Source organism: Cupressus sempervirens, chromosome 1 (assembly GCF_028749045.1).
Source record: "Cupressus sempervirens isolate cs-2001-9-10 chromosome 1, ASM2874904v1, whole genome shotgun sequence".
NCBI classification, from domain to species: Eukaryota; Viridiplantae; Streptophyta; class Pinopsida; order Cupressales; family Cupressaceae; genus Cupressus; species Cupressus sempervirens.
In genome coordinates, this window is record NC_143118.1 from 171,331,986 (window position 1) to 171,476,164 (window position 144,179).

The 144,179-nt window shown below is 35.2% G+C and overlaps 1 protein-coding gene across 1 annotated transcript; it reads right to left on the reverse strand.

Moving 5' to 3' along the window:
- Positions 1–31,271: 31,271 nt before the first annotated feature.
- On the reverse strand, positions 31,272–103,072 carry LOC149576685 (putative folate-biopterin transporter 6). The gene is made up of 6 exons (XM_089819142.1): positions 102,164–103,072; positions 68,154–68,224; positions 67,611–67,815; positions 59,351–59,626; positions 58,908–59,099; positions 31,272–32,401 (listed from the first exon to the last, which is right to left on the reverse strand). Exons 1-6 carry the CDS (start codon positions 102,671–102,673, stop codon positions 31,916–31,918), a joined length of 1,740 nt encoding a protein of 579 aa, XP_089675268.1. The 5' UTR covers positions 102,674–103,072; the 3' UTR covers positions 31,272–31,915.
- Positions 103,073–144,179: the final 41,107 nt, after the last annotated feature.

A 144,179-nucleotide genomic window follows, 5' to 3' on the forward strand; every position in this document is an offset into this window, starting at 1 on the left:
TCTTACTGAATATAAGACTAGAATATTAAAAAAAGAAATGACGTCGAGATCATAGCCCCAACAAATTTGACACTGTTACTCTTAGTTATTAGTTCTCTCCCTAGATTTCACAGAACTGCTGAAATTTTCTCCACAGTTTTCATGTAAATCAGAACTGTCAACTGAAAAAACATTGCCATACTTTGTTAGTAATGAATATAATATTAAAAGCTTTTCAAAGCCTCCTCTTGCTATGCACGACAATTTCTAAGAATATCTTCAACAAACTTATAATGCAAAAATCCAAGTGTTGGCGACTATAACATCTTTCGTGTCCTCCATATTTATTTTATATTGCTTCCTAAACATGTTGAAATATCTATGGACTTTTTGGGTTCTTTGACTATGCTTTCATTTGGTAAAAGTAGAAGGTAAACATAGATTTTTTTTTCAATATAAATTCTTATATAAACATAGCTAGTGGGATTGGTAAGTGTTTCTTTTTTCTTATATTTAGAATTTGTTAGATGTTGGATTTGTTAATTTGGAATTGGGTTTTATAAAGTGAGAAAAATACAAATTTTATTTTATTTTAATTTCAATTTCAATTGACAATTGAGGTGGAATTAACAAATCTTTATTTTGACCTAAAATAGAAATTCAAAACTCATATTCTAATTTCACTTTGACATGTCTAAACTGAGAATTACATTTTTAAGAATTTGTTCCTACCAATTCCAGTTTAATTCCTGCAAAAGACCCTTGTTCCTTCCACGAACTTAACTTATGCAAGTGATTAGGATAGAATTCTTCCCCTTTATGGGATAAATTGTTGTTTCAAACAAGTCATTTCAGCTTTATTAAAAATCAAGTCTTCTATTATGGAACTCTTTGTAAGTGGAGGCTAATATTTTATTTGGAACAAAGTTATCTTGAAATAATATTTAATTTTTTAAGTTATTTAAATAATTTAAAATATATAAATATATATTTCATTATATTTCTACTTCAGTTGAACTTTGGTCATTTTTATCATTTTGTAACTTAATCCCACATTACTTCTTAAGATGTATGATAAGTTTGAAAGTGTGATATTTCTTTTGACAAAACCTTCAAACTATTGTAAAGTGTCTTTTGTTTCAAGTGAGAAAATATATCACCATAATTGCATGGTGGGGGATGAAGATGAATGAAGGTGCTTATTTATTAGGGACAAACATGATGTTATGAGGATTTTGCTTATTGGGCATGGGATTTTGGGAGGTAAATTTGACAACCATCTACATGTAAAAATTAAAATGAATTGACAAAGTACGGGTAAACTGTGAATAAACATACATTTCACATTCTTAGCACTTTCATCTTGATGATGGATCATTGAGTATGATGTGAAACATTGATGGAAAAAAAAAACACACAATCTTACCCAGAAGCAGGAATTTAATAGATTCCTATTGTGCAAGAATCAATAACTAGTAATATTTTAACGTAACAAGATATAAATATCTGGGAAAAACCAATGTAGTGATCATTGGGTAAGAAATAAGAGAATGAAATAAAGATAACTAAAGTAGTTGGGCTAATACTAGGGCTAATGGTAGCAATGACTATATAAGTGAAGTAGGGCTAAATGGTTGGAAGAGGAAATTGGGTTGGAGGATACACCATTAGAAATATGTTAATAACAATCTAAGAATTTTTGAAGAAATAAAAATAATGTTAAAGGAAAATCTAATATTTCTTTCTAAAATAAATGTGTTAATAAGTTAGGAATATCAACTTGCATGAATGCATCAATTAAATCTTATCTCATAAGGCCAACACATTTTTAAGTTACATGTGCATTATATGATCACAATTATAGATAGTTCACATATATTCACTTCAATATGACTAACATCAATACTTTATTTAAATGAGCAATGATATTGGAGTTTACATGGACATTCCTAAGAATATATATATATATATATATCATACCAAAATAAATCGAAATATCAATATATGGGTAGGTAAGATGGGTGATAAATAAGAAGTACCAATTGAGCATTAGATTTTAGAAGAAATATATTTCAATAAAGTACACAAGAATAAAAAATGGTAATCATTTAAAATTTGTATAGATTATAGAAATAAAAAATTTATTAAATATTCCAACAAATAAGCTAGGTCATTTGAACAATTAGTTAAATTCACCAAAAGTAAAAGAAAATAAGCTTTCTCCTCTATTATTCTAGGCTAATTTAATAAGATGAATAAAAATAATCTGACAATTTACAAGCATTGGACAAATGATGATATCTAGGAATGTTAATTAAAGTAAATATGGTCCAAGGTGAATGAACAAATATAAGGTTCAATAGAATCTACAAGAGATGGTTAAGTTATATCACAAACTCTGTGAGAGATATTGAGCCCCTCCCAAGGTCATTACACTGAACTTAAATAGAATCTATAAGATGTGATTAAGATGTGATTAAGCCATGTCATAAGAAGAAATAAGATTAATCTAAATTTTTAATATCTACTTAACTAAATTACATAAATTTAATATAAATCAAATAAAATTACATCATAATGACTTTAAATAAATACAATTAAATTATATAAAATATTAATCAAATAAATAATAGCAATCTTAATCTCCATACAAAATTTTAATGTCTTTTCAATGTAAATCTTGAGAATATCTGCAAATATTTGAACACAAATTTGTTTTACAACTCAACAATTATGTAACCACTTTTCAAACAGATTGCATAGTACTTACTGTTGGGTTATGAATTCCAACAGTCACATGACTGTTCATTCTCCCTCAACTGTTCATATTCACAGAGCTCTATATAATGGTTGTGTGCAGCCCATGTAATATATCGATTAATTAATACAAGTAATTCTCTGCTGGAGTGTGGATGTAGGCAAGTTTTGCCGAACCATGATAAATCTGTGTTATTGTTTGTTTCATCTTCTTTGATTCAATTTTTTTACTTGTTATTACATTTACACTTACAATGCTTATATCATGTGTTTTATGGGAATTTATATTCGTTTTTTTTTCAAACATAACCTTCTTTGGCTTCTGCAATCGAATAATCTCTGATTTCACAGAAGTAAATGACACCTTGAACAAAAAAATAGAAATAATACTACACTTTAAATTCTAGACATGGTAAACATTAAATTTAAGTATTTGATGACTGAAATGGTGTATTTATATTGAAAGAAAAATAGCTGTAGTGGAAGAGTAACCTGATGCTCATTTGGATTAAGCTAAAATATTTTCACCAAACTTTTTCCATGTAATTTAGATCATTAAGCATTTTTCAAACTTTATGCCCTTTTTGCCCAAAAAGAAAATGAGATTATCATATTTTTGAAATTTAAAAATTCTGAAATTTTAAATTCCATTAAAACATCTCAAGATACCACAACATAAGAGCACATATTGGAAACTCAAAACCATGCCAAGCCTCAAGACGTCTATGAGGCACTCAAGACACACCTTTGCTTAATCTCATACAGAAGTTTTTTAACTCATTTCAATACAATTTTCACTGCAACTTCAGATGAAAAATTAGAAAGAGTTAAGTTGATGGCATTATTTGAGGAGAAGTATGAGAGGAATCCACCAGAATGGACCACATCACATGTACATCTTCATATCCACATGATCTCACATCTTCATACAAGATATATATTCCACGACCTGCCATTATGAACAAAAGCAAACAAACAAGAATGACAAACATTTAGCTATGGATTCAAATGAGTTCTAATGATAATTGAGAAAGTTATTATAGTAATATGAGATCAATGCATTATAACAGACATAACTGTCTTAGTTCTAATTAATGATATACTCATGTATAAGTTATCTTCATACACCCGTACACCATTATTATTGTAGCAATATAAACAATGCACTATAATAGAAATAGCTTAATTCTAATGATATACTAATGTATAAGTTAGATCTTCATACCCATTAACTGTGTTATCTTCATACACCATAACTTGAAGATTATGGAAAAAGCCATTTAAGTATGAACAAAAATGATAATTAAGAGTGTTATCATAACAGTTAAACAATGCATGGAAATGTGGAAAACTTACAATTCTTGTGAGTAGAGTGAAATTTTTTGTGAATGGAATGCCACATCTTTTTAAATGGCCTGATGATTTTTCGCACCCAGTTACCCATTACAAAATAATGAACCAGGAGAATGTAGAACACGTAAATTTTCCTGTACCAGTTTGCCAAATATCATTGTGATTTTGAATTGAAATCTAACTAACTTTTCTTAATGAAGAAAAAATATGTATTCACTTTCACCGTTTTGAGTAGAGTGAAATGCAGTGCTTGGCTTCTGTTAATTATATCTCTCAACATGTCTATTGATTGTACCTTGTTTTAAAGTTCTTGCTTGTTTGGGTACTCAGAAAATTACGTCTTACCACATACCTAGAACTTCAGCAGTAACAAACAAAGTCATTTTCTTTAACCAACGCCAATTATAATGCACGTGTCTATATATCTATGTAAATCTGCCACACAAACCATCTACATTTATGAGCTCGTGCTAGTTAAAATATATTAAATATATGTAAAGGAAAATAATGTTGCTTTTTAAAAATCTTAATTTATAAGAAATTGATTTGTACAAACAGTAAATGTGAAAAAATTGAGTTCAATTTAATAAGTGAAAAAATATAGTAGAATGACGCGTTTTGAAATATGAAATGGTGAGCATTAGGTCAATACATTGTTGAGAATCATAATATTTTATTGTGATTGCCAATGCATGACATAAATTTGGCTATCAAGGAAGGATTTGAAACCCTAAAAAATCTGATGCAACCTATTTGAACTTGGTTATCAACTTTGTTAGACTTATTTAAATTTCCTCTATACTTCATAATAACAATACTTAAAAGGATCTTTGTAGGGTTGTCAACCAGTCATAAGGAGATATACTCTCCTAGGTATGAATTACAAAAAAATAGCAATCCTTGATCACACATGTACTTCTAGAGTTCTTATACAAAATTAGATTCCCTTTTAAAGAACCAATTGAATGTATGAATATGAATTAACTCTTTGACTTCAATTGTTAGAATTATTGCAATGAATTCTTGTAAATATAAGTACATGACAACATATTACACAAGCTTGGGTTTAGTTAGCCTAGGTGGAAAGGGTGAAGATAAAAGTCACTCAAATTTGAACTTTTAAATTTAAATTTTGATAGGATGAGTCCACAATTACAAGGATTGAATTTTAAGCATGAACTACTCCTAAGATCTACAAATGATGCATGAATGAGAATAAGAGTACATACATGATAGTGTTGAACTTGTGGGTAGAGTCAATGTATAAGTGTGTGGATGTGAGTTTGTTGATGAGTGCATAGAAATATATGTCATTAATTAGTGGATGGCATAGGGAAAGAAAACCATTTTGCACAATATTGGGATATTTGTCTAATTTCCTATGCATCAAAGGGTTGTCCTCAAAGGGTAAGTGCACAAAGATGGGGGAATTAAAAGATGTAAAAATATAGGTTGCATTCCCTATAGGGCGCACATGATATCGTTTGGCATGGTGTGCCTCAATTTTGGCACACCAAGCATATATGGCATGCACCAAATTTGGGTACATGCCAATAGGGTGTATGCCCTATTTGGTACTAAAAGAATGCAAAAAAAAAATCTAAATGTGGTAATAAAAATCCAACAGTCCCTGATAGGCCAATTCCAACACCAAGGTCATACATAAAATGTAATATTTAAGTATAAGTTGCATACTCTTCATTTCTTATACTTAAAATACATTTGGTGTATATATTTTAAAGATGTTTGAGAGGGGTTTTAGCTTCATAAGAGTTAAGATAAAGATTTTGGATTTTGAGAATTTTTAGAAAATTTTAGACTTGGCCAAATTTTAGGAATCAACACATTGTCTTCAACAAGAACCTTAGTGAATTGTTGGTTGTAACCTTGAGACTTGACTTGTGTATGATCATTTGAGGATTAGTGGTCATTGTATTCCTTGATGTTGGTCTAAGTATCTTGAAGACTAATTGGTAGACATATCGATAGACTTAGTTATCAAAGGTGTTGTCATTGCTTGCAACACATGTGAAGGAATCATGACTGGTAGAGAGGCACAACTGACAAAGCATGCAAATGTGTGACTCTAACTCATAAGGGTAATCAAAGTTGAGAAGATGCAAAAGCCCAATAGAGTGGATGACAAAGGTGAACCACTCAGACAAAGCATGATAAGTAAAGTCCATGTAAGTAGAAGGAAGTCAAGTGGAAGGAACAACAGACAGAACATTGAGCTAATCCAATCAGGTCAACATGATGATCATGAAGCAAGAAACATGTAACTGCCTAATCATGTAGAGGGTAAGAGTGCACTCAATTTTGCATTAAATAGTCATGATGGGAGAAAGGATTGAGGAACAATCGAAAGAATTCAAATTCAAATTATTTCCAACTAGATCAAGTCACCAAAAACACATGGCACCTTTAACTCTTGTATGAACACACCACAACGTAAAAAGAGTGATGCATTATTGCAATGGGAGCTTGAGCTAGTGAGTAGGGAGGGAATTAAAATTTTGAATTCTCAAATCAAAGCTTCCAAACGAAGAAAGATAAGAGTATAAAAGCCAAAAAAGTGGAAAGGGTAAAGGTTAGATTGCCAAGCAATTAGTCAAAGAGCCAAGAGAGTTGAGCTAAGGTGGGATCTCAAAGAGTGAAGAAGAGTGATCAAAGATATCATCTTCAAAGAATGGTTGTACTAAGAAGAGGAGAGTGTGCCTAGAAACAACACACAAAGTATCATGTGCACAAGCAGAGAGAGACACACACACACAAGTGATCAATGAAATAAGTTGCAGAGTCGAGAGAAGGCAGAGCAGAGATCCAAACTGGTCAAGAGAGCCAAAAAAAGATCTATACCAATCTAAGTTTAGTAGCTAAATAGTTAGATCATTTATTTTTTGTTTACTTACCTTTGCAATAGAAAATTTCGTGGAGGGTGGACCCTAACAGGTTCTTTGTATAAATCCCTTAATAGGGTGATACATTAACATTTTCTCAAAAGTCCTTTAATCAGGCTTCTTTTAACCAAGCAAGATCTTAACAGGTCTCATCTAAGATCCTTAATAGGGTGGTACCTCATAGTGTTGGTGTAATCTTTTAACATGGATAAGCTCTTGATCGAGCACACTTCAAAAGGGTGTAAACTTGTGAGGATTGACTCACACACTATGGTTTTTACCCTAGCTAGATTTCCATGAGATAAATATTGTGTTATATGTTGTTATTTTCATGTGATGTATTTTTGCTTAACACTAATCAATTGAATTATAGCCTGCACTAACCCGTAGATAAGTGAGGAGTGTGACTTGAAGTAAAATATTGAACATGGTGAGTATATTGACTCAACCCCCGCTCCCCCCCCCCCCCCAGTATATTGACCTATGGTTGAGACCAACAATTGGTATGAGAGCCTAGGTTCTCAAGAGAGAAGAGTTTAACAACTCGGGGAAAAGATCAAGATACTTAAAAGGAATGCACCAAAGTTCTCTACAAAGAACTATGGTTCATGGTGTAGAAAGATGCACTTACATCTAAAGACTCTAGGAGATTCTTGTTGGACCCATGTAGAGGTAAAATATATTGAACTAGCTAGCCAACCCAATGTTGACCAGCTAAAGGAGAAGGAGATACACATTGACAAAATGGATGCTCTAGTGAGCACCCTATCATACTCTGAATATAAAGACATGGAGGAACTAGAGACAACTTATGAAATGTGAGAGAAGCTAAAAGTTGTCCATTGCAGAGATAAGAATGTCATGAGGGCTAAAGCTGAGAGCCTAAGAGGAAATTTTGATGACATGAAAATGCAAGAGAGTGAAGAAATTGAAGCCTATGGCAAGTGAGTAGATGATATTATGCTAGCCATCAGAGCATGCGGTGGAGTAATATCAAAAGATGAGTGTGTAAGCAAGATGTTGAGGACCTTGATCCCCAAGGATGTTATAAGGGTGCCAGATATTCAAGAGCTAAGAATCATAGACAAGATGGAGGTATTGCTTGATGCCTTGATAGGAAAGTTCACTGCATTTGAACTCAGCAAATTTGACAAAAGTTAAATAGCAAAGGTTAAAACTGCATTCAAAGCCTTGGTTGCACTAGTTGCAACACTAAGGGAAAGAGGAGAACCAAGCTCTTCCAGACACAAAAAGGAACTAGAGAGCCTATACGATGAAGAAGTCAAACAAGAAGAGATGGAGGCTCTATTCACAAAAAGAATGGTCAGAGGAAAAGTGAAGTACGAGGGTAAGCTTCCATTCAAATTCTTTAACTACAAATAGGTAGGATAGTATGTTGCTAGATGTCTAGAGCCTGTCTGAAAGGAGACCAACAACTAGAGAGAAAACAACTAGAAAGGTTCCAAGAAGAAGTGGTCAAAGGAAAAGAGAAAAGAAGTGATACTACATCGCTGAAGAAGGTGTGATTGATGAAGAGTTTATTAGGGACAAGGAAGAAGATGAGGATGAATTATACTTTTTTTCCATCATAGAAGAAAGGGTGGAGAGAGCCCTAATTACAAGCACCAATATTCACAAGAACTAGATAATAGATAGTGGTTTCTCACATCACATGTCAAGTGATAAGAGAAAGTTCCACAAGGTCGAGGCCTACGATGGAGGAATGGTGAATTTCAACAATAACTTGCCACGCACGGTGATAGGTAAGGGTATTGTAGCCCTAATTGAATCCACCACTTATGAAGATGTGTATCTAAAGGAAGGATTGAAATACAACCTGTTGAGCATGGCTTAACTAATGGACAAAGGCTACAAGTTCAATTTCAATAAAGGGTATTGCAAACTACTTGACAAGATAGGCAAGCTACTTGCAACAGGAGAGAAAAGAAAAGTTAAACTCTTTTACCTCAATATTTCTGGTAAACTTGTATGCTAGCTAGAAATGATAATAGTTGGTTATGGCATAGAAGGCTTTGTCATGTAAATTTTGAAAGCATTTTCAAAGTAGGAAGGAAGAACTATGTAAGGGGTTTTCCCCCTATCACTAAACCTAACAATGTTATGTGTGAGGATTGTAAACTAGGAAAGTTGGCAAATTCAAGTTTCTCTAGCAAGTTACTCACTTCAAAACATGTATTATATATAGTTTATACTAACTTGTGTGGTCCTATATTGAGGACAACTAGTGTATATGGTGACAGATACTTTATGTTCTTTATTGATGATTTTTCTACAATGATGTGGATTATTTATTTGAAAGAAAAGTTAGAAGCCTTTCACATGTTCATAAGTGTACAAGGCAAAGGTGGAAAGAGAGACTGGTAGAGAGTTAAAGTGCTTGAAATCAGATTGGGGAGGTGAGTTCACCTCACAAGAATTTGAAAGCTACTGTGAGGAGCACATAATCAAAAGAAAAATGTCAGCTCCCAAGATACCTTAGTAGAATGGTGTCACAGAAAGGAGAGAAAATCATCATAGACTATGCTAGAACTTTAATGATCCTCCAAAACAATGTTGCACATATCTATTGTAGAGAAGTTGTAAGCACAACAGTGTGCACCTTAAATAGGGTACAAGTAAAGAAGGGGAGAAATAAGACTCGTTATGAATTGTGGTTTGGTCACACACCAACCATTAATTACTTCAAGTTATTCGAAAACAATTTTTTTATCAAGAGAGATGAATACCGAGGGATGTTCGAACCCAAAAGTGATGAAGGTATCTTTTTGGGTTAATCAACTAAGAGAAGAGCTTACTAGTGTCTAGATATTTGAACAAACAAAATTGTAGAATCTGCCAATGTAAAGGTGGAAGAAAATAGAAAGGAACCAAAAGATTATAAACAATTTCAGTACATCCCACTAAGTGATATAGTGGAGAGAGTGTTGGTTTAGGTAGAACATGTACAAGAAATTGTATCGGCTTGAGTAGAAGAAGTCATACATGAATAATATAGAGTAGAAGCACCCAAAGGTGAATCAATGCTAGCCAAGAATGTGAGAAGACACCATTCAGCATACTAGATCATTGGGCATAAAGATGTTGGAGTAATAACCAAGAGAAAGGCGAGAGATACAGTGTGTCTACTCTCACACATAAAGCCCAAGGATACAAAGGAGTCCCTGAAGGATGAAAACTAGAGAAAGGCCATGGAAGAAGAAATTGATCAGAGATTTAAAAATGATACATAGGCCTTAGTAGCCTGACAAGATTAAAAGTATTTCATTGGCACAAAGTGGGTGTTATGAAACAAAATGAATGAAGATGGAGAAGTGGTCAGAAATAAGGCCAGACTTGTTTCCAAGGGGTATGCATGAGAAGAATGTATAAACTATAAAGAAACTTTTGCACTAGTGGCTAGACTGGAAGGAGTCAAGATACTCCTAGCATTTGCAATACACAAGAACTAAAAGGTATATCAGATGGACGTAAAGTCAACATTCTTGAATGAAGTTGTAGAAGAGGAAGTCTACATTGAGCAACCCAAGGGATTTGAAAATAAAGAAGGCAAGAAACAAGTGTGTAGACTGAGAAAATCCATGTGTGGATTGAAACATGCATCAAGAGCATGGTTGAGAGGCTATACTCATACTTGATAAAGATTGGGTTCCCAAGACCCAATGATAACTGCAATCTATATATGAAGCAATAGATATAAACAAGCTTGATTTCATACATCTTCGTAGATGATATCATCTTTGGTGGAGATGATCATATGAGTGTTGATTTTGTTGAAGCCATGAAGGAGTTCAAAATGTCTAGATTGGAGAAATCAAGTTCTTCATTAGACTACTTCAAGTGTCCCAGCTAAAGGGAGGTATCTTCATAGGGTAGACTAAGTATGTTAGAGAAATACTTGAAAATTTGGTATGGAGGGTGCAAGAATTATCAAAGGAAGTTGAAAGCCCAGAGGTGAATGAGACACTTTACTAGTTCATGATCATTAAATTATAGCATGTGGTGCACAATAAATCGAACATGGCACAAGTGGTTGGGTTAGTGGCTAGATTCTCGGCCAACCCAAAGGAATCACACATGGTTGCTATGAAGAGGTTCTTCAGGTATCTAAAGGGTACTGAAGAATATGGTCTATGGTATCCTCACAAGGTTAACTTTAAACTTAGTATCTTTAAAAATGTTTATTGGGCAGAAAACACAGATGGAAAAAAAAGCACAACTGAAGGTGCATTCTTTCTTGGAGGAAGAATGGTTGCATGGACCAACAAGAAACATAACTGCATATCGTAGTCAATGGTTGAAGAAAAATATGTTGTTGTAGCTATGAATTATACTCAAGTTGTTTGGATCAAACAATTGAAAATGGAGGAACTGGTATTTATCACGTGTGATAACACTAGTGCTATCAATATATCCAAAAATTTGGTTATTCACTCAAAGACCAAGCACATATCCATCAAGTACCATTTTATGAGGGAACGAATGCAAGCAAAAGAGGTAAGGTTGGAATATGTACCAACTAAGGAGCAATTGGCTAATATCCTCACAAAGCCTCTTTAGAAAGATAGATTTGAGTATCTTCTCAAGAAATGTTAGAGATCTTACTTGTATCCAACCTGAACTAAGCCCATTTAGGTAGATATCAATGCATGATTAAGGAATGAAGAAAACTCAAAATGGGTTGATGAGAAAAAGGGACTACTCCATCAGGGAAGTAGTCAAGAAAGTAAGAAGAAAGAAAGGATGGTTGCCTTTGGCATTACTCTCAAAGGAGGAGAATTTGAGAGAAGAATAAAATGAGATGCAGACGATCAAAGCATGAAAATGCACTATCTCTAAGCGAGACACTAAAAGAAGAAAAGGAAAGCACACACACAAAGAAAATTGTGCTAAAATGATTAAGTGTTGTCATCAATGCCAAAGGGGGAGATTTTGGCCTAAGTGTCTTGGAGATTGACTAATAGACATGCCGAAAAACCTAGTCATCAAAGGTGTTGTCATCGTTGGCAACACGTGTGAAGGAATCATGATTGTTAGAGAGGCGTGTCTAGAAAAGCATGCAAATGTACAACTCTAACTCATTACGGTAATCAAAGTAGAGAAGATGTGAAAGCCTAATAGAGGGGATGAAAAAGGTGATCTACTTAGACAAAGCATGCCAAGTGAAGTCCATGCAACTAGAAAGAGGTCAAGTGGAAAGAACAAGGGACAAAACAATGAGTTAATCTAGTCAAGTCAGTGTGATAAGCATGAAGCAAGAAACCCATGAATGCTTAGTCATGTAAAGGGTAAGAGTGCACTCAATATCACATTTAACGGTGATGGGAGAAAGGATCAAGGAACAATCGAAAGAATTCAAGTTCTAATTCTTTCCAACTAGAGCAAGTCACCAAGAACACATGACACATGTGACTCTTATATGAACATGCCACAACCTGACAAGAGCGGCACATTACCGCAACAGGACGCTGAGCTAGTAAGAAGGGAATTCAAATTTTGAATTGTCATATCAAAGCTTCCAAGAGAAGAAAGAGACGAGTATAAAAGCCAACAAAGAGAAAAGGGTAAAGGTTATATTGCCAAGTGATTAGGCAAAGAGACAAAAGACTTGAGCTAAGTTGGAATCTCAAAGAGTGAAGAAGAATGATTAGAGATATCATCTTCAAGGGGTGGTTGTGTTGAGAAGAGAAGAGTTTACCTGAGGCAAAGAGCCAAGAGATTCGAGCTAAGTTGGAATCTCAAAGAGTGAAGAAGAATGATTAGAGTTATCATCTTCAAGGAGTGGTTGTATTGAGAAGAGAAGAGTGTGCCTGAATAGTGCAAAGAGTATTGTGTGCACAAACAAAGAGAGAGAGACACACAAGTGATCAGTGAAGTAAGTTGCAGAGCTGAGAGAAGACATAGCAAAGTTCTAGACTAGTCAAGGGATTCAAAAAAGGATCTATACTAAGATAGGTTTAGTAGCTAATTTTTTAGATCATTTATCTATTGTTTACTTACCTTTGCAACAACAAATCTTGTCAATGGTGGACCATAGCAGGTTCTTTATATAGATCTCTTAACATGGTGATACATTGTGTTCAAAAGTCCTTTAACCAAGATGCTTTTAACCAAGCAAGATCTTAACAAGTCTCATCCAAATCCCCTAACAGGGTGGAACCTCACAGTGTCATTATAATCTTTTAATAGGGATGAGCTCTTGATTAGGCACACTTCACAAGGGTGCAAACATGTGAGGATTGACTCACATGCCATAGTTTTTACCCTAGATGGGTTTCCGTGAGATACATGTAGTGTTATGTGTTTCTATTTTCATGTGATGTATTTTTTCTTAACCCTAATCGAATAAGTTATAGCCTGCACTAACCCGTAGATAAGTGAGGAGTGTGATTTGAAGAAAAAAATTGAACATAGTGAGTATATGGATTCACCATAGTGAGTATACTTTAACATACTAAATTCCAACCATATCATCTCCTCTAACCATATCATCCCTAAGTTAACCTCACTCTATCTCTCTCAGACAAATTCTTGAAAACTTTTAAAAGATTAGAGAATCATCGAGAGATGGAGTATCATGATATGTATATAACTCCCAAATGTTAGTCCAAAGAGCATGAGGACACTCAAAGGGAACATGTGCCTCTAAAGCATCATAATCAACATTCTTAAAAACCATTTAGCAGATCAAACTAGTCTCCCTCTACCCATCTATTTTTTTGGATAAAAATTATAGAAATACTAATTGGTTTGTGAAGGTTTTCTCAGTTGCAATTGCTTCTTTTTTTCTCTAAATTTGTAGACTTTTTCACCTATTTGGATGGTTTCAACTATGTTTGTAGTTTAAAATCCAACTTTGTAGGCCTCTTAGATGGTCTAATTTGAACACATTAGCATCTCAAAGACAAGTATATTATGGCTTATCATAATCAAATTGTTGTCATTATGCCCAATCTTTACCAGGAGATATTATATCATTTTCACTACTTGACCCATTCACATTTTGTGTGAGGTTATATATACATGTTTTATTGCTACCATGAGAAGTAAGTTGTGTGAGTTTTAATATCATATTGTGTACAACTCCCAAGCCCATCAACCTATTCAGAATTGGGATTTAGAAAAATATGTGGCCTATAGAATTTCTATAAATAAGGATATCTTAGTTTTTGTACCTATTATTTGCATAACGCCCATGTTACATAGTTGTACACCATAGGCAATCATTTCTTTGCTTTCCAACTTGTAAAGGAAGCAATCCTCACTCAGGCTTAAATAACTTTGTACTCCTACCAAGGCATGATTATTGGAAGTATCTTAATTTTAACTGTTTTTATTCAATCTTAGAGGGTATTCTCAAATCCTCTTGTGCTTGGGAATTCAGGCACCAGTCATGCTTGCTAAACAAACTAAATAAAATCCCCAACTAATTGTTTAAACCTAGCCTCCAACAACTTTTGCTAATATACCCACACTTGCATGGACTCATTATCAAAGGTGTGTCTCTCAAAGAAATATATGATTTGGGAGTTAATTTTTTAACAACATTTCCTTTTCAATGTCACGGTGAGAACTCTTTTTTTTAGTTGGTTATTGATTATGTCAAAACCTTTCCAACTCTCTCTACACCAAACTTGGTCAACTTCCAACGTCATTTATAGACGTCCTCATGAAGTAGCCTTTAAAAAAAAATACTTATTTTATTTATTATTTTTGGTTTTTTTATGATGATTGTGCAAACCTCCTATAGACCCAAGTAGTATTCTAGAGTGCCTTTCAACATAGTAAGAATAATAATAGAACTACTAACTCTATATTTTAAAATTTAAAATTTAAAATCTTAAGTTTCATAAATATCATAAAACTCATAAGACAACCTACTTATAGAAACTCCTAAGTTTCCCTCACCTATGTCTTAATATTTTCACTATTAGATGTTATTTATTTTTCATTTTTTATATTCATGATACAAATATATTTAACAAAATTCAAATAATTATAGATTTAATTGTGTCCATTTGTAAAAAATTAGAAAAGGTTAAGTAAAAAATTTGATTGGTATCATAATTAAGACAATTAAGGATAAAGGAAATCCATTTTATTTGGTAGATAAATTGATAATAAGGGCCATCACACATTGCAATAATTTAAAAACTAGTACAATGAGGATATAAAGTCTCTTTAGGGCTAACCCCACAATAGTTTAGCCCAGTAGCCAAGATGGTATCCTTTTATCAATAACTTACCAACAATATATTTGAGAAGAACCTAAAGCAATCTAAGACCCCATACATTTGAAACAAACTAGTAGAAGGTATCAAAATTGTTGATTACTCACCTTATGTAATGTTGGGATAGTTTGCTTCTTTAGTCCTTGCTTTCTCAAGGATTTTCTTGGGCTTTCTCTTAGCTTATTAGAGTTCCTTTGATTCACTAACCTCTATAGGATCTCTACCCTATCCTCTAACTACTCACTACCTAGTTACACCAATGGTTTTAGTTCCTTCCTTCTCCAAATGCCTCTTCAAGCTAACTGGTTGACTTCCTTCCTTAGTCTTTCTTGACCATTTTTCTCAACCTTGTAGAGTGAAGGGATCTTAAAAATGATGTCAAACTTCTCCTACATTTCTGAACACAAATTCTACAAGTTACATTCAAGTTCTTTACTCCTACTCCAAAACTACCAAAAATAAGGCTACTAGAATTAGCCTTTGAACTTGAGTTTTTAGACTTTAACCCTAATTTTCTATAAATAAGGTGGCAAAAAAACTATTGTTTTGAGTACCTTTTTGGAAAATCTAAAGGATTTTGTGGGTCTTAGGTTTCCAAGCTATCCATACACCTAAAAGAAACTTTTATGCCTATATTTAAGGGTTTCATAGCATGTATGGAAGAGTTGACTAGGGTCTGATCATTCCCTCAACAAAACTTGTCATGAAGCCTTCTTCTTTGGCATATAGTGACATGACTCACCCATCCTCCTTCTACAACACTTGGTTTGAAGTATTTCTCACATTCAAACTTCTAATCCTTCCTTTCTCTATTGTGATCGCCTAACCAAGTATCAAAGCTTGCTTAGAGCATCACATTTAAATTTCTTAATGCACTTTCTAGGGCCCCAAAAAATATGTACATAGGATCCACTCTCATTTATCCTAAACCCATGAAGAAATCACAGTAGAAACTCATGAGGGAGCCATTATTGCACAAAGAGTCAAAACTAAACCAACACACAGGAGATTTCCAAATGAATTTCAAAACCCACTTAAATGAATACCTAAAAACTTGAAACTTGAATAGAAAAGTACTATAAAAACATGAACAACACAGATCCAACACTAGAATGAAAGCTTCAATCCATTATTCCATATAGGCAATCAAAAACCTCAAAAACTGTTAAAACTGAACTGGAAATTGTGGATCTAATTGCACAAAATTGTTGATTATTGTTCCCAACCCTTGGGATGTGTTTATTTCATGGTTTTATAAGCTCTCAAAGAGGTTTGTAAGCAGTTGGGCTAACCATCAACCTCTTTCTTGTATTTTACAACTTTTTGTCAAAAAGTTGTCAAGCAACTTTTCCAAATATTGCACAATTTTGACCACTTTTTGCATCTTTGAGCAATTTGGAACTCCTTGACCTGGGAAATTCCAAACTTATATACTTTGACCCATTAATAATGTCTAGGCATGATTTTAGCCTCCATGACATCCATTAGCAGGATTTTTCCCAATTTTGCACAATTGTAGCACAACTTACATGTTTTTGACATCTTCTCCCTTTCTTGCTTCAAATAACAAGTTAGGAGCTCCAATCCATGCAATAGGATGTAAGAACATCATGGAGGACAAGATGGTTCACAAACCATACTTTCCTCTTGCTTTTATGGCCCTAGACCCATAACCCCTAACACAAGCAATATTAAACACGCACACTAATAACTCCTAAAATGGAAACTTCACCTAGGGACAAACTCCAAACAAAAAGATGACCTTGAAAGGTCCAAACTCACACCTCTGACTTGGCTAGAGTTAGTACATGCAAAAACCAAAACCAACTAGAACCAAAATGAGAGGTTGTTGACTAGGTGCCTCTGCACCATACTCCCCCAAACAAAAAGAAGTTAATTCATCCTTGGATTGAGTAGGTTGATGTCAATTCCAAACCTTCTGAAATATGTCTCCCTAATCCAAGTAGCATCAACATCATAATTGCCAAGCCATTTGACAAGATGTTTGAAGTAGTCCTTCCTCCTATTTTGTTTGTAGACTCTTGAATGCAATATCATATCTTCTTGCAAAGGTGGAGGAGAGCTTAGGCAGAGGTCTACTACATCTTGTACAACCTCTTGGAAACTCTTATCAACATCTTGGGTAGGGCCTTTGTAGGAGATCAAATCTTCTATATTGAAGACTGGTGACAAACCTAGGTCTGCAAGCAATGTAACCTTATAAGCATTGTTCCCATAATTGGAAAGTATTTTGCAAGGACCCAACCTCCTCATCTTGAGCTTGTGTGGTATCCCTTTGGACAATCCTTAATTGTTCAGATGCACCATCACAAGGTCCCCTGTCTAAAACTATATTGCTCTCTTTGAGGCATCTACCTTTTGACTCAATTTATTAGCATTTTTAGTTAGTGTCTTCCTGACACTTTCATGGACTTCCCTCATGGATTGGGAAAAGTACTTAGCATAGCCACTACTTGGGACTCCTTCCTTCAATTCTCTCAACTCAAAAATCCTTCTAGGATGAAAACCATAAACTATTTCAAATGGACTCTTACTTGTGGATCTATTTATTATATCATTGTAAGTATATTCATCTTGCCCAATGAGTTGGTCTCTTGCCTTTCCATACTCTTTTGTGAGACACCTCAATAGATTTCCAAGGCTCCTATTAGTCACCTCTGTTTGGCCACCAGTCCTTGGGTGATAAGATCCAAAAGAGATTTTAGTCCCAAGCCTTCTCCACAATGTCTTCCAAAAATGGCTTATGAATCTACTTGGTAAAGACCATCATTTAAGGATGTTCCCTTGGCTTTTTGGCACATTATGCAACCCTCAACATACTATCTAATATCTCTAGTCATCCTAGGCCAAAAATAGAACCTAGTGACTAACTCTTGAGTCTTATTGACTCCAAAATGACCACTAAGTGCCTCATTATGCTTCTCTTGGATCAAATTCTCCCTCATGGATCCTCTAGGAACACAAAGTTGACTGTCTTTAAACAATAGATCATTATGCAATGTATAATCAGAAAACTCACCATGGAAGTTTTTGAAAAAATCTTCATCATCAACATATATAGGTCTTTGAAGCTTTCAATGCATATTATTTGTAGTTGGATTTATTGGAACATGAGGAGTCTCCTACTTAATTCATCAGCTACCTTATTTTGCACTCCCTTCTTATGTTTGATGGTAAATGTGTAGGCTTATAGGTACTCCACCCACTTCATATGCTTGTTGTTGAATTTGTCTTAAGAATTAACAAAACTGAGAGCTTAGTTGTCTGAATACATGATAAATTCATTTGGAAGCAAGTAGTGCCTCCATTTTCTTAGAGCTTAGACTAGAGAATACAACTCTAGGTCATAAGAAGAGTATTTCCTTTTGGCATCATTGAGTTTCTCACTATGAAAAGCCATTGGCCTTCCTTCTTGGCTTAGAGCAGCCCCAATAGCTACGTTACTGGCATCACACTCCACTTGGAAAAGTTTTTCAAAGCTGGGAAGTACTAGTGTAGGTAGTTTGTTGTCTTCTTTTTTATTCTCTCAAACTCATAATCAGCTTGTGTGGTCCAATGAAACTTTGTCTTCATGCTTCTCTTGATTGTATCCAACATAGGAGCACATATGCCACTGAAATGTCTAATAAAATTCCTATAATATTGTGCCAAACCATAGAAACTTCTCACATCTTATGCAATCTTAAGAGTAGGCCAACTTAGAATGGCATCTACCTTTCTCTTGATCCATTTTGAGGTTACCTTGAGACAAAACAAAGCCAAGATAAACTAGCTTCTGCTTCATGAATGTTAGGATTAACCTTATATAGAAATAACAACTATATGCAAATATAATCAATACTAGAAAATAATAGATCACACAGAAGAGAACACAAGACACCAAGATTTAGCATGGTTCACCCAATCCCTGGGCTACATCCACCAATAGCAAGTCCAATATTATTATTGTCCAGTGATTACAATCCACAATCCCTTACAACTCAATACTGTCGTAGGAAGCTACAATATCACCATTGCATTATGAAATCCCTAACCCTAAGCCTTTTATACAAGCTTTTACTGCTTACAAAATTAGGGCCAGAATAAGTCATCCAATAGGAAAAATAGCAGTCGACGCCTTTTACAGTATATGGCCATTTTCAGCTTCGGGGACACTACTCCTCAAGACCTTCGTGGGGATATTGCCCCTCGACCCTACCCTATGCTATGACAAGGAGCACACCTAGGGCATTGCCCCTTTTTCCCCAACTTAGGGGCGTTGCCCCCAAACCCCCGTAGAAATAATATGTGGAGAAAACTACGCCAAATAAATAGGTCTCTGAGTCTGACTAGGCTCCACATCACAACAATGAAGTAACACTTCTCCAAATTGATCATTAGCTTTTCTTCATGCAACTTCTTAAAAACAATTTGTAAATGTTTAATATGTTCCTCTTTAATTTTGCTAAAAATTGAGATGTCATCTAAATAGACAACAACAAACTTACCAATGTAATCTATCAATACCTTGTTCATTAGCCTCATAAAAGTAGATGGAGCATTGGATAGAAAAAATGACATCACAAGCCATTCATACAAAACTTCTATAGTTTTGAAGGTTATTTTCCATTCATCCACTTCATTTATCCTGATTTGGTGGTAGCCACTTTTCATATCTATATTGGTGAAATACTTTTCCTCCCCTAAGTAGTCCATTAGGTTTTCAATTCTAGTTACTAGGAATCTATACCTAATGGTGATCCTATTTATGGCTCTAGAATTAGTACAAAGTCTCCAAGTTCCTCCTTTCTTGGGTGTTGAAATAGTAGGGACTGCACATGGTCTAATGTTTTTCTTAATTAGACCCTGGTTTAGGAGCTCTTGGATTTTTTTGGAAATTTCCTCATTTTGTTGAAGGGTCATCTTATAAGAAGCTTTGTTAGGTAGGGTAGCTCATGGGATAAAGTCTATTTGGTGACTAACAAGTCTCTTAGGAGGGAGGGTGGCAAGTTGTCCATCACTGACAATGGCTTTGTACTCTTCAACAAATTCTTGTACCTCCCTTGGTATCTCTCTTCTCTTGACAATAGCTTCATCCTTAGGTTTCAAAACCAATGCAAACCCAACTCCATCTCCTTCCTCTAGGGTCTTCAAGAACTCCTTCTCACCAACCAAAGGCACACTTGGACTTGAGGCCTTCAACTCTCCTTCTTCTAGCAAGGATTGGATCTTGAAAGTCACCCCATTCTTCTTGAATGAGTAGGAATTTTTAGTCCTATCATGCATGGCCTCATTATCAAATTGCCATGGCCTTCCAAGTAGAATGGCATGCATCCATAGGAAGAATATCACATAATATTATGTCCTTGTATCTCCCTATGGTGAACTCTACCCATGCTTGTTCCCCAACAAGAATATGTTGTCCTTTATTGAGCCATGTGACCTTGTATGGATTGGCATGAGGGATTCTTTTTAACTTCATATTTAACTTCATATTGTTGACTACCTCCTCACTAATTATGTTGTCACTTGAGCCTGAGTGAATGATGACTCTACACACCTTTCCCATGATCTTAAATATGATCCTAAAGAGTGTTCTTCTTTGACTTGGTTCTTCTTTGATTAGATCCTTGATCAATGTTCTCCTTATCATTAGGTTCTCCCCTTCCTCTGATTCAAGGGGTGCCTTAGAGTGTTTGCTGCAGCAACTAGTTTCCTCTTGCACATAATTGACCATTTTTGTGCTTCTTTGGGAAGTTGAGCCTTTTTCAGGGCACCTATATGCAAGGTGTCCTAGCTGATTGCAATGGTAACACTTCATGGTGGCAAAGTAGGATCCTCTACCTTGGTTGCTACTCCTCCCTCTCCAACTAGTGTTAGAGTCTCTAACCATGTTGAAACCTCCTCTTCCTGAACTTCCTTCTTGTTCTTTAGTAACCTTATTGTCTCCTTGTGACCTATAATCTGATCCTCTTCCACCATAGCTTTGACCTCTTCCATCTTTGCCCCTACTTCTACCTTTGAAGTTTGAGTATGCCTTTCTTTTATTCTTCTCTTCCACCTTCAAAGCAAGTTGGAAGCATTTATGGATTGTTGTAGGAGTACATAAATTGATCTCTTCTTGTATGGTCCATTTCAATCCTCCTAGATACCTAGCCACTTTGATAGGCTTATCTTCTTGTACCCTTGACCTTAGACACAATTTTTGAAACTCTTCAGTGTAAGTTGCCACATCCATGTTGTTTTGCTTCAAACTTTGCCTCTTCTTTTTTAACTGAATTTCATAGTCTTCTAGTAAGGATTTTTCCTTCACCTTTTTTACCATGGCTTTCCAATTTGCAATGGGCTTCTTTCCCATATTTTCCATCTCTTCTTGGAGGTACTTCCACCATGTTAGGGTTGATCCCCTTAGCTTAGATTTGGCTACCTTGACTCTTTGTGCTTCACTCACACCTTCACACTCAAAGTAGTTCTCCATCCCTTCCATCCACTCCATTACCAATTCAGGGTCCATCTTCCCACTAAACAAAGGGACTCTTTCTAGGGCCTTTCCACCTAACGCTTTGATGTCTTTTAGGAATGGATCTTCATTTATGGGAGGGTCTAGTTTAGGAATAAGATCTTCCTCATCCATCTTTTATTTACCCTTATTGCTACTTTCACCTTCTTGGTCTTTCTTCTTGGTTGCCTCGGCAACTTCTTCCAATTTGATCTTCATTGCTTCTAAAGCTTCTTCAAGAACTATGTTCCTCTCCTTCTGCTCACCCATCTCTTTAGCCAATTCTACATTGGTCACCATATTTGATTCTCCAACTGACTCTATAGGCTGAAACATCTACCCACAAACCCCAATCTTCTTGCTCTGATACCACTTTGATATAATGCTAGGGTCGTTTGCTTCTTTAGTCCTTGCTTTCTCAAGGACTTGCTTGGACTTTATCTTAGCCTATTAGGGTTCTTTTGATGCCCTAACCTTTAGAGGATCTCTACCCTATCCTCTAACCACTCACTACCTAGTTACACCAATGGTTTTAGTTCCTTCCTTCTCCAAATGCCTTTTCAAGCTAACTAGTTGATTTCCTTCCTTAGTCTTTCTTGACCATTTTTCTCAACCTTGTAGAGTGAGGGGCTCTTACAAGTGATGTCAGACTTCTCCTACACTTTTAAACACAAATTACACATGTTACATTCAAGATCTTTACTCCTATTCCAAAGCTATCAAAAACAGGGCTACTTGAATTAGCCCTCCAACTTGAGTTTTTGGACTTTAACCCTAATTTTCTCTAAATAAGGTGGCAAAAAAACTATGGTTTTGAGTACCCTTTTGGAAAACCTAAAGGGTTTTGTGGGTCTCATGTTTCCAAGCTATTTGTACACCTATAAGCAATGTTTATGTCTATATTTAAAGGTTTCATAGCATATATGGCAGGGCCAACTAGGGTCTGATCATTCCCTCAACAAAACTTGTCATGAAGCCTTCTCCTTTGGAATATAGTGACATGACTCACCCCTCCTTCTATAACACTTGGTCTGAAGTATTTCTCACATTCAAACCTTTAATCCTTCCTTTCTCTATTGTGATCACATAACCAAGTATCAAAACTTACCTAGGGCATCACATTTAAATTGATTAACACATATTTTAGGGCCCCAAAAACTATGTACACTATGAACACATGCTCCACTCCCATTTCCCCTAAAGCCATGAAGAACACACAGTAGGAACTCATTGGGGAGCCATTATTGCATAGAGAGTCAAAACTGAACCAACACACATGAGATTTCAAAATGAATTTCAAAAACCTGCTTAAATGAATACCTACAAACTTGCAACTTGAATGGAAAAGTGCTATTACAACATGAACAAAAAGGATCCAACACTATAATGAAATCTTCAATCCATTATTCCATACAAGCAATCAAAAACCTCAAAAACTGTACAAATTGAATTGGAAATCTTTTATCTAATTGCACAAAATTGTTGATTATTGTTCCCAAACCTTGGGATGTGTTTATTTCATGGTGTTATAAGCTCTCAAAGAGGTTGCAAGTAGTTGGGCTAACCACCAACCTCTTTCTTGTGTTTTGCAACTTTTTGTCAAAAAGTTGTCAAGCAACTTTTCCAAAAATTGCACAACTTTGACAATTGTTTGCATCTTTGAGCAATTTGGCTCTCCTTGACTTGGGAACTTCCAAACTTGTCTACTTTGACCCATTAATGATGTGTAGGCATGATTTTAGCCTCTAGGACATCCATTAGTAGGATTTTTCCCAATTTTGAATTACTAACAACTTTTACACAAGTGTAGCACAACTGACATCTTTTTGACATCGTCTCCCTTTCTTGCTCCAAATGACAAGTTAGGAGCTCAAATCCATGCAATAGGATGTAAGAACATCATGGAGGAAAAGATGGTTCACAAACCATACTTTCATCATGCTTTTATGGTCCTAGACTCATAACCCCTAACACAAGCATGCCAACAACTCCTAAAATGGAAACTTCGCCTAGGAACAAACTCCAAAAAAAAGATGACCTTGAAAGGTCCAAACTCACACTTTTGACTTGGTAGAGTTAGTACATGCCAAAAAAAAAAACCAAAATGAAAGGTTGTTGACTAGGTGCCCCTGCACCATCACCCACCATCCTTTACATAATATAGTGCTATACTAACTTAATATCTTACATATTAACAAACTACTAGACACTCAACCGAAACATTACAAGTTACAAAGATTCTATTGGGTAGAGGATCACTCCTAAGTGGGATAATCAAGTTCACAATTGTGATGCATTTTCCTTTCATGGTGTTCTTCTTCCTCTATTGAGGCTTCATTTATGACTCCATTTCTGGTAGACTCATCCTCTATGTCATTGTCCAACCCTTTGTTGTAAAGAGAGTTCTTTTTTCATCTTTCTCCTTCATTCAATATAAAGCCAAAAAGCTTCTTAAGGAAGACTATGTTGCATTGATGGACATGTTTCTCTCATATTTTTGCAACTCCACCAAAGAAATAATTAGAAAAATCAAAACAGTATTTTTCCTTAAGACAATTAAAAATATTAAAGCCAAGTTATGCTTTCTATATAAAGGACAATAAAAAATAAATCATATCCAACTTCTATTTTATAGGTAATTACAAATAATTCCAATCTAATTTCTACTTTATGAGTGAGTTTTCTTTATTTATTATTAATCTTTTATTTCTTCTTACACTTATTGTGATATTTTAGAATGCTTATTGACGTAATAAAAATGATCATGAAACTACCAACTCTAAATCTATCTTCAAGGTTTTAAATTCACACAAATATTTCTTATAATTGTCTATAAATAAATGTAGATTTAATTGTATACATTGATTTTTGTTAAGCTAGCATACTTATATCTAGAAAGAAAATTTTATTAAAAAATATCAATATATATATATTAAGGCAATTGAAAGATAATAATCTATCTTATAGATTAAGGAAATTAAAAATTAATCAAATTCAAATCTGATTAATATGAAAGGTTAGTTTGTTCAAAATTATCTTTTTAGGTCTACTTTGTTTATTATTATATTTTTCTTTTTCTTTCAAAAATTGTGTTAGCGGGCTATTATAAAAGACCTTGTAACATAAAAATTATTGTGGAAATAGCAACTTTAAATTAAAAAATTAAAATTTAAGCTTCCTAATATCATAAAATTTATATGAGAAATCCTAGAAAACATCTCTAATAGCTTTATTATAAGATTTTAAGAAGGCCCCTTGATAGGACTAAAACCAAAATTATTTCGAAGTATGTTGTATCATTTCATATTGGTAGCGAATAGTATAATGTTTTAGAAAAGGAAATGAACTTTTATTGTTCATTAAGGGAAGAGCACTAGTAGACAAGCACTTTCTAAACTCTAAGAATTATGCACTACATTTCGCAAATTAAAAGTTCATTGGAAAATCTATGAGCTAATAGCCATCATTTTTGCAGAGAAAAAGTTAGCAATTAGGTTATTTGTATGAGTTTATTAGTACCAATAGTGAACACTATTGGGTCATTTATGCAAAAGTTGCACTATTATTGGAACACTTGTGTAAAGGTATTAGATCAATTATGCCAACTTTTTTGTTGCCTAACTGAAAGTGTCAAAGGGGCCAAAGTATTGGGAACATTTTGAAATGAATACCCCTCAACTCTTAAAATTCCTCAAGGAGATTTATTTATGCTTAGAAAGAAAAAAAAATCATTGATATGAAATATATAATTTAATATCTACAGAGACAACAACAGCTAGGGAACAAGGACCCAATAACTGACTAGGATTCTAAAAACTATATTTTGTCATCTTGACTACCATTTTAATAATATTGGAGGAGCTCCAAAAGTTATCACACATGTATCAATAGTCGATCACACGTGTACTGATAGCCCATCATTTATTAGTTTTTTGGTTGGTAATTGGCTCATTTGTGCACCATGATTAGGACATTTCATAACAACTATGGGAACATTTGGCCACAATCACTAGTATTTTTGAATAAACAACTATTCGTGCAATAGTAGTGGGTATCAGTATCAAGGGACACTTTGCAATGACCATTTTTTACCACTTTGCATTTGAACATCTTCATAGAAAAATCTATGAATACCCAAAGCTAAAACAAACGCATAGAACTTCTATTATACTAGAACATCCCAAAAAAAAAATCATTGAAATTTGACACAATGATTACTATCTATATGTATACAATTGTTTTTATCTACATGTACACAATTGTTGTTTTTAAGACAAATGATAATAAGTGAGAATATAACTTAAGACCTCCTATATGAAAGTCACCCTAATTCACCACTGCGAAACTAGTACATATAATAACATGAAGCAATTTGCATCAAACAGCGAGGCATACACCTAATGTCTTTTTGTAGTCTCATCGTAGATCTCGAGTGGTCCTCCAGAGTTGTGACTGAAGCTATAGAGGATATTTTGTGTTGGATTTTTATGGGAGATGCTTCGAAGGACAAGGTTAATTCTAACATCTTCCTTTTCGTTTCCAGCTTTTTGGAAGAAGGACCTAGTTAGGGCTTTGGTTGTTTGCTACGTAAAAGAGGAATGTCGTAATGGTCTAAATAGAGGTCTTGAGGCAGAGACTTTTGGCCCGTTTGGCTGCTAGAATTAGAATGAAATTGGCATTCGAAATTCTTAAAAAAATCTAATCCATTGTTTGGGTCCACACAATCGGAATTGGAATTGGGAAAAAGTGGAATCCGATATCCCCATTTGACCCCCAAAACAAGGATTCCAAATTCCTTCAAAATACTTGTTATTTGGAATTCCCGTTTTAATTCCCATTTTAAATCCCATTTTTTGAAAATGAGGATTTTAACTAAAGTAAAATTTAATTGGGTTTGACATCCAGATGCCCATTTCGGGGTACCTTTTTTTGCACTAATTTTTGAAATTTAATTTTTTTAAATGGGGGGAAAAATTTCCACTATTACTTGCTCATATATTTGCCACTGTTGAGTAATTTATTAGAGTTTTTCCGCCTGATCTGACTCGGCAGTTACTACAAAAAAGTTTGGTGAAATAACTTTTTCACATACATTGTTTCTCAGTTAAATGAATCGTATGCAGGACAAAAACAATCTACTCTTTTGATTTTTTTCTGGCGTAAAAGTGTTTCCAGGTAAGATTTCGTAAAATTTTAATATAAACATTTAGACTTTGCACCTATGAGTTTGAATGTTATGATGATCAAATTTTTATTGGATCTCTACAAATATATATTTTTTAATAGGATGTTTTTGACTCTTATTTCATCAATTCTTGTGATTCAAATTCAGTCAACAAGACTTGAACAATATACATATTTCATATCAGTAATTATGTGAATTATAATCAATGGTATTTTTTTTATAGAACAAGAGTCATAAAAGTTTTAGTATCCATTAGTACAATCTCGTCTGTTATGATAATTTTTACTTTCAACATGACTTAATCTTTTTATACTTGTTAAAAATGTTTGAACTTCAACAAGCCAAATAAGTATTGAATTTTTTTGCATGCTGATAATGCTATAGCTAGACGATAATATTTTGCATGTTATTTTGGCTAGTATTCCAATTCCACAATGTGCAACCAAACGGAGGAAATCTATATTCTCACAATGAATCCTTGGTCAACCAAACAGTCTCAAATTGGATTCCCTAATCATAATCTGGATTCCAAATTCCAGAATCCCAAAACCAGCATTCCGAATGCCAATGCTTAATTTATATTCCAGCAACCAAACGGACCCTTAACAGATATACTTAGGGCTAGAGCCAATGCAGCATTTCCATTACTGGAGGTGTGAGTTTTTCTAGTTTAACCAGGAGAAAGCATCAGGATGCAAAACTATCTGAGTGTTAAGCAATTACTATGCCCCTGAGACTTATATGGAGCATCTTCAGGCTTTTTTTTGGCATTAATGGAGGATAAATCTTAACTATAAAAAAATCTAGAGCCATGAGAAGTTCTTCTGCTAGAAGACGATGCCTTTGGCTCGGAAACGTTGGCGAAGGAGGTGATTGTTTATGTGCAACGCATTTTGATTTTCAGACGTTATTGTCTGTATTTTTTCCCCTGTTATTAATAGATACGATCTTCTAATGAATTGAAGACAGAACAAAATTAAGATGACAAAGATATGTTGATTAATTGTAAACATAAATATAACATTATAATTTAAGGCATAACAAAGATATTGAAGTCTTCGAAAAAATTAAAATACCATTGAACTACCTACAAGAAATTATATCTCATTCAAAATTACTTTGTTAAAAAATAAAATATAAATTAGTGTTTTTAAGGTAATGTTTCTTAATTTACACAATGTTAAATGAGGAGTTTCTGGTTTAAATTGTATATGTTTTTTTGTTCAGTGTGGATCATTCAGTTTAAGCATTTACAGTTTAAGTCAGAAGCTCACCGTTAAGTCAGAAGCTCGTACAATAATCTAATGGACTGGAAAAACAATGCTAACTATTGTATAATATTTTTCAGTGATGCTTCTTTGTAAATTGTCAATTTATTTCTTTTATTTCTACAGTTTATATTGAGCGGCCATTACTGTCTTTACAATCAGCTTTGTTAAAATAAACAATATGTATTTAATATTTTTACTTTTAATATAAATTTGATCAGTCAATATATATGCCCTTTTGTTTAAATATAAATATAAATTTGAACTGTCAATATGTATGTCCTTTTTGTTTAAATGTTTGAATATTCATGGGAGTATAAGATTTTAATTAGTTTGGTATTGATATTGTTTTTTGGTTGTTTATCTAACATTGAGTTTGATAGTTCTCAAGGTATATATTACTTCATACATTTGTTTTAATTTATTTTTACATTTGTAAGTTTGACTTTTACAAAATTAGATGACCCTCTTTTAATTATCACTATGTCACTATCATACCAAAAATTTTCAAATTGTATAAAAGAATATCACCCTTAATTCATTTGATCATTAAAATCTAAAATTTATATATGCTATCTTATAAAAAATTGTTCATCTATTTGAATCACTCTTATAATATCAAGATACATTACATCCATAGCAAAATTCTCAATTTAATATGGAAAGACTCTAACCTTAGTTCATTTCATATAGATCTTTATTGAACTGATCGTTTTGTAACTAATCAATACGTCACATCCATATCAATATGATTAAGGACTATTATAATAGGACGGGGCTATCCTCCTTTTTTCAAAAAATCAAAAACATTATGAATTTTTTCAAAAATTTCGACATTGAAAACAACAAAAAATTTGGAAAAAAATCACTACATTTTAAAAATAAAAAGTTTTGACTTTGTTTTGTAAATGCATTTTGGAGATTAGCCTGTCCTATTATAATATATGAGTGACTCCACAAAGCACGAACAATTAGAAAAGATTTCAGCACAATAATCACTTCAAATTAGTTCTGTAGTTCGTTAACATTGCCTGTCCTTTTATTGCATTCATATAATAGAATAATAATATTACTGATTCTTACATGCAGATTTACTAAGAATTCCATAATGTGGATATATATATACTTGTAGTTCCAGATTAGTTCTTAACTTTTTTTTTCCCCTATGCTTCGACAATGAAAGTTGATTTGTAGAAGTGGGATTAAGCGGAATAATCCTACTTAGTTTGTGACTACAATCGTTCATGAAGAAACTTTGATGTAAGATGGATAAAAGCATTTCTGTCCACTCGGTAGAATCTATTCGGTATCAGTACAGAGAAAATTAGGCAACTTCGATACAGATGTTCAAGTTCTTCCTAAAGTTGAACGTCTCTTAGGTAATACCAAATATTATAAATGTCAAGTTCGTTCGGTCTCCCAAAGAGTGAATTACTGAAATCTTCGCCTTGCATATTAGAGTCACTTGCGCCACAATAGCCATATGGTTGCATTGTTGAATCGTATGTTGTCATAATGGTAAAAATTGTAGTCATTGTCATAATGGTAGAAATTATAATTACCAAGTAAACTTTAACTCAGCATATTTTCCAGTGAAACTTTTAATGTTGCTACAACGTGAAACTTCACTTCGAGTTGACTGAGCTAATAAAACATCCACATTGTTCTGTGTAATCTACTCACCAACTTTGGGTGCAATCAGTGCATACTCATTGCTTTGAAAACTACGAAATATTTTCCTCCTTTTGGAGTTATAATTTAATTGGGGACTTTTCCAATTCCTGCCGGGCTATGTTGTGAACCTCAATGGCACCAATCTAGTAAGGGACCCCACAATATTTTTGTTACTGTTTTGGTGGTTATTTTATCTTTTTAGCCATTGTGTTCATTGATTATGTGTCATTAAATAGAAACCTTTTGTTAGTTCCCATTATGTAGCGAGTTTCTTGCAAATATCTATCTAAATTATGTCTTATTTGTACCCTCACTTGATCTGTGTGCACATACATACGCAATCTCACTTTGTTGCTTGCATAAGTTCTCACCTGTACCAAATTAGCATTTGGAATGGAGGTGCCCTAAAATAATACCTTAGGTGACCCAGAAAATTACCTTTAGCTTCATATGAGAGGATATCGAGTGAAGTTCATATTGGTGTTCACAAGTTCATAGCATAAAATACTAACGGATCTTAGGTGGCATATTTCTAATAGAGGTTTTGTTCATGTCTGTTGACAACCATATTTTGATGCCTGCATTGAAGGTATTAATAAAATTATTGACCTATACAGCCATCTTGTAGCCAGAAGTAGATGAAATTTCTAATAGGGGCTTTGTTCATGTCCCTTGACAACCATATTTTGATGCCTGCATTGGAGGTAATAATAAAATTATTGACCTATGCAGCCATCTTGTAACCATAAGTAGATGCATTATATGCTGACCTTCAGCAATAATCTCCAGTCATCTACAATGTTAGACCCATAAAATATTGGTGTGCTAGTTTTGGATATTGGAACTCTAGAATCCTGCTTTATGCTCATAAGCCACGAATGCTTCTTGTCCACTGGAGCATGGCTCAGACGAAAAAGAGGAAAGATGTTGACAAATCTCAGCGCATCCCAGGACACATATTCGTTTTCAAATTTTATCTTGTAATGCAAGTTACTGGTTTGTTTGGACTACGCCTGCAAAGCAAAGCAACATCAATAATATCTGATTGCTATTATTTTTCTTCGTAAAAATTACATTTAAAATTCTCAAGTACCTGCCTGATCATGAAAGTATAATATGATAGACCTGAAGTGTTCCACTAGAGATTGCAATATAAATTTTCATCCAATATGAAGACAACATCAAACTGTTTCGTTACAATTTAATTCATTCTCTACAAGATTCCAAGTTCCTTTTGTGGCAAGAAGAAATTAATATCTATATAATAAATTAACCTTAGATTTCTGAATTCAATGTAACCAAGTTTTGAATCCATAATAAAAAATTACAACCTTAGATTTAAATTTTCATTCAGAATTCTGTAGTAGCCACCCAATCACAAAAGCCTAGTTCAATATTGACTTGATGTGTTCCAATAAAGATTGCAATTTAAATTTTCATCCGATATGAAGACAATATCATACTACTTTGAGACAATTTAATTCATTATCTACAAGGTTCCAGGTTCCTTTTGTGGCAAGAAGAAATTAATATCTATGTAAACTAACCTTACATTCTGAATTCAACATAACTAAAATTTGAATCCAGAATAATAAAAAGTACAACTTTTCTATCATACAAGGCAGGTATCAAGAGGCATCAACAAATGTAATACAAGCTTGCAAGCAAGCTAGAGGCCTCTGTTACCTGAATATTCTGTATCATTTCCATTTCAATAGGAAACTTAAAGATTCCAATAAGACCTGACCTGGAAACCTTCAATACAGCAGTCTATTATGGCAATGTATTTAACATTTCCAAATCTCGATGTTAGAATTCATTGAGATGTACCATATGTAATTGCAAATGCATGATTGTTTTCAGTTCTACAATCCTCATCCAGCCAGTCCTCAAGATGGACACTGTAAATCTTATGTATTCTGCACCTTACAAATTTCCATCCATAATTCCGAGTATGAAACTGAACTCCCCCGCTCCCCCCCACCCTTCATTATGCCAAGTTAAACTTTGTTGTACAGTAGTGTTGTCTCCAGCTAAAGTATATATTCACACTATCCGTCTAACTCGTGTATAGGAACCTTATTTAAGGGCATGATATCCTTTGTACTCTCTTCCAGTTCTAGGTCATTTGGTAGGGAAATGTTTGGAGGTTTGATGTTTTCCACTGTACAGTCCGGTACCAGAAAGATAAAGAAGAGAGGAGAGAGTCTCATAAGGCTGCGAATTAGCACTGCCAACCAAAGTCTGCTGTAGTCATCCCTTTGTACATGTAGCCATTTTAACAGAAATGCACCTAACCAGGTACCAGAAGTATTCCCAAAGTTGGACACTGACATCAGGAATGCAAAGACAGTGCCCTCAATCCCAATGGGGCAAAGCTGAGAAGATAGAACAAGCATGGGCATTAACTGAATCTTGGAAATGGCATCTGTCAAAGCTTGATCGCCCAAAACAAAAGCTTGATCTGGAATATGCATTCTACGGTTCACTCTGGAGACAATTATGATGTCAAGAAGTCCAATAAATGAAGATGTTACCTGCATCAGAGATCCATAGAATTGACATGATCACTGGTTATTAATTTGTATGATATAAATGACGATTCCATGAACCCTTTTCTCTGTCTGATATATTCACCTCAACATTATCCAGGATATGACAAATAGCTCAAAAAATTCAACACTGAAAATTATTGCTGCGAAATACAGATATCTCATCAATTTCACCTTGTCAGATAGGTGAATCATTGTACAATTACATAGACTACAACATTGGTGTTCCAGTAACACGGCCATATAATCCAGAAAAATAATATAAAAAAATGGTATGCTGCATCTGGATTCATTTGCGGAAATCTACTCATTCAGAAGCAGCATACAAAACTTATGGATTGTGGAAATCTACTTAATCTTATCAAAAGAATAGTTTTCAAACAGAATTTCTAGTGAAACCATTAATGTACTGTCATTTAAGTTAAGTGATGCACCTGTTACATTCATGAGGTTGATGAATAATGTGCTTTGCCTCTTCATTGTTTCTTATTTGAATTTGAAGGCAATGTTCTGTCTAATGAGGCTGTGATTGGTCGAGAATTGAGGAAAATGCATTGTGACTGCTTTCCAAAAACTTTATAGGATCATTGTCACCTCCTCCAAGATGATAGATCCATTACATGCTATCACAGCAAGTTGTTAGTCCTTCGCTTGCATTAAAAGTAAGCAGGTTGCTTTAAAATAACTGGTGAGAAACAGCCTTAGCCAAATTGCTGGTATTATTTGAGCTAAAGATCTATGCATGGATGCATACAACTGGATAAGATAATGACAGGAAGAAGGCTGTATGTGTTATCAAAGGTGTTTAGTTGGGGCAGTTCTTAACTCTATAAATATGACAAGGAATTGTATGCTCTGGTAAAAGAAGTGAAGTGATGGAAGCCCTACTAGATGAAAAAGGAAAACAAGGCCCACATTGATCATGAACAGCTGCAATACTTGCCTGCACGAAACAAACTGCAGCAAGCGTGTCATTTGAAATGGATGGTGTTTATTCAGCAATTGTACCTAATAATTAGGCACAAGAAAAGACTCAGAAACAATGTGCTAGATATACTTTCTCGGTATCCTGTATCCATGTTGCAGCCATATGTACAATAATATGTTTGGAAGCATTTGTGGATGAGGTAGTACAAGGCATTATATGCGATATTGATTTTAGTGACGTATATCAATGGTTGCAGCTCAGCTCTAAAGGAGTGTGATTCTGAGGGGATTAAACATTTGTTAATTCATAGAGGACTGATATACAAGTTGAGAATTGTGCTCCCTACAAGGGAAGATTTCAGCTAATTTAGCTCCATGGATACATCCATAAGTTGTATCAACTTTTAATTTGCAGGAATTGTGATGTTCCATTCCTGAAATAGGATTTAATAATGAACGAGAATAATAAAATGAATATATAGAAGAATAAAAATAAATTTTAAAATATAACTATAAAAGAATAAAAATAAATTTCAAAATATAACTATAAGAGAATAAAGGTAAACATAACTAAAATTTAGTTAAGTTTAATGAATGGTTAAAAGGCATGAGATGAAAAGTTGTGAATCCCTGCAACGTGAGATATAAAAATTAGAGGAGAACTTAATTGAAAGAGGGAGAGGAAGGAGGAGAAAAGAGGTGTGAGAGAGAACAATAAGGAAATGCCAACTTTGAATGATTTTTTTTAATGAAGAGTTACCACTCTTTCAAAATGGTTGTAATGGAAGGTTATCACTCTCCCAACGGGTAGAAACGAAGAAGGGTTGTGACTCCTTCGGAAGGTGGTAATTATGAAAGGTTGCGACACTCTCAAAGGGCAAAAAATGATGAAAGGTTGTGATTTATTGAGGGTGGTAATCATGACAGGTTAAGATTATTGCAAATGGCATACATGATGAAGAGGTGCGATTCTTACTCACATTGGAATATATAAAGGGAAGAAGGTTTCATTTGAGGAGGACGTTCAAGGGAGATCAATTTGGGCAAATAATTATATTATTACCAAAGGCAACAATGAAAAGTTGTGACCCTTTCACCAATAAAGTATAAAAGAGAAATCATTCAAAGCATTCAAGGGACTTATCTATCATTATTCACCAATACATCAAAATCTGTACTCCCTCAATCATTAGTCAACACCATGTATTTCTATTTATTCAATCATCATTCACTAATATATCGAACCATTAAGTGATGCAAAAACATTCGATCATCTATCAAACATCAATTGGGAATCAAACAAACAGACCAGCAATCAATTCTTCAATCAATTCATGCAGTCTATGCTAATCATTCAAACATTGAAGAAGAGAATTGGCATCAATCTAATACAAACTATAGAATCAGAATATATAAATATAAAGTATAGTGCATAATGACTTGGCTGATTATTAATGGTCTTTCATTTGTAAGGAAGTGGAATATTACACATGGCTTCTCACACACACACATATTGCTATTCTTACTATGACTCTTCCTATGCATAACTGACAAGAAATAATGTTTCTCTTACAATTCTCATTCGAATGGCTATCCCATTTTGGAGGGAAGATAGCACATATGAGGAATGCAAGCACCTAGGAAGCCATTCTAGTATAGACAATCCAAGTGGGACTAGGAGGCTAAAGGCTAGTTGTCTTCACATGCTCCTAGGTGGGGTGGAACAGCTTGAAGTGCCTTGTATGATCTCCCAACTGGTGCTCCATAATGACAATGAGTTATTTGGGTAGAATTTCAACTAAAAAACTTATGTGCACTCTAAACATTATAATAGTGAGTGAGAATTCTATTTTAGCATTGTTGGACTATATATTTATTTATCTTTTGAAACCTAACTTGGTTGCAGTCTCTAAATAAGGGAACTAAGTTAAATTACATTTCTCTACATCATGCATACCTCATTTAGGAATCCTGGGACAAATTGAGTTTAGCTCCCAATAGGGAACATTGCAATTGATATCGGAGCTGTAATTTTCCAGCAATAAATTCCTCCATCAATTCATTCAGTCTATATTAATCATTCAAACATTGAAGAATAGAATTTTGGCATGATTCTAATACAAATTACAGACTAGATATATAAATATAAATCAGCAGCTTACATATCTATCTAATATTTTGGCATTAGTATAATGCATAATGATTTGGCTGATTATAAATGGTCTTCCATTTGTTAGGAAGTGGAATATTACACACTGCTTCTCATATAGATAGATAGATAGAGTTATTCTTGCTATGATTATATGAAAATTTATCTTTTGAAACCAAACTTGGTTGCAGGTTCTACATAAGGCAACTTGATTAAATTACATTTCCCAACACCTCATTTAGGAATTCTAGGGCAAATTGAGTTTAAGTCCCAATAAAGAACATTACAATTGGTATTGGAGCAGTAATCTTGCCAACTTGAGGGACAAACCTACTCTAATTGTCATCTAATTAGGGTTAACTATGCATTTCTTTCCTTAAGTAGGTCAAAAATAAAATCAAGTAGGTCAACATTACATTTCTTCATGTATGTGCCTTTAACTACTTTGTGCCTAATATAAGCATGCTTGCCCCATGTATATTAGATGCATACTCTTCCCATGTATGCCTTGGGTATTGCTTGGATGTTTTATATATATTTATGTCTATGCTTCATATGCATTTATGGATATACTTCTCATCTATTGTGAATTTATATGTTTTCTTCATGTTTGAGTTGTTTTCAGCATGGTTCTTTATGGGTGTGCATGATTTCCTAATGTATGCCTTATGTCTAATGTGTTTTTTGAAAGTTATTCCGTATGAATACTTACAACTATTTCTAGATCCATGTTCTTGCTTTCCAATTAAAAATGAGGTGCACATGCCCCATTCTTAATACACACAGCAATCTAAATGTATGTCATGCTTTTAGTTCTTATCTTAATGTGTACAAAGCACACCCTTGCTACGATTGGAGGGGATATCCATGCCATTGTGCAAGTGAGAGAAAACTTGTCATAATATCACAAACCTTGCAAATTTTTAATCATCGATTGAGATACCTAGCAATTGACTTAAAGACCAAGATATATGAGATAATATTAGTGTTGCATAAAAAAAACTAAATAAATCACAAAGAAATCTAAAGATTAGTTTAGGGACCCTCCCATCAAAAGACTTGGATATAATTGGCATTGCTTGAGGGAAAACAATTTTGGAAAGGGTGGAATATAATGTCCTTTCTTTGAAATAGGATTAATAATAAATAATTAATAATTAAAAAATACGAATGAATAAAAAAAATTCAAAATATAACTATTAAAGAATAAAATTAAACATAAGAAAAATTTAGTTGATGTAGAGTACTCCCCTTACACACTCAACACATGCTCTAATACCCCACTTGATGAAGGGCATTCCCCTTACACATTCAACACACTGATCTTTGAAGGAGAATTTGTGTTAAAAAGGAGGTGAATGGTGTCGAAGTAGAAGATACGCTTAATGGAGCCTCAAACTTCAACTCTTGGAGACCAAGGGTATTCATTGCATTAGAGGAGAATGATCTTCTTGATTTCATGGAAAAGTAATATGGCCTATCCTTTAGCTGATATTGATAAAATCCAATGGTAGAAGAATGACATCAAGGCTAGGAAGACATTAATAGATTCTATGATGAATCACCCCAATCATCTACAAGTTGAAGTCGGCTAAAGAAATGTTTGATACTCTAAAAGGATTGTGTGAGATTAACAATACCAGCAGAGCCCTTGTCCTGAGAAACAACTTAACGATGTGAAGATGGCTAAAGAAGTTTACGTCATGTCTTTCTTTACGAAGCTTGCTGATTTGAGAGTGGATTTACAATTGTAGAGCCACTCTCTGGGCTCTAGCTATGAGAAGAAAAATATCAACTCCAATAGTGCTAGTGTGCACCCATGAGTGCCAAAATGGAAGGAAGGAATTCCTTACAAATAAAAATCTCGGCAGCGCAAATCCTTTGCTCAAGAAATTGCACTCAAGAACAAAATCCTCTGTCTCAAGCTATTTGCGCTCATGGGCGCAAATTTGATAAAGACAAGGAATCTTTGCAAAGGAATGAAATCAGTGGACAACCTTCAAATGTGCTTTGAGCACAAATATTGCATAGTCATTGAATCCATTTCAAATATTAAAATTCTTCACACAACCTAAAATGCGCTCATGAGCGCAAACACTACACACTCAAGGAACTTTCCCAAAGTTTTGAAATCCTTTGTAAATGTTAATATGTACTCATAGGTGTGAACCTTTCACAGGCAAGGAATATTTTGATCATATGAAATCTCTCTTCAACATCTTCTTTGCACTCATAAAGGCAATAGTCAAAACATTAACGCAACAATGTTAAATGTTGAAAATCTTTGACCATGGATAGCCCACACCCAAGAAGAGGAAATTGAAGGAAAATGATGAAATTGCCTAATTAGGTAAAGCTTAACTTAATTGGCATCCAAATTTAATGTTTGGAAATATTAGAGGATGAATTAAAGTGGCATCCAAGACTTCAACAATAATTTGGAAATAATCAAGATGGGCTAAACATTATGAAATCTCACAAATATGAATTATTCAAACACATGAAGGGATTGAAAAGGGCGAAAATTTGTATGAGTGTCAAAATTCATCTCTATATACAATCAACGCCCATGCGCGAAATTATAGAGAAATCATTTAAAATCTGGCTGTGTGGGAAGTCTAAGATGAAGTGGTGGTTTTTAATTAAACGTTAAAACATGTCCAAAGTGGCATGTCATTATAAACTTTAAAAAATAATTAAACGGAAAATCAACCCTCTTCAAGTATATGCCTAGAATGGAATTTTGGAGAGGGAAATAAGGCATGAGATTTTTGAAGAGAGAAAGTGATTTTAGAGAGAGAAAGACAACATGACAATTTTGAAGAGAGAGAGGGAATCTGGAGAGAGAAGGCCTGAGCTTTTACAAAGGAAGGGGTGTATTTGCAAAGAGAGAAAAATCCAAAAGAATTTCTGAAGAGAAATGATTCTAAAGCAGATAGAAAATCAAAAAGAGGAAAAGGAGTTTTTGTGCATTATATTTTAAATTCCTCACATGATTCTTATGTCAATTATTTTATTTTGCAAGAGGAGGAATTCCAGTTCCAGAAGTTCAAGCAAGAAATTCACGTCCCAGAATTTCAGTTCCAGTGTTGAAGACATCCAAGTTTCAAGCAATCCAACTAAAGGAAATGCAAGGTTCAATACTTCAAAGATTGAAGTTCAAGTGCAAGTGTAGAAAGAAGAATGCAAGATCTTGAAGTTCCTCCAAAAATCCAAAGATCCCAGTCAGGAAAGAACAAGGATGAAGAATTCTCATTCCAGACATTCAATGAAAAACACAGAGGTTTCTGAGATTCAGTTTAAGCATGAAAGACTTCAGCAATGACAATAAGGTCAACAAGAATGGCGCTTAATCACTTTCTAGAATTGATATGTCCAGATTCTTTACATTATAGAAAAAGAATAATGACAAGCTATTCTGGACAGATGGCGATTTAATGCTTAGTGGGAACCTTTGGCTGTTATGGGCCACCCTCCCACTAAGTTGATCACCCTCTTCTAATTGGTCCATGTGGAGCCGCTCATTTATAATGCAAATTCTCTCTTGCCATAAACCTAATTAGGAGTGAGGTGGCAAAATATGGGCCCTCTTCCATTTCAATCTAGGTTGCACATTGTAATTTGAAAATCTATATAAAAGCCCTGGCTTCTCATTTGTATTTCATTAGATTAGATAGATTCGTAGATAGATAGGCAGATAGTTAGCTCTTGCTCCTTAGAATAGAAGTAGAGTAGTAGAAGGGGAAGACATTGTTGTAAGTGAAAGATGCCAACTAGGTCTTTGACAAAAATGCTGATGTTCGTTTTGAAATCTATCCTGAGACAGCGAGAAGGAATTGTTTTGTGTTTTGTTTATACTCTGATTTTTTTGTCTTTTTTTTTTGTTTATGAATTATAATGCAGATATGAAATACAAGCCAAACTGAAACAGAACTAACAGCTAATGAAAATCAAACAAAAACTGATGGAAAATCAGATTTTTCTTATTAATCCTCTAGGCAATGAAATACATGTATTTGTACCAGTGAATGCTTGGATAAATTCTGAGAAATCTAAAGTCATGCGATTCCGAATTCACTTATTTGTACTGGCATAGCTGACAATGGTGGACATCAGCCCTCAGCGAAGGAGGTACAGCTGAGGAAGTGACTGAGGAGTCTCCAAACCTCCAATCTGCTGAAGAATGTGCTAATTTGGGCCTACAGATTGGTTCTGAGCTGAAACCCCAGGCAAATTAATCTCTAAATGCAAACTCCAGATTTCTTGCTGTTGTACAGTGATAGATAAAAACCAGGCAAAATTCCAAAATAGATGAACTCGCTGATCTACTGTAGATGATGATCGATCTGCCCTATATTCTCTAACTCATCTGAAACCTTATCAAATTTGAACAATCTCTTAAAATCTCCAGACTTCTGGCTATTGTGCAGCTATGGTGAGGTGCCTGACCAACATCCAATTGTCTGTAACAGCTCTGATCTTTTCTCCAGCACCTGTAATTTGAAGTTTCAGCCCTTACAATGGACTCCAATGATTTTTCTTCACACAACTCTAATATCTATCAAATCCCAAATGCTACCAGCACTGGAGGATTTTCCAGGCTGAAGAATTCAAGGGTTTCCATCCCTGGATCAGACCAATTATTGAAAACCTCAAAGCTGAAGCTCTCCACAAACTGAAACTTCTAAATGCTGAGATATCACAAAATGAGCTCCAAGAACACTTTTATCATCTCCTCCAAGCCATTTGAATCCTACTTAGGCTTGGCCCACTTTATTTTATTTTACTTTATTTTAATGACTTATTTAAAAGTCACCCTCTTACATTATTACTATATTATATTATTTTATAATAATTTATTTACTATAAAGTGATCATAATATCACTTTTAATACCATTTTATGATAACCCAAACTTAGGAAATATTAATTTATTTCATCATTTATTCATAAATTGTAAACCAGGCTCAGAACCGAATTATGTCTGAAGCTCTATGATCTCTGATATTGACTGAACCCTGCAGGCTAACTAGGACCTCCCTCAAAACAACTTAAAACTGCACAAGAAGCCCAGAGTAGTCTTCTTATCAACTCATTGGCCTACAGGAACTCAGGTGATAGGCCCATCTCCAGATAACTGTCGAGTTGTCTAATGAGGGAACCAACTCAAATTCTCTCTTGAACTAAACCTAATTATGGCTGCATGGCAAAATTTGGGCCTTTGTTTTTATTTCAATCCAGGATGCACATTGCATTGCCTTCTCATTTGTAATTCATTAGATTAGAAAGATTCATAGATAGATAGGAAGATAGATTAATAGCTAGCTTTCACTCCTTAGTGTAGAAGAAGGCTAGGAGAAGGGGAAGAAATTGTTGTAAAACTTGAGGAAATAAAAAGAATTCCCATTGAAGATATGGTGGATTCACATTTGTTTCAACTCATTGCATGGTGTAAGTTTTCTGCAAACTCTGAACAACCAAAATTGATATAATGCTTTTAATCTTGCTGAAGATGGTCTTTAAATATACCAGACCTGTATATTAAGTGTTGCTTGGAGTATGATGATTATTCTGAAAATGTTTTTATCCCTGCTATAAATCACATAAGGCAGCTGTTTACCATATGGGTAAAATAAATGAATGCATACAGACAATGGAAATACGAACAGAAACAGCAGAACTCCTTAGATTATTCGCATATCTAGAACATTACATTATGCTTCATAAGATGAACGATGATTTACAATGATCCCAGACGGGATATAAATACTATCTGCCGAACCTTCCCGAAGGAGTCCGTCGGCCACAAACATTATGTCCGCTACAAACTATTTACCCGTCGGCTACAAAATCTTACCGACGACATCAGCTACAGAATACAAAAACACCGACGACAATCAAGTCGGCTGACATCATCCCCCCCAAAAAGAAAAGTCATCTCCTGACGACTAACAAAATTAGGAGACAACCCACGAACAACAAAAGAAATACTAGAGAGAAGGAGGAGGCATCCTAGAAGAGTGCTGCTAGTGACGCAACTCATACACCTTCTCTGTCCTAATGCGCAGATCTGTCTGAATATGTGAATTAACCTCGACGGCCTCCTTTAGAAGAAGTGCAGCATCCATAGCCTGTCTCCTGGCTAACTGCAACTCATGCTCAGCCGCATCCTTATCTCGTACAGCCGCTTCCACATCTCGGATAGCCGCATCCTTATCCTGCACAACTGCTGCCATATCCCGCAATAGTGCTGCCCGCTCCGCTGCCCATGCTGACTGCTGGTTGGCCAAGTCCGCGGCTAACTTCTCTCTTGCCTCTCTCTCAACTACTAAAGATCTCTGAGCTGCAACACTGTCCACTGCCCTGTCTACCTCCGTGCGCCGGTGAGCATAATAAACCTCCTTATACAGTCTGACGATCTCATGTGCCAGTTGCATCAACGAAGTGTCACTCAGTCCCAACTCCGGTTCGGTGGCCCAATCTGCCAACATGTCAGGTGTCTCAACCACCGGCCAACCTCTGTCCACGAAACAAGACTGAAATCGTCGCGGACAAACCCCACGAATATATGCTCGAATCAAATGCCACTCCCTCCGCTGAGTCATAGCTTGGATTGCCACATTGTGTCCCTTCTTCAATGCAGACTTCATAGTCTTGAGGTAATCTCTGCACCTATCCTCGTCCGACCCGTAATCCTCCTTGGCGAAGCCCTCCAATGACCATTCCGCATCACTATTCTCCTCCTCGTCAACGGGAGCCATGCCCACATCCGGTGCTGCCTCCTCTATTGTTGGCACAACCACGGCCTATGGCATTCCCTCCTCCTGAGGTTGAGGCTCTAGCGGTACACGTGATGCTCCTGAATGCCTGGGAGACTGAATGGACGGACCCCGCTTGGCAGGAGTGAGTCAAAACTGTTGTCTCAAAAACACACTAGCTCTATCCATCACCTCCGGTCGCTCTGACTGCGTGGACTCCATGCTCTCCTCCTGCTGTACTGGCTGGGCTGACTCGAGTGGCTCGGCCTCTGCTAATAAGGATGATGAAACAGTGACAACTGCATCGCAATCAATCACATCCAAACGAACCTGAGGCTCAAGCTCCGGCGTTGGCAACTGTGCTCTCTATGAGACTGCGACTATAATGACATCTGCTTGTGAAACTTGCTCCGCTAGTACAACTGGAATCACCTCCGCTACAACCGTCGGCAATATATCGGCGACTATCTGCGGGACAACATCTATCACTGTCTATGGGACAACCTCTCTCATCGTTGGAGGGGTCATCACAACCGGGGCATGGCACTGGCCAAAAATGGGAATGATTGTCGTGCAGGTAGTCAAGTGCGCCGAAGTTGACAGCTGAGGAGGGGTAAAGAATGCGGACCCACTACCTGCGGCCTCACCGCCAACTTCCACCGAAGTGCTCTCCTCCTCTTCCACGGACTTAGCCCCGTCATTCTCCGAAGTGTCCTCCCGTCCGCTATCTATATCTCCGGTAGTGTCTAGTCCTCAGAGTACTCTCTTCTGGCCCGCTGCTGTTCCACCTGTATCCAAATGGCGCCAATAGAATATGGGAGGCTCCCCGTCTGCCAACTTGCCCCTCAAAGGAGCCTCAAAATCATCCAGTGGTATCTGGCTAGCTGTAGCCTCCAGGAACAGCCCAATGGCATGGTGCGGCATAAAAAATGTTCGGTGCTGAAGCGTCGTGAATTCCTCCATCCTGTCAGCAAGGACTGAAGCCCAATCATAGACCATACCCTGCATGATGCCATTCATGAATACCACCTACGGCAACGCTATCTCTGATGCTCGAGTGGCACCTGTCAACCTGCTCTTGATGACGTCCATAATGCACCTCCAGTGACCCCGCCGAATAAAGTCCCTGCGAAGCCCTCTACACTTTGACCCCTAAACCGCTGCGTCCCTCTCCACGGGTGTAAGATCCCAGCATACTAGATCTATCCAATGCTCCTTCCATTCCCGTGAGAGTTTTTGGTTCTTGATCTCCACTTTCTTACCATCGGGGCCAGGGATGCCGAAAACCCTAGTGAAATCCCTAGGTTTAAACGACACCATCATCTGATGCTTTTTGTACATGAATGTGCTTGTTCTGCTCTGCCAACTATATGTCTTTATCATGGTGCGTAATACTGATTCGAACAACCAGATGGAGAAAACTGGAAGCTGAATTGCCCAATGCACCTGTGCCCGTATCAGAATCTGTTTAATCTAATCTGCCTCCGGAGTCTCCTGCCACCATCTCCGGCATTCGCCACCATTAAGACCCTTGAACTGAACGGTGAGATAAGTGAGTTCCTCCCTGACCTTCTGCTTCTTACTACTAGAACCCGACGGTTCTACCACTCGAATCCCCGATGCCAAAACCCTTGCATTTTTTTCCATATTTGCCGCCAACTAATTCTTCCACTGCTTTCGTTTGCCTGCTGATTCCATGCAACAATGGCTTCCTCTTTCTTATATAAGTCTTCCTCCGTCCGTTACAAAGAGAAATCTCACCCCATGGAAGAGGCAAAAGAATATGTTGTAATCAAGCACCCCTTTCCCGCGGGAGAATTTTTGAATCCGACCTCGGCAAATGAGAAACTCAAGCAAGTCTTCTGGCAGTGAAAACAATCAAACAATCTATTCTTTTGAACTTTCTCCCTTGAAATTGACAGTGAAAGCAAGATCCACTGTAGGGGAATTAGGTCTGAAACTGAAGGAACTGACCAATGCTGTGCCTGACACCATGCGGGTGCTTGTTCCCCAAAGCAAACACTCTAGTGCGGTATCTCTTGTTCCCTTCTCAGATAATCATGGAAATGTGCGTCTTGCAGATGAGGCACCCCGCAATATATTCAATCAATTACAAAGCTTCTTCTGAATTAAAAACCTGTTCAACAACTTTCCCAGCCACCGCGATTTTGAAGGCAATCTTTAAATTGATGAAATCTTCAATGGCAAGAGTCGCTCAATGGCTCAAATAGTAGCTCTTATCCTGCTCCATCAATCCTTGCCGAAGCCAATCACCACTGTTGAACCAACCAAATGCCCACCTGTTATACGAAATGTTGCTTTGTATCTCGCGGACATAATTGCAGAATATTTTATCTTCTTCTAACCCCAGTTAAGAAAGCCATAAAGATTGCAGAAAATAGAGCTCAAGAACTAAAATGCCGAGCGAGCGCCAGATCTTCAAGCTTTCTGGGCCTCGTCATCTACTTGTTGAACCAGAGGTTTACTTTCGGATCGGTTTATAATTGGAACAAAAAAACGCCGCAGGAATACTGTTTTACACCCACAGGTGACTCCTTTACATGCGGAAAACTTTTCATTGTGTTGTTCCTCATCAATCATTGGATAGGATGATTTTATCGCTGGGTTGCTTGCAGATCCGGCCAAAGAAGGTCAGGCCTATGCCTCAGCTTGAGTTGGATGGAGATACCATTGGAGGTTATTGCTACTGCGTGTGTGAAGACAGTTTCACATCCACGGAGCCTGTTTTATGCGGAGAAAGGAAGCTTTTGCGGGCACTGTTACGTTTAAAAAGAATCTCCGCATGAGTACACAGCGGAAAGAGAACCCCGTAGACAACCTGCCGCGGACAGGTGCTCGCGGAGCACCTCCCACGGACAAGTTTCTGTGGAGCATTTTCCACAGAGGCACTTCTTTTTTCTTTTTTTTTTGGTTTTTGTTTTTTTTTTAATAAAATACGGAGCACCTCCCACAGACAAGTTTCTGTGGAGCACCTTAAGTTGTTGTTGAAGCCTCGCTGTCATCCAATGACGAAGGAATCCTCTGGGCATTTGGCGACGGCGACGACGGCATCTTTCGAGCTCGGTATATTTTTAATTTGGATTCGTTAACCGCCTAAGGCACCTCTTGCCCGTCCAATGTCAATAGTTTAATTGCTCCATTATCGTCGACTTCTTGAATCTGGTATGGTCCGACCCACCTAAACTTAAACTTCCCCAGCTTGATTTCATTCCGACCGTCATATTTCAACACTGTCCCGGCTGGAACCTACTACATTTCAGATGCTTATCATGCCAGACCTTGCGTCTGTTCTGTGTTACCTCTGTCGCCCACTGCGCCAACAATCGCTTCTCCTCCAGCTTATTCAAACTATTTAGTCGCTCCCGTAAGCTTTCCATGTCATCCAGCTTGTTTTCTAGTGCTATTCGCAGGCTCGAAATCATGAATTCCGCTGGTACTACCGCTTCCTGTCCAAACATTAATTGGAATGGTGTGTGCCCTGTCATCACCTTGTACGCTGTGCAGTAAGCCCAAAGGGCGGCAGGTAAGTTTTCCTCCCAATCTGCACCTTCAACCGCGCAAGATTTGTAGATGATTGATACCAAGATTTTATTGGTAGCCTCGGCCTGTCCGTTTGCTCTCTAGTACGGACTTGACAATAAATGATAAATCTTGAACTGGGTGGTGAGCAGTCGAATGACACGATTAACAAAATGTCCTCCCCTATCACTTGTTAATTGCAACAGAATTCCATACCTGGTAATGATTTGTTCATAAATAAACTTCATGGTGCTACCTGTCGAGTTATCTGGTAATGCCCGTGCCTCCGCCCACTTAGTCAGGTACTCTGTTGTGACAATGATGTACCGGCACCGTCAAGTTTTGCTTACCCGCAAGGGTCCAATGAAATCTAATCCCCATCGCTCAAAAAGTTCTTGCGCATGGGAGGGGTTAAGGGGCATGAAATCTCTCTTCAGCGGCTTCTCGGCCCATTGGCAAGTGTCACATCCGACTACCCATTCCCGCGCGGCGTCATACACCATCGGCCACTAGAGGCTTGCGAGAAATATCTTCCGCGCAATGGTATCCGATCCCATGTGTCCGCCCGCAGGACCCTCATGTGCTTCTTTTAACACCTACAGTACCTCTTCTTCTAACACACACCGCCGAAGGATATGATCCAACCCCATTTTATACAATAATCCGTTGATCAATTGAAAGGTACAGCTCTTGATTATCAACTTGCACCTTTCACTTGGTGGCATCCCAGTGGGAAACTGTCCTGTTGACAGGTACTTGCTGATACTTCTATACCATTCCAGTAGTACCCCAATCTGAAACAACTGCGTGTCAGGAAAGTCATCATTCACACCTCCGCTAGTTCCCCTGTTTTGATCTGTGACAGGTAGTCGACATTGACATGTTTCTTTCCCGGCCAGACAATAATTTTGAAAGTAAATTCCTGCAACAGGAGTAGCCATCTGCTGATCCTCCCTTGGATAACAGGTTTATTAATCATGCACAATAGGGCCTAGTGACCAACATAGAACACAAACAGCGTAGCGAGCAAATAATGATGGAATTTTTGCACAGCATAGACTATTCCCAACGCTTCTCGTTCAGTCGTGTTGTAGTTCTGCTCGGCCTTTGATAATAACCGATTGGCAAAGTATATCGGGTGATCCAGTCCGTGGTTACCTATCTGTGCCAGGGTCGCTCCGACCGCATAGTTGGAGGCATCCACATGAACATGAAATTCTTTATTCCAATCTGGGTATGCCAAGATGGTGTCATAGCCAGTTGTACTTTCAACCCTTCAAATGCCTCGTCCTGCTCTTTGTCCCATCTAAATGATTCTTCCTTGCAGGTTAACCTATCTAGCGGGTAGGACACTTTGGCAAAAATTTTAATAAATCTCCTGAAATAACCTATATGCCTGAGAAAAGACTTTACCTCCGTCACATTAGTGGATGGCTGCATTTCGAGAACGACTCACTTTGTCCGGGTCAGTCTTCAATCCTTCCTTACAGACAATGTGTTCGAGTAGTCTTCCCTGCGGAACCATGAATCTACACTTCTTGGGATTCAACGCTAGCCGCGCCCTACGACATCTCTCCATGCATTCACCAAGTGCTGCCAGGTGTTTGTCCTGCGCACTGAACACTGACCAGTCGTCCAGGAACGCTTTGAAGTTTCCCACGAACATCTTGTCGAAGATATGCAGTATAATTCGCTGGAAGGTGCAACCCAAATGGCATCCGATTGTACGCATAGACCCCATCTTCAACGGAAAACATTGTCTTCAATTTGTCCTCTGCTATAGAGATCTAATTGTATCCGGAGAACCTGTCCATAAAGAAGTAAATTTCATGTTCGGTGACCTCCAAAATGCTGTCTATGAATGGAATCGGGAAAGGATCCTTGATTGTGACTACATTCAGGCATCTGAAATCGATGCATATCTGGATCTGAGTAGTATCCTTCTTCAGTGAAATGACTATCGGTGATACCCATTCGCTGGTCTGCACCTTGAATATAATGCCAACTTCCAACATTTGGTTGATTTCCTTTGTAACTCGTGCCGCATAGTTCTTGTTCATCCTGTAGGGTCGCTTCTGTACAAGTAGTGCTCCTTCCATCAGCGAGATGTGATGCACACACAATTCCGGCAGTACTCCCTTGAGGTCCTTGTATGTCCATGCAAACACATCCTTGTATTCCAAAAATATCTTGAATGCCGCAGCTTTGAGTACTGGATCCCAGTTATCTCCAACTAGTATGTTCTTCGGCTCTACCTCGTCCCCCAAATTCATTTTCTGCAGCGTAGCTTCATTATACTTGATTGTCTCCCCCTCACTGAATGCATGGGCAGGTGTAACATCCAATGGTGCCTCCCCCTCCTTTACTTCAGTAAACTCCTTTGGATATTCGTTCGCTTTCAGACCTTCCTCAATCGACAGAACATTGCAGCTGTGAAATAATTCATAGTCCTCCATTTGCCAGTGGTAGAGACTGTTGACCGAATCCAAGTCATCATCCGTTGATCCCTTGTCCAATTGCAGGACTCCCTCCTGATCCGATTCCATCCGTTGTCTGCTTTCATCCTCCTCTTCCTTAGATTCTAATGAGAGGGCCTCTTCCCCTACCATTTGGGTATGCAAATCAATGACAAATCGGCGGCCTTTACTTTCCAGTGATAAAGTGTTCTTCTTCCAGTCGTGTCGAGCTCTCGCTTCGATAAGCCACCCGCGGCCCAGAATGGCATCGTATCCTTTTCTCTTCAATGGAATCACCACAAAATCTAGCAAGAACGACTGAGTGCCAATTGTTACCGGTTGTGCATGAGAATACCCAGCGGTTTAATGCCATGTTGATCGGCTGTCAACAACTGAAATCTTGGAGGCCACAATGTCGGCTGTCCAAGCTTCCTCCAAGTTTCTTTCGGCAATACATTTACGCTGGACCCTCCGTCAACTATTGTGTCTGTGAGAACATGTTCGAGGATCCCCATCTCGACGACTGCAGGGTGCCGTTCGGATGTCAGCGCCACCAACATTTGATCTTCTCCGCCTACAGCAATCTCCTTTTCCTTCCCTCGACTTGGTTCTCCCGATGACATGGGAACTGGCTTAATATTTGAGAGAGCAGATCGGAGTTGAGGCATGGTGAGAAGCAAATCATTTATCTTTATCGGTACCTCCGTCTAAAAAATTTGTCATACTATCTTTTGTTCCGCGGAATTCCTCGCTGAACTGCTAGTGGTGTCCTGAGGTGTTGCCGCTTGGGATACTTTTTCAACCTCCACCCGTGCTTCCGCAAATTTCCTCTTTTCTTCGGCGGGGTCCGAGTATTCTTTTGCTTGTTTCCACCTAATTGCCAGAACTTCTTCCTCATCCGTCCCGACAGTGATCAAGTTAACTCCGAATTTTGGACACTTGGAGTCGTCATGATCGCCGGGTCCACACCATTGGCACAATAGTTGAGGTGTATTCGCCGTTGGACACTCCCACGCAAAATGCCCCCACAAGTTACATGCACGGCACTGAACAATCGGCCGTCCATTTGCATCATACTGAATTCGGCTTCTGCTCGTATTGTTATTGTTATTGTTTGCATTGTTATTGTTGTTTTGTCTACGTCTATTATTCCTGTATCCGTTGGATGTGGCACCTGCACTATTGGTATTCCAGTTACTGCCCGACGGGGAAGCCTCCTATGTAAGAAGCACCTGCGGAGATCCTCGTCTTCATGTTAAAGGGGCACTCCTTTGTCAAATGGCCCATGATTTGACAAATGTCGTAGAATTGATTCTTTGGACAGGATCCTTTAGTATGACCGTCGGTCTTGCACTCCGTGCACCACAGCTCACTGCTTTTTGGCTCCTTCTGCATGTTTTTAAACTCCATCATGCGGATCATGTCCTTTTGTAGGGCGCGGACCTTCTTGCTACTGCCTTCATCGTTGCTGCTATCTTCGCCAGAAGGCTCGTCATCATCGAAATCAAATGAACTAGTCTTCTTCTTCTTCTTTGTCTTGTGCTCACTTTCGAGATTCAATGCTCTATTATAGGCTTCCGTGTATGACGACGGCCGCACAATTTTCATTTTCTTCTGCAAGTTTGGGCGTAGGCCTTCCACGAACCACCTTTTCTGAAGTCCATCCGCTGGCTTGTTTTCCATTTTGTTTATCAAATCTTTCAATTTCCTGGCGTAAACGCGGACAGTTTCGTTCTTGCCTTGCTTGGTATTAAAGATCTCTGCTACAATTTCATTATTGTCTCACAACAGTTGAAATTTGGCCAGCAACTCCTTTTTAATGTTATTCCAATTGTCCAGTTTCTGCGGATCTGTACTAGTAAACCAGTCAATTGCTACTCCCCTTAGGATGGCCGAAAATTGTCTCATCCAGTTGTCCTCATCAGTTATGCCATTTGCCCTCCAGATCGTTTCACATGTTTTGCAGTGTCAAATGGGATCGGCCGTACCATCCCCATCAAACTTCGGCAGTTTCTCTTTTGGTCCCACCATCACGATTGGTTTCTGTAAACAAGCATTGCTCGGTCCTGCAACACTGGCGCTCTTCACTCCCACACCGGCGGACTGATCTCCCACACCAGCGGATTGCACTCCCACACCGGCGGACTGTTTTCCCACACCGTCAGACTCAACAACTGCAAACCTTGGTGAAGAAGGGTGTTTTGAAGTTGTCCCTTGCGGAAGTATTTCCCGAACAAAGAGTTCACTCCACACTCTTGCTCCGTCGGCACTCCGAGCCGTGCGAGTCGATGCTCTTCCGTCTGGATTCTCTTCCCTCGACGAACACAAATTCAAAAACTCCTCTCGTGCTTCTTCCACCAATTCCACCCACTGCCAAGTTTCCTCCAACAAGTCTTCCGTGCTCCAGTTTCCGTCGGCAATCTTCTGGAATTTCCTTCGACGTTCGGCTTGCTGTGCCAAAATTAAATTTTCTTGCTCAGTACGGATTCCATCTTTTCCCTTGACTTTATTTCGATCCTTGTTAGGTTGATTTGGCATTAATCTTCATTCCTCCCACCTTCCAAGTTCATAAGGCAACGACGCCAAATGTTTACCATACGGGTAAAATAAATGAATGCATACAGACAATGGAAATATGAACACGAACAGCAGAACTCCTTAGATTATTCGCATATCCAGAACATTACATTATGCTTCATAAGATGAACGATGATTTACAATGATCCCAGACGGGATATTAATACTATCCGCCGAACCTTCCCGAAGGAGTTCGTCAACCACAAACATTATGTCCGCTACAAACTATTTACCCGTCGACTACAAAATCTTTACCGACGACGTCGGCTACAGAATACAAAAACACCGACAACAATCAAGTCGGCTAACATCAACAATGCTAGAGGAGCAAACTTAATTGTATTTGTGTGTTCTTTATCCACATTCTTACCTCTTATGTATATAGCACCCAAGAGGCATGTCCTTAGAAAGGACATGACTTTTTCCAAGTCGGCCCTATGTATAAACTAATAATAATATTGTCAAGATTGGCATCTCCCAGAATTCATAATTAGTTAGTAATTATACTAACTATAACTATGCAAACAAAACACTATTAAATGCTCCCAAGGAAGGCGTAGATTAGGTTGATCATATTAAGTCTTTAAGAGGCAAATCCACTTAAGGATATTCATGCTTTACTAGATCTGTACAATCTATAGTTTAGATCAGTATGATATCAGAGTTATATAGAATTAACACTCCCTCTTAACTTGATAATCATACTGAGAGATAACATATCTAGCACCATCAATTAAGATGAATAAGCAAAGATTGATACTCTAAATCTATCTGAATCTTTTAAGCATGTGGTATCATTGAACACATGATACTGCGTCATATTACTATACCTATGATATGACTTATCATTTATACTCATGATAACAGTATTGCATGGAATGCAATATATAGGATAAAATCCGGAGAGTGATTAAATTCTTCCTTTATCCAAGTTGTGACTCATAGGTATTGGTAGGACTATATCACAATATGATCCTAAGTTAAGATCTACCTGTACGTAGGATAAAATCCGGATAATGATTAAATTCTTCCTTTATCCAAGTTGTGACTCATAGGCATAGAAATGTCTACATCACAATGTGATCTTGAACTCCTCTAGATCTGACAGTAGTTCTTTACTATTCAGTACATTATCTTAGAGATCGTCATCTCTCATGATATCTTTTATACAAGAGTTCATTATCTCAGAGATCGTCACCTCTTAGATAATGAATACAAATGGTGAAGCCCATAACAATCAATAGCCTAACAATAATAATTTTAATACAAAATTATTTTATTAATAATTAAATAATACAAATGTATTATAATTCAACCATACCAAATCTTCTTCTGAAGTGATCTATCTTCATGAGAGAGAGAGAGGTTTGGTAAGAATATCTGTTGTTTGATTTGCAATGCAAATGTATCCTAACTGGACAGTTTTCCTATCTACCATATCTCTTACATGATGGTAAGGAATTTCAATATGCTTGGACCTGGCATGAAAAATTGGATTCACAGAAAGCTTGATGGAACTCTGATTATCATAGTGAATAATAGTGGGATTCATGGGTTGACCAAATAATCCCACAACTTTCTAAGCCAAACTGCTTCCCGAGAGGCCATTGATGGTGCAATGTATTCAACTTCTGTGGAACTCTGTGCTACTGATGCCTGCTTTTTGCATATCCATGGTATCATTGCTGAGCCTAAACTGAACCAACATCCAGAAGTGCTTTTCCTATCAGTAACACTTCCAGCCCAATCTGAGTTTGTGAACCCATGTAAGTCCAAGTCAACTTTCTCATACTTGAGCCCAAGGTTAAGAGTGTCTTGTAAGTATCTCATAATGTGTTTGACTGTAACAAGGTGAATCTCCTTTGGCTCACACATAAACTGACTAAGGCATTAACAACATAGCAAATATCAGGTCTTGTATTTACCAAGTACATAAGAGACCCAATCATTTGTCCATAAAAAGTAGAATCTATGGAAGGTGATTTTGTTGTTGCTTCCTTAAGTTTGTAGATTAGTCTCCATTGGAGAAGACATAGGTCTGTAGTTTCACATTCCAAATCTCTTCAAGATGTTTAATGTATACTTTCCTTGATTAAGTATGATGCTGTCAGAGTTTTGCCATACTTCCAATCCTAGGAAGTAATGAAGGAGTCATAAATCTTTCATATCAAATTCTTTGATTAGATCTTTCTTGCATTGATCTATAAGATGATCATCACCTGTTATTTGTAAATCATCAACATAAAGTATCAAAATTATCAAATTGGTGAGATATGCATTGATTCTTTCATAGCATGCTCTAGGAGCTTGTTTAAGCCCATAGAGAGCTTTCTTGAGTCTACAAACAAAGATTTTAGGATTATGAGTTTCTAATCCTTTAGGTTGTTCCAAATATACCTCTTCTGTAATCTTTCCATTCAGAAATGTCGTTTTCACATCCATCTGATGTACTTTCCATCCCTTCGATGTTGAAATAGCTAGGACTGCTCTTATAGAGGTGTATCTAGCAACTAGAACAAAAGTTTCTTCATAATCAATTCCCTCCTTCTGAGAGAATCCTCTGGCTATGAATCTAGCTTTATATTTTTCAATGCTGGATTTTAAATATCCACTTAGAAGAAACAATATATTTTCCTTTAGGCCTTGGAACAATGTCCCAAACATCGTTCTTAATAATGGATTGGTATTCTTCCGTCATAACATCCTTCCAAGTTGTATGTTTAATAGCATCTGAAATATTGGTTGGTTCTAATTTAGATAAATCACTCATGTTTGCTGCATGGCTAGAAAATCTTTTGGGTCTTTTGCTTTCTCTGAAGGTTCCAGATGGTGCAACAAAGTCTCGTGCTTCCTCTACAGTCTTAATAGCCCAAAGTGGTCTTTTCTTAGGAGTTTGAGTTTCCTCAAGATTAAGATTTTGAGTTTCACCTTCAATTTCTTCAATGTTCTCCCTCTAAAACTTAGATTCATGATTTTCTTCAAAACTAGGTATATGTTTAGGATCTTCAGAACTTAGGGCTCTTTTGAATGCTAAATCTTCTTCAAATATTACATCCCTACTAAGTTCAACATTTTTCTAATCAAGTATGTAAACTCTATATGCTTTAGATGTTTCACTATACCCGACAAAAATACCTTTCCTCTCGGAGGGTTCTAACTATTAGGAATAAGGTGTCTCAACCTTGGATAATTCCTATTCTTATTATTTGTTTTGTAAATGTATTTTTTGCAAATAATGTAATTAAGTGTGAGTGTACATGTCTAGTTGGCATGTTGATGTATCACTCCACTTGCATGTGTTGGCATCTTGAATAGTGTATAAGGAGATCATGACTGAAACGGTTATGACGGATTCCTATGACGCGTAAGAGCTTTGGAAGATATGATAATGGGTGAAGAGGTGAAGACATGTAGCAATTGATCATTGAGTACTGTACACTTGAGTCTCCATCTAGCACACGGGGTTTGGCACATTGCCCCGAAAATCTTTTTGGGTTCCTACTTTTCCGGAGAATGGTAAAACCCTAATACGTTTCTTCTCTGGAAGTTGCCCTATAATGGAAAGCCCATGATATAGGAAACTTTAGGGTTGCAGATAGGAGAGTAAAAGTGTATTGTTCGTAGTGTTTTGTTGCAACTGAATTTGTCTTCCATGTATTGAAAGAGCCTGCATTGCAAGTGTGTTGTAACCTTTGTGTTGAAGATAATACATTGTGTAGATTTTGGAGGGGTGGGGTTGTTTTACCGAAAGGTTTTTCCCCACCGACATATCTTTGTGATTGTGTTTTCTTTCTCTGTCTATTTTATGTATTCATCGTTGACTGCAATGTTGTTGTTTACATAATATAAAATCTGAAATTGTAAGGATTTAAATAGAATTTGCACAGTACTTTCCTTAAGGGATTAGTGTAGGAAGTTGTTTCCGCACCTAAGTTTCCTTACACTAACTTAGTTCTCTTTTCTTTTGGAACATGTATGTATACTGGGCACCCAGATATCCTAAGATGACTTATATTTGGTTTAACCTTAGAAAAGACTTCTTCAGGAGTTTTATCTCTAAGGTGGAGGTGAGGACTTCTGTTTTGAATATAGACACTAGACAGCAGTACATGAGGCTTATGCCCAAAGATAATATTCTAAATTTTGATCAAATATTATAGCTCTTGTTGCTTCTATAATTGTTCTATTCTTCCTTTCTGCTACCTCATTTTGCCTCTTAATTCTTGCTTCTTTACAAAAATCTTTAAACAAATCTAAAGTTTATTCCCCTCCATTATCAGTCCTAAAAGTTTTAATTTTGTGTCTTGATAGGTTTTTAGTTAAGGATTTGAATTCTTTAAATCTCTTAAGGATTTTTTCTGATATTTTACATTTTAAGAAATAAATCCATGTTTTCCTAGAGAAATCACCTATAAAAAGTATAAGTACCAAAATCCTCCAAGAGAAAGAACAAACATAGGTGCACATAAATCTAAATGGACTAATTCTAAAACATTGTTAGTTTTTCTAGTGCTATCTTGAAATGGACTTTTGGCATTCTTACCTAGAGCGCATCCTTTGCATATGCTCGAATGCTCTTTATTCAATTTAGGTAAACCAATAACCATCTTTTCCATAGTTGATAAGGCTTTGAAGTTTAGACGTTCTGACCTTCTATGTCACATTTTGTTTATATCAGCAGCTTCATGAATTAAGGCTTGAATAGGTTCTATATTTAACTCATACAAGTATCCCTTTCTTTGACCAATCAACTTTGATATCTTAAATGAAGAGTTCTTACACCAGGTCATTATTTTACCATCCATGAGTGCAACCTTATGTCCATCATCTTCAAGTGTTGTAACAAAAATTATATTCCTCTTGATTCCTCGTACGTAGAGTATTCTTTTGAGATGAAGAAAAATACCCGACTTCAGTTTCAAGGTGCAGTTCCCAATTCCTTTGACAGAATGAGTGAAATTTTCACCTATGGTAACTTCATCATTAACTTCTTCCGATATTGAGTCTAGTACTTCTTTGTATCTTGTAATGTGTTGAGATGATTAATTACCCATGCTTTGCTTGATACTTCATTTGATAGTGCTAAATACAATACACGTTTCTCAAGATCATAGTTTTCCCCTTTCCTAGTAATGTTTGTACAGTTTACTTGTTACTTTGTATTCTCAAGGCAGTTAAATTTATGGTGTCCAAATTTTTCACATATGAAGCATTCTATTTTGGATAAATCTCTTTTAGGTTTGTCATTTCTTCGATTACCCTGCTTCTTCTTGAAGTGCTTCTTCTTACCTTTATAGGAATTTGTGTTGAGTACATGAAGTTCTTCGTCTTCAATTTTTAATTTCCCTTGTTTCTTGAGTTGCCTTGATTCTTCTTGAAGGCAATCTCCTTTAAGTCTATTTAAGCCTGGGAGTTTGTCTCTAGCACTTACTCCTTGTGAGAATGTTTCTCATGAATCTGGTAACCCATCTATAGCCATAAGTGATAGCTCTTTATCTTCAATTATGGTCCCTATACTTGCAAGTTTATCTCTTACACTAGCCACCCTTAGGAAGTATGAGTTCATAGATTCTCCTTTCCTTATCTTTATATGATTAAGTTGTCTTTTTAGTGCAAGGGTTCTAGTTGCATTGTTAACCTCATATGCATTTAATAACGCACTCATCATGTTAAATGTTGTTTGATGTTTCATTAGCATAGGTACTATTTCATTTTTAACTCCATCTAATATGATTTGCATGGCTTTCCTATTTCTTTTAATCCAAATAGTTTTATGAGGATCAGCATCAGGTTGCTTGGATTCCTTATCAACAAACTATATTATGTCATTGTCTTCAAGAATCATCATAATTCTGACTTTCCAAGAAATGAAATGTTCTTTTCCATCAGTCCTATCTTTGGGTCTAATTGCGCTAGCCATTGAAGGTAGAAGGATGTTGCTAGATATTTAAATCTGATTGTCAATTTGCAAAGCCTAGGTTCGACTACTAGAGCTCTAATATCATGTAAGTTTTCTGCAAATTCTAAACAACCAAAATTGATATAAAGCCTTTAATCTTGCTGAAGATGGTCTTTAAATATACCAAACCTGTTTATTAAGTGTTGCTTGGAGTATGATGATTATTCTGAAAATATTTTTATCCCTACTATAAATCACATGAGCCAGCAATGCTAGAGGAGTAGACTTAATTGTATGTGTGTCATTTATCCACATTCTTACCTCTTATGTCTATAGCACCCAAGAGGCATGTCCTTAGAAAGGACATGACTCTTTCCAGGTCGGCCCTATGTATAAACTAATAATAATATTGCCAAGATCGGCATCTCCCAGAATTCATAATTAGTTAGTAATTAGTAATTATACTAACTATAACTATGCAAACAGAACACTATTAAATGCTCCCAAGGAAGGCGTAGATTAGGTTAATCATATTAGGTCTTTAAGAGGCAAATCCACTTAAGGATATTCATGCTTTACTAGATCTGTACGATCTGCAGTTCAGATCAGTATGATGTCAGAGTTATATAGAATTAACACATGATGTCTTTCTAACTTCTCAATTGGTAGATAAAGTGTTTTGATTTCAGTGGAAATTTGAAAATGTAATGGTGTTTAATGAAATTCCATGGCTCATACTTTTTGGTAGTTTCCAGATTGTAAGCTGTCATGTAAAGTTAGCCCAAGCATCCAGCCCCCTTTTTTCCGGATGCTTGACTTCTATCATCAAATGTCCATTGTTCACAATGATGGTGTTCATTGTGATATGGAAATTCTTTGCACAAACCTTAGAAGATTGCACCAAACCTTGTGGAGTTGTTGATCTTGGTGAAGCAAAGCTTGGTTATTGGAGATTTGCCCACAGAACACCATTCACTGATATCATTGCCCTTTGGAGTAGATTTAGATCTTTCCAAGTTCTAGCCCTTTCACTTTTAATTTCAATTCATTTTAGTTGTGAAGAAGCAACATGAGACTACAATATCAAATTAGGGAGTTCCAGCTAGCAGAAGTGAAGACCGATTCAAGCATAAAGCCCCTTGGATTACTAGCACATAACGACGACCATTAACCTTGGACTCAATTGTATCATCTTTTGCAATCTTAGCAAACACATGTTTTTTCTCAAGAGACATAAGATACGTTGATATTTTATTCTGTGTTGGTATGGCCATAAAACACCCAAGGTTTTTGATGTAATTTTCAGTCATTGTCGCCACCTCATAATTGGCAGTCAACATTCTCTGAGGTAATTACCACTGAGTGTCATAGGATTCTTTATATTGTGTGACTATTTTGCAGATAGTTTCTAGGGTCTTCAGCAACATTTTATGACATAGTTTCAGTCATCCATTGGAAAAATAACAGTAGATTTATGTAGGTACTTCTCTATATTTATTGCCAATTTTCAAGCACCTAACACTGGATTTGCACAGCAGTTTTGTGATAGTCATAAAAGGATTTTTATGGTAGACTTCCATACACTCTGGTTTTAGAATATTCTAGGTTGCAGGTTTCAGCAATGTTTGATTTAAACAGGTGAAAGAAATTCATATTCCAGTCACCAAGAATGATCTAAAGGTTTTGGGACTTCTTCAAAGGTAATGCCGTAGTTAGAAAAGAGCCAAATGTCATATTTTTTAAGTTTGTGCTATTTATAGTCCATGGTAGCCATGGCTATGATATCTTCTTGCAGTTAAATAGGCCTGACTAGGAAATAGAGTTGAATTATATATTCAAATTCTTGAGACTTGAACTGCATCTGTTGTAAAAAGCTAGAGGTCGTGTCCTTCAGTTCTAGGGTTTTTGTTTTATTTTTGGTACAAGACCTTCCCCTTATAATTTGGAGAAAAGTTTTTATCATATGCACTATTCTATTTTATGTCGTACTGAAATAAGTTTAAAACTTTAAAATTCTATCAAAGCATTTTGAGATAAGTGTCATGTTATTCCTGAATATTATTTGGCAAATTCCATGTCTTATCGATTTTACACTTATTCACTCGAGTTAATGAATTATTTTAGCATGCAATTTCTTATAGAAGATTTTATAGAAATTAAACAAATAAATCAAAGAATAAAGTTACCTGAGACCAAAGAAACATTTTTCTGAAAGTTTGACAGCGGAACCAATGGTTGTACCCAACTATGCCAATAAACATAGCCAAATAACCAACTGAATTTACAAACCCCATAAATTCTTCACTGAAGCCAGGACCTGCCTCAGGGTCTGTAAGCCAGAAAAACATGGCCTCTGAAATATCTGGGCAGAAGGATCCCTGCAAAATAAGCATTTAAAAATAGAGAGTATTCACACCTATATATGTTTTTGGAAAACATCATAAAATGGAAATATGGAAAGGCAAACTCATAAACATGATACTGCCTGGTACGGCTAGAAAAAGAGCCAATGTTTTTCTCAAGTTTAATTCTGTAGCCGAAACTTAGAGAGACTTCTTTCACAAGATGTAAAATGAACAAACCATGATCCAAATATCTAGAACGTTTTACTTAAGGTTTAAAAATAAACCTGTGAAATGTATATGTAGAGTGCAGGTCTCCAAAGGGCGGGATCTCGCAAAGTTTTCCCAAAAAGACGGAGGGTGTGCATCAATGCCCCAAATTGAAATCTAAGCCCCATCTTGGGTGAATGACTTTCTGGAAGAGCCAATGCAGAGACAATGAGCATGAGGGGTGCAATTGAAACTAACAGATAAGAACCTTGTGGTCCCAACTCATGCACTGCTGCTCCTGAAACTCCACATCCAAACAACCCACCAACTGCCATGCTTCCCCAAGATAAGCTCTGCATAATACCATAATAGACAGGAAATAAGATTTAAACCAACATTTCACCTTTGGCGCACTCATAGAGTGCATGTTTTATTTCATCCACAGCTCCAGATCATCTTTTTTATTGACTAGCTGGTCTTTCATTTCAATATTTTAATCAGTACCGTTAAAGCTTTTCCGAAACCCTTGTGAAATAAACATTTCTATTATTTAGTCAACCCCATTAGACGATAGATCAAGTTGGTCGCCAGCAATACAGCTACTAATAGTTTTTTATTTTTATCACATAAAATTGAGAATCTTTTGGTATGTATTGATGATTTTCTAATTAAGGAAAGCTAGTAATTGTAAGTGGTAAGGAATGAAATTTTCATCACATTTCAATCGTTTGAATGAATGAAAGTTATTCCACACAGACAAATACACAAATAACAGAAAGAGTCCAAATACAAAGAGCTGGAGTTCTTCCAGAAAAACTATTGGGTTTATATAAAAACTCACTCATCACCCTTGAGCACTACCACAGATTTATAAACTTGGAACAATCAGCTTACCCGTCCTTGCTAGTTATAGTTCAACTGTCAACAATCAGAGGAAAACAAAGTAGAGCAACATGATTCAATCCACTTGCACTTTTCTAGTCATGTACTTGCACTTTTCTAGTCAAATGAGACTTAAACCAATACAGAACTGTCCGGGGTCAATGCAGTCCTTAACAATGTTAAAGAGTCAATGGTTGATAGATGGTCAAATTAATCTACAGGACATTCCACAATGCTATTGTATCTGTTGGCACCAGCTACAGGATCTGACATCTGGCATTGCATTCCCTTGCATGCTACCATGGTCACTTTTCCTCCCAAGCATGCACCATTTCATGCGGATGCAACTCTGATCACTCCGAATATGCCCATCTCCAGTTGCTCTTGCAGTACTGACAGTGGAGCAACATCACAGCTTAGAGAGTGTGTTCAATGCTTACACCATGTCGATCCCTAATGTCACACTGTCATCCATGGCGTTGATGGATACTTTGTCAACGCAATTTGAGCAATTCATGGCAGAAATCACACATAGCAACTCATCCAGTGGCAATCATTTCCAAGGCCCCAACAATTGTAACTATAGTTGCACAAACTGATCCGGTATCCACTTTGGTTATCATTGCTGCTATGGACTCCTCTTCCTTCAGTCTTCCTCCTTGGCTCACTGCAATTACTCAAAAGAGGAAGAAGGAAGAACTTCCACCCAAGCAACATGATTTTAACGTGGTTACAAAGGCCAAAGGTCCTAAGACCAAGAATGACAAAGTGGTGTCAGTGGGTGCTGACAACACCAAATATGCAGGGGGTGGTTGAGTCTCTCATTGAAAAGTCGGTAGGGAAAATGCAAACTGGTGATTACAAGTTCACCACAATTCAACTTGGTAAACAATCTCGCTTGGCTTGTCAACAAGATACACATGATGCTCTCAACTTCCTCACTCAAAAGAATGGAAGTTGTGGGAAAGGAAGAACAGGCTTAAAGAGGAGAATGCTAGACTGCAGGACATCATTGAGAAGATGAAGGTCTCTTCTCTGAAAGTTGAGTCTTCAGAGCATGTAGTGTGGATTGTAAGGAAAGCTAGGGTTGATAAACAATTGCTGTGATCATCTGGTTTCCCAAGAGGTGGATGTGATCATGGATAGTTTGAGGATAATGAGACAGAGGAGAGATATTTCAGCCAGGTTGAAGGAGCTTCTTGCTTCATTTCATCAACAATTTAAATCTCTTGAGGTGGACCCAAACATGTGGAAGACCATGAACAAAGTTGACTTAGATGTTTTGTGTGATTATGGTATTTTTTCTTGAGCGGAGATGTACTAAAATACCTTGCATCTAATGAGCAACAGGGAACAGGTGTTGCAAAGACTAGTGGTTGAAGGTGAAGTAGCAATACAACGTTTACAAGACCAAGAAAACATGATCAGCAATGGTTTTCAGCAGCTGACGTGCAATTATCACTGAAAGTGGAAAACACATCGATGAGGGAGTTCTCATAACAGAATTTGAGGATGTAATTTGCCTATAGCTTGGGGCAGAAAACTTTGATTTTGAGAGATTAATACTCTCACAAGCTATAGGTTTTCACTTTTTGATCTACAAAACAAGATAAAAGAATGTAGCGGTGTTACTTCAGAAAATGCAAACATTATCGGTAAGTTATCAGTTGTTGCACAAAGCACAAGAGAACCAAATGCAACAGTTCTACAAGAAGCATTGCAAATTCAGAGAGTTCATGGACACATTGTAAAGATCTTTCTAAGTGCCCTGGGCACTTCTTTCTTATAATTTTTAGAAGTATAAGTAATTGCATGTAGAAGCAAGGTACTCTGTAAATACAGGAAACATGCACCTGTATACACGCTTCATGTAATCAAGTTGCAACAACATTAGGCATGCAACCTAGAATAAGTCAAAGTTAGTTAGGAGTTTGTTAGTTGAATAAGTCAAGGTGGTTGAGGGTTTCCCCTTTTTTCTTCACTTTTCTCTCTCTTCTTTTCCTATATAAAGGAGAAAGCTCATTGTAAATAATCATCTTTTGTTCTATGCAAGAGGACTATGCTGAAGTGCTCGTAGCTTGAAAACTTTGTGTTTCTAGATACCAAAATTTAAGAATGAATAAAAAAGCAAGTGTTCTCAAACTTTGTGTTGTGAAGCTTGAAGTTGGTCTTTGCATTTATAAGTTGCATTGATCAGTTTATCTTTTATTCAGTTTATAGTTTATCTATGTGAAGCATTTGAGCCTTCAATTTGGTTTCTCGAAGACTTTGAGCTTCTGGAAACATGATTGTTATAATTTAATACTAGTTGTAAATACTTGGAAATAATGACTTTGTGCTTTAATTTCAAGTATATTATTTTACTTGGATAGTTGGCAATAGACTATACATCTTGTTATCTTTTCACTTTTCTCATCAAAATGGATTTTTGATCAAAAGAGACTTTGGGTTCTTATTGTCAATCAACCAAATATAATTATAACTGCTATCTTAGGAGTTGTTCTTACGTCAACTACTGAGGCCACCAGTACTACCATAGTAGTAGGTACCTTTTGATAAATTGCAAGTAATTGTTTTTATCATACAACTATTCCCGTAAAAAGAGGAGTTAATTCAGAGAACCATCCATTTGTTAATCTGTGTTAGGTTTCTGTTGTAGCCACCTACAATAAGAAGGGAGCCTCCCCAATTGCTGAAAGGAGAGATTTATCTCACTACACTATTTTCAAAGTTACACTTTTGTAAGTTGTGATCTTAGCGACTTAAAAAAAATTTAGCCAACAGTCACGCCACCCAGTCCATTAAGCATGACAAAACCAATGAACAATTTCCATTCAAAGTGGTAAGCTGCGGTCGAAAGTCCTGCAGCCAGCACACTCTAAATTGGTGGCAGAAATAAAACAAGTCACAAGTGTTTATAAGGCAGAAAATAATGTAGAAGCAGTGCCAAAAATAACACCCATATACCTGGTTATGGGCAGCATCAGTGACCCCATTTACAGCACCTAAACATAACAAGGTAGCAGCAAACAAAATGCACAGAGGTTGCAAGAAACATAAAAGAAACACAAAGCCATTACAATACTCAGGGGCAGCCAAAAGACAGATTCATAATTGTTCAAAATATGTGAAAAGCCAGCTAAAACTCAGCAACTATACACATGCCCAAACAACACTCCACAAAAGAAAATGACCCACTGAAAGATGTAGTAAAAAGAAGAAAGGGATTATGATTCAAATTGCAGATCAAACACACACGACTAGAATAAGAATGACTAAAACTCCAAATAAATTATGAGCTATGTAAAACAGAAACAGACAAAACCAAAATACGTGGTTCATTACATTCGATTTATTAATTACAAACAACCAGAAAAAACCATTTTATCCTGAACAGCAGAAAACAACTAAACACATTATCGTGGACAGCAGAAAAATACCACATTATAATGGACACAGAAAAGTACCTGTATTATGGCAGATAAATGGTGAAAAACGACATAAATATGGTGAAAAAAAGCTTGCTGCACCTGCTCTCTGAAAAACAGCCCTGCTACAAATCCTCTCTGCAACACAACTCTACAAAAACCCACAAGAAGAATGGCATGCACAGCATCTTAAATAGAAAATTCCCGATTTTTTTTGGCTTGGTTTAGATTTTTTGTTTCGCACCATTTATTGTGACCCGATTTATTGGAGGTAAAAGTTGTTGAGCGGACTGAAATCAAATCGAGAGACAAGATATTCAGTGCTCAACTAAGGACATGCTCATCTGTGAGACAAGCAGATTTTAAAAGCCCAAATAAGAATGGAAAGAAAGGGTTTGTCTGTTTTGCACCATAGGGTGGTAAAAACAAAGGAACATTTCATCTTTGAATGACCAAGGTACAAGGTGCGGTAAGCCAGATATGAGTAAACATTGAAAGTATGCCCCATGGTAGATTTATTTAAGGATAACGGATTGAAAGCTTTGGTAGAACTGCTAACAAAATCAACAAGAGAAGCAACCTTAAAAAAGGACACCACATGTCCCATGAACTTTTGAGTAGCTGTAGTGGCTGGTCCATATAGTTGCACAGTGACCCCTCTCTGACTCTTGGGGATGCACCTCAAATACCAATACATATCTCCAACACCAGAGACCTTGCTGAAGATCTTGTCGGAGACGTCTCCAATTCCAGGAGACTTTCAATCATGGCCTCTTGAAGACTCCCGCTACCTCCCAAGTCCCAAACCAAAGGTGCCAACTCCCACATAAATAAAACACAAATCCCTAAAAATTAAAAGTTAAATGCACTGGGAAGTTGGAAAATAAACACAACACAGAAGGGGAAAAAAACAGGAGCCAACATAGGGCAAGAGTCAACATGAGCTACCAAGACCACCATTATTTGCCATTTAGCTATTTGCAGCTCGATGCAAAACTAAAAATATATTCATTTTTCTATAATCTTCTTGTTCTTTTAATTCCTTTATGTAGACTTTGTGGTACACAATGGGGTGAATTATATTAGATCCTTAAGAGTAGGGAATTTTCCTATGATGTACATTTTCTTTCTTCATTCTTGTGAGTATGTCTAGACTCTATATTCACATTGTCATATATAATCACATAGAATAGCACAAGGACTCGCAGTGTTGAAAGATTCAACCTACTAGTTTTGGCTATTGCCTTCAATTTTCTTATACACTTTGTCTATATTCATATTAAGTTTTACCAATATACACCTATTTTCAGATTTTCTAGGAATTAATAACAGATATTTTTGGAAGTTTCCATTTCCAAGTAACCTCCTATCTCCTATTTTGGGTAATAATCATACCAGCACCGGTACCTATCTTCAGATTCTCCAAGTACCCCTATCTCAGTGCAACCTTGTTGGTGCAATTAATGGTCCAAAAGACCATTCTGGAACTCAAGAACATGGTTAAGTTTTTTAAAAATTGGATTTTTCTACACAAAAGTTAAAAGTGTCCTCTATGTCTATCCATGCACTCTTAATAGAAACCTAACAAAATATGTATACAATTTCTATTGCCTCTCATGTGGATGTACTTTTTGAATACTGCACAATTATTCTCTTTTTTAATGTTGGTGAAAAATTATTAACCTCCCATGCAAATTTATTGTTGAGTAAAATGCAACTAGAGGGTAAATGCTAATTGGGTTAGTGCTCTTGCATTTACATTTAAGCTTATTTCCTTGAGAAATCTTTCATCTACACTTTAAACTATCAACTTAAGTTTTGGTATCCCTGAAATTTGCTTGCAAAAACTATTTACTAGTGTATGGGACTAAGTCTCTCCATTTTTGAGGGAGGTTCCTTTTAATTAAAACCAATGCAAAATTTACAAGGGCTGACATATGCAAGAGTACTTAAAAGCTACTAAATTAATCTTCAAGACCATGCAATTTTACCATGAAAATAACATTATTTAGAGATAGAAACCCGATTTTCCCATCTAGTGCCTATACTAAATGTTCAATTCCACTAAGAATAATGCCCAAATAGAGATAAGACTTGTTTCACCAACCAACACACATCTAGCCTTGTTGATATAAACCAAATAATCTATAAGGCTAGGTTTCAGAATTTTGACCTCTCTAATGTATAAAAACCTTAAAGATGTCAGCAATATATATTTTTTTTAAAGTTTGCAAACTTGGAGGGAAGCTCTCAATAGCCACTCTCTTTTAAAACATCTAGATGATCTAAAAAATTACAATGAAGGTGATTGGTTATGCACCACATATAAGAACATAGGGTGAAGCAAATTATTTCATGAGCACCGATAGACAACCTGAGTGAAGTGTGTAGACCAAGATTAAAGCATAAAACCTGCCAAAAAGTGAAATGATTGGCTGAAGTAATAGTGATATATAAAGTTGACTAGAGACAATGAAATGCAAAATTGAATGTGAAGGATAGAGTTGGAAGCATACAATTGCATAGATAGTTTACAATTGGATGTAAGAGTGTATGGTTTGTTCAAAGCTTAAGTGTCAGGTTTTCTTGAAGCTTCAATTACATATTGGTGACACCAACCCTATTTTTGTTTGCATATGGTTCAAATACCAAGAATCCTCAGCAGCTAGTTTATGATAAACAAAGTGAGGGAGAAAAGGAATGATTCAAAGTTGGGAACGAAGGTGAGAATAGAGCAATTCTTTGGCATAGGTAAATTTGTTAAAGGTTTCGGACTCTACTTCTTGTAGCTGAATATTCATTGGGCTGGTATCATAGGCTGGTAGCACATAGGATGTAGGAATCTTTAACAATTATTATAATTTGTCTTTTTTCCCAATTCTTTTTAGCTCTTCCTCATTTGTGTGCTATCATCATGTAGTTGTTAGCCAGCTATTCATTTAACCCACTTATGGTTTGCACCACTATATCTATACACTTGCAGCTCTCCTGGTTAGCCTTCTCAAATTAGGTAATATTTCCTTTCAAATGCTAAATCATCACGAACACAATGTGATATGCATTCTTGTGCGACTATATATTGGCATCCTGTTGCTATTGCACAACAACACAAACACCAGGGATGATTCTCCCAAGAGTAAATTGTTATTCATAAGATAGGTGGCAATATGAAACCTAGACTATCTTCAATCTTCTCTAAGGCATTGGTGCAATAGATGTTTGCATTTCACTAATCCAGACTAAGGCCAAACCAGAAATACAAATCCAAGCAGAAATCAAGATTTACAAAAGACCACCAAGGAGTGCAAAAGAAAGAGAAGATAGACTATTCCAATCCTCAAAGAATGAACATATTTTCACTAGGACTATGAAGCATGTATCCAGTTACTGGAGACTTTGGAAAAGAGTGTGTGAAATCCTTGGAAGTTTGTTAATTGCATCTATGTATACATTTCATTGGATAACAAATGGCTTTGTAACTCTTTTAAAAACATGCAAACAACTGCATTTTCCATGTACAACTGCATTTGCCAGGTGTCATTACTCACACTTTGTTTAAAGCTTCGAGAGATTGAATTTTCAACTCATTCCAAACAGAAGGCAAGGTCACATGTTAATGGAAAGGGCACACATGACATACTCAACACAAGTTTTATTGCATGGGAAGGAACTGTTATGTTATTATTTTATTTAACCACACACAAAAAGTGGACTTTTTATTTCATAGAAAAAAGTAAAACACATAACAAGGAATTAAAAACTTTCACAGGTATATCATTGTTACAAGAACGATGAAGGATCCAATAATACTTACCAAAGTAACATTTCTTATCAAATAGAAATAAAATAGAAATTGTTTCCATCCATGAGGCTGAAGACAGCCTACAACGCAACTGACCCATTCATTTTAGCATTCTGCATTGCTGATCATAGAGCATAGACGTCTCTAGAACAGATCACTCATATTCTAAAAATTTAACTCCAAGAGAAAAATATAAAGAAAATATTTACAAAAGAAAAGCAATACTTGTAAATCGCTTGCAAATTTGGGAATGGTTTTACTTTGCTGTGCCACTGTAGCATCTGTCACAACATCTGGGAATGCTGTACTTATAGCCACCCCAGCCATCAACAAGGTTGTCATCCAAGGTACTAGCTCAAAGAATGAAAGTGTCCAAAGACATAGGCAACCAATGATACCACATATAGCTAAATATGGCCACCTTCGATAACTGAGAAATCAGAGAAAATGAAATAAGAGTCCTTGAAACTTTATCTCTTAACAATGTCAAGCAAAGGATGAAACTAGTCTAATGCTTACAAACTCATTTCCAAGATCAGAGAGATGAACAACATAACAAAACACCTTTTCATTGTTAAGAAAAAAAAAATTTACATAATTTAATTTATTTTGATTGAACATGGCAGTAAGAGCTCATTTAGCATTTTCCAATTGCACTTAAATTCAATGTGACCAATATATATTAAAATAATTGAACAGAGTCAAAAGAAAGTGCTGAGAAGGCATAAAGTGGATAAATGCAGAAGTGAAGGAAACAAAAGATTATACCCAGCAATGGGGAATGTGTCACTAATGAGGCCATAGATTGGTTTTATGTCCCATGGTATAGTTGATAAAGCCTGCCAAAAATTGCCAAATAGTTAATCTGCTCTAATAGTGCATTCCTGTAACTTATCTTATATTATCCAAATCTAGTATGTTAACATTTAAACATAAAAGGAAATATAAAAACACTGTTGAACAATTGTTTTGTAAAATGATATAGTGCCTAAGAGCAAGTCACAATTGTTCTTCCATCAATTAAACAACCAAAAAGTTATTAGCATCAGTTACAGGAAAATTTTATGATGAACAACATGTCCCAAGTCAAGCATTTATGGAGAAGGCCTAGTGTGAATTCAATAAATCAACAAATGCTCTAGGTTCATTATGAGATCGATTATAACTTCCCAGAAAGTTCTTAAATATATCTATTTTTTTTTTGTTGAAAGTTCTTGAATATATATTTGAGGCATATCCAGATGACATATTTAGATGTCCTAGGGATTAGAAGAATGAAATTGAAAATCTTAAGATATCTGTGATATACAGTCAAATATATGCCAAATCATTCGGTTGTGATTCTGTAGAAGAGAAAATGGAATAGTGAAGACATATTCAACAGAATTTATAGTATCCTAAAAACGTGTAATTAGTGGGGATAATCCCCTACATAATTGGCCAAAACAGATCCTATTCAACATTAATATACATTGGTTAGTGAAGTTGTTGTTTCATGTGTAGAATTATGGAAAAACAGTCCCCATGTATGAATTGTTGTTGTTAAGAGCTATCAACAATATTTGGAAGCACGTAGGTAGAGAGAAATGAACACAGAAGGCTAGGAGAAACCAAAAAAGGGAAAATCTCTGGAAGAATGAGCAATCTCTTCTTAAACCCATATTTCCTAAATTGTTACTAAGGCTTGTTCTCTTTGAAAAGGCCTCCATGGATTTCACTGCAAAAGAATTAAAACAGTAGCACTAAGCAAACAAATGAGATAGAGGTACAATCCATTGTGTGATGCAAGCACACAGCAGAAAGATAAATTGTATCACAAAATGATTTGAGATCATCTTCTAGTTGTGAATATTCTAATCTTCTTGACTTTATAACTGTTAGAAGTAAACAGCTAATTGATGAAAGGATCATCTTTTGGTTGGCCATCACAGACAAATTATTGAGAGATTATTCAACAATCTGTTGTATGCAGTAGAGCAGTGTTAAGATCAAACGATACCCAATAAATAACAGTTTCTGTTGAAAATTGACCATTGAATATTCACTAGTCAAGAAGCAAAGAATTTGTTGCCTTATTGTAAGACAAATTGAATCCTGTAATTGGAAGAGAAAACTAAGATGCATGGCAAGAGACGTAAAAAAAACCTTTGATGAAACAAGATTCCCTAAGCTACAAGCTGAAATTTCAAATATATTTCAATGGAGACAACCACAAGAGGGATCATACAGGTTCTAATGGAAATAGTGTACTCATTGGAAGATACCAAGAGCAAGGGAAAAGCTCTCTCAATAGAAAAAGGGGAGAAAAGACATGGTGAATCAATTCTAATAAGAACACTCACGGCTGAACCAAATCTTAAGATTGATCCCATTTGAAGGAAACGTGGATGCAGCAAAATTTGATCATTGGAGGTATACTTTAGAAAGTGTACTCTTAGTTCAGATCCAATGATTTCCTTTGCTAGATTGGGAATGGAAAAAAAGTTTTAAGTTGGTTTGAATGTGTCTTATTCTATGGATTTAAAAGAACAAACTTCTATGAGTTCATGGGATCAATTTCAGAAATTGATCAATAAACAATCATACCTAATAGGTCATAGTGAGCAACATTGTATGGAATGAAAAAAATTTAAACAATAAGGAGAGCGTGCGAGAGTACATTACTGAGTTTAATAGAAGGGCAATCCAAATGAAGAAAGATATGCAAGAAGAGGAGATGTTGATGAAATATATCAGAGGCCTTCATAGCTGTATTTGGAGGCTTAAATTGCTCTCTAAACTAGTGAACATAGATAAATATTAAAGCATGTCCAGATGCTTGTTAGCTTAAAGTAGACAGCCATTCATCTTTTCCAAAGTTGAAAGGAGCCATGGCCAACACAAAGTTGAAAGAAGGCAAATGTCATAAGCATCATAACATAGCCTACAAAGCATCATGACCACTGTGGTGCAAATGGACATATAGGTGCAATGTGCTGAAAGATACATCCAGAAAAGTGCCCTTTCAAATAATGTGAAGTGGTAGAAAATCATTATGCTTACAAAAGATGAGGACACATAAATTGAATGTAGCTCATAGGCATGATTGTATAACATCATCCACTACAAAGGAGGTTTCTCTTATTCTATTGGCACAAGAAGGAAATGAGCATTCAAATTTTCTTAGCTTTAAGATACAAATCAATAAAGTTAACTTGATGCATTTTTAGGTTCTTGTTTCCAAGCTATTCTTATTTCTCAGGAATTAGTTGGAAAAGTTGGAATGCAAACTTATCAATACCCCAAGCTTTATGTTTTGGATTGGACGAAATTACATGTCAATTTGTCCATTAATAAGCAATGTATCATAAATTTCATTGTTAACTAAAAATTTGTTGATGACATGGTTTTAGATGTTACACCTGATGTACGTAGAATTGTGGTTGACAGTTCCTACTAGTATGATAGGAAACTATGTATCATTCAAGGGCCAGCAAGTGCAGATTCTGAAAAGACGGAGAGTACTTCATGTTGAATGCTCAATAGGGCAAGAACAAGCAACCTATGGCCCCTAATCTTCAAACATGAAAATGTGTTCAGCAGGAAACCCAAAACATTTCTCTCAAATGTAGGAGAAAGAATATTGTGATATTGCTATAGGATTCAACTGTGCAGTTTTTGAGTATAACTCACTAACCCATGTTTCACGAGTAGTGGTTCAAAAGAACTCATCTCTCATGAGAATGAATGGGACACTTAGCACACATTGGGTCTAGGTGATGCTAACAGAGGTGAAGCATGGGAATTTCCAAGGATGTTACCCATCCCAGTACCGCTCCAGCTCAAGAGTGCTTAACCACAAAGTTTCCTCCATGTTTAAGCCTATTTTGCTTGCAACCCAGCTGCAAAACCTTCGGCAAGAGTTGCGCCTTATGAACTATTCGTTCTAAAATCCCTTGAGGCCATCAATTGATAAATAGGAGATACTTTTTGTACGTAGCAAGTCAAATTGTGATATTGCTATCAAGATTCAACTACGTAATTTCTGACAGTACAAGGGAATGGGTGATCTCTTAGGAAGTACTAGTGCTTCAAGTTTGTGTCACCTAGATGCAATGAATGCTAAATGTTCCATTCATTCTCGTGGGAGATGTATTCTTGTGAACCAGTACTCATATAACATGGGTCAATGAGTTTGACTCAAAAGCTACATAATTGAATATTAATAGCAATACCACGATTTGACTTGCTGTGGAAAATATCTCCTACTTAGAAAGAATATTGATATATCTCCTTCAACTATTTCAAGCATTTTGTTTTGATCTTCAAACACCTTCAAATGATTGGTGACACTGGTGACAGCAGTTTTCTAGATCTTAGAAAATGCAAAGTAAAATAGCAGCAATGTCATCCATTGTGAGGAGATCCCCTCTTTGTTTTGAGTATTCATAGTTTTTGAATACCAAATGTCTTTTACATAGGGGTGTGATCAGTGAAATGATTAATTAAATTCCTTGGAGAAGTGGAACACAGATCAGAAGAAACATGAAACAGTGTGCAAGGATTGGCAGAATTTGGAGAAAAGAGTTAACAGCTTCAGCAGATTTGTATAAAAAGTTGCTGGTTCAACAACTGGTGGTTTTGTCATGAAGCATTGCATGAACCATGAAGGGATGCTTCATTGTGTGTTTTGAAAAGACTATTAAAACACATGAACAATTTGAATTCCTCTTCCAAATGATTTCTAATGACTAATGAGATCTCTGATGGGATGGCCAAGTCTGCTTATCATTGAAAATGCCCCAAGAGACATCAAATGAGGGTTTTGAATTGAATTATAGTGGATTCTAGTAGGGTTCATTGGTTCACCTTGACTTATAGGCAACAAGGATACTGAATGTGCAAAGTAAAGAGCTATGGTAGCGATCTTAGGAGTTGAAATAAATTAATTTCAAGCTGGTTATATGCCCATGAGGCCTAAAATTGTATTTCCCTTCGAATATAAGGTATAAATGTGGGATTCGCCTTACTTTTGCTGGAATCTTCTTCCAGAATTCAGGTCCTCCAAGGTAAATCCTTGTGTATTCTTATTTGTGGTACTTACTGCTCTCGATTTCCTTTCAGTTCACTGTTTTAAACTTTAAAGTTTTTACTTGCTTGGGAGTTACCATTGGTTATTCTTCATTAAAATATGTAAGGTATAAATAGTTGTAAGGCCTAGCTTTCTTTAGTTTATGGATCAATGTAATGTCCCCATCTTTTTAGCCTCTCAGTGGAGTTCTTAGCCTTTACATTCTCCGAAGGTTAAGTGGAGAAATAAGGAGAAATTGATTAAATTAATTTTTTATAAAGTCATTAAATAAATTAAAATTAAAAGATGACTTTATATTTAATTAATTTAATTTTCTAGAAGCACAACTGATTATTGTATTGAAAAGGGGGATGCTTCTAGAAAGTGCATTTTCTAGAAGTACAACTAATCATTGCCTTGAAAAGGGGGAAGCTTCTAGAGAGTACAATTAAATAATATTTTATATCCTTCTAAAAGGGTGAAGGAAAAGAATAAATAGAGGCAAGAGCTTCATTGTTAAGCATCTGATTATTGTGAATTGCATTTGATATGAACTTGGGAGAAGAAACTAAGGGTTTCTGATTTCAGTTAACCATTGGAGAGCGTCAATTCTTCAATGTTGCATCCATTTGAGGTGGTGAAATATCCATTGAATTTGGTATTCAAGAGAGCTTCATTATGGAGTTCTATTTGTGCTTAAATTGGAGAATACATTTATTGTTGGCTGCATAGTACGCATGAACAGTGCCTCGCTATAGTATTTATGCTTGATTCCGATTGCAACTTTCATCTCCATCCTTGGGCATCACTATTATCAGGTTCCTCTTGCAACTATCAGTAGTTAGCATTGTAATTTTAGGCATATAATTTTCCTGTTGTAAGTGATAATTCAAAATAAGATTTTGCCATTGTTGTAGTCATTATTGTAAGCCCATTTGTCTTGGCAAACTCATACCAACATTGTACATGGGAATGAATTCAACAAAAAGAGATATATGTTGCATACAATTTGTTTGACGAAATGTCCATCTAATAGCATATATGATCAGCATAATAGTTCTATACCAATTGTTTGTCAAAATGTCAATTGGCTATAGGTATGCATTCCATATCTAGTTTCCATGTATATGCATTGAAAATACCAAAAAGCACTGCACTTGCATATTAGTTCATTGCAAGAGGTATTGTAATATCATTTGCGAACATTCTAAATTTCTTAGCGTCATTTAAATTATATCAAACAAACTAAAAGACAAAAAAAATCAAAAAAGAGAAAGGCAGCATACAAGTGTTTGACAATATTCCTTGAGTTAAAATCAGTCAGTTTGGCCAAGGGATATTACATTGGTATCAGAACTTGCTTGCAAAGTGCTTGACAAAATGTCAAACAACTGAATTAGAGAAGAAATTGGTGTTTGACAAAATTATAACTGGTTGGGGTTATTACAGTGGTATTAAAACTTTGATCCTGCCATCCTGGAGGGTTGAAGTTTCATATGCAGCCACAATTGCGAGGTCACCTTACGGTTGTCACTTGTAGGAGATTAGAACAAGAGCAAAATCAGTTTGAGAATATACTTGTAGAAGAAATGGGTGATAAGGAAGAAGAGATGGCAAGAAACAAAGAAAAATATGGTAGAGACAATGAAGAAAGAGAAGCACGAGAGTTCTTTAGGAATTTGGCAATGGAGCAACAATGGATAGCTAAAGCTTTACAAAAACTTACTACAACAATACAGAACATGAACCCACAAATCAAACAAAACCAAGTCCTGGATGCTGACAAGAGTATAGTATAAAGAGCTTCCTTTCGAACCATTGATAGGCCTATATGCCCTACCTTTCTCAAAACTAAACATGAAGATGATAATGCTGAAGGAGAGGCAACATTTGCAGATCATCTTATGGAAGCGAATGTTGAATGGGAATTGTTGACGCCAGAGGTTAGGGAACACCTGAGCTTTGACAAATTTCTTAGTCAAAGGAGAGAGCATTACCAGACAAGGCAAGATTGAAGGCCAAGAGACCAAAACGAAGATCTGAAGCATCCAGTCAACAATATCACATTACCTATATGCTTGATGGAAGTGGGAAAGTTGGAGCTAAGTCTTGGATTCATAAGAACCTTCGACCCATGATAAAGGAGACTGACTTTATGTCTACTAGTTCCATAAGGTATGTAAAAATTTGTATGATGAATTTGATAGACATGCAAATTTGAATCAGGAAAATAGTATGACAGCCTTGGGCGATGATTTGTCTACATCATCCTTACAAGAGGTCTCACAAGAGGTTATGGAAGTGATCATGGGTGTTGACACTCGAGATACTAGTACCATGAATGGAGATTTCATAAACACTTTTGATTTTTATGTCATCAGTTATGAAACCTTGCATCCACAAGGGCCAAATGCTATCCTTGAGATATCACTTGGTAGTACTCAAGAAACGGGTATTAATGACATAATGTATGATGCAGATTCATGCACTGATGAGTCTGATTCTTCAAATCAGACCTTGGCAAATGAGTTTGAGGATTCAGTTGTTGGCATGGAGCCCCAGGATTGCAAGCTAGAGGAACATGCAGTTGAGTTATCTATTGAAGGACATAGCAACAATACCTTGGATGTTGATATGCGCATGGACGATAGCACACAACATAATGCGTCTAATTCAGATTCATTTCAGTCAGGGAGCTTGCTTTGAAATGGACAGTTACAAAGACCTCGTCATTTAATTGAGCCACTTAAGGTGGATACGAAAGTTGATCCTCTACATAGTGGAGCAGCCTCCAATATTTTGATTACACATGCTGAAGGTAAAACTTTACAATGGCATGATATCATTACTGATTTGTTTGAGGACAATTGTGTTATCCATCACCATTCTTCATATAATGAAAACGTCAACACTATGATAACATCCATTCATAAAAGCCTTACACCTATTGATAAACTAAAAGATATCAATTACAAAAGAGCTAGTTTAACATACATTGTCATTAAGGAGGTGAAGAAGTTTAAAGAAGTGAATGATGAATGGTTGCAAAAAGCTAAAAATGATAAATCGTTGTTTGCCAATGCAAGACAACATCTTCAAGAAGTCAAAGGAAAGGTCAATCTCCTCAACATAGCAAGGAAAAAGAGGATGGATAACATTAGAAGACTCTTATTTCAAACAGAGAATGAATCTAAAAAGGTACCTGGATCCGATGACAACAATGAAGTTGACGGGTCTGGTCAATTAAAGGATTTGGTAAAGATTCGAAACATGATGGAACAAGAACAGTTTGAGGGTTCTTCATGTGAGGCGGAAGTAGCTCATAGCTTGGAGACTCAGTTAAAGGTGAAGAAGGATGAGACTATTGTGGTATTATCTCATCATGCCATGATGCACAAACAAATTGAGGATCATATTTGGGCAGTTCAGAAAAAGTTAGATCCAAAGGGGGAATCAGTAGCACCCGTAGATAGAGAAACAGTTAATGATTTGAGTAAAAAGAAGTTTAGTTTTTATTGCAAAGGGGCACAAGATGCAAACCATGATTGTCCATTAAGGTGTAGGGGAAAATTGACTGTGTTATGTGGGCATATAATGAGAATTCTGAATCTGAAAATTTAGATCAGAAATTTGATCAAGAAGGGTCTGAGCTAGCAGGACCAGAACATGAGGAAGAAAGGGCTCAAAGGGAAGGGTCAATTCAGCTACAAGAAGCACATCTCACTAGCATACAGCATGAGGGATCCTTTAGGATGCATGGAGTTTTAGTTCTGTAGAAGATCATTACCTTGCTTTATGCAGGAGCCACACATAACTTCATTGATGCTTGGTTGGTTGAAAGATGCAACATACAGACGCAATTCTTTGAGGGTATAAGAGTAAAGGTTGCAAATGGCCACACTCTTAGGTGCGACAAGAAGATTTCAGATCTGCCCATGCATTTGAATAACTTTGAGTTTAATGCAGATTTTTATGTTTCAAACATGGGAGATGCTGATATGGTATTGTGGATGACATGGCTCCATGACATAGATTGTGTTTTGATGCCAATACATGAGCAGCAGCAAAAACATATTTATCATCTCGACATACAATAGTTGAGGCAGTTTGTGTTAGTTTTTGTGTACAACAAATTGTGGAGGGATTATATTCTGCATCTTGACACACGTTTGGGTATTCTTGGCAAAGAGACCTTGCACGTCAAGGAATTCAAGTGTGAGTTAGGCTCTAGAGAGTTGTTGTACTTAGGGCACATCATCAGCACACAGGGAGTATGCATGGATCTAGACAAAGTCAAAGCAATCATTGAGTGGCCTACACCTGAGAGTCTCATACAACTTAGAGGAATTTTGGGCTCATGTGGTTTTTACTGCAGATTTGTTAATGGATATTCACGACATGCAACACCACTTTTTGATCTAACCAAGAAGGGATATCTCAGGAACTATATCGCAGGGCAGAAAAAGGGATGGGTTAAGTGGATATGTCTTTGTGAATACTGCTATAATACTACCTACCATCTTTCTATTCAAATGACACCATTTATGGTCTTATATGGTTATGAGGCACCCAACTTTCTTGATTTATTGTTGAGTAATAGTAGAGTGCCTAGTGCTGGAGCTTTGTTGCAAGGATATCAAGATATCATGAGAGCTCTCAAGGGGAATATTCAAAGAGCACAAATCCAGCAGAAGCAATATGCAGATGTGGAAAGAGTTGAAGATTCATTCCAAGTAGGATATAAGGTGTACTTGATGCTACAACCTTATAGACATCCTACACTAAAGAAGAATGGTATAGGGAAGCTCAAGCCACGATACTATGGACCCTTTAAAATCATTAGGTGTGTGGGTGAGCCAGCTTATGAATTGAAGTTACCAACTAACAGTAAGGTCCATAATGTTTTTCATGTGTCACACCTCAAGAAGTGTTAAGAAATCGTGTGGTCCCTTATACAATTCTACCACCCTTAGATGATGAGGGTAAGTTGATTCTGGTACCTGAGGCTATATTGGATGTTAGGGAGAAACAGTTTAAAAGACAAGTTATCAAGGAATATTTAATCAAATGGAAGAACTTGCCGGTTGACGATGCTAGTTGGGAAGGTGAGGAATTTTGTAGCATCCAAAGTTGACACTACTTGAGGACAGGCAATTTCAGGAGGGACAAACTGTAATGTCCCCATCTTTTTAGCCTCTCTGTTACATCCCAATTTTTGACCTAGCTTCAAATATAGCCGTTGAGGTTTGCATGAAGTCATTTGGCAGTTTAATTTGTTATAATCTTGTGAAATGGTAAGATGGTTAGTCATTATGATTTCAAGTGAAGATGACATGTTAGTTGATCGTTAATCACGAATTTATGGAATTGAGATGAAGGTTAATCATTATGATTATTTATGATTATATAATTCATTATGATAGTATAATTAAACTACGGGAAAAATCCTTGTACGAAACATGTCCAAGGAGGTGGAAGCATTGTCAAAAAAGAATTAGGCTGGAACATCACCATCACTGGGCAGATGGGTAGAGGACCTAGCGACTTGGAACAGTATACATCTGAGGAACCACATGAGTTATTTAATTAATTAATTTAACTAAAATAATTGAGTTAAAAATATAAACATATCTCAAAGGATTTTAATATATCTTTCATCATATTATTTTAATTAATATTTATAAATGTTCATATATGTATAATTGATTTGGCACCATTATAATTTAATAATTAATAAAGTGATGTTGCTTGTACATATTAGATTTTAATAATTATAATAACTTTTAAACTTCTTATTTTCTTTCTTCCTTTCCCTCCTCTTTTCTTTTTCTTTTAAATCGATTGGATGGCTTTCGAATGGATTCTTGTAACTGAAGGAAGCCGTAGAGTTAGGCTCATCTCTATATTATAGACTCTCATAATCGTATCACACACTCACATTCTATTCTTCCTTCTTTATCATCAATGGCTCACCATTCTCTATGTTTTATTCATAGAGTAGAGAAACCAGAAATAGTTCCGACCTCATTCACCATTCTTCCATTTTTCCGTATCACTATCACGTCCCTATAATCCGTGGGTTTCAACAAGGAGTAGAGTCTATTCTTCCTGCTGCAGGGTTTAGAAGTAGACAAAGGAGTCACGTAAGATAATCCATGACCATGTTTCATTTCTTTATTTCCCTTCTTAATGCTTTGTCTAACGTGAGTCAAGTATATCCTAAGAATTGATTTCAGATACCGTTAGCCTTGATAGTAAGACTTTCCATAATACTGTGACAATCGAGTATCTAGTTGTGTAAAATCCAAATACTAAAACATATCAGCAAACTGATTCTGAATTCTTAAAGGTAGAGAATAGTATGTAGAGAGATGAAATACTATTTTATAACATGTGTCCTGCTTGTTGATATTAACCTGCTGAAGTCAAAGCCAATATGAAGTTCCATGGGTTCTATGCATAATTTCTATTCATCATATCTTATTAATTTTCTGTCTTTACTTCTATCTACATTTACTATAGCTTGTCTTTTTGGATAAAACTCTTTGTGGTCCTTGTGTGCATAAAGTTGCTTAGCATGGCTTATGCCTTGAATGTTGAGGCACAATAAGAGGATAATGCAGTTGGTGGGAATTTGGAATAGTTTGATTCTAGTATGTGAAGTTTGTCTTCAGACTTTGGTCTATGCAATAGAAATGAGTATATGCATATATATATGCAGAATGGTTGTAGTTTCTTTTGTCTAAAAATAATATCTAATAACAATCAGTACATAATGATAGGTCAGAGAATGAATCTTATATGTTCCAACTCTTTTCTTTTCTGTTTGGATATCCGTCCTTAGCCGGTTTGACATGATAATTGAGAATAATATATATGTATGTATACTAGTTGTTGTTTTTCTGATGTGCATAAGAGATCAATCTTCGAGTATCCTTGAGAATGCATCATTTAAGAATTCAAATAGTAGTGTTTAGAACCCTGATTGTTTAATGAATTGACATCAATGCACGTGCTATTAATAACAATCAGTACATAATGATAGGTCAGAGAATGAATCTTATATGTTCCAACTCTTTTCTTTTCTGTTTGGATATCCGTCCTTAGCCGGTTTGACATGATAATTGAGAATAATATATATGTATGTATACTAGTTGTTGTTTTTCTGATGTGCATAAGAGATCAATCTTCGAGTATCCTTGAGAATGCATCATTTAAGAATTCAAATAGTAGTGTTTAGAACCCTGATTGCTTAATGAATTGACATCAATGCACGTGCTATTACAGGTTTCCGAACATATTTAGAATACTAATAACACCGAAGAATTCACTGACAGAGAAGCCATGAAATGGTGAATAGGTGGAGTTAATCTGGAAGAATGTGGAAGAGAAATCATATATGATTAAATTAAGTAACTAATTAAACATTCAATTTTGAAAATCTTTTAAGAACATAATTATGTAATCACAGAGTGTGAAAATGCTGGATGTGTGTATTCTTATGAATAACTGACAGATCCGTCTGCTCTAAGAATTCTGAATACCTAGGATTCACCCGGCTATGTAGCCAAGAATATGGGTGATGAGGTGAGAGAAAGGAATCATCAATAATATGAATCAGTACCAAATTGACAGAATAACATTTATATGGATTAATTAATATCTCATGCATATTTTTGTTATTATGATCTCCTGCTGCCAAGTCGTATGGTGAGTTAATTAACAAGAAGCCTAGCGAATGGCAAGATGTCCCCTGTCTATTCTAGGTAGGGAGGGCCTTTCTCGATAGAGATCGGGTGGGGATAAGATTTGGTCTGAGGTTGGGTGGTTAAGCCCCTGACAATGTTTCACCTCTCCCCATGATGTCAGTCGTGCATCAGACAGAGATAAGTTATGGAGATAATTGTTATCGAAAACAAGTAATATCATTTTTATTTATGAGGAGGTAAGATTAAATTGAGTTATTTCATTGTTACCGTTATTTTACACCTAGATGCAAAAAATGGATTCATGGATTGTTTTTCATTTATATGAATATCGAATATATGTTCTAATCTTGAGTCACTGTCATAGTTAAGTAATTGGAAGGAAAGGAATCTGAAGCCCTAATTGATTGAGAGATGACTAGAACCCTAAACGATACAGTAGTAGCGGAAGCCCTAATTAAATCCGTGGTAGCCGAAGCCCTAACTGAATCAGTGGTTTTGGAAGCCCTAATTGGATCAGTGGTCTCGGAAGCCCTAATTGAATCTGTGATATCGGAAGCCCTAAGTGATATAGCGGTATCGAAAGCCCTAAATGAACCGATGGTAAATGATGCCCTAATTAACACAGTGGTATGTAATGCCCTAGTTTAAAATATAGTGGTATTTAATTGTAATTATCATTTGATTTTGAAATAGCAATTTTTAGATGTTAGTCATCATGTGAAATTGTTATAGTGTATTTGTGGACTAACTCGGGTGGTTGCAGAAGCATCCCTAGTTTGATTTCGGTCTCAATTTTCTGAGGTATGTGATTTTCAATTTCTGAAGTAATTTCATTTGATGGTATTTCAAGTTTATAGTTAAGAAATTTTGTCTAACAGATTTTAACGATAAATCTTATTCATATGAACATGAATGATATAACTGTCTTCCTATGAAACGAAGTAATTAACTATATTCTTTGAGTATGATAGATGTTAATTTAGACCCAAGAAAACTGGATGTTACACTCTTAGTGAAGTTCTTAGCCTTTACATTCTCTGAAAGCTAAGTGGAGAAATAAGGAGAAATTGATTAAATTAATTTCTTATAAAGTCATTAAATAAATTAAAATTAAAAGGTGACTTTATATTTAATTAATTTAATTTTCTAAAAACATGACTAATTATTGTATTGAAAAGGGGGAAGCTTCTAGAAAGTGCATTTTATAGAAGTACAACTAATCATTGCCTTGAAAAGGGGGAAGCTTCTAGAGAGTTCAATTAAATAATATTTTATTTCCTTCTAGAAGGGTGAAGGAAAAGAATAAATAGAGGCAAAAGCTTCATTGTTAAGCATCTGATTATTGTGAATTGCATTTGATATGAACTTGGGAGAAGAAATTAAGGGTTTTTGATTTCAATTAGCCATCGGAGAGTGTCAATTCTTTAGTGTTGCAACCATTTGAGGTGGTGAAATATCCACTGAATTTGGTATTCAGGAGAGCTTCATTCTGGAGTTCTATTTGTGCTTAAATTGGAGAATACGTTTATTGTTGGCTGCTACAGTACGTATGAGCAGTGCCTCGCTACAATATTCATGCTTGATTCTGATTGCAACTTTCATCTCCATCTTTGGGCATCCCTATTATCAAGTTCCTCTTGCAACTATTAGTAGTTAGCATTGTAATTTTAGGCATATAATTTTGCTGTTGTAAGTGATAATTCAAAATCAGATTTTGGCGTTGTTGTAGTCATTATTGTAAGCCCATTTGTCTTGGCAAACTCATAGCAACATTGTACATGGGAATGAATTCAATAAAGGAGATATATGTTGCATACCATTTGTTTGACGAAATGTCCATCTAATAGCATACATGATCAGCATAATAGTTGTATGCCAATTGTTTGTCAAAATGTCAGTTGGTTGTAGGTATGTATTCCATATCTAGTTTCTATGTATATGCATTGAAAACACAAAAAAGAACTGCACTTGCATATTAGTTCATTGTAAGAGGTATTGTAATATCATTTGCGAACATTCTAAATTTCTTAAGCATCATTCAAACTATATCAAACAAACTAAAACACAAAAAAAAAAAATCAAAAAAGAGAATGGCAGCATACAAGTGTTTGACAATATTCCTTGAGCTAAAATCAGTCAATTTGGGCAAGGGATATTACATTGGTATCAGAGCTTGCTTGCATAGTGTTTGACGAAATGTCAAACAACTGAATCAGAGAAGAAATTGGTGTTTAAAAAAGTTATAATTAGTTGGGGTTACTACAGGACAACTGAATTAGAGAAGAAATTGTGTTTGACAAAGTTATAACCGGTTGGGGTTATTATAGACTGCAATAACCCCAACCGGTTATAACTTTGTCAAACACCAATTTCTTATCTAATTCAGTTGTTTGACATTTCATCAAACACTTTGCAAGCAAGCTCTGATACCAATGTAATAACCCCAACCGGTTATAACTTCAACAAAAACCAAATTCTTTACTAATTCGGTTGTTTGACATTTCGTCAAACACTTTGCAAGCAAGAGATATATATAGATATATGTCAAACTTTAATTGATACACTTGCAAAACTCCAAACAACCAACAACAAATGTTTTTTTGTATTTTTTGAAACATATAGCATTGGTTACAAATGAGAAAATATGCATCTACAACAATAAGACATTAGGACAACACCTGCTATGATTTCCAATGATATTCTAATCCTTTTTGACAAGATTATGATATAAATCAGATTACAACAAATTTAAAAAACCCTACCAATGCCCTAAATATCTACTCTCAAACAATGCAAAATGTAATAGATAGAAACATGGAATTGCTTCAAAAAATTGAGTTTTACTATAGCAAGTCACTGTAGTGACGACATTGTAGCAATGTCACTGTAGCAAGTCATTGTAGCAGCGTCACTAGCAGCGTTATTGTAGTGGCATTACTGTAGCAGTGATACTGTAGCAATATCCAACTTATTCCTTACTCCACAAATCTGGCCCTAGGTCACAAATTTGGCACAATGAAAAGACCGATTTGTCTTCTCCACCCGCAACCCTTCGAAAGATATTTCACTACCTCAGTTATGCAAATTAGTGGGAGAGTTCGTTCCCAATGATCAATATAGAAACTACACAAACCCTTGGCTCCACAAGTTATCTGAAAGAGTAGAATGCAACACATCCGATGCTCAATAATGAGGCCACCCTCCCTATTTATTCTTTTCCTCCAATAGATGGACCTCCTTCTAGAAGAAATAAAATAATATTTAATTCCTCCTAGAAGATTCTTATAATTTATTTAATTAACTTTAGTCACTTTTAATTTAATTAATTAATTATAAAGTCACCTTTTAATTTTAATTTATTTAATGATTTTATAAGAAACTAATTTAATCAATTTCTCCTTATTTCTCTACTTAGCCTTCAGAGAATGTAAAGGCTAAGAACTCCACTAAGAGGCTAAAACGATGGGGACATTACAATCAACCACTAGTTAGAAGTTAAATCCATTTCAACTTACCTCAACCGTTTTTTAATTTTAGCAGGTGGATTATATATTCTTATAGCTTCAACTAGCTTAAGTTTTAGTAAGTTTTTTCTTAGCCCAAACTGCAATCTCATCTCTTGATGGAACTTGTAATCCTTAATTTCTAGTCCAATTTTCCTATGAAATTGTCCTCTCTATTCTATTTACTTCAGTAGTTTATTATGTCAACATTACTCTAAAGTTTATATATTTTGTTTTGGGTTACATCTTTGGATCCAGATTAATGGCATTTGAGCACAAGAGTTCAATGGAAAGAAGATCAGACTAAAAGAAGAAGGTTCCTGCTGACAATACCTATATTTACATGGTACCAAATGAATTATTTGTAATCATAAAAATTTCAAATATGCTCAAACAAGTTAGTGAAATGATCAAGACCACATTATATGAGTAAAAGCAAGTTATGTGTGACCATTTTGCCAAATCTTGCAACATTTTACATTATTACTAGATGCTTCTCTCGGCCAGAAATATGTTTGGCAATTATAGCCAGATTCTTGTTCAAATCAACCTACATCTTCCACAAAACATAATCGTGATAGATATGGTTCCTTTAAACATTTGGATTTAGAAAAATGATTTGCATCTCTGTCAATTCATTCAAGAAAGAGTAGATCAATCTTGAGATTAGGCTCTCACCAACTATCAAAGCCTAAGATAAGTCGTAAATAACTCAGTTAGCAAGGGTACATGCAAATAAGTTGTAATTGTAGACCAAGTCTATGGTTGTACTTTACAAAGATTTCCATATGAAGGGAGTCTAGAGATATTGGTCAAATACAAATGTCTAGCAGTAGCACTATATTTCAACAACAAATTCAGCTGGATATCATGGAGAATGGAGAGAATGCAAGGATGCGAAGCATTTTACTCACAACATAACAATTCCCAACAGACGGAATTGAGGAAATGGGAAACCACAAAGATTTTAGTTGGGCTACTAGTCGAAAATGGTGTCCTACAAATAATGTTTGTACCAGCATTACACCATGCCTAAAATCGAGGCAAATGTAGATTCCAAAAGCACCTTCCCCAAAAAAAACTTCACAATCATGGCTTCAACACCATAAAAAAATCTATTAGCACAAACAGAGATAGCAGCTATGATACATGTACTATCCTACCTAAAGAAAGCCAATGGCATGGGCGAGAACAAATTGACTAGACTGGCGATAGGAGAAGCCATGAACAAAAGAAGAAGCACTGGAGTGAAACAAAATAGTAGTTGGGTTCTTGACTCATGTAATTGTCCAAGTATCAACTAGAAAATCAATAGTAAAGTGAGGGAAGCAAGCAATTTGACCGTGTCACAAAGAAGTTAGGTAGAAAGAGACAACATATGATACAGAACTTAGCTCCCCAAATGAGCACCACTGAAAAAGTTACATTGGGAGCATAATCAAGTAGAAAACAGAGGATCTTATCACCTGAATGAAAACTAGTAAATACCAACTTAATGTGAGATTGGTAGATGGACAACTCCTAAGAGAAAGAAGAAGAGCATATATCTACTTTATAATTCAAGGGAAGTAAAGATAGAGTGGCACATCATCGCGCAATGCTTCACTTACAACATCTAGGGTAGTTACGTAGACACCTTGAGCAATGAACCTATGTGTACAATCTTTGAAAAGACAAGACTACAGATAGCAGGGGAACTTCTAACCAAAATTTATTGAAGAAGATTCATCATTTAGGAGGAGGCAGCAGCAATGTTCTAATCATATCCTCTCTTGTATTTCCCAGGCCGTTTCTCATTTTTGCTAAGCTTGTTAAGATTGCCTACATGATGATTAGCTAAACTGTCTCAATATAACCCCCATAGACTGTTCTGGTGTCATGGAACATTGTTAAAAAATAGAACCTATATAGTCAATCAATAAATTATATGACCAATGGATCAAGTCATGTTAGCTTTAGCAAAGATGGACAAATCTATGGATGTGTGAACTATTTTCCCTTTATGGCTACAACCCATGCAATCTATGGCCCTTAACATTTGAAAACTATTGTACATCAAAACATACTAAGATTCCTTCCAAACAGAAGTCTGAGAGATGTCTGCAAATTTAACAGAAAATGTAGGATGATAACGAGGTTTTCCAGCATACATTTATATAATTATGTTTGAATTTTATCCCCAGTAGACTACTCACTATATGGCACATGCTGGATGGATAGGGATTACAAAGCCACAAGATATATTATCCTTTAAAAATCCAATCTAATTTTTGTTTATAAAAGACTTCAAAGATTAACATCCGCTCATAATGAAGAAGATAAAAGATTTGAAGGCGTCCCCTAGTTACGCATGTGTTAAGAGATAAGAATTGAAAAAAAACACACCCTTCAACATTTAAATTAGCTTCTTTCTTACACACATTCTAGTATTGTGAAAGGGAAAAGGTTTGTTACATTATTTTTTTTATTTAACATATAGTATATTTTGCCATGGTGAGATATTCCATATTAACATTTTAAATTACTCATACCTTTTTATGTATGGATAGATTTGATTGGTGGGCCTGTACCCTGTATAGCTGTGTATTTCTCGAATTCCTCAGCTCCTTGGTCGGACGGCTCTGTACTTGTCTTGATTGGCGAACTAGGGCCCAGTCGGTGATTGGGTGTGAAGTCTTCCACGATATGCGATTGACTTGACTTGGATGCGCACGGCCTAGTCCTTGATTGGTTGTTCATATTGTACAATTCTTCCCAATTTGATATCTCTGTCTTTCTGTCTCCCTTCCTTCCACTGTATTTGCTAATTATATGCTCGGACCATAAGTGATGCGACTCATGGTACTCACCGGTACAACCATATTGTGTTGCGGTTTTAATTTTGATTTAGCAATTAAATTGCTTTTAATTATATGAATTCATATATTACGGTATTAGATTTTGTCATGATTTATTATTAAATTCATAATCTTTTATAATAATGGGCGACCTCGTGATTATAAAGCGAGGTTATAAGACATTTTAATGTTATATAAGATATATTATTATTTCATCTTTACAAGCAAAAAGCTCATCTACATAGGAATATTTTACTATGAATTGATTTGATGGATAATTTTACAAAGATTTGGTAATAGTTTATTTAATACATAGCTTAATCAAGGCTCATTTCAGTCCTTTCGTCTCAAATTTGCTTGTCCTCAAGAAACTTAATAATTTCTTTACTTTCCCATGCACTTTATTAGGAATTTGGTAATAGTTCTATTCTTCATTCTTTTCTCACGGGTGTCTAGAATAACTTCGGGTATTAGAATGAGCTGACCTTCGTCATCCAAGGGGGATAACTCTTCACATGGAGTTACTCTTTGTCCTAAAGCTTTTTTGAGACAGGAAACATGGAATGTGTTATGTATCTTGCTATCTTGGGGAAGTTTGAGCTCATTGGCTACTTCACCAATTTTCTCTAGTACTTTATAGGGTCCATAGAATCGTAGCTTCAGCTTCTCAGCACCATTTTTCTTGATTGATGTTTGTTTGTATGGTTGCAATCGTAAGAATACTAAATCCCCAACTGTAAAGGTTCTTTCGATTCGTTTCTTATCTACATATACTTTTTGTTGATTTTGTGCTGGATACAAGTTTTCTTTTAGGGTTTTGATGATGTACATACTTTGTTTTACAAAATCTTGTGCACCTAGTACTAAACTTTCTTGTGTTATTAGGTTCCCAAATGATGTAGCTTCATACCTGTAAAGTGCCTTAAATGGGCTCATTCATATTGACATATGGTGAGTAGTATTATAGCAATATCCTCCTAAATGCAACCACTTAATCCAAGCACTTTGGTGTCCGGTAATGTAGTTCCTGAGGTATCCTTCTAACCACTTATTGACAATTTATGTCTATCCGTCAATTTGAGGATGATAATTTGTGCTAGGAGTTAGGGTTGTGCCTGCTAAACGGAAGGTTTCTTGCGAGAACTTACTGAGAAATTTGTTGTCTCTATCACTTATAATATTTTGAGGGAGCCCATGGAGTCAAAAAATCTCTTTAAAGAATTATTCAGCTACTTGGTGTGCTTTGTATTCCGTTGAGATGGCAAAAAAATGTGCATATTTTGTAAGTCCATCTACAACCACAAATATGTTGTCTTTTCCTTGGATCTTTGGAAGTCTTGTTATGAAATCCATTGATATGTTCTCCCATTTTTGGTTTGGAATGGGTAATGGTTGTAGTAATCCTGCAAGGTGTTGCAATTCCACTTTATTCTGTTGACACATCATACATTCTTATACATATTTTAGTGCATACTTTTTTCACCCTTTCCAAGAATATTTCTCTCTAATATGCTTGTATGTTTTGTAGTATTTTTTATGACCCGCTAATGGGTTGTCATGATATTCTTTTAGTATTTTGCTTTTAATCTTTGATTGTGGGGCTAAATATACCCTTTCTTTGTAGAGGATTAAACTATCCTAGACTTTGAGATCTTCATTATGTAATTTTCCTTCTAATATTTCTTGTGTTTGGGGATCCTTCGTGTATTATGCTATAATGTCTCCCTTCCAGTCCTTGGATATGTTAGTAATATTATTAATATGGATCTTCTCGAGAGGTCATCTGCAACCTCATTATTAACTCCTTTAACATATTCTTTAGCAAAATCGTAAGCTTGGATTTTGCTAACCCACTTTTGTTGTCAATCATTACGATCCTTTTGATTTAAGAAGAATCTTAAGATGTTATGATCCATTTTTACAATGAATCTTCCACAAACTAGATATTGTCGGTACTTTGCTAGAGCATGCATGATGGCTAACATCTCTTTATCATATATTGAGTAATGTTTCCGCTTTAGTGAGCTTACGACTTTCAAAGGTTATTGGGTGTCTTTCTTGCACGAGTACTACTTCGTTTCCTTCTCCTGATGCATCACATTGTAGTTCAAAAGGTTTGTTGAAATCTAGAATAGCTAGAACAAGGCAAGTACACATAGTTTCTTTGAGTTTTTCAAAAGCTTGTTGAGATATGTCATTCCATGAGAATGCTCTATTTTTTGTTAAATCAGTGGGGGGGATGCAATTTTCAAAAACTCTTTTACAAAGCGTCTGCAGTAGCTACATAACCCAACAAACCCCTTGAGTTGGATTCGGGTTTTGGGTCTTGGCCACTCCTTGATAGCTTTGATTTTTTCTTCGTCCACGCTTACTCCTTTTGCACTAATTTTGTGTCCCAAGTATATAATCTCTTCTTATCCGAATTCAAATTTTGACATTTTGGCATATAACGACTCTTTCTCCAAGATGTTCAAAACCTCCTCAATATGTCTGAAATGTTCTTCCCATGTTTTACTATAAATAAGTATATCATTAAAAAATATGAGTAGAAATTTCCTCAGTTGTTGCCGAAAGATGTGGTTCATACAAGATTGGAAGGTTGTTGGTGCATTGGTGAGACCAAAGAAAGGACTAGAAATTCAAAATGCCCATGGTGGCACTTGAAGGCAGTCTTTTGAATGTCTTCCTTCCTCATTCTTATCTGGTGATATCTCGACCTTAGAATGATTTTTGAGAAGTAGCATGCTCCGTGCAATTCATCCATTAATTCGTCTATCATGGGTATGGGATACCTATTCTTTATGGTTTTCTTATTTAGGGCCCTGTAGTCTATGCATATCCTCATGGTACCATCTTTCTTTTTTACTAATACTACGGAAGAAGCAAAGGGGCTACTGCTAGGTTGAATATGACCCATTTCCAATAATTCTTGAATTGTCTTTTCTATTTCTTCTTTGAACTTTGTAGGGTGTCTATATGGAGTTGTTATCATTGGTTTCACCCCTTCTTCTAGTTCTATAGAGTTTTCAAACTCTCTTTTTGAGGGAAGCCCTCGGAGAATTCCATCAAAAAACCTTTTGTACCTTCTCAGTATCGGTTTGATATCTATATGAACATTTTGTCCTTGTAGATTGGATTTGTCCATTACTAAACATTGTGCAGTCCATTCACCTTGGTTATGACTAAGTATTTTGGCCATTTTCTTACATGAGACTACCTTTGGAGAAGAATTTGGTAATCCCTTAAGTGTAATTCCCTTCCCTTCATGTTTGAAGCATATTTCTGAATTAGGACTATCCATTATGAATCGCCCTAAGGAGTTTATCCATGGCATTCTTAGGATAATATCATTTTGGATATTTGTTACTTAAAAAGTTATTTTTTAAAGTGTGTCCTCCTAGTTTGATTTCCAACTGGGGTACAATAGTGGTACAATGGTCTATTGAACCATTTCCAAATGCTATTTTGAATCCCTTGAATTCTTTAGTTTTTAGCTTTCTTCTTGTGACTAAATGTCTTCCAATGAAGTCGTGTGCAGCTTTGGAATCCTCTAGGGCAATTAATTTTTGTCCCTTCAATGTCCCCTTTATTCGGAAGGTTCTATGCTCATTCTCTTGTGTAATAACAACTATGATCCCATGCTCATGTTCCTCAGTCATTGCTTTTGTTCTAGGTATATTCTCTTCAATTGATTCTTCTACATTATTTATTTGCCCTCTTTTGCATTGATGGGTTCAACTCCATGGTGACTTACATTTGAAACATTGATTCTTTTGGTACAACTCTTCTCTTTTTGAACATTGGTGTTCTTTGCTCCATTGTTCTTTACATATATAACAAGGTCTACCTTGGTCCCCTCTAGGTCTTTCACTTTGGTAAGATGTTTTATACAGTGTATTTAGACCTTTCTCTAGGTGTATTATTCTTGACCTTTTTAGCTTTTCTAATGGCTTCTTCTAAGTTATGGGGTTCAAGGTGTTAAAGTTGTAGCTTCAGTCGAATTCATTCGATCTGATATACATTATTGTTATTGGTAATCATCACTTCCTATATATACTTATCTATGTTAATAATATATATTATTGTATATAATACATATATACATATATATATAATACTAAATTTTATATATATATTGTTATACACATTATTATTATTCATGTTAATATAATATTATTATTTAAATGATGATTACAATATAGAGGCATGTCTCCTCTCATATTTATATAAGATCCAAATCTGCATTTGGATATCATCAATAACAATGACTATGATTCTACATTTGTAGAAACGATCCATGTTACTCGCCATGGTATCAGAGCCTAGTTGCAGATGTAAAATGAGTGCAAATGTAAAACGAGTGCAGATTTAAAATAAGAATTGACTCCAAAGTAGTGAGCCTGCACATGTTAGAATCTATGGAATCAGTTCTGATCATATGAATGCATGGTATTAGTTTGTGATTTATATCCTTTCCAGCAGCCAGTCATTTGAAAGCGGTGATAGACAAATGATACACATCACTAAGCATATGCAGATATAATACTCAAAACAAATAACATGGAACAAGACCATGGAATGAGGATAATGAGTCACCATCAAGGAGTAATGTTATAGAGAAGCCCGATAACCTTTATTTGAACGCTGAATGTAGCGAATGGACTCTACAAGCTGAAACAATATACAATGATGAAGTGGTAGTCAAACTTCCATATCATCCTATTTGGAATAGACTATGTGCCGTCATGATATTTGGAACAAATAAGGCAATGTTAAAACTTGCAAATATGCGATTATATACATGGATGGTCAAAAGAAGAAGACAACATGCCACGAAGGTTACCATGTCATTTGATAGCGTGGAAGGTTGAAGCGAGATAGGTGCTATTGAGCATTCAGAAAGACATCTTTTTTAATTGAATGTGTGTAAGAAATGATGGCAAAACGATGTTCAGCATGAACATTCACAACAACAATATTCGATCGAAAACATCTATTAGTGTAAACATAGCGATGGTCAACAAACACATATCATTTGTTAAGAGACGAATATGGGCCAGAGATATATTGTGAATCAAAAGACAAATAGACTATTCAAAGGCATCTATGGAGTCACGACAATAAAGTTTATAAGCTAATCATTATAAATAAGGTTCTAGTGATAGATATATTTGGAGATATATACGTAGTCAAAGAATGAATAAAAATGGGATGATACGATGAAGGCCTCAGCCATAGCAATAGATAGCAATGCTAATGAAAGTAAAAGCACCATTGTAATAATAATGAGGAAGCTTTACAAGGTTTACGGTGATTATTGGCATGAGCCATGTGAAGGTACCATCGGGTGATTAGAAGACAAGGCGACGAATAAATGTACAGAAGCCAATGATAACATGATAGTCATACTCAAATTGAAGCCATCAATAGAAATGTAGTTCAATGACATAGGAAGAGAGAATGAACACTTGAAGGATCATGATGACTTGTAGCATTGGAGATTGACAGTAGCCATATCAATATCCAGTCAACGTCAATTATAGATATACCATTGGGGCGTTCAAACATGTTTGAACAATATATTCTCAGTGTTGAAGGAAGTCGCAATAAAGAAGCAGAGACATGTCTGTAAAAAACAGTGCCACAACATATACAGGTCCACATCAAAAATGAAGATAAGGTTGTGTGATTACAACATTGAAGATTGGTTCATTAAGTTTAAAATCATCAACTTTGTAATTCAAATAGCGTACAGTAATTTAACTACAAGTTATATTTAGGAGTGGCGGGCCACATTGTTTTTATATAACTAAAGATGTGCCTTTTGAAAATGAAAAGTCATGATTTGCATGGGATGAAGGCATAAATAAAAGCTGATAAAGAAAAGAAAATTCACATTTCCATTGGGCGAAGATAACTTGCCACCACCAAAGTACCTAGCCATATGAACAGTGTATAAATATACTATATGATTAATAACACCTATGAGTTTAGTAAAGGTATGTTGAAAGACAACATATAAGGTATGCCTTATTCTCATTTTTATTTTTATGCAATAGATGTTTAATATTTAAATGAGATTAGGTTTATATTTCATTGAAACCAATATTATCTCTTAGGAGAAAATAATTGATTCCAAGTAGTATTATAATTTCTAATATTATTATAAGAATATGATTGAGATCAAAAGTTGGATTTGTTTTCATATTATAGACCTTACTTTGTAAATTATTTTACATCTAATATAGTCAACAACTAATGTTATTAAATATGTTGATGAGGACTCTGGTATAAGTATGTGGTGGATAGGGAGTGTGCATAGGGAGTGTGCACAGGGGGAGGAGTAAAACGCTCACGTTGGGTATTATGAGAACTCTACATAGATCATGTCCGAACTCCAAATTTTCATCGAACCATATAGCAGGAAGGATAATGATGTAGCAAAGGAGCAATTTTGAAGGTCATGAGATGAAAAATAACTATGAGTCAAGATGAAAGTGTATAAACAATAAGTTGATAAATGTGTGAAGGAGGAAATGGTAAAGTGATAGATGGTTTAATTTGGAAGAAAATAAAATTAGCAAACCAAGGGCTATGAATTAAACCCACTACATACCTTTCTATAATTTTAGAAGAAATCTTTTGGAGGGCATTATTGTTTGACTGCATGAGCTAAGTATTCTCTTTTGAGTACAATTTTAGTATCATATTTTGTAGTAAAAGTAAATCTCTCTCATATTTTTTTTATAAGAACTATGTGCCTTGATCTTTTCCTCCGAGAATTTTATTATAGGAAAAAGAGGGAGATTGAGAATTAGAGGGAGGTTGATATTTTAGGTAACCTTGGAAGAAGGGAGAAGACCGGGAATGTTATTTATTTAATCTTCAATAATCTTGGTCTTATTGATTAAGAGGGACTAAACAATGTTGAGATGGATTTATCTAGTAACCAATTAATTGCCACTGTTAAGAGGACCGTGATTCATACATTGTGACCATGTGATTTTAATGGGCCTACCCCTATGTACATCATGAGAAAGTAATGACTTCTAAATGATGTCTTGTATTTACAAAAGTTACTGTAAAGAAATTTGAGTTGTGAGACATTAATGAATTTTTTTAATTCATTTGAACCATCTATGAGTCTCTCCTTGATGAATGAAACTTGACATATGAGTTGTAGAGTCATTCATGTGGCACAATCATATTTAATCAAGATATTGGCGTATTATGGACGAGTTTGATAAAATGGAAGGACATGATCACCTGTACTTTTAAACTAAATAAATGTTTGGACGAAAAGAGCAAGTTGGAACTTAGAAAGGAGTTGTCATATTTGATACTAAAATGCTCAAACAATATTAGAATGAGTGAAAATTTTACATTGTGGGGGGAATAATAGTCAATGTTCCATTCCCACTCGAACCTTGTTTAGAGGGGAGATGTTTCATTCTCAAATAATCTAAAAGGACAATTTTTGAATCTTCATGTGCAGATAAGTTATTTATTTTTATCTTTTACATTTATCTACTCTTTGTAGTCTCTCTCTTATTTGTAATTCTATACATACTATAAGGGTTATTTGCTTTGATCTTTTCCTTTATGTTTGAGGATATTCTTACAGGAAAAGAAGTTTGTGCAAACTCAATCTAATGATAGTAACTCCAAAGACCTTGATGATCAAGATGGATAAAGTGAGGCTCTTGAAACAAGCATCCTTGATGATTGAGATTATGAATATCCTTCTACATTAAGAGGAAGTATCCTTCGAAGGCAACGTAGGAGCTTAGAAGATTGATACTCTAAGGGAGTCTAGAAATACATTTGTGATTGCATGGTTTAATGGGCCTACTCTTGAGTGCATCATGAGGAAGTATTGACTTATCACCAGAAAATCGGAAGATTAATATCAGATTTAGAGTAATTCTAACAAGAATCCTTGGGGAAAGAGAAACTCTAAGGGAGTAACTAGAGGACCTAACTTCCCAAGATCATTGTTCAAAGGGATTATTTTGAGGTACAATCCTTTGCAAACAATATCTTCTCTATAAGGAGAAGTTTTAAGTGAAATTCCTTGTAATGAATTTTTTCTGTGAGAGAGAATTGTGGTGAAAGCCTTTGTACCACCCTCTGACTGGGTTCATGGTGGTTACTATTTCACATACAATATGTAATGAAAGCTGACAATTTTTCACTGACATATATAAACAAAAGGTAACCATTGTAAGGTGACGATCTTATAAATGGTAGACCTGTTATCATAACAAACTTCATTTTATTGTTGTCCCAGAGTGTTGGAAGTCATGATAACAAACAGACAGAAGATAAACATTGTAAGGTGGCGATCTTATAAATGGTAGACCGGTTATCATAGTTCTTTGAGCTGGATTTTGCCAACTCGTTATGGTTCTTTGGGTCGGATCTTGTCGGACATCATGACATAGTTACTATTATAGACCACACTTAAGGTGGTTCCTAAGCTTATATTAAAGTTATGGAATTTAGTTCAATTGTGTGTTATAAAAGGTGAGATGATATCTCTTCATATACTTGAGAGCATAATGTGTTCTATATCAATCCTCCCTAACTAAGAGGGAGTTTTAAAGTTGTAGCTTCAGTCTGATTGATTCGATCTAATATACATTATTATCATTGGTAATCATCATTTCCTATATATACTTATCCATGTTAATAATATATATTATTGTATATAATACATATATATTTTATTGTATAAATATATATTATATATATTATAGTATATAATATATATATTATATTATATAATATATATATTATATTATATACATATACACATTATTATTATTCATGTTAATATAATATTATTTAAATGATGATTACACCATAGAGACATGTCTCCTCCTCTCATATTTATATGAGATCCAAATCTGCATTTGGATATCATCAATAACAATGGCTATGATTCTACATTTGTAGAAATAATCTATGTTACTCAACACAAGGGGTTTTACTAAACTCTTAATAGGGTCCTTAAGTCCTTCCATAAACATGTGGGTGAGCCTTTTTTGAGGAAGATCAAGAATCAAGACAAATAATTCAAGGAATTTACGTGAATATTCTCCCACGGTTCCTAGTTGTTTTAGATGAGTTAATTCTTGGAAGTACCATTCAGAATCTTTATCATCAAATTGATTAATGAGCCTTTGTGTGAATTCATTATACGTTGTTATTTTTTTGTGGCCTAGTGTTATGCAGCCATAATGCCACCAGTCATGAGCTGAACCTCTTAAATGGAGTAAGGAAAATTTGTTGGCATTTTTTCCTTTCATAGGGCTAAAAGATAAATATGTATCCAATTCTTTGAACCCTTGATTGAGCAGTTTCTTCCCCTAATCCATCAAAGCATGGTAGTAATATCCTTTTAATCTTTGTTTTGAGGTCTTTGTCCATAGTGAGTTCCCTTCTTCCTAATAATTTTCTTTCATAGTACTCTTTGAAAGGGATACTATTCTTAACTTGTGGATCTAGTCTGGCATATATTTGTGCAATTTCTTCCACACTAGTTGGGTTGGGTTCCTCTTCTTCTATAATTGGTTCCCTTGTTGGAAGAAATGATGTAAGTGTGTCTTGAAAAGATGAGTCTTCTGTTGAGGGTCCATTTTCTGAATGATTAGAATAGATCTCCCTTCCCGAATTGGGATTTGTCTGATTATTATTGCCCAAATTTTGTATGCTTCAAGTATCATTTTATGTGTGCTTTCGAATCTTTGATTAGTTTGCTCCATGAAACTTCTCAATTCTTGTGCTAGTTGTTTTGCCATTTTCTTGATCTATTTATTGTTTGTATGCACAAGAATCACAGGTTGGCAAGATTATGCTCTGATAACACTGTAATGTCCCCGTTAGTAAGGTCAATAATACCTGCAAAATCAACGTTAGATTTTATACAATAGTAAAATATAATTTTCTATTCTACCCTCTATCCTAACCCAACCTTAAAGACATCTCCATATTGGGATTAATATCCCTCTTGAGGATCCTTAGATCCCTGGTTACTTCTTTGTCTTCTATGAAGCGTTCCCTTTAAGGTCCCTACTAGAAGATGGTAAGTTAAGGGCCTATTTTTTACCTCTTAAGTAAATGGTAAGTTAAGGGTTATCGGGGTAAGCCTACCAATGATAGATCCTGACATCCAAGTGATACTTTATATTTCCATAGACTCAAAAAGATAAAATTCTGTCTTTTTGTTTAGAGTATGACTGACAAACTAATCTTTTATCCAGCGAACCTAAGAAGCTCGTCTCAGATGGGTTCTGAGGCCAAAGGTTCCTAGAGCATTTCTTTTCATGTCTTTTAAGTTTTATGGGGAGTAAAAAACAACAGTATTGTCCTCTATGATTGTGAAAGTACTTTTATCATTGGGGGGTGATTGTTTCTACTTTTCATGGCATTATTGTTGTGAAGATGTGCATAGGGATATATAGATATGTTAATGTTTAGCCTAGAGATAATGATAAACAATAATAAGGAAAAAGTAAAATAGGCACAAAGGACACAAAAAATTATCCTCGGAAAACCCCTTCAACCTGAAGGGAAAAACCTAGCCACATCAGAAAAATATCTCTTTTATTGATAATACAATGTTCAAGTACACTATGTTCCACCTAATACTATGTGTCTACAGGCAAAAGTAATCATATATATGAATTGAAATGAGAGACTCTTTATATTGCACCTAAAGGTCTCTTCAATTTCCAAATACAAGACTCTTCATTTCCAAATGCATGACTCTTTGCAAGTATTATCATAAATATGTATTCCCCATCTATTGACAATATTATCTCTTTTTCAACACATGGTAAAATGAGAAATAAAGATGAATATTGTAGCTACAATATTCAACAGTCCCTCTTAGAAAGAGAAAGATCTTTAGCATGGTAAGCATACATAGCTGCAAACCAAGATGCAATGATAAATTCTCATAAAGCATGTTATCTCAGCATAACATAAGTCACCATAGTTACTTCATAAGCACATAAAATTAAAGACACGAAGTCACACATATGACTTCCACCATGCCTACTCGTAAGGGATGGAACAAGGGCTTTCACCTTAGTCTTATCCTTGAGAAGAATGCATTTTCACCTTGCCTCATTGTAAAGGGTGGAACGAGGGCTTTCACCTTGGACTTCTTCCTTAGAAGAATGCATTTCCACCATGCCTTGCCGCAAAGCGTGGATCCACGATACCTACTCATAGAGGGTGGAACTAGGGATTTCACATCGAACTTCTCTCACCTCGAACTCATTAACAAGGGATTTCACCTCGAACTTCTCTCACAGAGAAGAACTCATTATCAAGGGATTTCACCTCGAACTTCTCTCTCTCAAAGAAGAACAGATTATAGAAACATGTATAAGAATGACTCCCTTTCAGCAAGGACAACTTTGATTACCACAATAATACAACTAATTCCAATTGGGCTAGGCAAGGAGCTTTAGCAATTACCTTTCCACATAAGTATGCAAAGAATTAGACATCTCCCTCTATCACATAACCTCCCTCTAAAGTTGAATATACTTCCTCTGAATATCATTTTCTGTATCATCAATTCAGTCCCATGATTGCAAGCAATTGCTCCCATGTTCATATAATTTCTTATCATCTCATTACTTCTTGATGTGTCCTACAACCAAGAGAGATCAAACCTATCATAGATAGCAATGCTAATAGCATACTATTTCCAGTTACATAAAAATAATACTAATACTTATCTCTACGTCGGTGCCAATCCATAGTCCATAAAACACCTCGTATGATTTCATAAAATTATGTTCCCTAAGTTGTTCTAACCATACCAAACTAGAGTAATCCAAGGAGTAAGAAATGGTCCATTCAGTACAAGTCTGATTTAACAGCATTAAATGAAACCTCAATTTGCACAAAAAACCCTTCTATCACCACAAATATTGCAAAAGAGAGGGCTCAAATAATTATAAGCAATTATTCTTGGCTAAAAAAAAATGCACCTAAAGAAAATATTCGAGGCACTCATAATTACCACCAATTATGTTAGCTTCTGAGGAATATAGCTAAATCAGGTTTCAAGGCACAATAGCACATAATTCATAGTAAACACTATTTTCATCATTCTTGTGACAAATAAACATAGAAGTCAATGATACACAAATCATAGATTAAACCTGCCTCTGATAACATGTTAATGTTTAGCCCAAAGATAATGATAAACAACAATAAAGAAAAAGTAAAGTAGACACAAAGGACACAAGGAATACTCTTAGGAAAACCCTTCAACCTGAAGGGAAAAACCCAGCCACACCAGGAAATATCTCTTTTTATTGATAATAAAATGTTCAAGTACAAAGCATTCCACTTAATACTGTGTATCTATACAGAAAAGTAATCATATATAAATTGAAACAAGAGACTCTTCATATTACACTTGAAGGTCTCTTCAATTTCCAAATACAAGACTATTCATTTTTCCAAACATGTGAATCTTTGCATGACACACCTCTCCAAATAATATTATCATAAATATACATTCCTCAGGTCTTGACACATTGTTATCTCTTTTTCAACAAATGACAAAATCAGAGATAAAGATCTCTGTCGCAGCTACAATCTTCAACAATATATATATATATAACAATTCTAGTTATGGGTTTGGAAATTTAATTTAAACTTGGTTTGAATTACTGATGGAAGGTCTGTAATGGTTTTGGAAGAAGAGTAATTAAATGGTTATAGAAATGAGGAGGGGAACCTTGCCATCTTAGAAATCATATATTCTATGGTCATTGTGAGGGTTGCTAAAGCAACAATTTAAATTAGCCAAGACGAATGAATAGTGTCGCTAGAGGTGTGATTGGGTATGGAGGCTAGAGTATGGAAGGTAGAGCTGCTAAGTTATAAATGTTATAAACTTGGGGCTACTTATGCAACACCATTTCAGGACCAAAAATTGAGTAAACTAACAATAGTTAGAAAATTTAGAGTAATACTCTGCTACAAGTTAGACTATTTATGTAGGCACAAAACGATAATTGGATGGATTTATGGAGAAGTGTGCCTTTCCATTGATTTCTTAAGATGAGAATTAATTCCCATTCATGTAGCTGAAGATGGAAATAAATGGCTTTATTAGTATTATGATATATGTTTTGGTGATTATTAGATCATTTCATGGAAAATTATTGGCTCTATGATTTCAAGTTCTTGATGCTAAAAGTAGTTTTTGTTCAAAAAGAAACCAGCATGCTACATTTACGATTTTCTCTGGTAATTTTGTTGGCTGCCATCATTTTATTCTACTAGTCTTGTTTCTTTTTGATTGACAAAGAACTTGTATTAAATCTCAATTCAAATGTAATATGTGCACCGACAAACTAAGAGAATTGAGTAGCTCATTATTTTGGAGGCAAACAGTGCCACAGAAGAATCGATAAATATTCTGGAAAACTGCATCTCTAGATTGTTTAAATATAAGGCTGGGCTAAAAAATAGTCAGTTTTTATCACGTTTCATTGAGGAAATAAGCTTTGTCTATTAGTATTTTCTTTTTCTTTTTTCTCTCCCTTTGAGCAGGTTCATTATTCGGATGACCTTAATAACTTATGGATCTGTTCAGTGTCATCCAACTGTTTTTGGGTTGTCTTGGCCAGTTGATATCTTTATTGAGTTTTTTTAATGAGATTCTGAAGGTGCAAGAATTCCCTCATCTCGTGATAGACCCTGCTTTAGAGGTTGAGAATATGTATGCCTTCAAAGATGTTAATTTACTTAAACCAAAAGAGGTTAACTGCTCCCCCATTCCCTATGATGCTGTCTTTGCTTCAGGATTAAATTCCTCCTCAGTCAGAAGATCTCATTACTTTTTCTTGGCTTCGCTTAGTAATGGGTCTCTTTGGTATTGCCTTCCTTGCTTTACTTACTTATAGGACCTGTAGCAGAGAGAATCCTATAAAATGCTGCTCCTTTCCTCAGAGTCACCCACCATTGCAGTGAAAGAAACTCCTTTCTTGTTCTTTGGATTTGGATAGATGGCCAAGTTGGTCATGCTGAAAATAAATCTTGAATTTGAAAAGTTAAAACTTATACACCACCTACTTGCATCCACTAATTGCCAGCTTCCCAGCTTTTAAAACTTTGTAAGAAAAATTAGAAATTGCTTACTTTGTCACTGTGACCCAGAATAGTGTTGATTTAACACAATGGCAAACTGTCATAATCCCATGTGTGATTCCCACTTTAAATTTAATACTTCACATTTCTTCATTAGTAGTCTTTAAAAATGAAAGATATGTATCTAAGAAAATTAATTCTTGATTTCAATTTAGGTGCGTTATTAGCATACTATTAAAATTTCCAACAATATCAACAAGAATTTACCAGCCAGGCAGACTCTCATCCAAGGGTACAACATCATCTAACTGGAGGAAATAGGATAAAAAGGGATGAAGAGATGCATGAAATGCTTCAAGAAACAACTCAACTTTCTGGTAGCCAGGTTTTATCAGTTCAAAAAATTGATAAAATATAATCTGAAATGCTCCCATGTTTATTGTGGTGGATTTCTGGGTCAGTATATCATGCAATCTAAAATATGGAGTGCAAGAAGTACAACTGCAGTACAGATGCAAATTAAGCACCCAGATCAATGTATAAACACATTGGGTAGTAGATGGTGCATTCAAAAATGGAAGACAGCTCCAGTCCATTCTACAGAATCTCCTTATCTTGAAAGGATTGAAGATAAAGTTTATGAGCAACATTAAATACAGAGAACCACCACCTAGAAAGTGGAGGACAAAGAGGAAAGAGAGACTTGTTTCTCAGTTCATCAAAACAGTGTAAGACAAGATTATATGTATTTAGTGATGGAAACAAGAGGTAATGGAATCTGCGGAGCCCGAAATTGCACAAGTAGTGTTCAATCCTCCACAGAAATGTCCAAGCGAGACAAATTAGCTTGCGCTTCATAAATCCCACAAGGTCCAAGTGGACTCTTGTAATAGAGAGAGGGGGGGGTGGGGACTTAGTTCAACAAATTCTCAAGGTTCTACAACAACTCCCTATAGCTCTTCTATATAACGTAGTTCACATCAGCACAACCAATGGAGATCTGAATGCTACACAAGAACTTATGGAGTCTCAGTCTCACAGTGACACTGGCAATTCTCAAAGGTTCTATGACACCTTCATGTGGCCCTTCTAGATAACCTTGCTTAGCATCAACACAACTTATAGAGATCTGAATACTACACGAACTAATAGAGATCTATATACAACAAGATCCAAGAAAAAAATGATCGATTGCACTTCAGTGGGGTCATGAATAATGAAAGGGGAGTTCTTCACTTGAAATTCGGTACGAACCAACAGGTCAATTTGGCAACTTAAATGAAGCCCAAATTCTAAGATATTATAGATTTTGTGAAGAAATCAACCCACTATAGTTGTATAGAAAGTACAACAAGCAGACAAAAAGACATTCTCCTCATATTGTTAAGTTCTAATCTTAGGAGCTAAATTTTATAAGGTCTCCACTGTCCTCCCATCACGTTATGGGATCACAAACAGAAAATTTTTGCTTCCAATCTATTAACATACAAAATGGGTATCTGATTTCAAACATGCAAAACAAAAAATTGGGTAGAATTTAAAATACGAGTACCATGAAAATTTGGGTAGATGCAGGCTGCATCTTCTGCACATCTCTCCAGTAGTAATTGGTAGCAAGCCGCTTCATGGTTTCTGCATATCCCTGGCTTACGCCATAGACAATCATGACAACCCCAAGGAATGGTCCTCCAAATGCTTCTCTCATCAAGGTAAACCACTGCAGAAAGCTTTTCACAAGTTCACATGGACCGCAGACCACTCCACTCCAATGCCTAACTGACGTCACCTCATTTTCATTGCAATTGTTGTTCAAGGCGTCTGTTTCTCTCTCTGCCTCTGTCCCAGACACATTTACTAAAATGGCAATCGCCTCTTCTTCTTCCTTCATTCTTGTCCCGCTGCCACACATTTCAAGACCCAAAGATGAGGAAACCATTAAGAAGAATGCATGTCGATATCTAGTCTCGTAGTTTCCATCGAAGAAAAATATCTGACCATACAAAGACACGTTGTATTCCGCATTGGGATTGAAGCTAAGGATAGCATTGGATGCTTCTAACATTTATGTCCGTGAATATTGTTTAAAAGAAACTATTTTTTAAAGTTCTAATCTTAGAATAAATAGGTACATGTTTTGTCAATCCCTCCGCTTAGGGGACATTCAGAGGCTAGACCATGTGGTTTAATTTATCGCCATGGTTTGTCCACAAATGAAAACTACATGTTTTCAGGTTTTTCGGTGACACAAATATCATTCGAAGCTGCACTATCAGTTAATTTCTCTCTCCTGATTCTCCTGTGAATAAACGATCTATAATACGGTTCTATCGTAGTTTTGTCATATTATATATTATATATGATAAAATATGAATTGTTATCTTGATAATGAGTAGCTTAGTTTATGGCCTTCCTTTTACGTATCTCTGTAATGATTCTATGTTTTCAATGCTCTTATATTTTGTGTAGTTTTAAGTGATGTTTCTTCCAGCATGATGTACATTGTATGACTAATTCTGTGTCAGTTAACCAAATTCCATGACTAGTTCTGTGTCAGTTAACCAAATTCCATGACTAGTTCTGTGTCAATTTATATTAAACTATTGGTCTGTATTTGCCTTGTCCATGCAAGCATAAAGCAACTTGAATCTATTGGTCTGTCTTTGCCTTGTCCATGCAAGCATAAAGCAACTTGACGATGTCTCTCTCGCGTTGAAGGAAAAGTTTACCCATGTTCATGACCAATAAGAGGACTTAGATTGGTTTTAAAAAAGAAGATACATGCATCTTTCAATAGCATGCCCATCAACCCATTGTCACTATCCCAACACAACGATGGAGAAAGAAACTTTATCACTTGATTTTGACTTGCAGTAAGAACTTTTTGAGATCGTGGTTAATAAATTAAATTTAGGATAAGTAAATAGTGTATTCTATCAAATTATTTGCATTGTACTAAGTAGGATTGATAATTGAAAATATTAGATTTGAATAAATTGAATATGATTGTAGATATATGAATTCTATAGTTCACAACTTTATCGTGCATAATTTCTTGTGTGAGTTTATTGCTTTGGTGTTTTAGATCAAACTACACAATCTATCATCTATCATGAGATACGAGAATAAGTCAAGAGAATCTAACTAAGAAACTTTATCACTTGATTTTGACTTGCAGTAAGAACTTTTTGAGATCATGGTTATTTTTTTGGCATGTCTTTTTTATAAATTAAATTTAGGATAAGCAAACAATGTATTCTATCAAATTATTTGCATTGTACAAGTAGGATTGATAATTGAAAATATTAGATTTGAATAAATTGAATATGATTGTAGATATATGAATTCTATAGTTCACAACTTTATTGTGCATAATTTCTTGTGTGAGTTTATTGCTTTGGTGTTTTAGATCAATTTACACAATCTATCGTCTATCATCAGATACAAGAATAAGACAAGAGAATCTAACTTTTATGTGATTTGTGTAGTTTGATAGGAAATGTCAAGCAAATAACTTCATACTGTGATTATGAAACATTGTGCACAATAATTGAAGATTATGTTTAGTATGATAATTATGATGAAAAAATGATTTGTTAGATATAGAGAATAAAGTTGTTGAGTCCTAAACCCTAATGAAGATCTATGATTATATAAAGCAATGCTCGCACTAGTTCACTACGTGAGTGCAAATTCGGTGTCCTCATATGTAGACTCAATCTCTCATACAAACCTTAAAAGATAAGCATGTATCTAAATTGACAAGAAGTGGCTCAATTTTTTTTTCTTATATTTTTTTGCTATGTATGCATGTTATGAAGATGTGTGCATATATAGGCTTTTGAACAATTTGTTAGACTAAGATCGTGTTCCCCTAAATCAAACCCTAGAAAATTGTGTGTATGCTTCTAAGCATAATGATCAAGGACAACAAGCAAGCATTTAATGGTCTTAGGGTGATGTCCTTTGATGTAAATGTTACTGTATTCCTTTTATTCTCTACAACATATGTAGACAACTAAAAATTATCCTCGTGAAATCAACAACAAAAAAATTATCCGTTAGCTAAGCATTTATGATTATTTAATTAATCCATTAGCCTCTTCATCCATTATGTAAATGAGTATTCATATCTATTTAGATAATCACTAACCTTTTCTATCATAAAAATCAAATAAAATTCCATTTATTTAATTAACCCATTTTCCATTTCCTAATTCTTTTTTTTTGAAATAAACACCTTTGTTTGTTCTATAAATTCCAAAATCATATTTCCTCCATATTAGCCAATCACTCGCAATCGTATAGATCAACTCCTAAATTTTGAGATTGAGCCACATGTTTCTTGATTTGCCCCTTATGATCAAAGTCAATATATTTTGTTTGCCTCTTAGTCTCCTTCGCTATTGCCAAACCCCACCTAACCTTCAATCATATTCAATATCTTGACACCTCTTAATCTCAATAGGTAATTTTCTTGAGAATTGTATAAAAGATCTTTCATCTTTGCATTTGACCTCCTAATGCATTTGTGGTCTTGAGCCTTAGAGAACTTGCACACTTCTTGTGTCCTTACATATTGCTATATTTGAGAGTTCATAGCTATCCCATTACCATCATATCTCTGCGATCACACTACATCCATTATCACTTGCATATCAATCAACCATCTCCATTCTCCACAGTCTCCTATTTTGTGCTACAAAACTGAGAGCACACACATTTCATCTACACAAGATCTTGGAAGATAGGAGGACAAGGGAATCAAGCATTTCATTAACTCATTTCTTTCATTTAGTGTTTATTAACCTTGTGTTTTCTTTCGTGAAGAAGTGTTCTCTTCATATTATGATTGAATGTAAAGTGATTTTCTTGCTTATGGTTAGACTAGAATGGGTTTTCACATGTTATTTGCATTGCCAATTTCAATTGTCGTCAACATACACCTATATATGTGCTTGATAAGAATGTTACAATTCCCTTGAATGATCTTCCATATAAATGGGCATCATTAAATATGATAACCTATAGATTTGATATATGATGACAACAATGGGTATACAAATTAAGTATAAAATTTTGGTAAACGACAATGGAAGGGAAAGCGGTATCGAATGTCATGAGCCAAACTTATGGACAATTATACCACCTATAAGATAATTATTACATTTAGATCACTATAGTCAAAGGTGATCCAAAAAGATAATGGGAAAGATCATGGTTATGTTATTTTAATGATTACATTTTACCCCCACTTATGTCCATGTAAAATATTATATAGAAGCATTGAAAGTAAAATAAGTTGTCAACATGCAAAATTACATATTTTTCTCATCCTAAAAAAGATATGAATAAATTGATAATTTAAATTATCAATTTATTCATATCTTTTTTAGGATGAGAAAAATATGTAATTTTGCATGTTGACAACTTATTTTTCAATTATCAATTTATTTGTATCTTTTTTAGTATGAGAAAAATATGTAATTTTGCATGTTGACAACTTATTTTACTTTCAATGCTTCTATATAATATTTTACATGGACATAAGTGGGGGTAAAATGTAATCATTAAAATAACATAGCCATGATCTTTCCCATTATCTTTTTGGATCACCTTTGACTATAGTGATCTAAATGTAATAATTAACCTATAAGATAATTATTACATTTAGATCACAATAGTCAAAGGTGATCCAAAAAGATAATGGGAAAGATCATGGCTATGTTATTTTAATGATTACATTTTACCCCCACTTATGTCCATGTAAAATATTATATAGAAGCATTGAAAGTAAAATAAGTTGTCAACATGCAAAATTACATATTTTTCTCATACTAAAAAAGATATGAATATTTTTTTCAAATTATTTGCATTGTACAAGTAGGATTGATAATTGAAAATATTAGATTTGAATAAATTGAATATGATTGTAGATATATGAATTCTATAGTTCGCAACTTTATTGTGCATAATTTCTTGTGTGAGTTTATTGCTTTGGTGTTTTAGATCAAACTACACAATCTATCATCTATCATCAGATACAAGAATAAGACAAGAGAATCTAACTTTTATGTGATTTGTGTAGTTTGATAGGAAATGCCAAGGAAATAACTTCATACTGCGATTACGAAAAATTGTGCACAATAATTGAAGATTATGTTTAGTTTGATAATTATGATGAAAAAATGATTTGTTAGATATAGAGAATAAAGTTGTTGAGTCCTAAACCCTAATGAAGATCTATGATTATATAAAGCAATGCTCGCACTAGTTCACTACGTGAGTGAAAATTTAGTGTCCTCATATGTAGACTCAATCTCTCACACAAACCTCCAAAGATAAGCATGTATCTAAATTGGCAAGAAGTGGCTCAATTTTTTTTTCCTATATTTTTTTGCTATGTATGCATGTTATGAAGATGTGTGCATATATAGGCCTTTGAACAATTTGTTAGACTAAGATCGTGTTCCCCTAAATCAAACCCTAGAAAATTGTGTTTATGCTTCTAAGCATAATGATCAAGGACAACAAGCAAGCATTTAATGGTCTTAGGGTGATGTCCTTTGATGTAAATGTTAGTGTATTCCTTTTATTCTCTACAACATATGTAGACAACTAAAAAGTATCCTTGTGAAATCAACAAAATTTGTTTATCCATTAGATAAGCATTTATGATTATTTAATTAATTCATTAGCCTCTTCATCCATTATGTAAATGAGTATTCATATTTATTTAGATAATCACTAACCTTTTCTATCATTAAAATCAAATAAAATTCCATTTATTTATTTAACCCATTTTCCATTTCCTAATTCCTTTTTTTTGAAATAAACACCTTTGTTTGTTCTATAAATTCCAAAATCATATTTCCTCCATATTAGCCAATCACTTGCAATCGTATACATCAACTCCTAAATTTTGAGATTGCGCAACATGTTTCTTGATTTGCCTCTTATGACCAAAGTCAATATATTTTGTATGCCTCTCAGTCTCCTTCAGTATTGCCAAACCCTACCTAAATTTCAATCATATTCAATATCCTGACACCTCTTAATCTCAATAGGTAATTTTCTTGAGAATTGTATAAAAGATCTTTCATCCTTGCATTTGACCTCCTAGTGCATTTGTGGTCTTGAGCCTTAGAGAACTTGCACACTTCTTGTGTCCTTACATAATGCTATCTTTGAGAGTTCATAGCTATCCCATTACCATCATATTTCTATGATCACACTACATCCATTATCACTTGCATATCAATCAAACATCTCCATTCTCCATAGTCTCATGTTTTGTGCTACAAAACTGAGAGCACACACATTTCATCTACACAAGATCTTGGAAGATAGGAGGACAAGGGAATCAAGCATTTCATTAACTCATTTCTTTCATTTAGTGTATATTAACCTTGTGTTTTCTTTCGTGAAGAAGTGTTCTTTTCATATTATGATTGAATGTATTGTGATTTTCTTGATTATGGTTGGACTAGAATGGGTTTTCACATGTTATTTGCATTGCCGATTTCAATTGTCGTCAACATACACCTATATATGTGCTTGATAAGAATGTTACAATTCCCTTGAATGATCTTCCATATAAATGGGTATCATTAAATATGATAACCTATAGATTTGATATATGATGACAACAATGGGTCTACAAATTAAGTATAAAATTTTGGGAAATGATGATGGAAGGGAAAGCGGTATCGGATGTCATGAGACAAACTTATGGACAATTATACCACCTATAAGATAATTATTACATTTAGATCACTATAGTCAAAGGTGATCCAAAAAGCTAATGGGAAAGATCATGGTTATGTTATTTTAATGATTACATTTTACCCCCACTTATGTCCATGTAAAATATTATATAGAAGCATTGAAAGTAAAATAAGTTGTCAACATGCAAAATTACATATTTTTCTCATACTAAAAAATATATGAATCCTTATTAATAATAAATTTGGCATCTCATTTTGACCCCCCAAGGTTTCTCAATCTTTTAGTTGATTAAAGAATGCTCTTCACAAGCATATTATAAAGAATGTGATTGATTGACATTCTCATTTAGAGACTCACAAGAAATTTTTGTTTTTTATGGGATGGTGGTCCCTCGTCCACCTAAGTTGCCTAAAGATTGTGGTATAGTTTTCTACTCTATTCTAGTGAGTAGTGTCAATGTGCACCCTCCTATTGGTAGTGTGATTTCTACTTGACATTAGTTTCCCTAGCTATATAATCCTCTCTAATGCTTTTATGTCTAGTTTCATCTATAGAGAGGATTTCCCCTCCTCTATTTTTTGACTTAGTAGATTTGGATGATGATGTTTTTGTGAATTAGTTCATAGGAGGAAGAAAATTATTCCAACACACATGTGCATGCTCTCTCTTGCTATCTCTTACACACACACACACACACACACACACACACACACACACACACACACACACACACACACACACACAATGGTTGTGCACCCTACTAGATCTAGTCATGATACCATATAAAAAAAAATTGCAACTCGTTATTGGAAACAATGATACAATTGTATGATGGATCAAATATGTTTGCTGGTAGATTTTTAAAATGGTTGAAGCCTTGATGCAGGAACATCCTAGGCTTGCTTGGGATCCTACATGTTGGGGGTATTTGGCTTTAGAATTTGTGGACTCGATCACCAAGGAGTGGTGCTCGGTCGCTATTGGGCACGATTTATGTCTGGGAGCTAAAAATACCCTGGGAGCTCGACATACACTATGATGCTCAGTGATGCTTGGGAGCTCGACATGGTCTTGGAGTTCAGCATGGTCTTGCAGCTCGGCAATGCTTGTGAATTTATTGGTGCTCGGCTTGGTTTTTCTAACACTCGATGTGGTCTTGGTTTTTGTTGGTGTTGAGTTATTTGTGAGCCAATTTTTGGCATTTAATTTATGTATGGGTATTTAATTTGTGTTGTAGCCAACTTGTGGCTCAACATATATCTAATGCCAGGCATTTAATTTAGTTGTAATGAATTGGGCCAACTTGTGGCTTAGTTGGGTATAAGCAGGGGGTTTTGTGGAGTCTTTAAGCATTATTCATCCATCTTGGAGAAGGGGATGAAGGGTAGATGTGAATTTTGAAGAGATAGGGTTGTAGCTTGAGAACTAAAAGATTGTTTGGTGGACCTTAGGGTACAAATGTGGATTCTTCTTGGTGTTCTTATCCAGATGTGGATTAGGACTAGTTGGGATTAGGTTTGTGAGTTGGATCTTATGGGATCTTGCAAAACTAGGTTTTGTAATTGTTGTTTGTATTTGGACCTAACTTGGAAGGCCTTACAATGAGGCATATAGCATGTAATCACTTATTTACAGTGAGGCATATAGCATGTAATCACTTGTTTATAATAAAGAGTTGTGATTTGGTATCAGATCTTTCTTTATTGTGTTTTGTTGTTGTTGTTTCCATTGTGTGGTTACTTGTTGGGGGTTTAGACATCTCCTTTGGGGATTCTCCTACCTTGCATTTCATCAAGCCATATCAAAGAAAACCTCTCTCTCTCTCTCTCTCTCTCTCTCTCTCTCTCTCTCTCTCTCTCTCTCTCTCTCTCTCTCTCTCTCTCACACACACACACACACACACACACACACACACACTCATCTAGCATTATGGATCAAATACGTGTGCTAGTAGATTTTTAAAATGGTTGGATCCCTTTCAAAAACATACCCACACACACACACACACACACACACACACACACACACACACACACACACACACACACACACATATATAGAGAGAGAGAGATTGATTCCTAGGATAATTCCTAAACATGAAATAAACGCATACATATAAATATATTTTCTCTTTCAAACACACACCACACACACACACGAGGAGTGTGTAACCTACTAGATCTAATCATGATATCATATATTTGTTTTGTGCAACTCGTTATTGGAAACAATCTTATAGTTGTATTGTGGATCAAATATGTTTGCTGGTAGATTTTTAAAATGGTTGGAGCCCTTTCAAAAAACACATAGACTCACACACAAAAAAAAAATTCTTTTTAAAAAATTAGTTATGTGAAACCTGTTTAGCTATTGTTTTGCAAAATGTTGAACGATAGGAATCCTTTCAAAATCATCTCTTGAAAAGCTAATCAAGGATCAACTCCAAGGTTCTAGGTGATCTTGCGACCTATTGAAATCCGTTCAATTGAAGATAAATGTGTACATTCATGAGGAGGTATTTGCTAGTTTGAACCAATTTCAGATAATATGTTTGATCTGTTGTTGTTTTGAAAAAGTAACCACAAAAGAGATATATTTTTGGTATTTTTTGTTTTATGATAAATGCAATTTATCGATGCAACTATATGAATACCTTTTTTAACCAAGTGCTAGAAAAGCAAATAACAAAGATAAGGTAACAAGAGATTAAAACAAATAACTTGAAAGGGAAATTCCTAATGGACATAAACCATGGTAACAACATGTCTGCGAGTTAAATCATTGAAAAGATTGGTAGGAAACCAATGAAAATAGAAGCAACGCTTCCTCAATTCCGTTGTTGCAATCATTGATGAGAAATCAATCATAACCAAAAGATGTTTCACTTCTAATCAAATTGCAAGGCCACAAAAGGTGTTCTCATGTGAGAAAAGAAGCTATGCAAGAATAATAGGTGATCTTTTCTTCAATTCGTTACATTAGTAGAATTTGTTAACATGAGGTAAATGCCAAAACTAAAAGGTTGCACAATCATAACAACACAATAAAACTATTGGCTCCATTATTATTCATGAACATGCATTCACAAAAATAACACATTCTGACAAGAATAACTACACTTAGAATGAGAGCACCAATAACATATATTATTGCATCAAAATAACAACCTAGAATAAATATTACATCCATGCATTTATAAGAAAATATCTCATCCCTTGGTGTTAGGAGTGAGAGCTCTTAAAATGCAAACTCATGCTAAAATCTAATAAAACAAATCTAATTACATACAACTAACTCTCTAAATGGTGCCAAGTAGGTCCCCACCCTTGTTTATATCAATTAATGGGTACATGAGTCTTTACATGACTTAAAACAATAAAATAATGAGAAGATAAGAAGATAGAAGCCATGAGATGATCTAGGAGTCTTTGGGAGCTCTAAAAATGGAAGCTCGACCTTCTTTAGGCATTTCTGGGAGTTGAACTACTGTCAAAATGCATTTCTGATGCATGGAATGCTCTAAAATAGCAACTAGTAGTTAACTGTCAGTGCACCTTTGAGAAAAGCACACATGCGTACCTTGGCGATAGGATCCAAAAATCCAAAAATTATTTTAAGTGTCAAACCTTGATTTCCAACATCTAGGTTTTATTCCCCTTTATACCAAAATGATGTGTGGATGTTTCCCTTTGAACTTTTGGATGGCAAAGGTGATTTCTTGAGGAGCTAATAAGTATGAAGCTTCATACTTTACCTTCAATTCCCTATGGAAATCATGAAGTGTGACTTCTTGGGCATTCCTTAGAACTTGAAAGTCATGGGTTTGAGTGTGATCTTAGTTGCTACGGAAGACAAGGAAGCCATGGTAATGCTCGAGACCTCAAGGAGCCTCTAGATGTTTTAGTTATGCACACCATCACACCTTTAGAGGTAATTCATTCACCAAATCTTCAAATTGTACACCTTCAGGGAATTGTGCAAGGTGCTCAATTCACCAAAAAAATCAAAGTTCTCAGTTTTGAAAATGGTTTTTGGGTTTTGCTCAAATGGGGTTTTAGATCACTCTTGTGTGCTTATTTTGATCCTTTTGATGATTTAGGCCTATTTATGCACCTATGTAATTTTCTCTTCAAAACTTGTAAAATGCATCTACACACCTTCACACGTTTGCACCTTCTAGAGTCCTTCAACTTATGAATATCTCAAAATTATAATGTGCATCTGTGCACCTTGTGCACCTGTGCATCTTCTAGAGACGATTCATTCACCAAATATTCAAATTGTGCACCTGCACACCTTTAGAGACAATTCATTCACCAAATCTTCAAATTGTACACCTTTGCACATGTGCACCTATGCACCTTCACACCTACACACCTTCAGGGAATTGTGCAAGGTGCTCAATTCACGAAAAAATCAAAGTTCTTAGTTTTTAAAATGGTTTCTAGGTTTTTCTCAAACAAGGTTTGGGAGCACTCTAGTGTACTTAGTTTGACCTTTTTGAAGATTTATATGCTCTTTATAACCCAACATTTTCATAGACTTGAACTCCTTCTACTTCTTCTATCTTAAATCCTAAGGTGTTTGTTTTGAAAATGCATATGCAATACCATGGATATTTTTTGTGCTATGGATAACAAGGATGCTATTTTATCTACACAAAGAAGCAAAAATTAGTCATCATATGTTGAAAGACCCAAAAGAGGACTCCATAGAACTTAGAATGACAAAAAATTGTCTCAAAACTAGTCAAATTGCCTAAAGAGTGAAATTTCCCCCCGATATCTAGTTTTGCACACTAGTGCACCTTTTTTGCCTCTTAAGTGGCTAAGTGTGTAGTCGCACACTAGCGCACATGTGCACCTTGAATATGTGTGCATGGTGCACATGTCCACGACTGAGCACATGTGCATCAGTGTGTTTGTGCAAAGAGGGTGGGTAGCCTTTTGTGCACCTCTGAGGGTGGGCACATGCACATGTGTGCATCCCTAGAGTGGGATGAAGTATTCTTGTGTGCACTTGGTCAAGTGCACACTTCATGCATTGTGAAGTCTATCCTTGATTTTTTCTTCTCTTTGATTGCCTAATCCTTCCTAATCAGAGATCAGGGTTTGATCTAGACCCCGAGGAGGGTCCAAAATTATCGAGGCTTCAAATTAGATGCCTCATAGGGAATTTTGAAACTAGAGGTTCCCCATTTTGTGACTCAAAAATGGGGCGTGTGTTGTGAGGCCACAACACAACCTACTAGATCTAGTCATGGTATCATATTTTTTTTCACAACTCGTTATTGGAAACAATGTTATAGTTGTATTATGGAACAAATATGTTTGTTCGTAGATTTTTTAAAATGGTTTGAGTCCTTTCGAAAAAACTTTATTACTTTTTTTGAATTGCAAGGGCTTGCAAACCCTTTTCCCAATTGTATAATCAAAAAAAATATTATATGGTTCTTTTTTTAATTAATGTTCCTTTTAAATTTGCTACATTAAGGAAAATCATACATTGAGTGGAAATTGTCATACATTTTGAGAATCATTAATTATAATTTTCTTAGAGAAAGTATATTAAATATAGAGACAAAATGACACAACCCAAAGTGTGAAACAATATTTTATTAGTTATCTTCAATGATATTACTAAATAAGCGCAAAATTGATTGTCTATTATATAAAAAATCTTCTTCAATACATATATTGAATTGATTAGTAGCATCTATGAGAATTTCCTTGGTTACCTTATTATATAGTGGATCTACCTTATTTATGAAACTATATGGATTCCAAGGATTTCCCAACTTCATTAAACAAGAAAGAACATCCCACCATAGAAGTAGCATATAGACATGTGTAGTGATCATATTGTGTTGAAGATGGCTTCTAATGTTGCTACAACAACTAAAGACTGTGATGCAAAATTTACTTCATTAAACAAACACATTCTTCTTGAACACACTTTTAAGATTTGGGATACACATAAACCATAAACATATAGGAATTTGAGTTTAAACACATGTAATCTCATTTCAAATCTCTAGGACCCCTTATGGCCCCTTTTGACACATTATAGAAACCAAGTGTGCCCTAAGTGGATCTAATACTATTCTTCTACTAGATCTATTTTTTAATCCTTTTGTGGATCTATAGGCTCAATTACATGCCTAAAGGATTAGCCAACATAAAACTATGATTGTATATCAATTGACTACAAAATATTCACTTGAGGAGAAACTATTGTAGCAATCAAGAAGAAAACTGGCTACAGAGAATCTGATTATGAATTTTGTTAAGAAAGGGGAAACCATAAAAGGAGAATTAAGATATGCATGTGAGCCTATTTTAGATGATGATGATGAATACTCACCATCTACTAGTAGTTCAAGTAGTGACTGAAGTGCACATGTACTCAAAAACAAAATTTAAAGGGATCTTATGGTATCTTAAGGGATCTTAAGGGGTCCTAATGTCCCTTTCGACACACTAGGACTCCTCATGACTCCTTTCAATACATTAGCACCAATAAGTCTCTAGAAGCATTTATATTTGTTAATGGAGGACATACACCCATTGGATCTACAATAATCTTAGACCTCCTTGTCCTTTTATAATACCTACATGAAAATAGAAATTTGAAGTTCAGTGATAAGCTCTATAGACCTTATAGGATGGATTCCAACATATAAAGTATTCCAATTATCAAAAACCATATCAAACTAAGCTTGATTCAAAAATGTTATTTGTATCTTGACTCAATACCTCTATACTACATAGGATAATGATGGCTACGTTTGCATGCCCTCCAAATCTATTGATAGTGGCATATTGAAAAACTATGATGATTCCTAAGATTGTTGAGACTGGGAAGACCTAGTTAACATTCACCTTGATTTCACTTAACACATGATATGCATGTGAGTCTAGATGTCAGACGATGATGATGAATATTCACCATCTAATAGTAGCCCAAATAGTGATAGAAGGTCTTCAATGTACATGTACTTAGAAATAATATTTTAAGGGATATTATGATTGTTGAGATTGGGAAGACCTAGTTAACATTCACCTTGGTTACGTGTAACACACAATACTTGATGCTTGTGGTAATATATGCAATATGGATTCCAAGGATCACCTGGCTTTGTAAAACAAGAAAGAAAATGTCCCATCGTAGGAGTAGCATACAGACATATCTAGTGATCATATTGTGTTGAAGATGGCTTCTAATCTTGCTACAACAACTAAAGATCATGATACAAAATTTACTTCATTTACCAAACTTGTGATGAAGATGACACCTGCAACTACTAGACCATCATGTCTAAAAGTGAAAAAATTATTGAAACATATGAAATTAAGTATACCACATATGATAATGATGGTTGTATTTCCATGCACTCCAAATGAGGTAGTGGTGGCATATTGAATCAACATACCTCAAAGCCTTCACAAGAAGTCTATGTCATCTCTTTAGAAGATTATTTATCTTCTAGTTCAACCACAAGAATTTCTCTCCTATATCATGACCTTACATTTTATTGTTGCATTGCAATTAGGTCTGCCCCAGGTAAGGCTTACCATTTGGATGAACAAAAAATTGTTGGAAACTACAATTGAAATAATTATTAAGTTGTCATTAATGTCAAACCTAATTGGTAAGTCATATAGCTATATGATTTTAGTTCCATGTCAAGATGATTGATGGAGAGGATTTGAGAAGTTGGACATAACAAAAGCACATAGAGGAAAGGTTGAGTTATGAGAGGAATTATAATGGGCACTTGACTAGTTATATATTGACAAGATAAAGTGATTATTTAAACATGCTACAAGTGAAGAATATAGTTGTAGCGAAGCCTTGAAGAAGTGATCAAGATTGACCAAATACATAGACTTGACCAACTAAAAGAGTAGATGATAATGAAACTTGAATTTTATGTTGAGTGATTATAGTGTCGAATGAGTTCCAGTATAAGGAAAAAAATTAGTCTCAACCAAGCATTGCTATTGACTGAGCATTAGTATATGTGCCAAACGAAAAAGTTAGTAGTGACCAAGTAATCCAGTGATGACCAAGCATCATAACACAATGTTGGTTGAGGGATAAAATTTGATAAATTATGAGAAAATCATGATTTTCAGCTGACACACTTGATTTCTTGGAATATGTAAAATTTGTGGAAGATAAGGATAGATGACCTAGAGCATTTAAATTGAGGGAAATTGTATTTCTGTGTTTCTATGTAAGAATTCAAGACAATGATTGGAGAAGTTTCTAGAAAAGAAAAGAGGAGACAAAATATTGGAAGGATTCAATGAATCTAACCAAACCCTAAGATCTATAATGGTGTTGAAGTGGAAAAAGTTCATAATTACCCATTTAAGGAGGCATAAGGACTAATCTAAAGTGTATGAGAGGTTAGCAGAGTTGGTGAAGACCTAGAGAGGTTGAAATAGTTTTTGATGTTATTGATTGGTGAACTTAAGATGGAGGCTAAGAAGAGTTGTTAAGAGTCAAAGTGTGATTTCTTGAAAGAGTGACAAGAAGATTAGAGACTGAGATGACAATGAAGGTTAGTCAATAGATCAACATGTGAATTAAACTATGATCTATATTTGCAAAGTGAGTTGTATGTGTCAGATTAAACCTAGTGTTACTTTCTAACCATTGTACCAGTATTGAAAATCCTTTAATCAAGGTTAACCTAAGAGTCATATATAAATCCTTTAATCAAGGTGGCATTCTAATGGAATGTTCTTAAGTCCTCGAATAAGGCCACTCCTAATAGGGTGATTAAATCCTTTAACAAGATCATATTTAACAGTGTGTTTTGCAACCTTTAACAAGGTTGGCTCCTAACATAGCTCACTTTAGAAGAGTGAAAGATTGGTAACATGTTACTGGTGGTTTTTCCCAAATTGGGTTTCCATGTTAAATTATAGTGTCAAATTGTGTGGATGTCATTTGTGATATTTTATTGTTAATTTTTTACATTCTACAAATTTGATAAGTATTAGGATAGTGGACTACAAGTTTATGTTGTTGACTGTTTACTATAGATGTTGAGCTATTGGATTCTTAGATATGGATTAGTTAAAGTGTTTAAATGTTCAATTGGTAAATCTAGATGTTATATAATTAATTCACCCCCCTCTTATTTATTCTAAACATTCTAACAATTGGTATCAGAGATTTGGTTCTTGTAGAGAAAAGTTTGAAGGTATTTGAAGCTAACGATCAAGATGTACAAAAAGGAAGTGCCAAAGTTGAACAAATATAACTTCCCTACATGATAGAGTTTGATAAAGTTGCATCTAGTTAGAATTGGATATGGTGCAATATACTATACAGAAAACGCATATGTAGCAATAACAATAGTTCCTTTGACAACTCAACAAATGAAAGAGAAGCAATAACACAATCAGGCTATGTTGGAGATTACATAAGCTCTTAGCTATGCCAAGTTTGATGACATAAAGGATTGTACTACTACAAATAAAATGTGGCATAGACTACAAACCATCTATGGAGGTGACACAAACATTTTGAGAGAAAAAATAGAAAGCTTGAGAGTTTAGTTTGATGAAATGAGAATAATGGAAGGTGAGAAAATTGTTCAGTATTGTGGAAGAATCAAAGAGGTTGTAAATGATATAAGAGGATAAAATGGAAATATTGATGATGAGACAGTGATTAGTAAGGTATTGAGAACTCTACTTTCTATTTATGCTATTAGAGTTTCTGCAATACAAGAATTGAGATGTACCCCTAGTACAACCTAACCTTGGAAGGTGTAATTAGTAGGCTTACTACTTTTGAGATGTCAATTTTTGATAATTTCACTCCAACTTCTATTGAATATGCTTTCAAATCAAAATCATTTATTAGTAAGAAGGGAAAAGGAAAATGTATGACTAGTGACAATGATGCTTCTAATGATGAACTTAATGAGCTTGAATCACTCATATCAAGGAGGCTTTCAAGAGGCAAGGGAAAATACAAAGGTAAACTTCATATAATCTATTTTCATGTAACAAAGTTGGTCATGTTGTTGCAAGATGTCCTAATAGAGAAGAGAAGGATGAAAGAAGGGGAAGCAAGTACAAAGGAAGACAAGATGCCCAAGATAATAGGAGAAAAAAAGGTTGTAAGGAAAAAGGTAAGAAATCTTGCTACATTATTGAAGAAGAAACTAATAATGAGCTTGAAAGCAATGATGAAGAAGTTGTCTATGTTGCTATGAAAAAAGATTCTGATGAAGATGAGAAAAATGCATTCATTTCATATGTGAGTAAAGGTAATAGGTGGATAATTGATAATGGCTATTCACATCACATGATTGGTGTTAAAAGTAAATTTAAAACCATGGAACCATATGTGGGTAGCTATGTTAATTTTGGTCATGATGCACCATGTCTTGTGAAAGGTAACATATCAATAAAATTGTCTAATAAGATCAAGTGTGACTATATTTATTGGATTGAAGGACTTAACTATAACTTGTTGAGTGTTTCAAAATTGACCACATAAAGATATAGAGTTGACTTTCATCATAAGAAGGCTAAGATATTTGATACTACTAGTGCACTAATTGGAAGTGGTGATCAGACAAGAGGTAACTTGTTCTATCTAGATTTATCTAATGATGTAACACCCCGCTAAGGAACCCCAAAGAAATTAACCTAAAGTTTCACTAATTTTGTCAAATATTTTTTTTGAAAGATAATAATATCAACTGATAATATAGTAGAAGCATTAACTCACATACATAACAACCAACATAAACAGATTACATCTCTAAGGGTTCTATGACATTGAATCACATTTAAGTTTATTAATATTAAAACTAACACATAACAATTCTACATCCTAAAATAACTACAAGTATGATTCCATTTAAATAATATACAATTATAGGATGCTATTTGGCAATAATTAGAATGCACAATTATCCACTGTACAAGTCATAGGGTATGAAAGGCTGAAAGAATATACATCATGAATGTAATACATCATCTCATAAGAACTTTGATAAACAAATACATTACAACATAATATAATCATCTGACAAAAGTAAAAGATCAGAAAGAAGGGTACATCTAAACAAACACCTCCAATAATGACATCTAGCTATCGAATCTCAATGGTATAAGAAAATGCACTGCCACCTGACCTCATGAAACCCAAAAAGGCCCACTCTCACCATGCTAAGGAGATGAACTCAAGTCCCAGACAAGATAACAAAACACAAGTCAAAGCCAATGTCTAGGTTTAAGGAACCACCTGAAAGCAAACTATCTCAAAGGGTACCAAGATGCAAGTATCAACTAATCCCAGAGGTGACACAGACACGTAGGAAATCTATTATGCAAGTGGGCAGTTGTAATTGCATGAGCCAACTCTAAGGTTACTCGATCTAGTCTTTTAATACTCTAGACCCCCTTGTAACTCTATGCAACATCAATATCCTTTTGCACAGACAAGACATACTAATAAGTTAGCTCTAAGGTTACCATGGTAGTCTTTTAATACTCCAAACCCCCTAGTGACTTTTTGTGGTACCAATATCTTATTAATTCATTTTAAACCCATTTAATGAAATGTTATCACTTATTAAAATAACCTACAACAGGTTACCCGTCAGCTTCTTTAGGGCCTCGGCCTCCATTACACGCCACTTCCCAACATGATATATATAGATAACCTACCCTAAGCTCAACAAAAGAAAAAGATCTCAAATGACCATAAACCACACATTATTTCTTAAACGAGCAATTGGAAAGCACTGAAATATTACTGATCATAATCACAAATTCCACCAATATAATCATCCTAACAGGACTGATCCAAAATTAAGTACACATAGTCCAAATCCATGTCATAGCATGACATCACCAAAAACAAATCATATAATCACCTCAGTCCTATACAAGCAACTAGGAATCAATAAAAGATAATTGATCAAAAACTCAAAGGTTATATAAGGAAAGTCATACCATTCACCTTAGTTCTACACAAGAAACTAGAAAGAACATCAAAACATCTAATCAAACTCATCATAACACACACATGACACATTACTAGGGTCAGGTATAAAGGATCGTAATCAAAACATCATCATGATGTCATAGAAAAAAACTCCCAAGCCTCTAGTAATACAACCTGACTGGCCAAAGCTAAGTCAAACCCAAAAACCTGAACACCAGTAAATCACATGTCACATAAAGTAAATACAATATAACTTTCTCAATACCTTAGGTTATGAAAACACAAAGGATTTAATTTCCACTTATAGGTTTTCAAGTTCTCTTTTTTTCATTTTCAAACACAAAGATTCAATAACTACCAGGGTTTCAATTTTCTTTTCCAAGTATTCTATTTATAGAGTTTTTAGTTTCACTGCAAGGTTTCAATTTTCATTTTTATGTTTAGGACACTAGAATTTGAAACACAAGAACAATAAATTCACAACAAGGTTTTAGATTAAATCATAGACAATTCTATAATGGAAATCAATTTTCTCAAACAAGGGTTTCAACCCAGAGAAATTCTGAAAACAGAAACACAACAAACATAGAGAAGACAAGAATTTGAAGAATGAGCAACTATTGCACAAACCCACAAGATCCTACCTAGATCTTATGCTAAAACAGCTAACACACAAACATGCAAGAATTTTCCTTTTCCTTCGAAAACCCTCTTTTCGGAAATTGGCTTCTCCAAACCTGTGTATCTAGAAATGAGCTTTGATTTCCTTAATACATAGTTTTTTTCCCCACAAATTGGGGCTTTGATCATGCAATCATGCAAAAACTCTTTTTCTTTAATTATTGTATTTTAATTTTCATGCAAACAATTTATGCAATTTAATTAAAATAAACTTTATTAAATTAAAGCTTTCTCTCCCTTATTAAATCATGCGACATTTTAAATATAATATTTATTAATTTAACTAATAATATTATTTAGAGTTTATTAAAAATAAAACTCCTTAATAAATTATTATTAAATTAAATAAATATAAATATGCCAAAATTAGAACTTCAATCAAATCTTTTAAATATAATTCTTTCATGCACATTTAAAGAACTTTTTAATTAAAATATTCTTTTATATTTTCTTTTCCTCCACTTTATTAATTAGTGCAAGTACTATTTAAAGTATAGTTTATTATTTAAATTAATAAGAATAATTAAAGCTCATTATTTAAATGCAAATCTAATTTAATAATTATTAATTAAATAATCATAATAAAATAATATTAAATATTTAATCTTTTAATTCTATTTTTATCTAACTTTTTAAATAAATATTTTAAATTGGAGTACATATTTAATAAATTTCTAATCAATTAAATAACATCATGTTCTAATCTTTCTTTAACCAATTTTCTAAATTTAGATGTTTTATTTAAAGCATAAATTTAATTAGTTTTTAATTAATCAAATATTCACATATTTTAATATTTTCGTTTTAGTCAAATAATATTTATTACTCAACCAACTAATAATAATATTTAGTAAAATAAAACTCCTAAATAATAATTATTAAATTAAATAAATATAAATACGCTAAAATTAGAACTTTAATTAAATATTTTAAATTTAATTCTTTTATTTAATTAATTTCTCAACTAATTAAATATTGAACTTCCTTTTTAATTTTTTTTATTAAATTAAATCATTAAATTATCTTTAAATTTGATTTAATTATAACTGAAAATCACAATAGACCAACTAAACCAAATATGACAACTCAACTAAAGACAAAGAACATAATCAAACTCTAGGATCAAAATCACGAATTCATGTCACTTGACAAATTCAGAAGGTAAACAACTCAAATACTTGTCCTACTTTCTAGGAGAATTGGCCTAGGTTAGGATATGGACTCAAAAATTATCTCCTCACTTATACCATTGAGATATTGCGATATGATACACTCATCCTAACACTTTAGGGAAGTTGATACCCGGTACCTATAGTCTACATAAAATCCATGCATGCACAAACACAAATATTCTAAATGAAACAGGCAATGGTAGGAAGTGGTACATCATGTAGATCTTGACTAGTAGGTGAGTACGACTCCCTTCCTCAACCACATCAAGAACATAAATCATAAAGTAAAATAGACAAGTACACCATACACATGCAAGTATGGGGTAAGTAATTATAGAACTACATATAAATATTTCATCTAACTAATATCACTTAACTGAACATACATATATATCATCATCGAAAGGATAAACATAAAGACATGAAATAACTGAAATAACCAAATAACTCATTAAATAAATCAACTAATTATGAAATAACATCTAAACAATTTGGTAACCAAGTACCGATAATCATAAAACACAATAAAAGAAATGACCTAAAAGAATCTAACAATACAACATAAAAGTCAACTAGGGGTAGGCATTATAGACGAGACATATTTATTTTCAAAAAATGAAGATGTATGGTAATGGCATAAGGAGTTATGTCATGTGAACTTTGATAATTTGGTAAGCATTAGTAAGATGAAAAGAGTAAAAGGGTTACCAAGATTGAAGAAACCTAATAATGTTATGTGTAAACAATGTCAATTGGAAAAAAATGACAAAGTCTAGTTTCAAGAGCAAGACATACACATCTAATGATATTATGGAATTGGTTCATACTAACCTTTGTGGACTTATTGGAGTAAAAAGCTATTGTGGAGAAAACTATTTCATTATATTTGTTGATGACTACTCTAGAATGAGGATTGTGATGTTTCTTAAAGAAAAATCTAATGCTTTTCAATTGTTTAAGTGTTATTTGACTAGAGTTGAAAATAAAACAAGTAAGAGTTTGACGTGCTTGAGATTTGATAGAGGAGGGGAATTTATCTCTAATGAATTCAATATATTCTGCAATGATAGAGGAATCAAAAGATAGATGCCAATACCTAGGATCCCTCCTCAAAATGTGATAGCTCAAAGGAGAAATCGATCAATCATGGACTATGCTAAAACATTGATGATGGAGAAGAATGTGTCACCAAAATATTGGAGAGAAGTTGTAAGTACAACAATTTATACTTTGAATAGAGTATAATCGAAAAAAAGTACAAATGTTGCACCCTTTGAATTATGGTATGGGTATGCACCTAATGTGAATTATTTTAAAGTTTTTGGAAGCAAATGCTATATACTAAAGGATAGTAGAAATGGAAAACTTGATGCTATGAGTGATGAAGGAATATTCCTAGGATATTCTACTAAGAGCAAAGCTTATAAGTGTTTGAACTCTTAACACTAACAAAGTTGTGGAAAGTACAAATGTAAAAGTTGATGAATATGCAAAAAATAATGAAGTTGAATGCAAGATAGAACCTAAAGATTACATCACATTAATTTATTTGGATGAAGGTTTTCCCTACACCTTACCTAAGAAAAAGAATAAAGCTACTAAACAAAAACAAACAGTGACTATTGAGTTACAGCAACAGACTACCGAGAAATAGACTATAGGTGTTGAGCATCAACAGAATGGTGCTAAGAGACATGTAGTAGATGGAGAACATCAAGAAGACAATGTCGAGCAAGAAAAACCTAAACTAGAGAGACAAAATAACCTTGAAATCATTTTTCAAGATGAACCTATGCAAGAAGAAAGAAGGAAATAACACACACTAGCAAGTATGTGAGAAGACACCATGCACCTGAGAAAATCATTGGAGACAAAGAATCTAGAGTTATGACAAGGAAAAGACTCAGAAGTGGTACATGTTTACTTTGTGAGTTTGAACCTAAATAAGTAAAAGATGCTTTGGAGAATGAGGATTGGATTCATGCAATGAATGATGAAATTGAGCAGATAGAGAAGAACAAAACTTGGACATTGGTACCTAGACCAAACGACAAGAATGTTATTGAAAAAAAGTGGGTATTTAGAAACAAGTTGAATGAAAAAGGAGAAGTCACAAGAACAAGGCTAGACTGGTATGCAAAGGATATGCACATGAATAAGGAATTGACTATGGAGAAACATTTGCCCTAGTTGCAAGATTGGAAGGAGTTAGAACACTACTTTCATATTATGCTTATAAAGGATTTAAAGTATACCAAATGGATGTCAAATCTGCATTTCTGAATGGAATACTTAAAGAAGAGGTTTACATTAAACAACCTAAAGGATTTGTAGATCTAAACAAGAAGAACATGGTATGTAAACTGCATAAGGCTCTATATGGTTTGAAACAGGCCCCTAGTTATTTACTGGAGATTAGATTTGTAAGAACTAAAGATAACAAAAATCTATACTTGAAGACTGGAGGTAACAATGAGATATTTCTGTTTGAAATTTTTGTTGATGATATCATATTTGGAGGAAATGATGCATTATGCAAATCATTTGCAAATGAGATGAGGAAAGAATTTGAAATGTGTATGTTTGGTGAGATCAAATTCTTTGTTGGTTTACAAGTATATCAAATGAAGCAAGGTATCTTCATTACTCAATCAAAACAAATTAAGGAGATATTGAAATTTTTTGGAATTGAAGATTCAAGAATATTTACTACACCTATGGCTATAGGACATAAGCTATCTAAGAACAACGATTCTATTGATGTGAACCAAACATTATATAGATCAATGGTTGGAAAACTACAATATATTGTTCATAATAGAATTTATATTTCCCTAGAAGTTGGGATTTTTGCAAGGTTTTCTATAAACCCTAAAGAGAATCACATGATGGCAATGAAAAGGATACTAAGATATCTAAAAGGAACACAAGACTATAAATTATATTACAAGAAGAATGATAAGTTTGAACTGAAAGTGTTCACTGATTCTGATTGGGCAGACAATGTTGATGACATAAAGAGTACAAGTAGAGGATTTATTTTTTCTAGGAAAGAGACTAATCTCATGGACCAGTAATAAATAAAACTATATTTTACAATCAATAGCTAAAGTTGAATATGTGGCAGGAGCAATAATTTGTTCAAATATTATATGGATCAAGAAATTGTTGAAAGGGGTGAAGGAAGAGATCATTGATCTAGTTGTTATCTATTGTGGCAACACAAGTGATATTAACCTATCAACGATCCCTATGATACACACAAAGACCAAGCATATTACCTAAGGATTCTCATGAATATATAAGAGGTAAATTAGGGGTGATTCCCCTAGACAAGGCCACTTAAGCTAAGATGGAGCTCTATGTCAAATGTGTTGATTAGAATATCTTATAAGTTGATGTAGAAAGTCATACTTTAGGAGTTGCCTAAAGTAGTGAAGGAAGAAGAAAAAAATGCTATATCAGTCACAAACTAGATAACAAAGGTGAATTATGTACTGACATAAAGATATCTACATTATAAAGATGTATCCGACATATGTAGTTACTTTGGCATTATTGTCAAAGAGGGAGAATATGAGAGTTGCCATGAAGTAATAAGAGAGAGGGAGAGTATGTCAATTACCATATGAGGACAGAGTTATTCACTAAGGAGTTGTTGCAAAGAGGGAGAATTTATGAAAGGTATTTCTAGTAATATAGAAGAATTTGATTGATTTCATGATTTGATAGATGGAGCTTATGTGATTTGCATGTATGAGAATCAAAATGAAACTGTAAGAAAGAGGTTGTTGGACATAGAGATGGGAATCATAATAAACCTAAGGATATTAATTAAGATTAGATACTAAACACAGAGGGAGATTGCTCAAACTAGTACATGTTTTGAATTTAATGGTAACTAGAGGTGTTATTTTCAATGACAAAGAGGGAGATTTTTGGAAACTACAATTGAGACAATTGTTATATTATCATTGATGTCTATTGGCTATTTTTGCCCCCATTCAACTTGACATTGATAACCGATCTAAGAGATTTTCAGCAAGATGGATTTTTTGCAAAGGGTTGACATATTGCATAGGTTGGCGGCAAACATTTCATATTAGCTCAGTCCCTTCATTAATTAAGCTGACTCTATTTCTTTTTAACCAAGCTACAATTTCTTCATTGACCAAGTTGGCTCATTTGTTCTTGGTTAGGTTGACTCTTGCTATGAGATCATATGGCTCTCATGTTTTTGTGAGCTATCTACCCATCTCCTTGAAAGTGTGAGATGCTTCCACACGTCATCATTCCTACATTTCCTCATGCTATAGTGATTCCTCAAGGCTTTGAGACCCATAATTGTGCCACATGATGGAGGATCCCACCTCTAGTGATTAATTCAACCAATATACACATGCATAGATCGACGACAAAGATTCAATGAAGGATTAAAAGACCATTTTCTGATCTATCAAACAACAAATCACATCAACAACCCATGCATTTTTGTGAGATTGTCTTCTCATCTCATGAAAGTGCATGATGTTACCACACATTTTCATTTTGATGCTTTCTCATGACACATTGTTTCTTCAATGCTTTGAAACCCAAAATTACGTCACACTGTCATGCATCACCATTCTGATGTTTATTCACTTTGCAGTGTCTCTGTGAGGCTCTGAGGTCTAGAATTGCGCTACGTTACGAAAGTCCCCACCCTTCATGCTATCCGCTTCCTTTTTTGGGAGAATCTCTCGTATCTTAGCTGTCCATCTCGAGGGGAAGATCTATATCGATGGTGATGACTTAATCTATTGTTGGGAGAGATTCTTGCTACATCTGGGCTATTCATTTTAATAGAGGATCTATATCAACAACCAACATTTAATTTTGGGAAAATTAGATACCCCCCGCGGTCAACCCTACATGTTGTGGGTAGATAACACATCCTATTATCCCTCCATACAATTTTCTTTGTCCATGGCTCACCATCAAGGTTGGTTCTTCAATCCCCAGTGTCTTTTTAGGCCTTGTTTCCATGATGCCAATACACTTCATACCTCTTGAATGCATATAATGATAAGATTTTTGGTGATTTGATCTCATACAACTGGGTGCATTGATTTGGGTTTCTCCCTATCACTTCCAACAGTGATTGCACTTCAAGAATAGATTTCTTTTTTATTCTTAGTTATTACTCTCCTCTACAACTCAACTCCACCTGGTTGGGGTTTGAACTCCATAGTTAAATTAGAGTTATTGCTGAACTCTCTAAAGGCAAGTTGTAAATATTTCTTAGGGGTTCTTCTTTGCTTGTATTTTTGTAGCAGCATTACACTTTGCAACTTTTGCCTTTCCTTTAATGAAATCTTTGTTCCTTACCTTCTCTTGCCATTTTTCTATCTAGTGCATGCATGTGCCTTGTGGTGAATGTTTCTTTTTTGCTTTTCTTGATTCAAATGTTGTGTTAAGTCTACTAGCAGTTGCTGCATAGTGAAATATCTTTCCTTTCATCACTTCAATTAGCTCCAAGCCTACATGTGGTCCCCTGGGAAGTATAATAGAGTTAAGATTAGTGTATTTTGGGTTTTCATTGATTTTTTGTACGGTCATAAATAGAGATTGTAACCACAATTCTATCTGGTGCATCACCCTCTTTCCTTTTCTACATTTAATTTATGTTCTCCTTCTCCATTTTCCTCTCGAGTAGTAGTTTAGGTGCACCCCGATAGTGAGGAAGTTGGCCTTTTCTAGAGATTTAACCTCAGAGCACAAGTCCCACACTTTGAGTCATTTCCATGTTACACAAGGTTGCTTGAGGGTCACACCTCAAAAAGGGGTGCAAATTTTTGTGTCTATAGTTTTTGGCATGCCCAGTGGGACACATATTCAACTTCATAAGTTTGTTGGTCAGCTAGTCTATAACCTATTCATTGAGAAATTAGGTATTTTTCTCAGTGTAATAAACCTTTGGAGGCATTCCATAAAAAACCATGGTGACTCTAAGTGTATCTAGTGGTTTTAATAGACCTAATGATGGTATGATTTTCACAGTTTTATGTTTCCTTGAGATTTCTATGAAGTTATTTTCTTAAATGCTTTACCATGGAACCACTTCATAGAGATTCCACCTACTTTCCCCCATATCATGAAGAGGTTATTCCTCAACCCTCCCATCCTATATCTCAACCACAACCTAGTTATGACCATCTTGATTACCTAGATCACTAGAAGGCTGATTTTACTCCAATCCATCATGTCATCTATGGCCATGAATATGTAAAAATTTCCCCCTCCAAGTTAATCACAGTTCAAGAGTTCCAAGAGTAGCAGGAGAAGAGGGTTGAATCAAACCTTAATTCAAAGCTTTTTGAGCTTCAAGAGCATTAGATAGTTTGGGATCTCAGTTTTCTGAACTTTCCAAGATTTTTAGTTATGTTGAAAATCCATACCCAAATACAGATTGTGGGAATTTTTATTTTGTTATGCTCCTTATGTCTTATTGGCGTAACGAGTTACATGATGATAGGGAGATGTGGGAGCATGACCATCATGTTTGTGGCATGGTATCTAAAGCATTTGACATCTCTTATAATGAGGCTCTTCAGGTCTTTCAAGGGTTGTGGCAGGAGGAAGATTTAAAACAAAAGAAAATCAAGGAGGAGGAAAGGCTTGAGCTTGCTCAAATGAAGAGAGTTGAAGCACAAGGACCTCCAAAGTGTAGATTTTGTGGGAGCATGACCATCATGTTTGTGGCATGGTGTCTAAAGCATTTGACATCTCTTATAATGAAGCTCTTCAGGTCTTTGAAGGGTTGTGGCAAGAGGAAGATTTCAAAAAAAAGAAAATCAAGGAGGAGGAAAGACTTGAGCTTGCTCAAATGAAGAGAGTTGAAGCACAAGGACCTCCAAAGTGTAGATTTTCTTTCTTCAGATAGAGTAGCCCTCCCTAGACCTCTGTTTCGAGTTTCTTTGAATCTCAGCCTACACTTTAAGCACCTCTACATGTCAATGATGTTGAGCCCCAAAATGATTATTGTCCCTTATTTATGGTTCAAGAAGAAGTGGATATGTGTTTTCCCACATCAAAGATAACAATGGAGCAACCATCAATTAAAAAATATGCGTTACAACAGGAGATTAAGGGAAAAAAGATTCCCAAAGACATCCTTGTCTTTGAGGAGAAACAAATTAATGTGCATAAGGCTGCTCCTTAGCATGCATGCAATGTCACAATAGAGAAGAGAATCTAGGAAGAAGAGTTTCTTTCTTCTTCAAGTCATCATAGGGACTGTTGTGACATGGGGACATCACAGTGGATGGGGGAGATTGATTTCTATAAGCTTGAGGTCTCATGTCTATCTAACAAGTCATCTTCCCCATATAAGGAACATTTGTTGCAATAGACTATCCTTCATGATATGGAGGATGGAAAGGAGTATCCCAAGGATATCTCTATCCTTAAGGAGGAACATGTTAATATGCATGAGGTTATCCCTCAACCTATGCATAGTATTATAGTTGTGATGGAGGAAATTGATGATGAGGATGATCTTTTGGAGGAGTTTGATGTTATATGATCTTTCATAGAGCTTGAGTCATCATCTCTTATATATGAAAATAATTTTCTTCAGCAACAACAAGAGGAGAGTGTATTACTAGCCACACCATCAGAGCCAACCCCTACTAGCGAAGAGGATTGAAGTGTTGTGGGGCACAACAACATGGTCAAGGATGATTCCTTGGACCCATTGTCATCAAGCAGATGTCCAATCAGGTATCTAGCTCTGTAACAATGCAAGTTGCCCTCGGTCATGTTCATTCCAAATAATGAGGATGAAGATAACAAAAAGGAGCATGAATGTCTTGCTTGAGAAGAAAATGTCCCAGTGCTAAAGAGCTTCATTTTTCTCAGCATTGGGAAGGTGTTCCAAAGTGTAGCAACATGCTTGTCATGCTTGTTGCTATTTTTAGTTACCCATGTGCATGGAAGGAGGCATTAGCTTGTAAGAAAGGGCAACTACTTCAACAAGCCAGTCAATGGCTTTGTTTTATTTTTTTCATTGTAAATACTTCTACACTGTAGAGTAGGTGTTTTTCTTCTTTCCAAGAAGTGCATGAGCACAACTATTCCCTCTTGGATATAGCAATTTATGTAATTTTGTCAGTTGTAGAAGCAGATTTTTTGTGAAGTTGTAGGTGGATTGGTGTCTTGTTCTTTTGGTGACTCCATGCCTAATGGATTGCTTAAGGCCACTGATCTATTCTTAGTAGGAAAGAATATTTTTGATTCACCAAGAATGTTGGTTGTTTTTGCCCCCTTTTAGCCTGACATTGATAACCAATTTGAGAGATTTTTTGTAGGCTGGATGTTTTTTAGAGGGTTGACACATTGCATAGGTTGGCGACTAACATTTCATGTTAGCTTGGTCCCTTTATTGACCAAGTTGATTCAATTTCTTTTTAACTGAGTTACATTTTCTTCTTTGATCCAGCTAGCTCATTTGTTCTTAGTTGGGTTGACTCTTGCTATGAGATCCAACAACTATTGTGTTTTTGTGAGCTATCTACCCATCTCCCCAAAAGAACAAGATGCTTCTATGCGTCACCATTTTCTGGTGTTTCCTCATGCTGTAGTACTTTCTCAAGGATTTGAAACCTAGAATTGTGTTATGTGGCAGAGGGTCCCACCTCTGGTGTTTAAGTCAACCCAATATACACATATGCAAATCGACGATGGAGATTCAATAAAAGATTAAAAGACTTTCATCCAATCTATCAACCAGCAAAGCACATCAACAACCCACATTTTTTCATGAGATGGTCTCCTCATCTCATGAAAGTGTGTAATGCTACCACATGTTATTGTTTTGGTGCTTCCTCACAATGCATTATTTCTTTAACTCTCTAAATTTTAGAATTATGTCATGCTACCATGCATTACCATTCTAGAATTTTCTTGCTCTGCAGTGTCTCGACAAGGCTCTAAGGTTTGGAACTAGGCGACATGGTGGGGGTCCCCACCCTTCATGCTATCTTCTTCCTATGTTGGAAGGTTCTCTCACATTTCAGCCATCCATCTTGAAGGGAAGATCTACATTGATAGTGGTGACTTAATCTATTGTTCGAGGAGATTCTTGTTGCATCTAGGTTGTTCATTTCAATGGAGGATCTATATCAACAACCAACATTCAATTTTAGGAAAATCAGATTCACCCCTGCTGTCAACCTTGCATGTTGTGGGTGGATAACATGTCCTATTATCCTTCCCTGCAGTTTACTTTGTCCATGGCATGTCATTAGGGCCAATTCTTCAATGCGCAATGACTCCTTAGGCCCTTTTTCTACAACACCAGTGCACTCTATGCCTCTTTAATGCATGTAATGACCAGATTTTTGATGATTTGATCTCTTACAGTTGGGTGCATTGATTTAGGTTTCTCCCTATCACTTCCAACAGTGATTGCACTTCGAGATTAGATTTCTTTATGATTCTTAGTTATTAATCTCCTCTACAACTCACGTCTACCTGGTTGGGGTTTGAACTCCATGGTTAAATCAAAGTTATGCCTGAACTCTATAAAGGCAAGTTGTAAATATTTCTTAGGGATTCTTTTATGCTTGTATTTTTTTAGTAGCATTATGTTCTATAAATTTTTCCTTTCCATTAATGAAACCTTTGTTCCTTACCTTCTCTTGACATTTTGTTGTCTAGTGCATGTATGTATCGTGTGGTGAATGTTTCTTTTCTACTTTTCTTGAATTAGATGTTGTGTTAAGTCTGCTTGCAGTTGCTGCATAGTGAAATATCTTTCCTTTCAACACTTCAATAAGCTCCAAGCTTGCATGTGAACCCTTGGGAAGTAGAATATAGTTAAGATTAGTGTATTTTGGGTTTTCATTTATGTTTTGTGCAGTCATAGGTAGAGATTGTAACCATAATTCTATCTAGTGCATCACCCCATTTCCCTTTTTGCATTTAATTTATGTTCTCCTTCTCCCTTTTCCTCTCAAGTCGTAGTTTAGGGGCACCCTGATAGTGATGAATCCAACCTTCTCTAGAAATTCAAGCTCAGAGTGCAAGTCCCACACTTGGAGGTTATTTCCATACACAAGGTCACTTGAGGGTCACACCTCAAGTAGGGGTGTAGACTTTTGTGTCAATAATTTCAAACCTAATTGGTAAGATAGTTTTCTATCTAATTTGAGTGCCATATCAAGATGATTGATGAAGAGGATTTGAGAAGTTAGACATAGAAAAAACACCTAGAGGAAAAGTTAAGTTATGAGAGGAATTACAATGGGAACTTGATTAGTTAGAACTTGACAAGTAAAGAAGAAAATTTGGTTGAAGCCTTGAAGAAGTGATCATAGATTGACCAAATACATAGGCTTGATAGAGAAAATGAGTAGAAGATTATGAAGCTTGAAGTTTATGTCGAGTGATTCTAGTGTTGGCCGAGTTCTAGTATAAGTTGAACAAATTTAGTGTCTACTGAGCATAAGTATTGACTGAGCATCAGTATATGTGTCGAACATACAAATTTAGTAGTGATTGAGTCATCCAGTGATGATCAAGTGTTAGAACAGAGTGTTGGTCAAGGGACATCATTTGATAAATTATGAGGATATCATGATTTCCAGCTGACATGATTGATTTTTGTAAGGAAGCTAAGGTGCATAGAATCACTTCCTACACTAATCTTTGAGGGGACGATTATGCAATTTCAACTAACTATTGAAGAGATCTCAAGAAATACATAATAACATAATGAAAATAAAAATGAATGCATAACATAATGAAAATAAAAATGAATGCATAACATAATGATTATCATGGGGAAACCCTTAAAGGAGAAAAACCCCACCCTCCAAAACCCACACAATGTATTCTTAGAGGAGCACGTCACCACGACTCAAACTCATACTTGAACTTAGAGAGACTCCTTCTAGCCCCAGTCTTGCAAACTAAACTTGATGATTCAAACACCTCCCCAAGCCCTCCTTTTATAGTGATCTGCCACTTGGAAACCATTTTTGGTTCTACAAAACCATGGGCAAAACAACCATGCCACATTGTTACGCACTTGTAATTTGTAGCTCCAAGAATACCATTTTTGTCCATAATTTTGTACTCTAGTTTAGATCCCCATAAAAGCCATATAATGAGTTTTGTACACTCAAAAAATAGCCCTTCTACATTGTTCTAGAGACTAGACACATTTTTAACAAATCATACATCTTTTTCCAACTCATAAACATGTGGAAAACTACCACAAACAAATTCTAGAATTTTCTAAAAAAATCTAGAGTTTTCTGGAGAAAGCTTGTAAGGTTGAGACATAATTCTCAACATTCTCCCACTTGTCAAACACCTTGCAAGATTCAAGGGATCCATAGTGTCATGGACTTAATTGCTAGGGGCCAAGAGGCCCATAGACTCTGAACAACATCCAAACTTCTTTGTGCTCACAGGCTTAGTTAATGCATCAAAAACATTCACCAAAGTCTCCACCTTTTCTAGCTTCACCTTACCATTCTCAACCATATCTCTCACAAAATAATATTGTACATCAATGTGCTTGGTCCTAGCATGAAATGTCAGGTTCTTCACTAGGTAGATTGCACTCTGACTGTCACTATAAATTGTCACTACACCCTGTTTGAACTCTATTTCTAAACATAGTCTCTTAAGCTATATGGATTCCTTGTAGGCATGGGTAGATTCCATATACTCTACCTCTATAGTTGACAAAGTGACCACTACTCATCTCTTGCTCATCCAACTGATTGCACCACCGAATAATGTAAACACATATGCACTGGTGGATCTTCTTCTATCAACATCACCAGCCCAATTTAAATCCACATAGCCTTGAATATCCAAGGAATGCTCATATCCTATTCCATGAAAATATATAGAGTACTTTGAGGTACCCCACAAGTATTTAAAAACTCTTTTTATTGCATCCCAATGTGATCTTCCTGGATTAGACATATAATGGGAAAGTATTCTCACTGCTTGGGCAATGTTTGGTCTTGTAGAGACCATAGCATACATCAAACTTCCAACATCACTCTAATATGATACTCAACTCATCTCTTCCATCTCTAATGGGGATGAAGGACACTATCAGCTAGAAAGCTTTGTTCCCATAGTAATAGGAACACTCAATGCTCCGGAATCCTGCATATTGAATCTTCTTAGAATATTACCAACATACTTACTCTGGCCTAGCCAAAGCTTTATGTTTTGTCTATCTCTTATAATCTCCATTCCCAAAATATACCTTGCTACACCAAGATCTTTCATTTCAAACTTTGTTGAGAGTTGAGATTTTAATTCTACAATGAAACCTTTTCCTTTGCCAATAAACAACATGTCATCAACATATAAGGTAATAACTAGGAAATAATCACCATTAGAATTGTAGTATATACAGTGATCAGATTTGGATCGCACAAATCCCAAACTCAATATATAAGTATCAAACTTCTAGTACCACATCCTAGGACTTTGTTTTAAATCATACAAGGATTTCTTCAATTTACAGACCACATGACTTTTACCCTTTCACCACAAAGTGCTCTAGTTGTGTCATATAAATTTCTTCCTCCAAATATCCATGAAGGAAAGTTGTCTTCACATCCATTTGATCAACTTCTAGATCATAAGCTCTTGCAATAGAAAGTAAAAATCATATGGACGTCATTTTTTCTACAAGAGAAAAAAATACACCATAATCAATTCCTGTAACTTGGGAGTAACCTTTTGCAACCAATCATGCTTTATACTTCTCAATGCTTCCATTTGAACCGATCTTCCTTTTGAACACCCATTTACAACCAATAAGCTTTTGTCTTTCAGACAATGGTACAAGATCCCATGTGTCATTCCTCTTACAATCTACCATCTCTTTTTCCATGGCTATATTCCAAGACTCTAAATCATTCATACCAAGAGCCTCTTCTATAGATTTTGGTTCATCAATATTAGCATTCAAAGTAAATATACACCTCCAATCATCAGGAGAATATCCATATCCATACCTTTCTGGTGCTTTCCTCTGTCTACTAGACCTTTGAACAAGATCTGGTTCAGGTTTAGGTTCAAGTTTATGATTAGGTTCTCCCTCTTCCTCTGATGATTTAGAACTCATAGAGCTCTCTTTAGCAACTTGTCTTTCTAAGGGCCTCGATTCAACTTTCTCAAGTGTAGTAGGAAGTTGAATCACATCTTTCTTTTCTTTTATCTATTTTGGTTGCACTATAACAGAAGAAGGCTTAGTTTCTCTAAAAATAACACTTTTGGAGTAAAATACCTTTTGTACAATAGGATCCCAAATCTTGTATGCTTTCACACCATAACTATATCCGATGGAGATACACTTGACAACTTTTTTGTCTAATTTTGTCCATTTCTCCTTTGGTAGACGAGCATATGCCTCACAACCAAAAACTCTCAGATGTCTAAGTGAAGGCTTGTGGCTCGACCATGCTTCCATTAGTGTCTTATCAATAAGAGATGATGTAGGAGACCTATTTATCAGGTAGCAGGTAGTGGCTATAGCTTTAGCCCAAAAATTTTGTTTTAGTCCAGCTCCACTTAGCATACTCCTAGCCTTCTTCATCAAGGTCCTATTCATTTTTTTTGCAACTCCATTTTGTTGTGGAGAATACGAAGTTGTCTTCTCTCTTTTAATACCACAATCTTTACAAAATGTATCAAAATCATTGGTGCAATATTCACTTCTATTATTAGTTCTCATATGTTTTGTCTTCTTTCCAGTCTGCAACTCAACCATTGCTTTAAATTCTTTGAAATGACTGAAAACTTTAGCTTTACTTCTAAGAAAATAAACCCATGTTCTTCTACTAAAATCATCAATGAAAGAAAAATAATAAACTGATCTACCAATAGAAGGAACATCAACTAAACAAAATACATATGAATGGATTAGATCCAAAATACATGAGGACTTATAAGAACTTGAGTAAAACTGAATGCAATTTTGTTTACCATAGATACAATGCTCACAAAAATTAAAATCAAGATTGCATTCATTCAACCCATCAACAAGGTTTTATTCTTTAAGGTTCATAGACCTTTCTCACCTTTGTGGCTGAGTCTCCAATGCCATAACATTGTCTTTTCTATAGGTAACTTTGATTCAGTAGATAGAGCAACCTTGGGTACCCAAAAACCATGACCATCTATTGAAAGAGAAACCCTTTCCTTCTCCAACAAAGTAGTTCTCTTCACAATTTTATCAAAAGTACTATTGCACTCAACCGCGCATGCATCAAGCTGGTATAATGTACCCAATCTGCTTCCTCTTACTATTACCATAGCACCTCTCACCATTTTCACACCTACTTTAGAAAACTGTACATGCACACCCACATCTATTAGTTTACTAATAGATAATAAATTCCTTGCTAGTCCAAGGATATTCAAGACACCATCAAATCTTCTAATTCTAACATTCAAAAATTTCACACGAATACTTTCACAACCAACAATATCAAGAATTGAGTTATCACCCAAATACACCTTACCACTATCAAAATTTTCATATTTACTAAACCAATTTCTATTAGGAGTCATCTAAAAATATGTACCATCTTCCTTCTCAAACTTAGAATCAAAATCTTGCTTCTTCTTCCTTTTCTTTTTCTCTTTGTAGTCCTTTCGAAAGTGTCTAGGTTTGCCACAATTCCAACAGATCATCTTGGACTTACCATGAGATTTTGACCTCCCCTTATTCTTGGACATAGAATGACCATGTTACTTTTCATTCTTTCCTCTTTCCTTTGGTCTTCCTTGAACACTCGAAGCCTCTTTGGCATTCAGAGAGACCTTCCTTCTCATCTCTTCAGAAAGTAGAGAACCAACAATGACTTCCATATTCAAGACAACGGAAGTGCTCCCTATGGCCATGAAAAGGTTGTCCCATGAGTCTAGCAATGAACATAGTAATATTTGGCACCTTTCTTCTTCATCCATCCACACCCCAATTGAGGTCAACTAAGTCACCAACATATCAAAACTTTCAAGATGCTTAGAAATCTATCCGCCTTCTTCCATTCTCAAAGAATACAACCTCTTCCTCAAGAAAATCTTGTTCACAAGTGATTTTGCTTGATAGATCTCACTTAGGTTCTTCCAAAGCTTCTTTGTGGTAGGTTCTTCATGGAAATTAATTAGTATAGAGTCTGCAAGACACAATCTGATGAGACTTTTAGCTTTTCTATCTCTCATATCACACTCTATGACTGAAGTTGGATCTATGGGCCTTAGCTTCTTTTGATCAACTGCATCCCATAGATCCTGATCAATCAATAGATCTTCCATATTTAGCTTCCACATTTCAAAGTTTGTGCTAGAAAACTTCTCTACATCAATCCTCCCTGATGTGCTTGCCATCTTTGCAATCTTGCAACACAAAAATAAAAACCTCTGCTTAAGCTCCCACTCAAACCTTGATTAGCTCAAAAAACCCTATACCCAACAAATAGAACCAAAATTGGCCAAGCTTTGATACCACTTGAAAGGAAGATAAGGTGCATGGAATCACTTCCTACACTAATATTTGAGGGGATGACTATGCAAATTCAACTAACTATTGCAGAGATCTCAAGAAATTCATATTAACATGATAAAAATAACAATGAACACATAACACAATGATTACCCAGGGGAAACCCTTTTGGGAGAAAAACCCCACCCTCCAAAACCTGCACAATGTATTATAAAATTTGGAAGATTACAATACACTTTCAATGCAAGTTCTTATAGGAGTGCATCACCATAATTCAAACTCAGACTTGGACTTAGAGAGACTCCTTCTAGCAGCAGTCTTGCAAACTGAACTTGATGATTCAAACACCTCACCAAGCCCCCCTTTTATAATGATTTTCCATTTGGAAACCATTTGTAGTTTTACAAAACCATGGTCTAAAACCATAGGCAAAACAACCATGCCACATGTTACCCACTTGTAATTTGTAACTCCAAGAATACCATTTTCATCCATAATTTCGTCTTCTAGTTTAGACCCCCATACAAGTCATATAATGAGTTGTTTACACTCAAAAAATAGCCCTTCTACATTGTTCTAGAGAATAGACACATTTTAAACAACTCATACACCATTTTCCAACTCATAAGTATGTGGAAAGTTACCACAAAAAAATTCTAGAATTTTCTAAAAAATTTCTAGAGTTTTTCAGCTAAAATTTTCTAGAGTTTTTGAAAAAAAACTTGTAAGGTTGAGACACAATTCTCAACAATTTCTTGGAATATGTAAAACATGTGGAAGATAAGGATGGATGACCTAGAGCATTTAATTTGAGAAGAATCGTATTTGAGAATTTCTATGCAAGAATTCAAGGCAAAGATTGGAGAAGTTTCTAGAAAAGAATAAAGGAGATGAAGTGTTGAAATAATTTGATGAATCTAACCAAACCCTAAAATCTACTATGGTTTTTAAGTGGAAAAAGATTATAATTACCTATTTAAGGAGGCATAAGGACTAATCTAAAGTGTGTGAGAAGGTAGTAGAGGTGGTGAAGACCTAAAGAGGCTAAAACAATTGTTGATGCTATTGATGGGAAAACTTAAGCTAAAGGTTGAGAAGAGTTGTTAAGAGTTGAAGTGTGATTTCTTAAAGGAGTGCCAAGAAGATTAGAGACTAAGATGATAAAAAATGCTAGTTAGTAGATCAACATGTGAACTAAACTGTTATTTATATTTGCAAAGTGAGTTGCGTTTGTCAGATTAAACCTATTATTACTTTCTAACCATTATATCAGTATTGAAAATCCTTTAATCAAGGTTGACCTAATAGTCATATATAAATCCTTTAATCAAGGTGTAATTCTAATAGAATGTTCTTAAGTCCTCTAACAAGGCCACTCCTAACATGGTGATTAAATCCTTTAACAAGGTCAAATTTAACAATGTAATTTGTAACCTTTAATAGGGTTGGCTTGTAACAAAGCTCATTTTAGAAGAGTTCAAGATTGTTGTCATGTTACTCATGGTTTTTCTCAAATTGGTTTTCCACATTAATTACTAGTGTCAACTTGTGTGGATTTCATTTGTGATTATTTATTGTTAATGTTTTATATCTTGTAAGTTTGATAAGTATTGGGATAGTGGACTACAAGTTTTTGTTGTTGATTATTTACTATAGAGATCAAGCTAGTGGATTCTTAGATCTGGATTAGTTGAAGTGTTTAACTGTTCAATTGGTACATCTAGACCTTGGATAACTGATTCACCCCCCTCTCAATTATTCTAAATATTCTAACAAAATTGTGATGAAGATGAAACCTCTAAGTACTATTATTTCATGAAAAACTTGTGATGAAGAGGGTACTTGAAACTACTGGGATGTCATGGAAAACTTATGATGAAGATGACACCTACAACTACTAGACTATTATTGAAAACTTGGGATAAAGATGACACGTGCAACTACTAGACTATCATGGAAACCTTGTGACGAAGATGACACCTCCAACTACTAATATTTCATGGAAAATTTGTGATAAAGATGCCACCTACAACTACTGGACTATGATGGAAAACTTGTGATGAAGATGAGACCTACAACTACTAGATTTTCATGGAAAACTTGTGATGAAGATGACACCTCCAACTACAAGAAACTTTAAGGGTTTCTATTTGGATGGACATCAAACATAATGATTCCAAGATCCATAGTCTGATTTCTAGAAGCTAAAATTTCCTTAATAGAATTTCCATTTTAATGGTTATGTAAAACCCAATGTGCACCATCCCTCCACCACACTCTTTATGTGGTGGGATTTGAGAAGTCTTTGGTAATACACATATTTTCCTTACAATTATTTTTCTAGTTATTCTCACAATATTCTAAACCAAATGATAAAGCAATTGAAAAATGTGATGGTTCTAATGTGTCATATGCATGGCTCATTCAAAGTGTGAAACTTATGATTTAGAAAAAACTTATAATTCCCTAGTTGATCCAATCATTTATTTGATAAAATTAATCCATTTTTAGGTGGTTTCTTTTTTAACTGGGCCTAATTAGGTCTATTAGGTCACTAAACAATTGACTATAATTTTACATAGACATAACACAATTATGTTATGTCTAGTAAAGTCATACTAGACATAAAACAATCATGTTATGTCTAGTATAGCCATACTAGACATAATGCGATTGTCTAGTATGATAGTTAAGTCATACAAAGCATAACATGATTGTATTTTGTCAACAAAAAAGTGCGACCATGTTTAATATTGGTAATAGGATTTTTTAACTACCCAAAGGATTAGGTTGATGTTTTCCCTCTATTTTTTGTTGCTTTAGACATTTTTTCATCTTCTAAGATCAACTCTCATATTTGACTTCATCATCTTTGCAAATGGTGAAGTGGGTATCTCTAAAATTACCACCATAATCTCACACATTTTCTTAACTTTCTAACCATATAATTTTTTTACTTTTTGGACAAGATTAACATTGTGAAGTTTATTTTTCTATATTAGTGTCTTGATAGTCCTCTCATACATATCTCTACCATTCTTTCAATAACTTTTGATCTCTTTAAAAATGGAAAATAAATTACATATTATTGTTCTACACTTGATTCTTGTTGGAAACCATAATTGGAACAATCATTATGTTGTCATTGATGTCAAACCTTACTGGTGAGAAAGTTTCTACCCAAGTAGAGTGCCATGTCATTCAATTGATGAGGAGGATTTGAAAAAGAAGACCTAGTAGAAAGATTGAATTATGTAGAACTACAATCAGAACTTAATTAGTTGGCACATTGACAAGATAATATGTTGTTTAATCATTACACTAAGTGGATAAGATAGTTGAATTGAAGTCTCATAGAGAAGATCAATGGAATACCAAATGCATAGTCTAAACTGAGCACCAAAGCAAAAGATTAAGGAACTTATAGTTGAATTTGAGATGTGCTAATGTTGATCAAGTGATAGTAGAAGCCAAGAAAATAGTGTCGACCAAGTATCAGAAAAGACATAATATGCCAAGAAAAATAGTTAGTATTGATCAAGTTGTGCAGTGATGATTGAGGATGAGGAACACAATATTGACCGAGTGACAACATTTGATAATTTGTGAAGAAATTCAGATTCCCAACCGACATAGTTGAATTTTTAGATTGGTCAAAACACATGAAGGATAAGTATTGATGAGCTAGAGAATTTAATGCATGTTAAAATGTGTTTGAGCATTCCTAGGCATGGATTCATAGAAAAGTTTTGTGAAGTATATAGAAGGAGAAGGAGGAAACAAAATGATGGAAGAATTTGACGAATCTGACCTATCCCTAAGATAAATGGTGATGTTTAAACAAAAAAGGACCAAAGCTACCTATTTATGGAGGTAAAAGGATTAACCTAGAGAGGTTAGCAGTTGTTGATTATGTTGATTAGTAAATTTATGTAGAAGGTTGTGAACAATTGAGCAGAGGTGAAGTCTGATTCTTTGAAGGGTTTCCAAGAAAATCAGTGATAGAGATATTAATAGAGCTAGTCAGTGGATTAGCAGATGAGCTACATTATGATATGTATTTGCAAAGTGAGTTGTATTTATCAAATCAACCTGCTATTACTATCTAACCATTGTATCAATTAAAATATTTTAATCAAGGTTTACCTAACAATCATTTGTAAATCCTTTAGTTAATGTGACATTCTAATGAGATGTTCTTAAGACCTCTAACAAAGCCACTCCTAACAAGGTGATTAAATCCTTTAACAAGGTCTCACCTAACAATGTGTATTGTAACCTTTAACAAGGTTGGCTCTTAACCAAGCTCACTTTAGAAGAGTGAAAAATTGGTAGCATGTTATTGGTGGTTCCCAAATTGAGTTTCTATGCTAAATCTTGGTGTCATACTTGTGTGAAAGGTATTTGATGGATTTTATTGCTTATTTCTTTACATTCTACAAGTAGGTTACTATTGGGATAGTGAACTACAAGTTTGCTATTACTTAGTTCTGATATAGAGACCAAGTGGACTAATGAATAAATCTAAGCTATTAAAAGTGGTTAAAAGTTTATTTGGAATATCTAAACTTGAGGATAATTGATTAACCCCCCTAGTTATTCTAAAAGCATTCTAACAATTGGTATCAGAGCTTGTGGTGCTTGCAACGAAAGTTTGAAGGGACTTAAGGCTATAGATTAAGATGTTTAGAAAGGGGTTACCTAAGTTGAACAAGGAGAAATTCCTTGCATGGTAAAGTTTGATGAATTTGCACATTTCTGGAATTGGATATTCAACAACATACTACTAGGAGCATAACTACATAGCATTATCAACACCTATAACAATCCAATAGATAAAGGAGAAACAAGAACACAATCATGCAATGTTGGAGATCACATCTATCCTAAGTTACTCAGAACTTGATAATATAAAGGAATGCATTACTACAAAGAAAATGTTAGATAAACTGGAAAAGATCCATGGTAGAGTAAAGAATGTACTAAGAGCTAAGTCAAAAATCTTGAGAGACAAGTTTGATGATATGATGTTTTCACAATACTGTGGCTGAATCAAAGAAGTGGTCAATGCAATTAGAGGAGCTAAAGGAAAAATCAATGATGAAATTGCGATCAACAAGGTACTAAGAGCCCTAATTTCTATTTATTCTATTAGAGTTTCTACAATACAAGAATCAAGATGTACTCCTGGTAATGATCTAACCTTGGATAGTCTAATTGGGAGGCTACTACTTTTGTCTAATTTTGATAATTTTACTGCTCCTACAGTTGAATATTCTTTCAAGTCACAATTAACACAAGTCTAATAAGAAGAAAGGAAAGTATGAGGATAGTGATAGTGAATCATCTGATGATGATCTTGAGGTATTAATGGCTACAAAGCTACCTGTTGTGGTGTCCACAAAAAATGCTCCATTCTTCACTAGGAATGGGGACCCCCTACTTTTTTTCCAATCCCAGACTCATAGTTCGAGAGTCAGGAGAAAATGGTTAGAGTTAAAAGCATTAGAGTAATAAAAAAATTAGGAAATATACAAAAAAATAGAAAATTAGAAAAAACACAAAAACATTGGAAAAATTTGAAAACATAAAAAATTAGAAAATTGAAAAATAAAATTAAAAAAATCATCATAATAATAATATTGTCACGCACACGCGCATGCGAGTGCAAGTTATGCACTCGCGCAGGGGGTTACAACCCCCCACACACACTCAAACACTTATCATTTTTGGTTTGTTGTATTGGAGGGTTTTCTGTGCACGTGCTAAGGTATTCATCCCTATGCGTTACCATATTCATCGCGGCGGCATGTTTTGACTCAGCCCGCAATGGTGCTCAACACTTGCTTTACCATATTCATCATAGTGGGGCACTTTTATTCAGCTTGCGACGATGCTTTAGCCCGCGATGGCGCTCAACGCATGCTTTACCATATTCATCATGGTGATGCATTTTGATTCAGCTTGTGGTGGCACTCTGGCTTGCGATAGTGCTTGGCGTTCGCATTACTATTTTCATCGCATGGCACGATTTTTGCTTACCCCATGGCATAAAAATTGTGCCACTCAACCCTAACACGCCATTCAACCCTAATTGGCTACAATGCTAGAAGGAGGGCCTGTAGTGCGCCTTTCACTTGTGGTGCACGACGCATGCATACATCAACCCCCTCATACATTTTAAATTTTTTTTTTTTTAATTGAATTAATTTTTGAGAAAAAGTTAAAAAATAAAAAATAATAATAAAACACAAAAAAAATTTAAAAAAAAAAAATTTAAAAAGAAAAAGAAAAAAAGGGGGGATAAAATAAAATAAAATGAAAAAAAAATAAAATGCCCAAAGGAGGGCATCTTTTTCTTTTCTTTATATTTATTTTAATTCATAGTTTTTTTTTTTACATTTTATCCTTGGACTAATAATGTTTCTTTTTCTTTTTCTCACGATGTGTAGGTAATCAAATGGTGTCCACATCTAGAG

Coding starts and splice junctions, on each gene's coding strand:
- LOC149576685 (XM_089819142.1), bottom strand. CDS start 102,673: ATGTTAGAAGCATCCAATGCTATCCTTAGCTTCAATCCCAATGCGGAA. Junction 67,816..68,153: donor GACACATTCCCCATTGCTGG/GTATAATCTTTT, acceptor CTGATTTCTCAG/TTATCGAAGGTGGCCATATT. Junction 59,100..59,350: donor TCTACATATACATTTCACAG/GTTTATTTTTAA, acceptor CTTATTTTGCAG/GGATCCTTCTGCCCAGATAT.